Below are 144,179 nucleotides of genomic sequence, written 5' to 3'. Positions count from 1 at the left end.
AATCTAGGAAAGAGGAAAGTATGACTGACTGACACAGAAAGTGCCCCCCCCATTCTGAGAAAGAGAGAGAGAGAGAGAGAGAGAGAGAGAGAGAGAGAGAGAGAGAGAGAGAGAAGTATGCATATATAAGCATTTATGAAGTATTTACTATGTGCTGAACACTGTGTAAAGGGCTGGGGATGCAGATAAACACAGACAGTTTAGAGAGGGACTCATAGGCAGTCCCATAGACAGGGACTGCTAGACATTCCCTGGCCTCAAAAAAATTTACATTCTAATTGGAAAAGTGAGCTCATAAAGAGGGACTGGAAAGCAGAGAAGTTGGAGGGAGTGCTGTGTAGACCTGGAAATGATCAAGATGTGGCCAAAGCAGGTGTATCAAAGGCCAAGGAGGTTCCAGAGGATGAATTCCAATTTTCTGATGGGGAGGACTGTAGAGGTGATGGTAAAGCAGAAATAGCAAAGCTAGAGATGTTTGGGCACAAAGGCATCAAAGACAGAGGATGGAGTATGCAGGAATAAGGAAAGGTGCCTCAATCCCAACTGCATGACCACACCATCTTCTTCTTGTAAGTTATTTCCCTCAAAGTTTTGTCCTCCCTGGCTTGACCTTCTCAAAATTTCTCTGAACAGCTGAAGATAAGAAGAACTGGATGTAAAAGCAATGCTGTGCCACTATGTGAGCTAAGAGTGACAAGTCAAAATCCTGAATACCATAATACCAAAGACATAAAGCAAGAATCCTGCCTAGAACTTTTGAATACACAAACCAAAAAAGCTAACGTGCTAATCAAAGGAATCCCCAGATCACTTCCAGGAAAGCAAAGATGGTGGAGTAAAAGCAGGGACTCGCTTGAGCTCCCCCAAACCTCTCCAAATACCTGTGAAAATGACTCTAAACAAATTCTAGGACAGCAGAACCCACAAAAAGACAGAGTGAAACAAATTTCCAGCCCAAGACAACCTGGATGGCCACTGGGAAAGGTCTGTTGCACGAGGCTGGAAGAAGAGCACAGTTCAGTATACAGACCCAGCCCCAGCAAAACCAGTACAGGCTTCAGGGGACTGAATCACTGGCAGCCATGGTGGGTTCCAGACTTATCAACCCAAAAATGCCAAAGACAAGTTAGAAGGTCATTGGTGATGTGGTTTAGGGGTTCAGGGGTGCTGGGACCCCAAAATCACAACACATGAGTCCTATCCAAAAGAATTCAACCCAAGCCTTCTTTCAGCCTAAGACAAGGTTTATTGGAACATCCATCATATTGGGCAGACTCTTAAGGGGTCTGAACATTAGTAAGCTATTGGCTAGATTTTAAGAATCTAATCAGCGGCTAGATTTTAGGAATCTGAGCCATAGCTAGATTATAAGAATCTAATCATCTTAATGGAGACAAGTTGGACCTTACATACAGAAAGACTGTAGGAGGGACCTAGGAGTGGCCAGTTAGCTGGGGTGAACAGAACTCCTGGGACCTGGACCTTGTGGCCAAGGGAAAATGGAGCCTAGCTAGGAAAAAGGATGGGAAATGGCCAGGGGCCATACATATGTAGGTAAAACAAAGGAAGGCCAAGCTAGGTTAAAGGTAACAGAATTGGGAGATTGGGTGTAGCCACAATGAAAGGCCAGCTGATGGGATTATAGTCTCAGGCAAATGCTAGAGATTTGGCCAAATGGGAAAGTCTAGGGTTTTTCCTTTCTGGGGTCTAGATCCAAACCCCATCATTGGGACCTTCTAACTAACAAAGGACAAGTTAGAAATTAGTCTATTAAACCTGGGTGAGAGAAGAGCACAGTGTAGCTCTGGGGTGGCAGCAGCAGCAGCAACAGAGGCAGCAGCTGCTTCCAGAGTAATCAGTCCATAGATGGTAAGGGGATTGAACAAGTGATCAAAAGGATATTATAGGGATCTCTTTGCTGGCCCTGAGGCAGGATTCTGTAGCTTTGTCCATACTTGGTTCTGGGTCACAGTCTAGGGTAGCAGTCCTGGGGTGAGAAGGAGCACTGGCATAGCAGAGCTTGTGGCAGTAGTGCAGAGAAAACCCTCCTCACAGTTCCAGGGCAAAAAGAGTGCTTGTGGTCACTCACAAACCAGAGCACAGGCCAATAGAGGAATAAACACCTTCCATAGATCACACCACCTTGGAAGAACTGAAAATTTACAGGTTCCTAAGAGTATCTCTGAAAACAGCTGCACAAAACCCCTGAAGCTTGGGACAGTGCACCCACCACACTGGAAGCAGACTCCAAGCTTGACAAAGAGTTTAAAAGTCAAGTGATAGGCTGGGAAATTGAGCAAACAGTGGGGAAAAAAAAAACCTCAGACTATAAAATCTTACTTTGGTGACAAGGAAGCTCAAAACATACAATCAGAAGAAAACAAAGTTGCACCTCCTACATCTGAAGCCTCCAAGAAAAATATGAACTAGTCTCAGCACATGGAAGAGACAAAAAAGGATTTTGAAAATCAAGTAAAAGAAGTAGAGTAAAAACTGAGAAGAGAAATGAGAGTGATGCAAGAAAATCATGAAAAATGAGTCAACAACTTGCTAAAGGAGACCCTAAAAAATTGAAGAAAATAATACCTTAAAAAATAGACTAACCCAAATGGCAAAAGAGGTCCAAAAAGCCAATGAGAAGAAGAATGCCTTAAAACACAGAATTGGCCAAATGGAAAAGGAAGTCCAAAAGTTCACTAAAGAAAATAATTACTTAAAAATTAGAATGGAGCAAATAAGCTAATGACTCTATGAGAAATCAATAAATTATGAAATAAAACCAAAAGAATGAAAAAAGTAGAAGACAATGTGAAATATCTCATTGGAAAAACAAGTGACCTGGAAAATAGACCCAGAAGAGATAATTTAAAAATCATTGGTCTACCTGAAAGCAATGATCAAAAGAAGAGCTTACACATCATCTTTCAAGAAATTATCAAGGAAAACTGCCTCGATATTCTAGAACCAGAGGGTAAAATAAAAATTGAAAGAATCCACTGATCACCTCCTGAAAGAGATCCCAAAAGGAAAACTCCCAGGAATATTATAGCCAAATCCCAGAGTTCCCTAGTTAAGGAGAAAGTATTGCAAGCAGCTAGAAAGAAACAATTCAAGTATTGTGGAAACACAATCATGATATCACAAGATTTAGCAGCTTCTACATTAAGAGATTGGAGGGCTTGGAATACGATATTCAAAAGTCAAAGGGGCTAGGATTAAAACCAAAAATCAGCTGCCCAGCACAGCTGTGTAATCTATGAAGGGGAAAATTGTCATTAAATGAGAAAGAGGAATTTAATGCATTCTTGAGAAACTAGAGCTAAATAGAAAAATTGACTTGCAAATACAAGACTCAAGAGAAGCATGAAAAGGTGAACAGGAATGAGAAACCAAAAGGGAAGTATTAAAGTTGAACTGTTTGTATTCCTACATGGAAAAAGCATATTTGTAGCTCATGAGACCTTTCTCAGTATTAGGGTAGTTGGAGGGAATATATATAGACAAAGGGTACAGGGTGAGTTGAATATGAAGGGATAATATCTAAAAAAAAATAAAAGTAAGGGGTGAGAGAGGAATGTACTGGGAGAAGAAGAAAGAGATATGTAGAATGGGGTGTATTATCTCGCACTGAAGAGGCAAGAAAAAGCTATTACAGGGGAGGAGAAAAGGAGAAAGGTGAGAGGGAATGAGTGAATCTTATTCTCATCAGATTTGGCTTAAGGAGGGAATAACATGCAGATTCACCTGAGTATGGAAATCTATCATACCCTACAGAAAAGTAGAAGGGAAGGGTATAAGAGAGGGACTAAGGGTAGGCATTCCCAGGTAATTGTCCATACTACCAACTTTACTCAAACTCCCCCCTGCACCCGCCAAAATTTTCAAAACTCATATGTCATGTGTAATAAGCCAAAGAGTTCTACTGTGTTCTAGTGGCAATCAACTCATCTTACAAACATATCACTCATAATACAGTATCAATTAGAATTTATACAGAGTTTTAAGTTATGCAAACCAAAACCAGAAGCCTCAGGATGGAAAATGCTGTCCACATCCAAAGAAAGAACTATGGAAGTTGAATCGCTATCACTTATTTTTACCTTCTGTTAAGTTTTGTTTCATCTTTCTGATGGTTCCTCCTATTGGTTTTAATTTTTACTTACAACTTCACTAATGTGAAAGTATGTTTAATGGGTATGTAAATATAAAGCCTATATCAGATTGTGTGCCATCTTGGGGAGGAAGGGGGAGAAAATTTTTCAACTCAAAAACATATGGAAGTGATTGTTGATAAATCAAAATAAATTAATAATTTTTTTTTAAAAAGTTAGGTTCAAACTCAGGTGTCCTGACTCAGTTCTGCACCTATACCTGCTGTGATCTGATGGGCTTGAATTATCTCCTTAGAGCCAGGAAGAAGCTAAAATATCACTGCTGTGACATGCCCTCCTCATCTTAGAGAGCACAGTGGATGTCCTGAGATCCCACTCACTGGCTAGTTGCTGAGTCCTTAGACTTAGCTGTGTGTGGTGCCCTGCTGTGTCAGGTGCATTTGGCAGGCCTCTTGGGCTCTGGGTGGACCCTGTCTATAGAATGTACAGAACCACATGCATGAGAATTCAGTAAGAGGAAGAAAACACAGCGGTACAGGTGGCAGCTTTGACACCAAATAACCCATACTGGATAACAACTTACAGAATTGATTTTTTTTTAACTTACATTGGAAGGAATGGAGTGGTGGGGATGCAGGGAAAAAGGGGAAAAAAAGGAGAAGTGTCAGTGATGATCCAAATTGATCATTGGTGTAGTGACACCAGAATGAGAAGCTGTCCAGTTCCCACTCCTATTGGGCTTGGGAATGCTAGCAAGTCCAAAAGAGAGCTTCCACAGAAACAGAACCCTGGAGCCACTGTTTGGGGGTAGCTATTGTACTACACTGAAAGGTGAACAAGTGCAAAGTCACTAGATCAAGGACTACTAGGACTTTGTAGGGACAAAATATTTTCCGGGATCTTCTCAGATGTCAATGCTCTTGGGCAAAGGCCTATTCAACATATCTTAGTTGTGATTCTGCTACTAGCTATAATGGTTGAACTCTCATAAGGATACAGCACTGTATTCTGGTCCCTAATTCTTACCTACAGAATGATTTCTTTCTCTCTTTTTCTCCCCAATACTTTTCTCATTTCTTTTTTTTTCATATAGATACTCAATTTCATGGTTTCCTCATCACAAACTGTGATATTCACTTTGTAGCAAGAATTATGGAATGAAATAACTTTTTCTGTACAGTCCTAGGTTGCAGAAGCAGAAGTACTGAGTAGACTTCTCAAAGAAAAAAAAAATTAAGCTGAATTTCAGGAAAATCTTCCTAATGATTACAGGTATTCAAAAGTAGAATGAACTATCTTGAAAAGTGATGGGTTTCCTCTCTCAATGGAGGTCTTCAATCAAAGTCTGGATGACTGATTATCAAGAACATTATTAGTGATTCCACTAGACTCCATAGCCATTGAAGTCCCTTCCAACTCTAGATTCTGTAATTTTATAATTCAGTTCTTCAAGACATGAAGGCTGTAAGTTTTTTTCTAGACTAGATTAAAAGGCAGAAGCTGAGGGTGAGATGTACTTTCAGTAGACTTTGTTTTGATTTAAAGGGAAAAAAAGGCAGGTCTGAAACTAAGGAGTATGTGCACCACACGTAGGATTTGGCAGTAAAATGGTGGGCTATTTCTGACAGTACATCATTTATTCTCTGTTTCCAACATGCTCAGCAGTTGCCTGAAAATTCTCTTTGCCACTTTTTTTCCCCTTTGTCATGCTCCATGGGAAAATGATGTTGGCTATGTTCAAAAGGCTCCCTGTGAAAACTATGATGCTGTCATTGACTTGATGTCTCCACCTGAATGAGTGGAGGTTGAAATAGATAAGGGAAGTCAGGAGTCAGATTTCTGCTATTGAAAAGGGCTAAGAAGTCAAGTTTAAAGGGGAAAAATCACTAGAGGTAAAGTATGTGTCTGAATTGATGTGTGAAATTCAGCAAAGCAGTCAAACTTATTCATATAACACACTTGCTCCTACCTCTTTCTAGACATTCTACTTCTTTTATTACCATCTTAAGGATGTTAAAACCCAGTACATTTTGGTCTAATAATTGATTGTGAAATGGAACATGATGGCTATAATTTAGATTTGCTGGTTCTATGCCAACCCTGAAAATTGAGACCAGAAACATTTATTTCATTTGAATTTGACTGAACTAACATTTGTTATATGCCTACTAAATAAAGACTATTGTCCTAGGGTCTGGGGAGAATTTAAAATTTTTTAGAAAGTGTTTAGTAAGACATAATTCCTTTTCTCTTGTAAATTTATAGGACTCTCTTGGAGTCCTGTAGTCTATAGGAAAATATGGCAATAGAGAAACAACCACAATACAAAGTAATACATGAAATGTCATTAGAAAGGAGTGGGGAGGTGGGTGAGGCAGAGCCAAGATGGCAGAGTAAAAGCAATAACTTGCTTGAGCTCTCCCCTAAATCCCTCCAAATACAAAATTCTAGAGCAGCAGAACCTACAAAAAGACAGAGTGAAACAAATTGCCAGTCCAAGACAACTTGGATGGTTGATTGGAAAGGTCTGTTGCACCAGGCTGGGAGAGGAGTGCAATTCAGCATGGGCCACACAGGCAAAAATCTGGGCCAGAGGAAACCCAGAACAGGCCTCTGGGGACTGAATCACAGACAGCTGTGGTGGTTTCCAGACTTCTCAACCCACAAATGCCAAAGAAAACTTAGGTCAGTGGGAAAGGTCTGTTGGAATGGGATGAGAGAGGAGAATGATCCAGCCCTGGTACTAGCACAGGCTCAGGGCAGCTTCTTTGAGACCTCTGGGCCTACAGACGGTGGCTGATAAGAGGGCAGTAGCAGGGATCTCTTTGCTGGTGCTGAGGCAAGATTCTCTTGCTTTGCCTGTGCTCGGATCTGGGTCACAGTGCTGGGTGGAGGTCCTGGGGTGAGGAGGAGTGCTGGTGGAGAGAGAATTCTCCTCACAGTTCCAAGGCATAAAAGAGATCTTATGGTCACTTATAAGAAAATGCACAGGCTAGGAAAGGAGTAAACACTTCTTCTTTTATCATATCACCTTGGAAGAGCTGAAAACTTACAGGTTCCTAGAAGTATCTCTGAAAACAGTTGCACAAAACCCCGGAAACTTGGGACAGCACATCCTTCACCCTGGAAGCAGAGCTCTTCCATAACAAAGAGTTAAAAAGTTAAGTAATTGGTTGGGAACATGAGCAAACAGAAACAAAAACTCAGGCTATAGAATCTTACTTTGGTGACAAAGAAGATCAAAGGTAGAACCAGACAACAAATCAAAAGCTCCCACATCCTAAGCATCCAAGGAAAATATGAATTGGTCTTAGGCTGTGGAAGAGCTCAAAAAGGATTTTGAGAAGCAAGTAAGAGAAGTAGAGTGAAAACTGAGAAGAGAAATGAGAGTGATGCAAGAAAATCATGAAAAACAAGTCAACAGCTTGCTGAAGGAGACCAGAAAATACTGAAGAAAATAATACCTTAAAAAATAGACTAGCCCAAATGGCAAAAGAGGTCCAAAAAGCCAATGAGGAGAAGAACGCCTTCAAAAGCAGAATTGGCCAATTGGGAAAAGAGGCCAAAAAACTCACTAAAGAAAAAAAAAACTTCTTTAAAAATTTGAATGGAGCAAATATAAGTTAATGACTATGAGAAATCAATAAATTATGAAACAAAACCAAAAGAATGAAAAAAAAAAATGGAAGACAATGTGAAAATGTGAAATATCTCATTGTGAAAACAACTGACTTGGAAAATAGACCCAGCAGAAATAATTTAAAAATTATTGATCTACCTGAAAGACATGATAAAAAATGAAAAAACAAAAACAAATCAAAAACCCCAGATATCATCTTTCAAGAAATTATCAAGGAAAACTGCCCTGGTATTCTAGAACCAGAAGGTAAAATGGAAATTTAAAGAATCCACTGATAATCTCCTGGAAGAGATCTCAAAAGGAATATTATAGCCAAATTTCAGAGTTCCCAGGTCAAGGAGAAAATATTGCAAGCATGCAAAAAGAAAGAGAAGGTGAAAGGGAGCAGTATAAGGGGGTATATTATCTCAAGTAAAAGAGTCAAGTAAAAGCTCTTATAGTGGAGAGGAAGAGGGGGGAGGTGAGAGGGAATGAGTAAACCTTACTCTTGACATATTTGGCTTAAGGAGGGAATAATATACATGCTCAACTGGTTATGGAAATCTATGTTACCCTACAGAAAAATAGGGGGGAAGGAGATAAGACAGGGGAGGATGACAAAATGGAGGGCAGATTGGGGGAGGAGGTAGTCAGAAGCAAACACTTTTGAGGAGAGAAAGGATTAAAGGAAAGAATAGAATAAATTGGGGGGGTGGGATAGGACGAAGGGAAATATAGTTAATCTTTCACGTGACTATTATGGGAGTGTTTTGAGTGACTACACATGTATAATCTGTATCAAATTGCTTGCCTTCTCAATGGGGCAGGTGGTGAGGGATGAAGGAAGAGAATTTGGAACTCAAAGTTTTAAAAACAAATGGTAAAAATTATTTTTACATGCAACTGGGAAATAAGATATACAGGCAAAGGGTAGAGAAATCTATCCTACTCTACAGGAAAATAGATGGAGAAGGGGATAAGAAAAGGGGAGAGGTCATAGAAGGGAGGCTAGATTGAGGGAAGGGGTATTTAAAATGCACACCATCTTGGGGGGAAGGGGAGAAAGTTTGAGAAAACTTGAAACTCAAAATCTTGTGGAAGTGAATGTTGAAAATTAAAAATAAATTAATTAAAAATAAGTAAATTTTAAAAAAAGAAAGGAGTAGCTAATGCATTATTAATAGATTAGGAGAAGAAAAGTTATTACTTATTAAAAGCATCAAGGAAGGCTTTATGGAGGAGTTGACTGATTAGGATTTAAAGAAAGGTAAAAATTCAGCAAGTGAAGACAGATTATTCATACTCATGCATAGGGAGTATCCTGAGCAAAGGCATGAAGACAGAAAAAGAGATAATAGGTTATAGGGTCAAGATCATAGGGTATAATCAAGTTTGGCTGGAAAATATAGAATACACAGCAGAAGAGTATAGAACAAGGCTGGCGAACCTGTGGCCTTGAGTCCATACGTGGCCCTGGTGGGGAATTTGCAGCCTATAGGCCACGTGTAGCCCTCTAGGTCCTTAAGTGCGTCCCTTTGAATAAACAAGGGTAGAGAAGATAGCACACTACCAGATGTTAGGGGACCCTAAATATCAGGGAAAAGAATGTACATTGTACTTGATAGGCCTTAGGGAGCCACTGAATTATTAGCAGGTAAGTGAAATAACTCAAGCTTTGAAATGGAATGATAAACTTGGCAGCAGTAAGAAAGCTGGATTGGAGGTGAACAAAAAAGTGTGTGTGTAGAGGTAGGAAGATCTATAGGAAGCTCTCTCAGTGGTTTACCTGGGGGTAGAGGGAAGTTAAAGTGGACCTGTATTAGGGTGGTGACAGTGAAAAGAGAAAGGAGACTGAGAAACATTAAGATTAAAGATGTCATTGGTGCTGTTGTCAGAATCAATTTTAAAATGTGGGGAAAACAGGCAGGATCAAGAATCTCAAGATTGGAAGGGACCTCAGAAACCTTTTAATTCAACCTATACCTTAAAAAAAAATCCCCACTACACCATACCCCATGATAGATTGTTCATTCATGCTTTGCTTAAATAACCACAATAAGAAGATTAATCTCCCTTGCAATAATCTACCTCTTGAGATAGCCCATTCCACTTTTGGATGTCACTAATTATTTAGACTTGGTGTGTGTGTGTGTGTGTGTGTGTGTGTGTGTGTGTGTGTGTGTGTGTTTAATATCATATAAATACAGATATATAGATATATATACATATATATGTATATATGTATTCATGCATACATTTACACATACATACATGCACACATCTAAGGTCAAATAGAAAGAGTCTGATGCCTCTGTCAAATGATAGCTTTTCGAGTATTTGAAGACCATTACCATATAACCATATACTCTGAGTCTTTTCTCCTCTGAGCTGAACATTTCAATTTCTTTCATCTCGTCCTTAAATGGCTTGCACTTATATTCCCTTCTGATTTTCTCCATTTAAATAGTTTCTAGTTTGTTAGTTTCCCTAAAGCTGAGCACAAAATTGCAGATAAGTGAACTGTACCAGGGAATGTTTGGGAAAACAGCATAGAGAAACTTTTATATCAATACCATGACATTCTGAACAGAAATGGCAATTGGCCTTAATTCTTTCCTCAATCATTTCTTTCAGCTTATACATTTCTTGACTAGTTTATCACCTGTCATTTTCCAAAAATATCTCTACAAAACTTAATTTACAAAGATAACCCCTGGTATGGGTTAAGAGAGGTTCAAGTCAAGCCTTATCTTGTAGAATAGAAGTGATCTGTTGCATTTATGTTAATTCCTGATTAAGAAGAAAACTTGAACTAATTATCCACAGGATTCATACTATTTTTATTTCTTTGTGGAGAAAAAAGACTGTGTTGGGTCGAGGGAGGGTAATCAACCAAGAAAAGCCAGAAGAGGTTAAATAGTCCATGTATTGGTAAGGCTTTTAAATTTTTGGTATGTATCATGGACAATTTTAGCAGTCTAATAAAGCCACTTTTTAGAACAGTGACTTCTAAATGCATAAAAGAAAATATATAAGATTATAAAGGAAATCAATTATGTTGAACTAAAGAAGCATTTTTACCCCGTTCATATTTATGAAACTCCTGAAATATCTCCCTTTGGGAGGCATGGTCGCCAAAATAAAAACCTTTGATCTATTATGATCTTTTCTTTTTATAGAAGCCCAAAGATACATAGTCATTATTCAGATTCACAGCATTAGTCATTTTTAAAGCCAAGACTAAAACTCACTCATTGGATTTCCTACAATGTGCTTTTTCACTATTCTCTATGTATGGTGCTAGTGGGCAAAAATTGCTTTTAATAGAAGAGCAAATTAAGACCCACAACTTGTTTATTATGGGCCTGCTGATAAATGGATACAAATAAATAATGAGTTAATTCTAAAGAAAACAAAACTAGATTGTTGGACTTCTGTTGTTAGGGTTCAGGGATTTTGTTTTGTTCTGCCGCTATAGTTCATTCCCCTGAACACTTCAAAAAATATTAGTACCATTTTTATATAAATGTATTTGTATTTTCTCATTCCATTGATGGCTTATATTCATTCTCTATTGAATACCACAAGACCACTACATTAATTCTGTGATATTGCTGCTAGCTACATACTTATCCATATTTCCAGATGCCATTATTTGTTTTGGGATCACTCTATGTACCTGCATCTTCAAACCATCTTGTCTCCCGGAAGGTTTATGCAGGTATACTTCTGGTTGTTTGGTTTGCTTTATTAGCTTCCTCCTTTGTCCAAATGTCTCAAAGCACAGTGCACTGTGCTTAGTAGGATTTTGTTGATTGATTGAAACAGAGACTATTCAATAGATGCTGTAATTGTTTATTTAGAAAAAACTTCAGTAAAGGGAGGACAGTATATCTTTGTAAATACGATTTTGCTTGGTTAAAGAAAGCTAAGTTGTACATTGTGAATGAGGTAGTTGTAAATTGTAAATAAAGGCTCAAAGCTTTATAGTATAACAATAAGATAAAATAGAAAAAGAAAATTAAATGGGAAACTCTAAATAGCATATATCATGACTCAGACTATTATCTAAGATTATTTTTGTTTATGGAGAGGGAAATGGCAAACCACTGCAGTATCTTAGTCAAGAAAACCACAAATGGGGCCATGATGAATCAAACAACTGAAAAAATGACTCCACAACAACATATTTGTTTACTTAGAACTATAAGGTTTTGACTTAGAAGTGACTTTAGAAATCATATAGTACGACCACACAACTTATTCATTCATAAAATTATTGGTGCCCCTCCCTATTTTATAAACACACACACACACACACACTATTATATACATTGTTGTTGTTAAAACCATTTCAGTCATGTCTGACTATTTGTGATCCCATTTTGGATGTTTTCTTAACAAAGATATTAAATTAGTTTGCCATTTCCTTCTCTAGTTCATTTTACAGAAGAAGAAACTGAGACAGACAGGGTCACACACATTTAGTAAGTGTCTGAGGAATACACACACACACACACACACACGAATGCACATATAAACATACAGACATATGTACACACATATATGTATACATATATAAACATACACACATACATATGTACGTATACACACACACACACACACACACAGGCAGCTAGGTGCCTTAATGGATATAGTTTCAGTACTGAAACCAGGAGAACCAAGGTTCAAATTCAGCCTCAGGTACTTACTAGTTGCATGGTCCTGATATAGTCACTTGACCTCTCTTTGTCTCAGTTTCCTCATCCATAAAATGGGGATACCAGTACCACCTACAGAATTGTTGTGAGATCAAATTAAATAATAATTGTGAAGGTCTTATCATAGTATCTGGCACATAGTAACTGATATATAAATGTAGCTATTATTATATGTCAGTCTCTATGCTAGATGTTCAGGATACGTGAGAAAACAATATTTTAAAAGTCCCATTCAACTGGGAAAACATATATACAGATAATTAAAAATAAAATGCATAAACAATAATTTTGGAAATCAGTGTAGCTTCTTTATAAGAGGTATAATCTGATCTGAGCTTTGAGAGAAGCCAGGTATTCCACGAGGCAGAGATGAGGAGGAGCAAGTGCATTTCAAGCAAGAGTGATGGTCTTTGCAAAGTCATGAAGAAGAAAAGTGAAATATGATATTTGGTAGTGAAAGTTAGACAATTTGTCCAGAACATGGAGTGCTTTGTGCAAAGCCTAGAAAGGTGGGTTGAAACTAGATTGTGAAAGTCTTTGGAAGCCAAGCAAAGAAGTTTGTATTTAATTCTAAAAACAAGAGAAAATAGCTAGAGCCACTTTGGCATGAGAATAATATTGTCAGACCTGTGCTGTAGAAATACAAATTTAGTAAGGTGTGGAGGATTGAAGGAGGAGGGGAATTGGATACAGGAATATTAATTTTGGCAACAGTTCAGGTGAGAGATGATGAATGCTTGGAACAAAATGGTATTGGTGTGAATACATAGCTGAGAGAGGATGAGTTCCAGGAAATTAAGTAGATAATTTATCTGAGATCTCAAATTCAGTAAACACTGGAGCCAGAATTTTTTAAAAGACACTTTTATTATTTTGTTAAATATTTCCAAATTATATGCAAAAATTGTTACATTTATTTTTTAATATCAAGTTAGACATTTTTCTCCCACCCCTCACCCACCCCTTGAGAGGGTAAGCAGTATATCAATTATTCATATGAAGTCATGAAGACCATATTTCCATATTAGACATGATGCAAAAGAAAAATCATACAAAGACAATAAAAATTAAAAAATGTGAAAAAAGTATTCTTTGGTCCTCACTTAGAGTTCATCAGTCTTCTCTTGGAGGTATATAGCATTTTTAAACATGGATCCTTTGGAATCGTCTTTGTTCACTGCCATGACATAAATCTTTTATAATTTATCATCATTGCAATATTGTCGTTATTGTGAAAGAATGCTCTTTTGGTTCTTTTCACTTCACTTTGCATCAGTTAATATAAGACTTTCCAGCTTTTTCTAAAACCATTATCCTTTCTTATAGCAAAGTAGTATCGTACACCATGATTTGTTCAGCCATTCCCCAGTTGATGGGCATTTCTTTAATTTCTAATTCATTGCCACTACAAAACGAGGTGCTATGAATATTTTAGTACAAACAGGTGCTTTTCCTTTTTCTTTAATCTCTTTGGGATAAACACCTGATGGTGGTATCATGGAGTCAAAGGGTATGCACAATTTTTTAAATTTATTTTGATTTACAACAATCACTTCCATAAGCTTTTGAATTTTAAATTTTTCTCCCCCTCCCTCGTTACCTCCCTCCCCAAGATGGCGTGCAATCTGATATAGGCTATACATATGCATTCCTATTAAACATATTTTCCCATTAGTGATGTTGTAAGAAAGAATTAGAACCAATAGGAGGAACCACCAGAAAGAGGAAACAAAACACAACAGAAGAAAAAAATAGCAAATAGTATGCTTTAATCTGCATTCAAACTCCATAGTTCTTTCTCTGGATACGGATAACACTTTCCATTGGATGTGGATAGCATTTTCCATTGGGTATGCACAATTTTATGGCTCCTTGGCTATAGTTCTCCAGAATGGTTGGATCAGTTCACAACTCTAACAACAGTGCATTAGTATCCCTACTTTTTTTTTTACTTGCCCTCTCACATTTGTCATTCTCTTTTTCTGTGATGTTAGCCAATCTGATAGGTGTGAGGCAGTATCTCAGAGTTGTTTTAATTTGCATTTCTCTAATTAATAGAAATTTAGAGGGTTTTATGTGGTAATTAATAGATTTGATTTCTTCTTCTGAAGATTGCTTATTTACATCTGTTGAACATTATCAATTGGAGCAAATTTATATATTTATGAATTTCTCTTCAGCTCCCTATGTATGTGAGAAATGAGACCTTTTTCAGATAAATGTGCTGTACATTTCCCCTTGGTTTCCTGCTTTCTTTCTGCTTTTAGATGCATTACTTTTGTTTGTGCAATTTTTTTTAATATCATAAAATCAAAATTATCCAGTTTACTTCCCATGTGCCTCTCTAGAGTTTGTGTGGTTATAAACTCTTCCTTTATCCAAAGATCTGACAGGTACATTACTCCACACTTTTTTTATGATATCACCCTTTATGTCTAAATTATTTATCCATTTTGACCTTATCTTACTATATGGCATGAGATGTTAATCTAAATTTAGTTTAGGTCAAACTGTTTTTCAGTTTTCCCAGAAATTTTCTGTCAGATGTTGAGTTCTTACCCTCAACACTAGATTACTGTGGTCATTTACTACTGTGTGTTATTTACCTACTCCATTCCACTGATCCACCACTGTACATCAGAGCCAGCACCAGATTGTTTTGATTATTACCACTCTAACATAGCATGAAGTCTGGAACTTTAAGGCCACCTTCTGTCATATTTTTTTTTCATTGATTACCTTGATATTCTTGACCTTTTGTTCTTCAGAGGATTTTTATTATTTTTAATGCTTTATAAATAATTACTTTTCATGTCACAAAATAAACTTAGATAGAATTGGTTTTTTTATTATTATTATTATTATATTAGCTTGGCCTACCCATCAGCAATTATTATTTCTCCAGTTGTTTAGATCTATTTTTATTTGTGTGAAAAGTGTTTTGTAATTGTGTTCATATAGTTACAGGGTTTGTCTTAGTAGGGAGACTCCCAAGTATTTTATATTGTCTACAGTTATTTTAAATGGAATTTCTTGTTCTATCTCTTGCTCCTGGACTTTGTTGGTCATATAAAGAAATGATGATAACTTACATGGGTTTATTAATATCCTATGAATTTGCCAAAGTTGTTAATTATTTCAATTCGTTTTAGAGTTGATTCTCTAGGATTTTGTAAGTATACCATTTTGTCATCTGCAAAGAGTGATAGCTTTGTTTCTTCATTCTGTATTTTTATTCCTTCAAATTATTTTCTTTCCTTATTGCAATTGCTAGCCTTTCTAATACAATACCAAATGATAATGGAGAGCTTTGCTTCACCCTTGATGTTGTTGGGAAGGCTTTAGTGTATCCCTATTGCAGATAATGTTGCTTTTGGTTTTAGACAGATACTACATGTATTTATTTTAAAGGCTTCACTGGTTTCTATACTTTGTAGTGTTTATTTTTTAAAAGGAATGAGTGTATTTTGTCATGAAATTTTGCTGTATCTATTGATATAATCATATGATTTTTGTCTTTTTTTTTGTTGATAAGGTCAATCATGCTTATACTTTTCCTTATATTGAAATAGCCCTGCATTCCTGGTATAAATCTCACTTCATCATATCATAGGATCTTTGTGATATATTGCTGTAATATCCTTCCTAGTATTTTCATAATTTTTTCTATAAAAATTCATTCTTTTCATTTTGTTTTATTGTTTCTTGGTGTCTCATGGAATCATTCGTTTCTACTTGTTTGCGTACCTCTTGAGATTTTTTACCTCTTTTTCCTTTTGGTCAGTTCTACTCCCCCCCCACTTAATAGTTTTTTTTCCCTAATTACACGTGAAGATAGTTTTCAACATTGATTTTTATAATATTGTGAGTTCCAATTTTTTTCTCCCCACCTCCTTCTTTTCCCTTTTCCTTCCCCAATACAGCAAGCAATCTGATATAGGTTATACATGTACTATCATATTAAACATATTTTCACATTAGTCATGATGTGAAGGAAGAATCAGAACAAAAAAGGAAAAGCCATAAGAAATAAAAAACAAAGAGAGAAAAAAAAGAGAAAGTATTATGTTTTGATCTGCATTAAGACTCCATAGTTCTATCTCTGGATGTGGATAGCATTTTCTATTATGAGTCTTTTGGAATTGTTAGATCATTGTGTTGCTGAGAAGAACTAAGTTTATGAAAGCTGGTCATTGCACAATGTTTTTGTTACTGTGTACAAATGTTCTCCTGGTTCTGCTCACTTCACCCAGCATCAGTTCATGTAGGTTTTTCTAGGTTTTTCTGAAATCTATCTGCTCATCATTTCTTTTTGCACAATAGTATTCCATTACACTCATATACCACAACTTGTTCAGCCATTCCCCAACTGATGGTCATCCTTTCAATTTCCAATTCTTTGCCACCACAAAAAAAAAAGAGCTGCTATAAATATTTTTGTACATGTGGGTCCTTTTCTTATTTTTGTGATCTCTTTGGAATACAGCCCTAGAAGTGCTATTACTAGATCAAAGGGCATGCACATTTTTATAGGCCTTTAGGCATAGTTCCAAACTGGTCTCCAAAATGGTTGGATCAATTCACAACTCCACCAATAATGCATTAATGTTCCAATTTTCCCACATCATCTCCAACATTTATCATTTTCCTGTTTTGTCATGTTAGCCAATCTGATAGGTGTGATATGGTATTTCAGAGTTGTCTTGATTTGCATTTCTCTAACCAATAATGATTTGGGTTTTTTTTTATATGACTAAAGATGGTTTTAATTTCTTCATCTGAAAACTGCATATTCATATCCTTTCACCATTTACCTATTGGGGAATGACTTGTATTCTTATATATTAGACTCAGTTTTCTCTGTATTTTAGAAATAAGGTCTTTATCAGAGACACTGAAAGTAAAATTTGTTTCCCAGCTTTCTGCTTCCTTTCTAATCTTGATTGCATTGTCTTTGCTTGTGTAATTTTTTAAAAAATTTGATGTAATCAAAATTATTCATTTTGCATTTTATAATGTTCTCTATCAATTGTTTGGTCATAAATTCTTCCTTTCTCGAAATACTGATCAACCTAGTGATTCTATAGCATTCATGATAAGATCTGCTATTCACCTCTTGACAGAGAAGTAATGGACTCAGTGTGCAGACCAAAGCATTGTTTTAGACATAGCCAATGTAACAATTGGTTTTGCTTGAATTTACATATTTGTTATAAGGGGCTTTTGTTTTTTCTTTCCTTTTCAGTGTGTTGTTGGAGGGAGTAGGAGGTAGGAAGGAAAGAAGGTGGATTATTCTTAATTGAAAAAAAATTGTTTTAATGAAGGAACAAATAAATAAGTAATGCTTTCCCTTCTCCATAGATATGAGAGGTAAACTGTTTCTTGCTTTCCTGATTTTCTTTTGGTATCACCCTTAATGTCTAAATCTTGTACTCATTTTGACCTTATTTTAATATGTGGTGTAAGATGTTGGTCTATGCCTAGTTTTGGTCAGTTCTATTTTTAAGGAATTTTTTTCTTTAGTGAATTTCTGTATTTCTATTTCGATTTGGTCAATTCTGTTTTTAAGGTACTGTGTTTCTTCAGTATCTTTTTTTTTTGGCCTCTTTTACCAGTCTGTTCGTTGTTCTTTTTCACATTTTTTTTATCTTACTCTCATTTTTTTAAACAATTTTCCCCTCTACTATTCTCATTTGATTTTGAATTCTTTTTAACCTTTTCTAGGATTTCTTGTTTGGCTTGTTTCCAATTCACAATTTTCTTTGAGGCTTTGCTTGTATCTATGTTGACATAATCATCTTTTCAGTTTGTATCTTGGTCTTCCCTCTCACCATAGCACTTTTTTTTTTAAACATTAAGGTCCTTTTTGTTATTATTGTTTTCCCATTTTTCCAATCTATTTCTTGACTTTTAACTTTATGTCAAAGTTAGGGTTTTTTGCCAGCATGGAGGTTGGGGAGAGGCCCTTTCTAAGTTTTAGGCTGTTTTTTTTTTTAACTACTGTTTTCAAAGCTAGTTATGGAGTTTGGAAGTTTTTGGTGCCTCCAAAGGAACTTTCAAAGGACCCAAGATGATGTGATCTAGGGAGAAGTGTACTTATTGTTCTTGTGGTTTGTATTCTCCTCAGGGCCCCTGCACCTTTGGGATCAAAAGAAATACCTTTCCTCAGGGTTCCTGATTGCTTGTGACTGAAAGAGACACTGATCCTCAGAGCCCCTGTCCCCTTAGGACTGCAAGAAACACTGCTTCTCAGGTCCATAGCTACCACATGACCAACAGTGTTCCTCTCCATTCTTATTCTGTGATCCAGAATGAATATAGTCAATGAATTGCCAAACAGCATCCAGTCCTGTATCCAGTGTTAGCACAGGGGTCTCCTGTAATTTCATTCTACCAGTTGCCAGATCCCCTTACAATCCCTGTCCTTGAGAACTTCCAATGTTTTTGCTGTTTCTGTCACTAACGTTAAGTCCATCACTTATTTTTTTCATCCATATAGGCTCTGAGCCAGCCTTTCCACTTCCATGTCACAGATTCTTCTGACCTCTTAAGTAGTCTTGACTGGCAGAATGTCTCACCCTGACCTGTCATTGGCTCTGCCACTTCAGAATTTGACTTGACATATTATTTTAAAGTTATTTGGACGGGAACATTGGAAGAGTTCAGCTGAATGCTTCCTCTGCTCCATCCTTTTTCTGCCCCAGAAGTCCCCACAGCCAGAATTAAACATGATCTCAATCCATTACTTTTTATATTATATGCTAATGTTTTAATCATGTTATGTAGTTCCTCTCTGGTCTAGCTATTTTCTCCCCCTTTTCCCCCCATTTGCCATCATAAATTGAGGACTCAGGGAATCTATGGTACTGGTGTGTCTGTCATTGTTTCAGGGGACACAATTAGCTCAAAGGAAAAGCATTAAATTGTTGTCTTCCTTGTATGAACAATGTTTCTCCTGGGAAAGCTGCTCTTCTAGAATTCCTGGATGTGCTCTTATATAGAGGACATGATATAGACCCTTGACCATGGTCTCCATTAGCTCTAGTTTCAAGCTGAAGTTAAATCTTGTCCTAAGTTACAGCTATGAATTTTTTGAAAACCAACAGCAACAAAGACAAGACAACATCAAAACAATTCTAAAAACAGAAGAAAGTTTTTAAAGAGATACCTGGGGGTCAGAGTCAAGATGGTAGAGAAAAAGCAGAGACTGGCCTGAGCTCTCCCAAATTCCCCTCCAAACAATCTTAAAATAATACTTCTAAACAAATTGTAAAGTAGCAGAAACAACAAAAGAAAAAGGTGAAATAATTTTCCACCCCAAGACAACATATAATATCAAGATAAAAGATCTGTCTCATTGAGGTAAGAGTAGAGCACAGTCTAGTGCAGGAAGTACCCAGTGAACCAGAAAGAGGCCATGCCCCATTAAGTCAGCCTAGTCCTTGGGGGCAACTACCTTGGATCACCATACTGATTCCCCCATGATGTTTTCTCTGCCTGGCTTGAAAAGCATCATTGGACTGAAGTGCCTGGTATGTCCTTGGGTAAGGAGATTGTATAATCTAGACACAGAGCTTCTTAAAAGCCACAGTTTAAGGTGTGCTGAAGGGTCATGAGTCGAAAAAGTTTAAGAAGCCCTGGAGAGGGGAGGAAGGTTAAAGTATATTGACTTCTTCCCAGGTAAAAGCAAACTGGTCCTGAGTGATCTCAGACAAATGGATGGGGGGAAAAAAGTTGGTGAGATCAATAACTCCATTCCACTCAGCCTGGGTTATCTTGTCTACCATGCTGACAAAAATCAGAAAAAGCTGTAGCAACTGATAAAATTACTTTCTGCAATTCTTGGTAATTTATTGTAATACCATTTAACATCTGCCTTCTTCACTGGCCACACAGAGTTATTAAAAGAGGCGTATTTTATAACACAGTACTCCAGATTCCTCTTCTCCAATACTAGAAAAGAAATAGATTTCACCCCACCACACTGTACTCTAGGACTTGACATTTACTGCCAGCTGATCTGCTGAGTTCCCACTCAGCTGTCATCATGTTTCCCTCAAGATAAGCTCCTCACCAGGAAACTCATCATCATAGAGATTGCTTCAGTTTTGAGAGTCACATTTCATCAGTACACTCAGTTGTTCTAGCCCTGGAGGGTGGAGAAAAAAAAAATCTCCTCCCTATGCAGAGAACTCAGAATTCTCATGCACTCTTCATTTCTCACCAGTTGTCCTTGACTTCACTATCATTAGGCCTTCTACTCTTGGTACCCTCTAGCACTCCCTCTCCTTTCTGCTTCCTTTTGTATATCATTTTCCTCCATTAGATTGGATCTCCTTTAGGGCAGAGACAACCATTCTTTATTTTTTTTCTTGTTTGTATTCCCTGAGCTTAGCACAGAGCCTGGTACATGGTGTATGCTTAATAAATGTTTATCATATTTTCATTTTTACATAATAGCTACATATGCTTTCTGATGCAACTCTAAGGGCTTTTATTTATCACTGCCCAGAATAACTGGGATAACATGTACTCTAAGTGCCTGAATAGGTACTGACTCCCAAGAGCTCATAATATCCATGACCACAAACCACTCCTAATCAGCCACAACTGAGACTCAAAAAGTGTGTCTTCCATCTACCTTTACCTGAGCAAGTTTCTCCTCTCAGTGGTTTGTTCCCCTAAGTCCCAATAGAAATGGGGCAGCCCTGTGCAGTCATTGAGGGTGTCCTGGCATCATTGTAATCTGGCTTTCTGTATCTGCTAGCTTTTATATGTTTGGTACCTTTCCCCTTTCTATTCCATAGTAACTGGGTCCTATGGCCTCTGATCATCCTAGGATCCTACAGTGTAAACCACTAGAACTGTGGGGGAATCTTGGCTCTTACCCTAGAGGGGAATCATTCAAACAGCCCTTGAAGTCTAGACAAAGACTGAGGTATCTGTGAACAATGCAGATGGTATGCAGCACAGAAGACCAGGGACTTTCACAGGTGTCTGTTACTACCCCAGTCCTGGAACTCTTGGCAGAGCTTTAATAATACCTTCATTAATCATCTTCTTATTGACCAGGTATTTTGAAAACTATACTCAATGTTCATTACAGGAACGAGTATCATTACTTTCTGTACACCTTATGTAATATGGGTGTTATGTCTCCTCATCTCTAGTATACCTGTATGTGTGGATATCACTGGTGGAGTGGTAGTGGGAGTGGGGGGGGATTTTCTACTCAAAAGGTATGATCTACTGACACCTGTAGCAGGCAAATCATAAGGAGTGGGAGAGAGGGAATAAATCTAATTCACCAAATCCATCTCTTTTTTAAAAATTCTCCCCATCTCCTCTCATGCTCATGTCATCACTTAGAAGTAGAGGATATAAAGAACTGCATATAGAGGACATTCATCTTAACAGGTTGTAGGATTCCCCAATTTATGCACCTGACTAAGGATAAAAGGTGTTCCCTACTTGAGGCCTCCAACTTATTTAACTGATCTCACAAGGGAAAATCATCCATAATTATTCATATTCCCTGGAATTCTTCAACTGACAAATATTCTAAATGCTACCTATTAGATCAGAGTTTTGACTGTTTGCTGTTCTAAAGTTTCATTAATTCATTGTTTAAATATCTCTTGCAACTGATCAAGTTGCTTAATGCTAAAATGCTCCCCACCAACTCTTGTTCTCTTCATACTCCATAGAAGATACTCCCAAGGAAGTAAAAACCCTGTGGGGGTAGTCATAAGATATATTTGAGGCTCTTTTACCGCCAGATCCAGTTCCCAATCACAATTGGCCCTAAAATCCTATATTTTTTTCTTTCAAGCATAAGGCACTAGAAAACTGGATCAAAAGTGTCCTCTGGTAGCCTATGTTTACCTGCCTCCATCAACAGCAACCTCCTTGCCTGGGTAATCAAAAAAAGAAATTATTAAGCAGTCTTCTACCTTCAGTGAATGAAAGATAATTTCTCTGTCTCCAACTGCCTAATCATTACTAACAACTTGTGCCATTTCTCGATGTTGTAGCAATAGTTTTTTTTTCCACAGATGACATTAGAAGCCTACTTGAGCTTTTGGAATTTCTGGCCCCACTTTCTTCTACTATGTATCTTACCGAGAACCTTTGCCTTATTCCATAAGGGATTCTCTTCATGTATTCCACTCATGTGTTCCAATTTTGCCATTGGGAGGAAAAATCTGTTTCCAAGCAACCCATTACCAAAGGTTCTTTTATTTCTACAATACCTTTCAACAGCAACAAATTTAACTGCAAGGTCATAGCAAAACAAAGCAAAACAAATGATAGCAAAAAGACACAAAATAATAATAGCAGCAAGAAAAACATGATCCAAAAACCTAAATTTGTCCTACTCCAGCAGATTGATTTTTTTTTCTTATTTAGAATGAGATATTACAACACTAAATAGTAGCTGAAGGAAGCTCCCTGCAGGTAGTTGGAGCTCAGGGAATTATCTCTGAATCACCAAAACAGCAGAGTGAGGAGTGGTACTAAAAATAGGAGAAAGGGTTGAGGATAGGCTGCTTCTACAGTAGCAGCAAAAGCCACAGCCCAATGTTTTAACATTCTTATATCTCAATATGTCTTTTACTTGGCTCTTACAACCTTTAATTTCATGTAGCAATTAGGGAACGCCTTAATTGCAGCAGCTTCCCTTATATTCTCCTAACTCCCATCAACGTTTTTAGAATGAAGTGTATACCTATGAGCTCCATGAGGGCAATTGTGATTGCTTTTTTTTTCTTTCTTTCTAACTTTTTTCCTTTTCTTCTTTCCCTCCTTCCTTTCCTTTCCTTCCTTCCTTCCTTCCTTCCTTCCTTCCTTCCTTCCTTCCTTCCTTCCTTCCTCCCTTCCTTCCTTCCTTCCTTCCTTCCTTCCTTCCTTCCTTCCTTCCTTCCTCCCTTCCTCCCTTCCTCCCTTCCTCCTTCCTTCCTTCCTTCCTCCCTTCCTTCCTTCCTTCCTCCCTTCCTTCCTTCCTTCCTTCCTTCTTTCCTTCCCTCCCTCTCTCCCTTCCTTCCTTCCTTCCTTCCTTCCTTCCTTCCTTCCTTCCTTCCTTCCTTCCTTCCTTCCCTCCTTCTTTCCATCCTTCCTTACTTCCCTCCTTCCTTCCCTCCTTCTTTCCATCCATCCATCCTTCCTTCCTTCCTTCCTTCCTTCCTTCCTTCCTTCCTTCCTTCCTTCTTTCCTTCCTTCCTTCCTTCCTTTCCTCCTTCCTTCTTTCCTTCTTTCATTCTTCTCTCTCTCTCTCTCTCTCTCTCTCTCTCTCTCTCTCTCTCTCTCTCTCTCACTCCCTCTCATTCAATTACTGCCTCAAGCAAAATTCTGTAACCCAATGCAAGCCACTTAACCTTTCTCAGACTCAGTTTCCTTATCTTTAAAATTAGGGAGTTATACTCAGTACCTTCAAGGTTGCAAATTTGTACTCCTGTAGTCAGGAGAGTGGTCCAGCAGACTCTCCCTAAAGCCATCTAGCTGGTTCTGACAGTGCTCCATGTGGCACTTTGTACAAAATAGGTAACTAAAGCATATTCACTGAGTTAATACAATGAAGTAAATGTTGAATTTTTGAGTGCCTTAATGTTGGATGTGAATTGATGTCATGTACAATTTAGCTAGACAATAAGCCAATTGTCAATCAAATCAGTGGATGGTCTTCACAAGCAGGTCTGTATTCCAGTAAATTTAGTGTTTTCCCTGAGGAGTACTCTTAGGAAATATAAGTGGTTCTAAGGTTAATCTGTGGTTCCATGCTCTGGAGAATATTAAGTAACCCCTATCCAACACATCCTTTGCCCACAAGTCCTTCCAAGCAGTCCTATGCCCTGGTCTAGTCATGTATTTTCCTGCCTCTATGTATTAGCACACAAAACCTCCAATGCTGAGAACATGTAATAATAATAATAATAATGATAATGATAATATTAATAATATGGCATTTACACTGTGCTGTCATTGTGCTGTTTTCTAATTATTCTCTCATTTGATCCTCAAAATAACCCTGTAAACAGCTAATATAATCTCCATTTTATCAATGAAGAAATTGAGGCAGACAGGGGTTAAGTGACTTTTCCAGGGTCCCACAGCTAGCTAGTATCTAGGGCCAAATTTGAGCTCAGTTCTTCTGAACTTCAGGCCCAACACTCTATTCACTGTACCACCTAGGTGCCCCACTACATCCTCTTCTACAACTGTTCGAATACCTTCAAGGAACAGCTTAGTTGACCCCTGTCCATGAAACCTTGACTTACCTACCCAGTTGAAAGTGTTTTCTTGATATTAAAATGTCCTTAAACAAGCCCTTTGTTTGAAGTTCTCCTTTGTCTCTAACACATATTTGTTATCTACACCTCATATATCCCTATTTGAAAGTAATCTTCTTGACAAGGAAGAATTACACCACTTTTCATCTTTCTATTATCAACATTTATCAGAGTCCTGCCCTGGATCACCATTTAATGCTTGTTTATTGAATTGATTTAGCTGGTAATATTCCCTTGAGTTCTGCTTTAAATTGCTTTGAACATTAGACTGTGTGCTCCTTGGGAGCAGGGACTGTTTTTCTTTTATCCCTTTCTTTGTAAGCCAGCACTTAGCACAGGACTTAGCACATAGTAGGCCCTTAATTAGTGCTTGTTTACTTATTGACTTGTTTTATCCCAGGGTTCCTCACCACAGAAAAAGCATATCTCTCACCCTAGGTTGTTATACTGAAATTATCGTTAGGTCCTGAAAAGTGGTGGCACTGGATAAGTATCTACTCATCCTCCTGTATCTTTTATCAACATCAGATAATCGATATCCTTCAGTTTGTATTTACAATGTGACCCTCAATAGTTGTGTGCTAGTTAATAGGCAGAGAGACTGGACCTGTGATTTAGCTGGAATTTTAACCTCTTAGTCGAGGAAACACTGTAAGGTACGGTAACTTTCCCAGGGTCACATAGTGTTTGTCAGATACAGGTCTTGAATCCAGGTCTTCTTGTCATTGAAGTAAGCTTTCTATCCACTTAAATATTATTATTGTTGTTGTTCACTCTCAAAGAGGATCATGACATTGGGAACGTGATGTCATGACTTGCAAGTGAATTGGGTTTAAGTGAGGCAGGGCTATGCAAAGTAATGAGCCTGACTGGTTCAGTGGCAAGGTACAGATCAGAATGACTGGAGATGCCCCCCTCTCCACACCACATGCTTAACTATACTGCTATGGTGTGTGTGTATGTGTTTGTATAGGGGTGTGTGTGTGTGTGTGTGTGTGTGTGTACAGAGAAAGGCATATATATATATATATATATATATGTATGTATATGTATATATGTATGTATATGTATTTGCAAATAGTTATTCAAATAATTTGTTTCCTCCATTTTAATTAAACTATCAGAGGCAAGATGTCTTTTTTCTTTGATTGTTTTTTTTTTGATGATAGTGGCTCTTAATACCTTAATACCTGAATTTATCTGTCAAGTGATATTATTTAAATAAGAATTTATTAATCTGAGGTGCTAAATGATAAATCTGAAGTGAATCATCCTTTGCACTCTTTGCCTCCCCACCCACATTTATTAATTTAAGAAATCTGGAATTTTTCATTTCCAGAGAGTTTCCTGTGTAGTTCCCCTGCATTGGTTATTAATAAAATCAAGCAAGAAGTGACTTCAAGGACAAGATGAATCCACCATGTTATGCAAAAAAGCAGGGATATGACATCCCTTCTTCTGTTAGCCAATTGTACATGCATTTCCACATATATTAAGTGCCTACTGCAAAAGCATCATGCCTGGGGAAGAAAGGAAGTTTAATGAAAAGATATGATCTCTGTCTTCAAGGAATTTACAATTTCTGGATTCCATTGCTCTTACTCTTTGAATGCATTAAAAAATGACATCTCCTGAGAATGCACCTTATTTGTCTTGGTGAAAATCATACAAATGGCTTCCAAAGGTCAATTTTTGACTTTAATATATTTGTTTTAAAGCATATTTTAATTAAGGGCTATAATTGCCTGCATTATTATTATTGCTTAATTCTCAGTGTCTGAGAGTGCTAACACTTAGTCATATGTAAAAGGAAACACTATTTTTAACATATTCTTTGAAATGTTAAGTTAATTTCACACTTGTTTATTGAGAAGGTTGACTGCATGGACAGCAGACCTCCCATTGAGAACATATTGCAAAACGAGAATATTAGTTCACCAGGGAGTGTAAGACCCAGGAATAAGACAAGGGAAAGTAATAGAGTAGGGGAAAGGGGATTAATTATTGGTATTTATGTAGTTTCATGAATCACCTATATTTTCATAGTATTAGAAAGTTTTGCAGTTCTTTTGGGAATAGGAAAGTGATATCTTAGAGGGAGAAGGTGGTATACATAGAGGTTTAAATAACTGGGTATAGTTTAAAGGGCCCCACTACCACTAATACTGGTATGCTCAAGAGAATAGGAGATTCATCAGTGGGTGTTGTCAAGGATGCAACTGTTCCTGACCTGAGATGCCATGGAATATAGTGGAAAGAGCAATGACTCTGGAATTATAGGTCCTGGGGTAAAATCATCCCTTTGAAATTCACTATTTCACCTGTAGGAAATAAGATATTTTATATAACCAATCTGTGTCTGTTTGATCATTTATTAAATGGGGGGGTCATTTAATAAACAAAGTCTCTTCCAGTTATAACTGTATGAACCTTCTGACACAGAATTATGACCATCTAACTCTTTTATATATTCTGTGACTAGACTGCTAGAATAGTTGATATTCATGCAATAGACTTCCTTCAGGAAACAATACAAGATAGGGGAACATAAAGTATGGTATAGTGGAAAGAGGATTAGATTTGGGAGTTAAAAGTCTTGGTTCAAATACCAGCCCTGCTATTTGCTACTTGTATGACGGTAGGAAACTCATATATTTTCTCTTGGTCTCAGTTTCATCATCTATAAAATGAAGGGGATTTCTAATGCACTGTCATAATCATAGCACAATGGTTACATGTATGATCTCTTATTTGATTCCCACAACAACCCTACATGTCAGGTGTTATTATTACCCTAATTTGGAGATGAGAAAATTGAGACTAAAAGTGTAATTATTTCCCCAGGATTAGTTGCACAGTTCACCAGCTCAGGCAACTACTGTGGTAGACATGATAGAGTTTTCTCTTGTCTTACAGAGACACAGGCTGCATCTTCACCTCAGGGGACTCAGGATCCTGAGGGATTTTGGGGATTTCTCATTTAACTAGACTTCATCAACTTACTCTCAGGTGATAAACAAAATCCATTTGGCTTGTTTTCTGCAACTTCATTGTCTTCTGCAGGGGCTGAGTACTTTATCTTCTCCCTTGATTCCTAGAGGCTCTTCTCTGCTGAAGACCCACATTCAGAGAGTGGGTTCATTCATTAAGTAGCTCTAAAGGAAAGCTTAAAAAAAGAAAGAAACTAAAGCTCCCTGTCTCCGGAGAGCTGAGTCTCTACTACAATGCCAGGAGCTCCCCTTCTTACAGGTTCAGGACAATTTCCTCCAAGTCCTTATTCCAAAACACACCTGGCATTTCCTCCAATAAATCCCTGCTATGGCAAAAAGCAATCCCAATGAAAGTCAGAATTCATCTAACAGAAAAAAAATAGGTTTAGTTAGAGAAAAGAGCAAAGAAAGTCAAATGATCTCTGAAAATGGAAGAGAAACTCCCAAGAAAAGCAACTAAAAATTCCTGCAAATGCAAAGTGCCTAATTTTATACCAAAATCCCACATGTAGTAAGTGTGATTTGGACCACCCTTCGAGTACCAGGCAGGCTGCACCTGCCCCTCAGGCTTCTAGAAAGACCTTGAATGGTTTTGGAAGTTTTTCTTCCTCTACTTCTATCAGTATGGAATCTCAACAACTGTCTTCCCACTCCCCTTTAGAGACCAGTGAATAGCATGCCAGTTCCATTTAATAACCTAATATCAATTAGTTTTTACAAAGGGATATTTGCTCTAAAGATATAACAAGAAAAAAATAAAATTAATCCTTCAACACCTTGGGGATGCCCTCTTAGCTCAGTTCCTACATGACACTATTCCCACCAACTTCACAACCAGATCACAGCCACATCATTGTCAACTGAATCCTTGTTATAAGTAGACTGGCATCCCAGACATCATGCCCTTGAACCTCAGAGCATCTAAACTACACTTCCTATAAAACTGAGACTCTGAAAAATAAAGATGCCAGAGGGCTCCCTAGCTTTTTCAAAATCACAAGGTCATAGGTTTTAATTTTCCTTCACCTAAAACAGAAAAAAGAGTAGAGATAAAATACAGAGGTCCTTTTCAAGGCCTCATGGAGTCAAAGGGAAGATGGCTCCAACATCTCTCCTCTTAACAACATTATTTCTCACTAGACTTGAAAAGCAAATCAATTAGCAAGATATTTCAAGAGTATTGAGAAGAAGAGAATGGCCAAGAAGAGATTAGGCTGAGACCTTTGATTTTCCTTCAGAGAACCAAAGACCCTCCAACTGGACTCTGGTTATCTGACCAGAAGCAACCATAGAATGTCTACACATGTTCCACAGTCTCTCCTTGTCATTCATTCCATGCCATTATGTCTCAGTAGGTGCTAGCTCATGCTACACAAGACAGATCTTCTTACCTCCAAAATCCAGAGCCCTATTTACTATATGGCCTACCTGTCTCAGGTTGCTGCTTTACTTGTCTCCAGAAGCTCACCTTTTTTTGTGGAATAAAATTTAGCATTCAAGGTTCACCACAATCTGACAGCAGGGTAGTCATCCTTCAACTTTTATTATTCTCTTCCATATCTTTTATAATCAAACCAAACTGGCATTTTCATTTTCCCATTCTATCATTTTGTTCTGTCTCTTCTTTATTTGTTAATGATGTCCCTAAGAATTAGAATAGACCTCTCCCCATTTCTGTCTTTAGAAATCTCTTCCTTTTTCCATGGACTGACTCAGATGGTAACTCTTTCAGGCGCCTTTCCTGAGCACATCTGCCAGGTAAAAGAGGGCATTGACTTTTAAAATTTCTCATATCAGTTTGTCTCGCCTTTGCCCCGTCACAATCCATCTTAAATCATATTTATTTTTGTACATTGCCTATTCCTCTCCCTTCCAAACTCACAAATCCTTCTAACCAACCATCTTGACACCTTGATCAGAGAGCATGCTTTAAAAGACTTAACTCTTTCAGCATTGGAACCCATGTCCTAGGGTCTTACTGTCAGTATGAGTGTTTCACATTGCATACTCCATCTAGGCCATATCAGAGTGGTTCACTTTACTCCTTTGCCATCTTCGTTTCTTTTTGGCTAGGCAATGAAGTTAAGTGACTTGCCCAGGGTCCCACAGCTAGTAAGTGTTATGTGTCTGAGACTGGATTTGAACTCAGGTCCTCCTGATTCCAGGGCCAGTGCTCTATCCATTGCACCACCTAGCTGCCCCCTTTGCCATCTTCTTGCCAGCGACCTTGTCATCTTACACTCTCCCTCAACACTGTCCTTTACATTTCTAGTACCACAACCAAGTCAAAACTTCCATTACTACTGGAAAGGGTTTGTGTACCTACTCCCTTCTGGATTCACTCACCATCCCAGTAACTTTACAAGCCATATTTTCCCTTGCTGGCTAACATTCTCTCATATATGTTCTTTTTCCCCCATTGGAATATAAGCTCCTTGAGGGAAGAAGCTGTCATTGTCATTAAATTTGTATCTATGGTACTTAGAACGGCATTTGACATTCTGAGCATGTAATAAATTTTTTTTGTTCATTCACACATCCTCATTAGACTGTAAGCTTCTTGAGGATTTGGGGGGGTGAGAAAAGAGAAACTGCACCATATTTTATTTTTATAACTCCCAAGTTAATACTTTGCACATATTAAAAATTAAATAAACATTTATATTTAAATGAATTGGTTTATTAAGACACTATACTTAGTAATAAGTCTATATCACAAATCATAATATTTAATACAGAAAGCTACTGATTCCTCATGAAATTTCACTGCTTTGTCCTTTTTGCTTCCTACTCCCTGGAAATGTATTCTCTTTTCCCTGTCTTATTTATGTTCATGTAGATGCAAGCCACCATTTTAACATAGATATTTTCTAATAGGAGTGTCACCTAAGTTCTTAGACACCTGGAATAAAGAATTAAAACGGCCTTTGCTTCATCTGTAATACCTGACAACCTAATTTGAGATATTGTGGCCATTTAATTAACAAGAAGAGAACCAACCCTTCAACATTTAAAAATATCTTCTAATTTGTCCACTTCTAGAGTAGAATGAAATGTCAGATTATTTTTAGAATAAAAGCCAAGCTTGTTCTCCCCTTTTTTTAAATTTCGTACTTTTTGTAAGACAAAAGTGGCAATATTAGATTAACACATAGTAGATCTAATATAAACTAGCTATGCCAATAATTCAGGATTAGAGAATTTCAGAGTTGAAAGGGACCTCAATTACCATTTAGCCTAAATAGGAGTGTCCTCTACAGCGTTTCCAATAAGCAACCACCCAGTCTCCTCTTGAAGGCTTTCAGTTTTAGAAAACTTACTGTCTTACAGCCCATTCTACTTTTGCATCTTTAATAGGAAGATTTTCTACATTTTAGGTAAGATTATCTCTCTCTACAACTTCTACTCATTACTCTTAATTGTTTCCTCTGGGGCCAAGCAAAGCATGTGACAACTTTTTAGATATTTGCAACTATCAAAGAACTCCATTAAATCTTCTCTCGTCTATGTGGTCTATTTAATCTCTGAGGATGCTCATCCCAACTCCCATTCTCACAGACAATTTGTGTCATCACAGCTTGCACAGATCTCCCACTTAGTATTCTAGGGATACCTTCTAAAAAGTCAGGAATGTTTCTATGATACTATTAGTGCAGTCCTCACTGGAATGTTTCACATCAAGATTATAAATCAAGAATCAATTTAGTTAGCACATTGTAAGTAGCTTTTAGAAAGGGATATTTACCCAGATGGTGTAATAGAAAAATTGGTACAAAAATATTCCCTCCAAAAATGTCTTTGAGATATTCTTGCAGAAGTATAAACATAGTCCAGGGGAAACTGATGTCAGGTATAGAGAGCACATATGGAAAGAACATGAGAGTAATTCCTGGTTTCTGGAAAACATTTTCTCCTATCCATGGGATAGTCAAGAAATTCTCCTTAACCATAGTGCAGTTTCTTTGATGAGCTCATTGGAAAGCTGGGAGTCATCTGCTGGCTGGTGAGGATGCCAATAGAACACTTTTATGAAGATGGGAGCCTCTGCTATTGTGGGGAGAGGGGGATGATGCTGGGATATCAATGGGGATATAAGAGGTTCAATATTCTATAGCCCCTTCAAAGCTCATAAGGTTTAGTCTTTGATTAAAGGGGGCATGAGGAAGAAGCACAGATTAAAGCTAAAACAAGGTTTCACCTTCCATTCCAGATGTCTATTGGAAAACCATACCTGCTCCAATTTCTTTAATGCCCTCCTTTATCAACTTGCTTGATAATATACAGATAATTCCAAGAGTGTAGGTAAGTTTCCTTAGGCTAGCTAAACAGGAGTCTTCAATTCTTGCGCAAAGGACATTCCACTTAAAAGATCTTTTAACTCTTAGTCTAAAGAGTACCATTGATTGATTGGTTGATATATGTTCTCAACTGGTTAAGGCATCAAGGTCAAAGTGAGGTAGGGAACATGAACTGGTTTTGACCTCAACCTTGTATCTATTCTAGGCATTCCCAATTCCCTCAACATGTTTTCCTGTGTAGTGGTTTTAAATTCCACTGCCATGTTGCTCATCCTCTTCAGAAAAGCTGTACTTTATCATTTTCCCCCTAAATAAGGTTCCCAGAATTGAGAACAATACTCTAGACATGGTCTGTTCTGGGCACACTGCAAGGGAGCTCTGATATTCCCCATAGCAGATACTATGCTTCTATTACTGCCATTTTATCAAAGAGATAGATATGTTTGCTGAAAAGTGGTCTGTGTCCCTTCAGCAGGAAAAGTAGGGTGCTTGAGAAATGGAATGACCATTCTGGTTATCGCTCTGGGAGTTGATAGCAGCAAAGGTTGTGAAGCACACCTGTTTAACCTCTAGTAACAGGAGCAGAAAAATACAAATTGGAATCGACAGGAAGGCTTTGTATAGTAATTCTCTATTTGCTCTTTTGGCTCTTTTTATCTCAACTCTGGGTATATACTGGATATTCATTAAGGAGGAACTTGCCTGCAAAGTCTGTGGAAGTATGGGTCAAAGGATCAGACTCATGATCAAGTCAGCAAATGGAAATGTTGACAAATGGAAATGAATGTGATTTCACCAAGCTGTTGCATTCACACTGTTTGTCTAAGAATGTATAGCACCCAGAACCTGTCACCACTCCCCCAATGCCAGGGCTCATTGCTGTCTAAAAATAACTTTATATTAGTCTGTACCGTACTCTCAGGTATACATGAAGCTTCACTTCCACAATATCTGATGCTGCTATTTCTATCAGAAGCATTTTACTTCAATCAAGGAAAGGATAAATTGGAGTAAAATGAGACTTTCTTGCAAATATGTTTTTAAGAGTAAACAGAATAGCTCCCATTTTACTTTTGTTCTGCAGCACAGCACAATATCTGTTTCTCAAGGTGATGACTAGTTCATTTTTGCTTTGTAACTCCATTCCCCAACACAACTCCTGAACATAGAAGGAACTTAATAAATGATGTTTGAATCATACTTCTGGAGGTGGAAAGTACTTCGGAGACTATATAATTCAGCTCCATTTTACAGATGAGAAAACTGAGGTCAAGGAAAATTCAGTTAATTGCTCAAGGTCACACAGGTATAAACATCAGAGAAGGGATTTGAACACAGGTTCTCTGACTTCAGAATAAAATTATACTCATTGCATCAGCAGGAATGAAGAAATTAGAAGAAAAGGTAAAATTTTAGGGGAAAACAGCAAATACCCTTTTGTAGGGTAACTCCATGTCATGAAACATCAATTCGAGACCTTAATAGAGGAATCATAGTGAAAATTATCAAAACAATAATATATTAGAGCGAATATGTTTTCCTTTGCGAAAGGATTCAAGGCAAGATTCACTCAGAAATAAATTGGGAAAAATAGGGATTTTTTCACATTCTAAATTGAAATCTTAAAGGCAGATATGATAAAAAAAATAATGTAAGTAACTGAAACACAACCATAGAGAAAGCCACTTATTCCGTATGCCTCCAATGGGAAGGATCAATGGGTAGGACTTAATTAAGTAATAATATTTAAACTGAAGATTTGTTATAAGGAGGCTTATCTTAATTTTTTTTTAAAAGAGCTTTCCAGAGATAGGGTGATGTATGGAATAAACCATTAGACTTGTAAATCTGAGTTTCTGATCTTGGCTCCTGCCTAAAATTTAAAGCTGATTTTCTATTACAACTCTTTCATTTTGTAGGTAAGAAAACTAATCCATAAAGGTAAAGTGATTTGCCTAATGTCATACAAGTAGTAAGTAGCTGAGCTACGTTTAGCATCCCGTATCTAGGGTTCTACCACCATACCACAGACTCAGTTTCCTCAGATATAAAATAGATATGATAACATTTGCACAAATTACCTTAAAAAGTTTAGAAAGGTCCAATGAAATACTCTCTTTTCAGGATTAAGAAAACTAAGTTCTGTATCAATGTAAGCTATTATTAAGTTAATAACAACTAGAGTTACCTAAAAATAGAATGAATTTTCTCAGGTGATATGAAGTAATGAAAACTTCTCTGAAAATAAGGAAGCAAAAACAGAGTGGCTAAATGTCAAGGATGTTTTAGAAGGGATTCTTGCCTTGGTGGGAGAGTTTGGATCATAAATCTAGATTTGGAAGGGACTTTGAAGGCCAACAAATGCAACTGCCTCATTTCCCCAATGAGAAAAACCAAAGCCTTAAGATGATCAATGGAACATCAGAGATGAGGTTGAAATCAAGGCCCTCTGACTAAAAATTCAGTGATCTTTCCATTGTACTATACTTTTAATGGTTCTTACTTTTCTACCACCTTCCTGCTGAGATTCTATGATTCTAATAAACCTTTATAGTTATAATATGTGTATGTAATATATTATAATGTACATTTATATAACTTTTGTTAAATGTGTGTGGATAGATGGATAGATGGATAAATGGATGGGTGGATGGATGTACACACATACCACACACACACACACACACACACACACACACACACACACACTCACACATATGGAAGGCATACTGTGCCAGATTATGGGATTTTCTACCAAAGATTTTCTTAGATATTTTAACAGAATTAGGACAGTATGACTTAGGGCCTTAGCAGGAATTTGTTCATTGTGAATCAATCAGCACCATGTGTTTTTTTTTTAAAGAGAAAATGTAAATGTCTATTATTTTACCAAAAAACAAAAAAAAAAGAAAAGAAAAAGCCTCCTTCAAAAGCTCTAGGCTTTGGAATTCATGGCATACTGAACAATGAACAGGTAATTTACTAATTTACTGAAATAAGTGGCATAACAGTTACAGAGAGCTAAGAATCTCAGTTTTAGCAAGTGTAAAGGGCACTAAGGGAACGTCCCAGTGACCTACAGAGAATGTATAATGTTTCTCTTATTGGCAGTTAACACCTACTCCTCCACAAGGCAAAGTCCGTCTCCAGGCTAGAGAAGATAAGACTAGGGGGACACTTTTCTGCTCTAGTTGATCAAGATGATTTTTTTTTTCATTGAAATGATGGAATAAAAGCCTCCAGAGGAGAAGAAAGAGTTTGAAGAAGTAGAGGGGAATTTTAACCTAGGTATGAAGGTTGGAAGCTAGAAGAATGTGACACAAAGAAAGAAGGGGAGAAAAATGACCACTGAACAATTAGAGGACATAACAGTTTTTAGATTCTTTCCAAAGACGATAAAACTGGTTGCTAAGAGGCATAAAACAACTTTTTGAATTCTACAAAGTGGTAATGAAGGTCCATAGCTACCATCAAGAAGCAGAACATCAGGCACAGCTAGGTGGCACAGTAGATAGAGCTCTGGCCTTGGAGTCAGGAGGATCTGAGTTCAAATCTGGCCTCAGACACTTGACACTTACTAGCTGTGTGACCCTGGGCAAGTCATTTAACCCTGATTGCCTCATTAAAAAGAAAAAAAGAGGAAGAAGCAGAACATCTTGAATCAGCTATAGAAGAAGAGATGGTTTCTAGGGATTGATGACTCCCTGATGAAGTGCCCAAGGTATCCATATGTTGGCCTTGTACGAGTATATGTGATATAGTTTATCTTCCTAAGATAGATATCTTCTGTCACTAGTGAGTGACAGAAAACCTCCTGAGACTTGTGAAACCTAACTGCCATTACCCATTCCTGGTAATCTACATGTGGAGAAATATCCCCTGAATAAGGAATCTAAAAATCATTGCTGTTAAGGACTACTATGCTTCAGAAACTATATTTTCTGGGTTGCATTATATACATTCTGTGTCTCTTAACAGCTAATCTTTCCTAAAGCTTAGGTATTTGCCCAAAAATCACAATCCAATTTCAAACACCATTTTCTTAACCAACTATTCCCTTTCCACAACAGATTTTCTCTACTTCCAAATGGCAGCAATGGTAGTAATATGACCTCTGTCCTTCAGGTCTTCACATTCCTGCCCAGGAATTCAAAATCTCTAGAAATGGATTTTAAGTTCTTTCTGGAAAAATATGTTTCTTTTTATAAAAACTACAAAAAATGAATAATGAGTTTTGACTACAAGGGGGAGTGGTAATTAAGAACCAGCATGGATTTATCAAGATAAGATTATGTTATACTACTTTCATTTCCTTTTTTTTTCCCCACAGGCATCATAAGATAGTTATAGAAGGAATGTGCCATAGAAATTATATACCTGAATTTCATCAAGGTATTGGACAAAATCTCTTACAACATCTTCTAGACAAAATGAAGAAATGTGAATTGCAAAACAGTATGACAGATTTGAGGAAGGAAAGTCTTTGACGTATTCAGAACAGTTTGTTCTATTTATTATTTTTAAATAAATGATAAGTCTCATGTTTTATATATTATAATTGATGCCATCATGGGCCAGCATAATCTATTTCATAGTACACAAGCTCCCTTGACCCAAGGATACAAAATAATTATGAAATGCTTTTAAGATCATTTTATGCTTTGCATAACATGAAATGCATTCTTGTTCCTCATAATGGGTCAGTTATAGTTCAGCACATTAATTTTTGATAGCTCCAAATCTCTCAAAACTACTGTGTTTCCTAAGGATCATTTCTCTGGTTCTTGACCACGATCAGTTTCCATAGATCTCTTTCATGTACTTACTCCCTCCACCGATCACTAAGAACAAGCAGCATGGGTATGACAGGTCAGTGCTAGAAAACTTGTGTCTGCTGGCAGTCAGCTCTGAGGCAGAAGCCAGAGAATTCCAGCTCTGCTATGAAGTGTCAATGGCTTAGATCTCCAATGAGCTTTCAGTTGTTGTTGTTGTTGTTGTTGTTGTTTGTTTTGTTTTCCTATCATTTAAGGAAAGAGTTTCATCAGCTCACTCATGGGAAGGTACCTGGAACTCATATGTACAATAGTCTGAACACTGTTCGCTTGCCTTCCTGCATCACCACAGTCTTGGCATTGGTAATACTGACTTCTCAGCATGGAAACTGGAAAATTCACTCCTCATTTTTTTTTATAATTAATTAATTTATTTTTACTTTTCAACATTCACTTCCACAAGATTTTGAGTTCCAAATTTTCTCCCAATCTCTCCCCTTCCCCCACCCTAAGACAACATGCATTCTGAATACCTCTTCCCCTAATCTGCCCCCCTTTCTATCACCCCTCCGTCTCATTCTCTTCCTCTTCTATTTTCTGATAGGGCAGGACAGATTTCCATATCCCAATGCCTGCATATCTTATTTCCCAGTTGTGTGTAAAAGTAATTTTTACCATTTGCTTTAAAACTTTGGGCTCCAAATTCTCTCCTTTCCTCCCTCCCCATCCACCCTCATTAAGAAGGCAAGTAACTCAATACAGGTTATATATGCATAGTCCTGCAAAACACCTCTATAATAAGCATGTCGTAAAAAAATAACTGTATTTCACTACATCCTATCCCACCCCCTCTTTTATTCTATTCTCTCCTTTGACTCTGTCTCTCTTCACAAGTGTTTGCTTCTGTTTAGCCCCTCCCCCAATCTACCCTCCCTTCTATTATTCCCCCATGTCTTACCCCCTTCCTCCCCCCACCATTTTCCTGTAGGGTAAGATAGATTTCCATACCCAATTGAATGATTGAATGTATATATTATTCCCTCCTTAAGCCAAATCTGATGAGAGTAAAGTTCACTCATTCTCTCTCACCTTCTCCCACTCCCCCCTCCACTGTAAAAGCTTTTTCTTGTCTATTTTATGTGAGATTATTTACACCTTTCCCTTTCTCCTTCTCCCATATAATCCTTTCTCACCCCTTAATTTTATTTTTGAGATATCATCCCTTCATCTTCAACTTACCCAGTGCCCTCTGTGTGTGTGTGTGTGTGTGTGTGTGTGTGTGTGTGTGTGTGTGCGCGCGCGCGTGTATGTGTATTTCTGCATCGTATAGATACAGCACCAAGCTCCTAGGATTTTTATAAGCATACAGTGAGATAATACATGTAGAGTGCTTTGCAAAACAAAACATTATATAATAATAGTGATCACAATGAATGTCCCTGTTTTATTCCTGTTATTATTTAAAAGGTCTTTAGTATATAGATAATGGTAGTTCTTGGTTTTAAATACTATTTATCTTATTGGGGATTGATTAATTCATATGATTTTTAATATTTTAACAGAAATAGGTATTGCATTTTGTCAAAAGCACTGTCTGTATTCTTATTGTAATCATGTGATTTCTGTTATTTTCTTATAGTCTTACAGTCTATTTTTTTACCATTTTATTAGTACTATACTAATTTTATATTTTGGTATAAATTATCTTAGTCATGGTGTAGCCTATAATGTTTTCAGTAGTCTTATTACTCGTGTTTTATTCAGTATTTTCATGTTAATATGAATAAGACATATAGTACCACAATTTCTTCTCCTCTGACATATCTCTTCATAGTATCAGTACCATATTTTTTCTCTCAGCAAAAATTTGATAATGTACTTTAATTATTTTTTCATATAACATACAATATTGGAAATAATTGCTTTTTAAATATTAGATAAAATTCACTCAAATTCATTTGGGTTTTAAAAAGCCTTTGGGACATCATTTATAACTTGTTTAACTAATTTTAGATATTGGGCTTTCAAAATGCTTTCCTTATTTTGTTAATTTGGTTTTATATATAATCCTCCATTTCATTAAAATTAACAGTTTTGTTGGTATATAGTTGAGCAACATAGTTTCTATTTCTTTTTCATCTCTTATAATCCTTTCTTTTTAAAAAACTGAATATAATTTTTTTTCTAATTGAAAAATTCAATTTACCTAGAAATTTATGTTTTATTAAATGAAAAACTGTTTTCAGATGTGTTTATCAGTTTTTTTAAACTTTTATATATTATTTTCATAAATCTTTTATGTAATGAATTTCAATTTTGTTGTTTAGTTGTGTTTTTTATTATTTATTTTCTAAGTTTTTTTTAAATTGTATATCCAGTTCATTAGATCTTTTCCTTATCTCTTCTGCTGATGTTAGAGGAAGCTAGGTGATATGGTGGATTGAGTCCTTGATCTGTAATCTGAAGGCCTGAGTTCAAATCATGCCTCAGACACTTCCTAGCTATGTGACTTTGGTCAAGTTACTTGGTTTCTTTTTGCTATAGTTTCATCATTTGTAAAATGAAAATAATAATAGCACCGCTCTATTACAATTATTGTAATGGTAAAATGACACAATATTTGTCTCTTGCAAACCTTAAAAAAACTAAACAAAAGTTAGCTATTATTATTTCTAAATAAAATTTTTATAGATATAAATTTTACTCTAGTTACTAGTTTGGCTGTACCTCAGAAATGCAGGTCTGTTGTCATTTACTTTCATGCATTTACCAAAAAGAATTGTTTTTTGACATATATTCTTTATGGTATTATTATTTAGTCTTCAAGTTTGAATCACTCATTCAAATATCTTTTATTTAATTTTCATTCTATTAAAGGCCCATTTTTTATTTCTCTTTAAGATTATACTGATTTTTCATAATTAGTTACTTTTCTTTGTAAATCTTTTATTTTCCATTTTGAAGATTATATTTCTTTTTATTTTTAATTTATGGACTAAAATAAGCATTTCCATAACACAGTACAATTTTTAAAAAGATTGCACATGAAATAGCAAATCTATTATGTACAACTTGCTGTTCCTTTTAAATATATAATACAGTTATCATGTAAATTTCTTTTCCCATCCCTGTCCCTTTCTAAATATGGCTAGCATTAGACACAAAAATGTATATATTTGTTTTTATTTTGTTTTGTTTTGTTTTTTAGGCAATTGGGGTTAAGTGACTTGCCCAGGGTCACATAGTAAGTGTCAGGTGTTTGGTCTGAGGCCGGATTTGAACTCAGGTCCTCCCAACTTCAGGGCCAGTGCTCTATCCACTGCGCCACCTAGCTGCCCCCAAAATGTATATATTTGTAAAATTATTCTTTACATTCTAATTATCAGTTCTTTTTCTGGATGAATATAGCATCTTCCTTCATATGTCTTTTGCAGTTAATTTAGGTATTTGTAATAGTCAAAATGACTTATTCACTCAAAGTTGGTCTTAAAACAATATTACTGTTACTGTATACTGTATAATATATTTCCTCTCCTTTATCCAACTTGCAAGATTAGTTTGCTAACCTCTTCTGACTATTATTCTTTGATACTTGAAGTCTTCCTTTGTGAATATTTTCAGTAATTATTCTTTAATTTGAAAGCTCATGATTTTGATGTAAAGTTCTTAGATTTTTCAATTGTTTTCTTTTGGCAGGTATCCTGTGGATTCTGTTTCAGATTCACCTGCTTCTTTACTGGATCTGGTTAAGTTTTCTTTTTCTTTTTTTAATTCTTGACATGTGGTAGCCAGATTCTGTGTGTGGTCACACTTTTCATGTATTCTGCTTCTTCTTAAATTATCTTCTCAATCTGTTTTCCAAGTCAAGTGTTATCATGACTAGATAACTTACAGAATATTGTAATCGTTTCATTCCTTCAACCATATTATAATGCATCATGTTATTTCATAGTGATTGAGTTTTCTTTGTTCCATTTTATTTTTCAGGTGTTGCAATAATTAGGTAATTTTTCCTACCTTCTATTCTACATATTTTCTTTTCTTTTCATTTCCACCCGACAAGATCTCCATTCTTTTAAATCTTTTACTTCATTTATTCCAGTTACTTAAGGCTTCCTTTCTTTCTTCCTTTCTTCCTTGGAGGCTCTATTTGTACTTATTAAGGACTAACTCATCTTCTAAGTCTATCTCTTGGGTAATATTTTCTTCAGCCATTAAAGATAATTTCCACATCTGTGTGTGTGTGTGTGTGTGTGTGTGTGTGTGTGTGTGTGTGTTGCTGGGCAATGTTAATAGGTCAGATAAAAGTTCAGGCCATTCTGTTTAAGCATGAAGGGAGATGGCAGAGACAGTAATCTCTCTATTCTAGGGTATCACAAACACTTTGAAAAAAAATTATATATTTTTCCCAAGCCAGCTCAAGTTGATAATGAGCAAATATTTTAAGCAAAGAATGATAAAAACTTAAAATGAAATCAGCATTCCCCTAATTTAGTAATCTAGACAAAGTTGGAAACCAAGGTGATAATGCACACTCTCTCTCTCTCTCTCACACAAACACACACAGCACACACACACACACACACACACACACACACACACACACATACACACATACACCACAAAATCTCCACTACTATTAGAAAATTGGCAGGAGCAGAGGCAAGATGGCAGAGTAAAAGCAGTGATTTGCTTGAGTTCTCCCCCAAAACCCTCTAAATACCTGTAAAAATGACTCTAAACAAATTCTAGAGCAGCAGAACCCACAAAAAGACAGTGAAACAAATTTCCAGCCCAAGATAACCTGGATAGTTGTCAGGAAAGGTGTATTGCATTTGGCTGGGAGAGAAGCACAGTTCAGCATGGGACTCACAGGCAAAGACTGGGCCTCAGTGAACCTGGAACAGGCCTCAGGGGACTGAATCATGAGCAGCTGTGGTAGTTTGCTGACTTCTCAACTGACAAATGCCAAAAACAACTTAGAAAGTCAGAAGTAAAGGTTTGTGACCACTGTGAGAGAGAAGCTTGGTCTCAGCCCTGAGTGGTGGCTGCTTCCAGAGCTCTCAGCCCACAGCGTGAGATGGAGTCAAGGGGCTAATCAGAGGGGGATTGCAGAGATCTCTTTGCTGATGCTGAGGCAGGAATCTCTTGTTTTACCCATGCTTAGATCTGGATCACAGTTCTGGGTGGAGGTCCTAGGGCAAGGAGGAGTGCTGGAGTGGTACAGCTTGTGGCAGTGGTAAAGAGCGAATCCTCCTCACACTTCCAATGCAAAAAAGAATGCCTGTGGTCACTCATAGACCAGAGCACAGGCCAGGAAATGAGTAAAGGTATAGCCCTTTATCGCACCATGTTGGAAGAACTGAAAATTTATGGGTCCTTAGAAGTATTTCTGAAAACATCTGTAAAAATCCCTGAAGTTTGGGACAGTACATCCTCCACACTGAAAGCAGATACCTACCTTAAGAAAGAGTTTAAAACTCAAGTAATTGACTGGGAACATGAGTGAACAAAAGCAAAAAAAAAAAAGGCAGACCATAGAATCTTTCTTTGATAACAAAGAAGATCAAAACATACCACAAAAAGAAGACAAAGAAGTCAAAGCTCCTACACCCAAAGCCTCCAAGGAAAATATGAATCACTCCCAGGCCATGGAAGAGCTCCAAAATGATTTTGAGAAGCAAGTAAGAGAAGTAGAGGAAAAACTGGGAAGGGAAATGAGAGTGATGCAAGAAAAGCATGTAAAACAATTCAACAGCTTGCTAAAGGAGACCCCAAAAAATACTGAATAAAATAACACCTTAAAAAATAGTGTAACCCAAATGGCAAAAGAGGCCCAAAAAGACAATGAAGAGAAGAAGCCTTTAAAAAGTGGAATTGGTCAAATGGAAAAGGAAGTCCAAAATTACTGAAGAAAATACTTCCTTAAAAATTAGAATGGAGCAATGGAAGCTAGTGACTTTATGAGAAATCAAGAACATTGTAAAACAAATCCAAAAAATGAAAAAATAGAAACAATGTGAAATATCTCATTGGAAAAACAACTGACCTGGAAAATAGATCCAGGAGAGAATTTTAAAAATTATTGGACTATCTGAAAGCCATGATCAAAAAGAGCCTAGACATCATCTTTCAAGAAATTATCAAGGAAAACTGCCCTGATATTTAGAACCAGAGGGCAAAATAGAAATGAAAGAATCCACCAATCCTCCTGAAAGAGATCCCCAAAGAAAACTCCTAGGAATATTGTAGCCAAATTCCAGAGTTCCCAGGTCAAGGAGAAAATATTGCAAGCAGCCAGAATGAAACAATTCAAGTACTGTGGAAACACAATCAGGATAACACAAGATTTAGCAGCTTCTACATTAAGGGACCAGAAGATATTCTGGAGGTCAAAGGAGATAGGATTACAACCAAGAATCACCTACCCAGCAAAACTGAGTATAATCCTTCAGGGATAAAAATAGACATTCAGTGAAATACAGGTCTTTCAAGCATTCTTGATGAAAAAACCAGAACTGAATAGAAAATTTGACTTTCAAATACAAGACTCAAGTGAACATGAAGAGGTAAACAGGAAAGAGAAATCATAAAGACTTATTAAAGTTGAACTGCTTACATTCCTGCATGGAAAGATGATATTTGTAACTCATAAGACCTTTCTCAGTATTAGGGTAGTTGGAGGGAAAAAATTATATGTATAGATAGATAGATAGATAGATAGATAGATAGATAGATAGATATAGATAGATAGATAGGTACAGTGTACATTGAAGATGAAGAGGTGATGTCTGGAGAATAAAACTAAGGGGTGAGAGAGGATTATACTGGGAGAAGGAAAAAAGGAGAGGTAGAATAGGGTACATTATCTCACAAAAAACAGAAGAGAAAAGGCTCTTACAGTGGAGGGTAAAGAAGGGAAGATGAGGGGGAATGAGTGAATCTTATTCTCATAGGATTTGGCTTAGGGAGGGAATAACAAACACACTCAATTGGGTATGGAAATCTATCTTACCCTACAGGAAAATGGGGGTGGGGGGAAGAGGACAAAAGAGCAAGGGAATGATAGAGAAGAGGGCAGTTTGGGGGAGGGAGGATTAAAGAAGCAAACACTTCTGAGGAGGGACAGGGTTAAAAGAGAGAATAGAATAAAGGAGGAGCACGATACAATAAAGGGAAATATATTTAGTTTTTTACAACATGACTACTACAGAAGAGTTTTGCATGACTGTATCAGGTTGTTTGCCTTCTCAGTTAGAGTGGGTATGGAGGGAGGAAGGGAGAAAATTTGGAACCCAAAGTTTTAAAAACAAATGTTAAAAATGGTTTTCACTTGCAACTAGGAAACAAGATTTACAGGCAATGGGGTATAGAAATCTATCCTGCCCTACAGGAAAAGAAGGGGAAGGGGATAAAAGAAGGAGGGGTGATAGAAGGCAGGGCAGATCAGGGTAAGGTGTATTCAGAATGCATGCCATCTTCAGTTAGGGGAGGAACAAGATGGGGAGAAAATTTGGAACTTGAAATCTTGTGGAAGTGAATGTTGAAAACTAAAAATAAATTACTTAATTTAAAAATATTAATAATAAAAAAGATGTCCAAAAGAACTTTTACAGTAGAGGGTGAGATGAACAGGTGGTGGACAACCCTTGTTTTTTACTCACATCAGAATTTGCCCAAAAAGGGAATAGCATAAACACTCGGTTGGGAATAGAAATCTACATTCTTCTACAAGAAAGCAGGAGGACAAGGGTACAAGAGAATAGAAAGCTGATAGAGAGGAAGGAACATTGGGGAAGGCAGTGGTCAGAAGCAAATCACTTTTGAAGAGGGACAGGATAAAAGAAGAGAGAAAGAACGAGAAATGGGAGAAACAGGATGAGGAAAAATAAACAGTAATCATAACTGTGAAAAAAATATGGCAAGATTCTCTGATAAAGGCCTCATTTCTCAAATATGTAGAGAACTGAGTCAAATTTATAAAAATACAAATTGAAGCAGAGCCAAGATGGAGAAGTAAAGGTAGTGACTAACCTGAGTTCTCCCCCAAACTGTTCCAAATACCTTTAAATAATGATTCTAAAGTATTCTAGTGTGGTAGAACCCAAAAAAAGACAGAGTGAAACAATTTTCACACCCAAGACAACTTGGAAGGTCAGCATAAAATGTCTGTTGCACTTAAGTGAGAATGGAATTCAGACTATCTCAGGCTGCACCAGCACAACCCTGGCCCCAGTGAACCAGGAGCAGGCCTTGGGAGCCACTTAATCAGCAACAGCAGCAGCTGCTTCCCAGAGTATTATTCAGTCCACAGATGGTAAGGAGGTTGAAAAAAGTCAGAAGATTACAGTGGTCTCCTTGCTAGCACTGAGGCAGGACTCTATTGCTTTGCCCCTATTCAGATTGGAGTTGCAGTTCTGGAATGGCAGTCCCAGGGCAAGAAGGAGAACTAGCACATCAGAGTTTGTAGGCACAGTGGATCAGGGACCCTCCTCACAGTTCCAGGGCAGAAAAGAGTGCTTGCGGTCACTTACAGACTAGAGAACAGGCCAAGAGAGTAATAAACACACCTCTCATTAAATCATCCTACTTTGGAAAAACTGAAAACTTACAAGTCCCTAGAAGTATCTCTGAAGACAGCTGCAAAAAATCCCCAAAGTTTGGGACAGTGTACCTTCCACCCTGGAAGCAGAGCTGTACTTTAACAAAGAGTTAAAAATCAAGAAATAGGCTGGGATAATGAGCAAACAAAAGAAAAAAATTTGACCACACAAAGTTGCTATGGTGACAAGGAACGTCAACACACACACTCAGAAGATAACAAAGTCAAAGCTCCAACATCTGAAGCCTCCACAAAAAAATATGAATTGGTCTCAGGCCATGGAAGAGCTCAAAAAGGATTTTAAAAATCTAGTAAGAGAGGTAAAGGAAAAGTTCAGAAGAGAAATGGGAATGTTGTAAGAAAATCACGAAAAACAAGTCAACAGCTTGGTAAAGGAGACCCCCCAAAATACTGAAGAATATAGCACCTTATAAACAGACTGTGCCAAATGGCAAAAGAGGTGCAAATAGCCAATAAGGAAAAGAATGCCTTAAAAGGCAGAATTAAGCCAAACGGAAAAAAGAGGCACAAAAATTCACTGAAGAAAAAAAGTCCTTAAAAATGAGAACTGAGGAAATGGAAATTAATGACTTTATGAGAAGTGAAGAAAGAATGAAACAAAACTAAAAGAATGGAAAAATAGAAGATAATATGAAAAATCTCATTGGAAAAACTAGTGACCAGGAAAACACATCCAGGAGAGCTCATTTAAAAATTATTAGATTACCTGAAAGCCATGATAAAAAAGAGTCCAGATATCATATTTCAATATATTATCAAGGAAAACTGCCCTGATATTCTAGAACCAGAAAGTAAAATAGAAATTGAAAAACTTTACCAATCACCTCCTGAAAGAGATCCCCAAATGAAAACTTCCAGGAATAGTATAGCCAAATTGCAAAGTTCCCAGATCAAGGAGAAAATATTGCAAGCAGTCAGAAAGAAACAATCCAAGTATCATGGAGCCATGGTCAGGATAACACAAGATATAGTATTTCCTACCTTAAAGGATAGGAGGGCTTGGAATATGATATTCTAGAGAAGAAAGGAGTTATGATTACAACCAAGAATAACCTACCCAGCAAAAGTGAATATAATCCCTCAAGGGAAAAAATGGAAATTCCTCCCTAGACCCCCCCCTCCAGTCACTCCAGGCTACTAACCACCCCCATCAAGATCCTACTTAGATCCCTCCCACAGTCTTTCTGTATATCAGGTCCATCTTGTCTCCATTTAGGTGTTCAGATTCTTATAATCTAGCCAATAGCTTGCAAATGTTCAGATTCCTTAAGAGTCTGGCCTATGTGGTGAATCTTCAATAAACCTTGTTTTTTGGCTGAAGACAAAGTGGTCATTTAATGAAATAATTTCAAGCATTCTTGATGAAAAGAGCAGAGCTGAATGAAAAATTTGACTTTCAAATATGAGGCTCAAGAGAAGCATAAAAAGGCAAACAGGAAAGGGAAATCATAAAGGGACTTCATAAGATTAAACTGTTTAACATTCCTGTATGGGAAGATGATATTTGTAACTGTTAAGACCTTTCTCATTATTAAGGGAGTTAAAAAGAGTATATATAGACATAAGGCACAGGTATGAGTTGAATATAAAGGGATGATATAAAAAATAAAACTAAAGAGTGAACGAGGAATGTACTAAGAAAAAAGAAAGGGAGAGATAGAATGGGGTAAATTAACTCACATAAAAGATGCAAGAAATAGCTTTTATAGTGGAGGGGAAGATGGAGGAGGTGAAGGGGAGTGAGTGAACTTTACTGTCATCAGAATTGGCTCAGAGGGAATAATATACACACTCATTTGGGTATAGAAATCTATTTACACTATAGGAAAGTAGGAGAAGAAGGGGATAAAGAATGGGGAGTGATAAAAGGGAGGGCAAACTGGGGAAAGGGGTAGTCAGAAGCAAAACTCTTTTGAGGAGAGACATGCTAAAATGAGAGAGAAAATACAATAAATGTGGGAGATAGGATGGAGGGAATTTCAGTTAGCAATAGTAACTATGGAAAAAAAATTGAAACAAGTTTCTCTGATAATGGCCTCATTTCTTAAACATATAGAGAGCTGAGTCACATTTATAAGACTAAGATCCATTTCCCAATTGATAAATGTTCAAAAAATATGATCAGTTTTCACATGAAGTAATCAAAGCTATCTATAGCCTTATGGAAAAAAATGTTCTTCACCACTACTGATTAGAGAAATGCAAATTAAAACAATTCTGTGGTACTACCTCACACCTACTAGATTACTAATTGGACAGAAAAGGAAAATCACAAATGGTGGTGAGGATATGGGGGAAAATGAGATATTAAAGCATTGTTGGTGGAATTGTGGATTGATGCAACCATTCCATAGAGCACTTTAGAACTATGCCCAAAGGGCTGTAAAGCCATGCATACTCTTTGACAAAGCAATACCACTACTAGGTCTGTATCCCAAAATAGATAAAAACAAAGATAAAAAGGAACTATATGTACCAAAATATTTATAACAGCTGTTTTCTGGAGGCAAAGAATTGGAAACTGGGGGGATGCCAATCAATTGGGGAATGGCTGAACAAATTGTGGTATGTGATTTTGATAGAATAATGTTGTGATTATAAGAAATGATGAGCAGGATGCTCTCAGAAAAACCTGGAGAAACTTTCAGGAGCTGATGCAAAGTGAAATGCATTGTGTACAAAGTAACAGCAACATCACAATATGATCACCTGTGAATGACTTAGCTATTCTCAGCAATGCAATGATCCAAGACAGCACTGAAGGACTTATGATGAAGAATGCTATTCATCCCCAGAAAGAGAACTGATGGTGTCTGAATATAGATTGAAGCATACTTTTTGAAAATTATTTTTCTAGAGGTTTTCATTTTCCCTTTAAGGCATATTTTCTTTTACAACATGACTATTGTGCTGTTATGGAAATGTTTGCCATGACTGTACATGTATAACCTATATCAAATTGCTTGCCTTCTCAGTAGAGGGGGGGGCAGATAGGAGAGGAAGGAAAGGAGAGAATTTGAAACTCGAAGTTTAAAAAAAATGTTAAAAACTGTTTTTACTTATAACTTGGGAAAAATAAAATACTAAATAATTTTTGAAAAAATTAGATGCATATAAGAATATAAATCATTCCCTAATTAATAAGTGGTCAAATGATATTAATTAGCAGTTTTTAGACAAAGAAATTGAAGGTAGCTATAATTCTATGAAAATAATAATCAAGAAGTATACCAACATAGATTAGAAAAATGAAAAATAAAACAACTCTGAGGTACCAACTCATAACTATTGAATTAGCTAATATGGCAGAAAAGAAAAACAACAAATGTTGGAGAGGGTATAGGAAAATTAGACACTAAATCACTGTTGTTGGGTTGCAAACTGAAATATTCTGGAGAGCCATTTGGAACTAAGTCCAAAGGGCTATAAACCTATGCATACCATTTGATCCAGCAACGATATTGCTTTGTCTGTATACTAAAAGAGATTAAAAAAAGAAAAGAAAAACAAAGAAAGAAAGGAAAAAGATCTATGTATGCATAAACATTTGTAGCAGCTCTTTTTATGGTGGCGAAAAATTGGAAACTGAAGGGCTATCCATGAGTTAGAGAATCACTGAACTAGTTGTGTGTAATTGTGATGGGATGCAATTAGGGCATAAGAAACAATGAGCAGATTGCTTTCAGAAAAATCCTAGAAAGACATAGCAATAGTGTGCGATGATCAATGTAGATACCTTAGCTATTCTCAGCAGTTCAATGACCCAAGATAGTTTTGAGGTCAAGATAAAAGTTGAGGTCAGATCCAGTCTCAGAAACTTCCTAGCTGTCTGACTCTGAACAAGTCACTTCACCTTTTTTTGCTTCAGTTTCTTCATTTGCAAAACGGGATAATAATAACACCTATTTCCCAGGGTTACTGTGAGAATCAAATGACAAAGTAACTGTAAAGAGTTAGTGTCTGGTAGATGGCAACCACTAGATAAATGCTAGCTATTATTATTTTTATTCATTTTAATTATTCTACACTGGTTTTTGCATGTGATTGGTATGGAATGCCAAATTCATGGATGGTGATTTTTCATAAAAGATTCATAAATTCATTGAAACAAATTGATATTACTTGACTTGAAAGAAAGAGTACCAGAGACCTCATAAGTTTCCCCTATCAGTGCAACTCCTTGATGCTCTTTATTTGGACAGGATCATAATGTCTTATCAGCTCTGCAAGAAGCTGCTGACAGGCGCACCTAGGTGACGCAGCGGATAAAGCTCTGGCTTTGGAGTCAAGAGGACCTGAGTTCAAATCAAGCCTCGGACACTTAACAAATGCTAGCTGTGTGATCCTGGGCAAATCACTTAACCCCATTGCCTAGCCAAAAAAAAAAAAAAAGAAGCTGCTAATAAGTCGTTCTTATGAAGAACTTACAGGTTTGCTTAAAGAGTGAATTTTATCTTTTTAAAATTATTTTGCTATCACTTATGAAAATTATGAAATTATACATGTCAATAAATAGTATGTATTGAAGTTACATAGTTGAAGCAAATTAGTAACAACAGACTTTCAAATTAAGAATTCACTTTGGCTTAGCAATTAATAGGCAATACACATATCTGTTAGTCTGGAGACTTAGAATTGATAACATTTTTCTGGGGTTTCTGAATCAACTATTATGTATTCACTGAATGTGTGAAACTCCAGAATGTGGCTACTCTTAATATTTAAATGATTGATTTCTACCCGAGTGCTCCATAATGAATTTAAATTAGGAAGGTTAAATAAGACCAGGCCTTATATGTGCCTACATATGCTTCTATGTCCTATATGTGCTTACTGTTAATGTGCACACAATATGAGAAAGATAATAATATCCTAGCCATAAGCTGTGGTTACTGAAATTTCGCTATTAGTAAAATTTTGCTCTTTAAGGTACATTTTCTGGGACTATAATTTGATATTGTTCTGTGTTTTGATTTCAGGTATGTTTGTCTGAATTTTCATTGAGGCAATAGTCCACCATTCATTCAATACATGAAAAGGAAAATATATATATTAATCAATCACTTTGGATGAATCAACTAACATTACTGACTCAACTCAGGTTTTATACTTCATTCGGATCATACAAGAAGATTTTCTTTGCTGTGAAGAGTTATTCGCTGTGGGCACTCCTGAAAACAGAACATGGGGAACAGATATCTTTGACAACTTTCAAGATAAATGTCATGAAGTTGAGCTGAATTTGGCAAATTTAGTGAGTGTATGTACAGATTTCTGGTGCACCTTCCATGACAGTAAAACATGAAGAGTTTATTGCACAGATTTTAAAAAGTATGAATGGATACAGGTGCTCTCATTTCTTTCAAACGTATCTTGCCATTAGCAAAATCTCTGTGCTAAGCGACACTTTGCAACGTTATAATATTGTTACCTGCATTTGTTCAAATGCAACATGGCATCATCAGTTTCATAACATGCTAAAGTTGAACAATGAGGTATTCAGTGTGGATTTGCCATATCATTCTAAAATGTGTTGGCTATTGCAGGGACAGGTGTTCACCAAAATTTTATCTCTGTGAGAACAGGTAGTTAAATTTTATGAACGGTATCAGCAATGCAAATTGTCGAAAGATTTCTGTAGGAATGTTGCATTTCTTTGTGATATCATGTCAAAATGAAATGATTTGAATATTTCTTTGTGGCAAAAAAAAAAATCCAAGCATTTCAAAAACAGATATCTTTTTAAAAAAATTTCTCCAAAAGGAAATTTTTGATGAACATTTTCCCCAGTTAGCAAAAGTCATTGATGAGCAGGATGATATGTGTAAATCATTTAAAGAATACACAGCTGTTATAGACTTATTAATTGGAGAATACAAAGAAAGGTTCACTGACTTGGAGAATCATGACATCACACTCAAATTAGCATTTCATCCTTACCCAGTTGATATCACCAAGACACCTAAGGACCACAGATGGAATTGATTGAATTCTCAGTAAATAACATTTTAAAGTCATTGTTTGGTGCTAGAAAACATTCAAATGAAATACAGAAAAATGTAGCAGAATACCCTTCAGCAACATGCCCCCCAAAATGCTATCTTGCTTTTGAACTGTTTGTTGCTGTGAATCTACATTTTCTTACCTAAACAAAATCAAGATACCCTTATGGTCACAAAAGACTAACATCCATGTTGAGGATCAACTGAAACTGTGGACCTCCATGCTGCACCCAAAAATTCAAATACTTTCCAACAGAAAGCAGATACAACAAAGTCATTAAAAGATTAGTTAACATTAAAATTAACAAATATTTTTAACTTTTTGAAATTATGAAGTACATAATAGATTTTTACAAAATAATATGTTTTTAAGTGTATCTAATTGAAGTTTCTGAATGTGTCCTTATTTGATTGCAGCTAAATATTAACACAGCGTTCCAACATGAAAAGGTTCCCCACCCTTGCCCTGTTCAAATTCCGTTTCTTGACCAGTCTGTTGTTCCTAGACCAACACCATTAATTTGGGAATGGCTGAACAACTTATGGCATATGTATACATTGGAATACTATTTTTGTAAGAAATGCCAAAAATATGGCTTCAGAGAAATCTGGGAAGACATATATGAACTGATAGAATGAAGTGAGATGAAGCAGAATAATTTATACAAAAACAACAATACTTGAATAAAAATAACTTTGAAAGTCTTAATAACTTTGATTTTGCAATGTTCTACTATTACTATTAAAGAGATCAATGATGAAGCGTGCTACACTGCTCTTGATAGATAGACTAAAGATGCTGATTAAGAAATATTTTCACAGATATCCAGAGTGGGAATTTGTTTGGTTTTACTATGTATATTTGTTAAGAGTTTTGTTTTCTTTTCTTCCTCTCATCCAGAATGAGAAAGGAAAGAAGGAAGGAAGGAAAGAAAGAAGGAAGGAAGAAAGGAAGGAAGGAAGGAAGGAAGGAGAGAGGGAAAGGGGAGGAGGGAACAAAGGGAGAGAGGAAATTCACAACTCTTTTTGACAGTTACTCTATGAGAGTATAGGCTTCTGAGATTCCTTGCAATACCAGATTTCTGTTATTCTGAATTTAAAAAAAAATGAAGAATGTTCATAGTCTAAACCCTGAGGTATCAAGAAAAAATTAAACTGTGTTCAGTATATGAAGCTTTAGGAAGGCAGAGGAATGTACAATTTATTTTAGAAAGATTTCTAGTTAAAATTATGTTTCCATCTTTAAAGAGGTGAGACACTAGAAAATTCACACAGACTTAATTCCCAGAAGAAACTGAGTAAAGGAGGTATTGTTGTGTTTCTTTTTTTTCCCTTAAACTTAAACATGAGTTAATATTATTGTACTTTCACCATAAAACTCAGTTTTTCTGGATTTAAAAAAAAGGATTGGGGAGAGGAAGAACATAAAGCCCATATATGAGCAAGGAGTCATAGATTACAAGTAAATACTTCAGGGGCTTTATTTCCTCTTCAAAGTATCTCAACCCACAGGGCCTGAAGACTTCTTTTGAAATATGAATGAATGTATTAGCAAATATGATTTTTTTTTGTTATTTGTATTTTTGAATTAAATAACAGATTTTTTTCTCCAAGGGCTAGGGGCCTTCACTACTGAAAAAAAAATGTGTTAGATTTTTCTACTCTGTATTTCTATATTTGTTATGCTGTTTCTTCTGGGCAGCATTTCATATGTGAAGCTGTTTTGGTAAACTACTTCAAAATAACTTTTCACCATAATCTATGTGTTGCATATCAATAACACATAATGGAATGTACTGGCTCATTTGGATATGAGTCAGTGGGTAAGATGGGAAGAGAATTAACCAAATCACTCAGAGTTCAAATTCAATGAGTAAATTCAATTCAATTCAGCAAAGATTTATTAAGCATCTTCCAGGTTCAAGGTAGAGTGGAATGAATAAAAAAAATAAAAATCTTATTTCTTAACTTCAAATTGAATAGAACAAGTCTTGCAAGTCCTACCAAGATGGAAAATTGTAAATGTAATACCACTGCTGGACTCTGCATCTGTCCTCTGTGTAACTTTCTAGTTCAACTTGGAGGAGCTTCTCACTGATGAGTCATCCAGCAAATGATCTTTCCCTCTGGCCTCAGCAATTCATGACATTTATCTATTGATGTGTGTCAGTGGAGGGAACCACCCCACCACCACCACCACAACAACAACAAGGGCCTGGATCCTTGATGAATTGACTCATGATTGTGTTCTGTAGCATAGCTTTGTAAGACAAGAAGACAGCAGCAAACTGAAACCTAGGGAAAGCCAGGATATCTTTTTCTTTGAAATAAATCATTCCCTGATAAATAATATAATCAATAAAAGTTAAAAAGAATTGTCACCTGCTAATTATCTCAATTGTGTCAAATGCAAAGGAATATGCTACTTAGGAAACTAACAAATCCCCATTATTGCTGAATTGAATTTAAAAAAGGACCCCATAAATCTGAGAACAAAAGAGAAATTGAAATTGTTTCTTAATAGAAAATGGTAAAGTGCATGGAAATTATTTTAAAATGAGACCCACTATGAATCTATATTATATTCTTCAAGCTTTTCCCATGGATTTTAAATTCACTACTATCAGGTATGTCCCTATTAGTGCAAATAATGAATCTGAGAAGTAATTGCATGTATTATAATTCACATCATATGGAATTCTAGTTTTATAAAATGTGGTGATTCAAGACATGTCAGTGAAAAGAGGCAATTTGAATTCAAATAATATAAGGTAATCAATAAATGAGATTCATTATTCGTACTAATCAGACTTTGCTGTATACAGAAATTGGAAAAGTATATTCTTTACCATAGAATTCTGGATTTATACAGTTAAAAGGAAATTGGAGCTCATGTAATATCATTGATTTAAAGTTCAGAAAGAGCTTAGAGATTATCTTAACCAACCACTTCATTTCATAGATAAGGAAACAGGACCACAAAAGTTGAATTACTTCCCTATGGTTATACAGCAGGAAGTATGCAACTGAGCCAACAATCCAATTCAAGTTACTTTCCTTCAAATGCCTTGCTTCTTCCATTCCACCATTCTGTAGCTGGTATCTTAGATGCTCACAAAATAGTCTAGCAAGTCATGCAGATCCCAAATAATAACCTCTGTGATATGTACAATTCTTTTCTCTACAAAGTTATCTCTTTCTTGAATATATTATCATTATGAGGTCCTTATTTGTGATTAAACATCATAATAACTATAGTCATTTTGTTCAAATCAGCTACAAGTTGAATTCAAAATTGCTACTGTTATCAGTTTCCACTTTGTATTTTAATGAGGTCACAGTTCATTTCCTAGTGGACAACAGAACTCATTTGAAAACCAGTATTCATAATTCAGCATAATTGGCTAATAGGGATCATTCTCTTGCTATTGTTGGTGCATAATCTTCCACTATCACCCAACTGTTAAATCCAATTTCAACATTAAGGCTAATTGGCTTCACATTCTGTTGCTTAACTCTAAAAATTGATTTAAAATGTTCAGTTTGCACAAACTAATACAAGTAATTTCAAATAAATCTACATGTTCCCAGTAGCAACTCTTTTTATAGATTATGAAACTGAAGTTCGGAGGAATTCAGTGAATTGCCCAAGACCACAAAGCTAGTAGGCTCCACAGAAGGGAGTTGAAACCATATTCTCTATATCTAGAAACAGTACATTTTCTAATCAACTACTCTGCCTTTAATTCATCCAGCACTTATTTACTGCCTAATATACTTGAGGTAGCATATGGATTGTAGTGGATACAAGGGTAGCTCTGATAGACTCAACTTTTAATGGGTTTACAATCTAACTGAAGGATGGGCAAATACATTATCTATGACACAGTGAAGAATGTGATGTGTACAATGGGGAAATACAGGTTAAAGTTTTGAAGTAGGCACTCAAATCAATACTTTTTTAATGAATGAATGTTGTCAGAAAGTAAAAGTTCATTTCCTGTAGAATGTAGCAGTGTATTCCTCAAACAAGTGACACATAAAAGTTCTACCAGAATTTTGTGGGTAGATCACTGAGGCCTGGTTGTTCAAGGAAGACTTCATGAAGAAGGTGGTTCTTGAGGCACATCTAGAAGGAAGGACAGGATTTTGATAGGTGGAAAGGAAAATTTTATTCTATACATCTCAATATAAATAGATAGATATAGATAAATATTTCATATATATATTTCTTTGTGTATGAGGTTTTTTTTTTCCATTAACAGAGTGCAAACTCATTGAAATTTGTCTTTTGTATCCCCAGAATTTAACATGGTATGTAGGACCTGATAGGTGCTTAACAAATGGCTATGAAACTGAATTTAGTTGGAACTGAAGTGATTGAAATTATGTAGAACAGATGTGCACACATCAGGAAGTAGATAGAGAACTAGAAAATAAAAATTATCACTGCGTTTAGAAATTTACTCCTAAAGAATATGGAAGAACAGCCTATGGCAGAATTTGCTATAAATATCTGATATGTGTCTTACCATGTGAGTAGAGAATCATGGAGTGAAAGTGAGTGAGGAGACTGAACTCCTGTGGACATATGTTTCAAGTATACATTTGGTGACAATAAGCCATGTGTGTAGGTAGATATAGAGGCTAAAAGCCTGTAGAAGGGAGTTTCCAGAATTACATTATTATATTGTTACTGTATGCACAAATGTATGTAGTACACACACATACACACATATATCTATATCTATCTATATCTAAATAGATAGATATAAAATCTTCCTGCCTTCCACACTCCCTCTGCATAAATATTCATATGGAGTAAGCAGTGATGAGAGTTGGAAAATCATACAATGCTTATCTTTTCTGAATCAGAGGTAGATGAGGTCATCTCTAGGTGGCCAAAAGACACCATATGAAAAATGCACTGTTCAACCTAACACAGAGGTGATGGGAGACCACTGAGATCATCGTCATCATCATCGTAATCATCATCATCATCGTCATTATCTTCATCATCATCATCATCATCACATCATCATTAGCTGAGGAATAGCATGATCAGATATGGGCATTAGGAAGATAAGCTTGGCAATTGTATCAAGGATGGGTTATAGTGGAGAAAAAACAGAAAACATACTATTGCTATATTAGAACTGATAGTTGAATTATGTAACATGTATTTACATGTTATACAGAAATATATTGATAAAGAGGGAATACTGCATATGAAAAGGGGCAGATGTGGACTTAGGAAACTATGGATTCATATTCTACTTTTGATATTTTCATGATAAAACTATAAAATATAGACAAGTTGCTGATCCACATCTGAGGAGAATTTCCATGTTGGGAGTTCCCACCAGCAATGAAATGGATCCCTTTCCTTTCCCCAGAAAAAAAATGACAATAATCATACTTTATAGTTAACCTCTAAGTAGATAAATTATGATTATCAAATATTATTTCCAATGCATTAGTCATGTTACACTAACAATTACCTTGTGTGTTTCTGCTATATAAGGTTATTGTTTTTCTTACGATTAAAGATTAAATCTTAAGATTTTAAATCATAAAGTCTCTTTAAAAATTTCACAAACTTATTGTTTGTGGACCCAGCCACCAAAGAGAAATTTAGGTTTAAACATTTTGAAGGCAGTAACTATGCTTTGTATATCTGTATATCTCTCAGTGCCTAGGATAGTGTTTTATACATTCTTGTCACATATATTTGCAGAGCCAAATCCACTAATAACTTCACATTTTATATAATTATTCTTGTTAACTGGATGCTATTACCTGTTAAATTACTGGTTTTTTTTTTAATACTGTCTAAATTTGGTGCCCCAGTCACCCCACCTTAGTTTGGTTCTGCATGAAGACATGGTTGAGTACAAGGCTGCTGAAAAATTGTGTATCCATTGTCTAAGGACCAGTCTAATATCAGACGGCTTTATTTTCACCAACATGGTCACCTGGTAATCCATTGTTTTGGTCACATGACTGTTCTAAGGAACTAATACAGTTGTGATTTGTATTGTGGAGGAATTACACAATAAAATAACTCTGGTTGAATGGTAGCAAACTACAAATTAATTGAGCTCAATCCAAAGGATTCTCTATTCAGTGAAAAGGTCAGAGTAATATTTAATTCGTCATATTAAATTCAGCAAGAAATTTATTACTGTTTGCTAGGTGCCAAGTATTGAGACAGGAGCTAAGTAGTAAAAGATAAAATTACTCAAGGAGTCAATTTTTTTTTCTGGAAATTAAATGAAAATTTCATAATTCTTCAATACACTTACATATATGCACTTACACACATGTACATATATGTGTGTGTACACATACACACACACACACACACATACACACACACACACATGTTTTAAGTGGTTGCATCGGCACCACCTAGATAATACTTCGATATTTTGGAGAAAAATTGCTACAAATGCTAGGTTTTTTTTCTATTCCAAGATACATAAATATACACATACACACAGACGTACATACATGTATATGTATATGTATATGTATAAACACATACACATATACATATACATATATGTATACATACATAAAAGCACACACACTTTTTCAGCAGTTGTGTTGACATCACCTAGAATATGTGTCCTAGATAATACTTAGTATTTTGGAAAAACTGCTACAAATGCTATAGCTTTTTTTTTCTATTCCAAGATATTGTGGAGAACCAAATTAGCAATTGAATATGATTACATTTGGGTGAATGATGAAGGCCTCTAATCATATGTCAGTTTATTTCATTCTTGATATTTTTGTAGTTTTAATTAAATAAGTTGAAATTTAAAATGAATATAGTGCACAATACTTTGCTTCTTCCTTCTGAATCCTCGTTAGTTTGCATTATAGAGGAATTGTAGATACAGAAGCCTGGGGAAAAGAAAATATTATCCCACCACCTGAATGTTCAATAATGATATCTGATTTTTATATACAGCTATAAGGTTTGCAAGGCAAGATATATGTGTGCATACATCTTCACATATATATACACACACAAATCGATATCTATTTACTTATCTATATATTCCCATTTAATCATTATAACAACCCTATTAGGTAGGTACTATTATTACTGGTTAAGTGACTTTTTCTGTGTCACATAAATACAAAGGCTAGCTTTGAACTTAGGCTCATTCCTAACTTAGCCATCAATCTACTACATACTATATCATCCTCCCTCTTAACATAGTTGAAATGAAGTTATTTATTTCCAAAAACATTTCTTTTTTTTTGTTCTGCCTTTATCTGTCCTATTTCTAATCTTCCCACATCTCTGATCCTTTTGATAACATATTTGTAATATTCTTTGTCCTGTTGACCAGACAATTTTAGCTTTGTCAACTCTTGGTGTCTTAGGGGAAGATGGTCCTCTCAGTTGGTGGAGGCAATAATGCTCAATTGAAAATTGTTTTTGGATGCAAATGGAATCTGTGTGTGTGTGTGTGTGTGTGTGTGTGTGTGTGTGCTTTCCTCCTTCAAGGAAAATAAGTAAAAAATAACTAGTAGAAGGTATTCATTATTATTATTATTGTCATTACTCAATAATCTTGGTAATGTTAGGACAAACTAAGTGACCACTTTTATAACTACTCTCTACATACTAGAATTTGTAAAGAAAATATGAAATCAGAAAGGAATGACCAAAAATGGAGTATAGTTCCTATATGTGACTACAGTAATTCCTGAATTATAGTCCTAATTGTTGTTGTTATTTTAGAAGTATTCCATGGCCTGTAAAATCCTTCAGTGCAGCAAGAAAATCAGTTTGCTAGTATAATTCATAGTCTCAGTTCTCATTAGGAACCCTACTACACACCAAGTGAAAAATAGTGTATTTTACCTTTAGGTCACAGGAATTCTAGAAGCATTTATGAAAAAATATTTTATGGCTACAATTATAAAAAGCTAATTTTTCATAGGACTATGCATCCATGTCCCATGACTTAATGGTGAGATAGGTCAAAAATCTGATGTAAATATTAGAGGAGCTTAGTTTTATATGGACTTCAGTCCCTATGAATCTTCAGAAAAGATGAGATAGTAGTTAGAGTCAGAACTTGATTATGGCATGAAATGCAGGTTGCCATGACTCCAGGCAGACACAAAATGTAAAAAGTACAGATCTGCCATCTGTCTATTGATCTTAGGAGGAATAAGATATGATTAGCTGGTATAGCTCTTAAACCTCCAGTTCTTAAACTTTGTCACACTGTAGTGCCCCACAACAAACAAATCAGTTTTTATGATCTTCTTGTCTGTTACCCACCATCTATCTAGTGATCTGGATATCTAGGGAGGAAAAACAGAAAATGTGTCCAACAGTTTAAGGTAATTCTTGTTTAAATGGGGATTAAACTGTTACTGCTGATAGACATCTCTAGTCTTATTCTCCCTAAGTCAGTTATATACTCAAAACCCCAAATTGCTCAGCCCCCTTGTTTTATAAAGAAAGAAAATAAAAGGTCTTGATATTTTCCCAGGTCATGCTATTATTGTTATCACTGGAGCACCAGTTTCCCATCCTCTTTCTGCTATACTATAATGCCTAATGGGATACTAGATGATCTGAGGAACCCTTGTGTGGTAAGAAGACATGACATAATAAAATATTCTCTTCATAGGGGGTTAAATGGTGGTATGCTTTGTAACTGCCTCTCTAGACCATGACCTTAGGTTTTGGGGAGCACATTATAGGAGTTCCAAGTTCAATTATGGATTAGATTAGAAGGCCTTTGAAATGCCTTACAACTGAAATTCTGTGATTCTGTGATCAAAAGGATGGAAATGTCAATTGATGGAAAGGGAAAGGGAAAGTCTCTTGCTAGTCATAAGTAGTGTATTAAAAATGCCTCATATTCAAGAAGTGGCTAAAATATGTACATTCAGAAAATGAGATGAGCCAGTCATTCGTACATTCAGAAAATGAGATGAGCCAGTCATTTGTCAGAAGCAAGGAAAAAACAGAGGAACTATGCAAATACTATATTGGTACCCTCAAATGTTAAAAATACATAGGAAACATCTAATACAATAAATACTTTGATATCCATGAAGGATTTACAGGAGGACATTGACAAAAATATATAAAATGAGAAATGGATGTGTAGTCATCTGAATTTCTAGATTTTGTAGCCACATTAATGAAACTGTGGATCTGTTAAAGAAATTAGTATTAAAGAATGTGCAAGACCTAGTCTTCCAGAGAAGGTTGGAGAGATAAAAGTAATTGGAATACAAGCTAGGTCATGATAAATGCTATAATAGGAATATGGAATATGTAATAAAATGTGTGATTTTTTTCATATAATGTAAAACATTTTCAATACAGATATCTTCCATTCTATACTTAGAGAAAATACACATACATATGTGTGTGTGTGTGTGTATACATGCATGCATACATACGTATAGTAGGTTGATAAGAGGAATAACCTGATAAACTTGGTGAAGTTTCAATTAGGATTTTAATTCCATCTCAAAAAGAGAATATGGACATAGCCATTTGACTCATTCTATTATTCAGAACATTAGGAATAAATTTATTGGCTTACAGTATTATAGGATGGAATATTGTGGGAGGAACCGAACTCTGTGCTGAGCCTATAAAACAGAGCAAGTGGTCTAGTCTTTTTTGTACTTTTCCAGAAGAAAGCAGTGTGAAGGCTGAACTTTGGACTTGGGATGGGTTCTGTGAAGCCAAAATCTGTGCATTGCTTCTTTCTCCAAGAGTCCTAATGTCTGCCTTGGGAAGAAAGCATGCAGTAATTTTATGTACCCCCACCCACATGGCCTAAGAATTCCTGAATCATAGAATCCCAGATTGATGAATGGGAATATCCTAAACATATACCAAATTTCTGGAATATTCTAGTCCTAACATTCTAAAGAGAAGATAGATTTCTTGAGTGGAAGAAATTTCAGATATGCCTCTGTTTCAAACCCTAATATTTACAGTTCCAGAACCCAATGTCCTAATTAAAGAAGAGAGAATTACTGGGTAAGTGGTATGCTTTTAAGGAAAAAGAAAAAGAAGATCTTGGAAACTAAGCTTCTGGAGAGATAAGAGTATCCCAATTGGAAAAATACTAATGGACTAAAGGAATGAAATACAGGAGCTTTTTTATCATCTTCTGTAACTGTTAGTTGACTCTGGATCTCTGAAGGTGGGGTGTGAAGAGGGAAGGAATCAAGGCTCACTAGAAAAGGAAGGAATATAATATCAAATGTTTAGGGAACTACTGTGAGTTTTCTATGTTGTTTTATATATACATATATATGTACACATATGTGTACATATATCACACCTCATGTATCATATATCATGTGTGATATATACATATATGTATATAACACCCATCATGTATCATGTATCATACACACACACACACACACACACACACACACGTTTGCGATGAGAGTAAGCTGCCCTGTATTTAATGTGCATTGTATCTTGAATTCTTATATGGGACCTAGAGACCCTTTTATCCACATCTTTGGAGACCTAAGCATAAGCTGTTTAACCCATGTTCTTAGATTTCCCAGAGGAAAAGCTCTGGGTAGGAATTATATGAGCCAAGGATAAAGTATTTTGTTGAGCAGCCTCCAAAACTAGGCCTACTTCATGTAAGCCCTAAACCTGGGACAGTTGGCCACAGGTTACATATAAATTACTAAATTTAATGAAATTTCTTGAGAATGTCTCATCAGAGAGTAAATCTAAAATGAATAGTTCCTCAAGTAAAAGACTTTTTCAAAAGAGAAAAGTTCATGACAAACAATCCAATTCCTTTTGATTCTCATTATCTAGATGGAATATTCTTTTTTATTTCCTTTCTTTCTAAAAGAAACACTGACCTTAAAGAATTTATATTATGCTCCAAACAGAATATTTAGAACTAGGAACATCTATATTTATTGTTGATTTTTGTTTTCCCTGTTGGAGCTGTTTTTCCTCTTTACATTAAAGACATTTGTTTTTTGTGTGTTTTTTTTTATAACAATCATTTCTTTTTAAAGAGAAATTTAACATTATTTTAATACTGCTGGTATTAATAGTAATAAAGATGTGAATTATAGAATGGTTTGATATTCCTTTCTCTAGCTCATTTTACAGAGAAAGAAACTGAGGCAAACAAGGTTAAGTAATTTAGCCAGGACCACACAGCTAGTATGTGTCTGAGGCTATATTTGAACTCATCTTCCTGACTGCAGGCCTGTACTCTTATCCATTGAGCTTGCTGCTTACCCAATGAAGTCTTTAAATAAGGAAATTAAAATTGCTTAATTCTTCTAAGCAGATGGCTATTCAAATTTTAAAAAACAAATATGTTTAACTTTCAAAAAGAATGTTTTCTTCTACATTTATACAAATGATGGAATAACATGAATATAAATGTGTACATACAGACACACATCATGTGTACATTCAATTATACATGATTGTAAATGTGCATATCTGCATTTATGTGTTTATAATTTCCAAAAGTTAAATTCTTGTTTACTGGGATCAGTTGACGCTTAAGAATTACTAAGTTTATAAAATCTATTTTAAAAAGATCCTGAGGTTTGAAGATACATTGTAGATAAAGATACTTTAATATACAGTTTTTCTTTTTTGTCTTATCCTTTACTAAGATGTGTTGAAAAGAATATATATGTATATATGTATACACACATATTATACACATATATACATACATACATATATACATACATACATATATATATATATACATACATATATATATATATATATAATATATATATATATATATATATAAACACATATACATATTTGTATGTATATGTGTGTGTATGTATGTATCATCATCTCCCTGATGGTCAACTTCAAGAACAAAGGACAAACCACAACCATGGTATATACATACACATATACATACACATATACATACCCATACACACATACATATACATGTGTACATGTATATGTATGTGTGTATATGTATATATGCATGTGTGTATGTATATGTATATGTATACACACATAGATAGATACACATACATATACATATACATGTATATATGTATGTGTGTGTGTATATATATGGCAAAGGTACATGGAAATAGGATATGGAACAAGACAGAAAATATAGAAGCTGTACTACAAATGTTAAAAGAAAGAAAAGCCCATCATGATTCAGGCATCAAATTTAATTTCAAACGCAATCCCAGGAAACCTGACAAAACTTCATGTGTCAAGTTTTGATTTTTAAAGTTTGCTTCATTATTCCGTGAAGCTAGAATTTCTGCTGGGCTAAACTAGGACATATTTTCTGAAACAAAACAATCTTCTGCCCAGCTATGCGAATCAGGTGTGCAGCAAAGAACTGTGAGGGAATAAAATGAATTTTCCAGGTGGAGAAGTACAAGGAGGTGGAAACTTTGTAAAAAATAAAAGTACAGAATCATATGATCAGCAAGATGGAAGAGTAGTTGTTTTCTGCCAACATCTCTGCTTCAAATGGTTCATTTTAAAAATGGGCCTATATTAGATATAGAGTAATTAAAACAGAATCCACAAGATAGAACTCAATGACAGAAAGACTGCACAGGTAGACTCATGAAAAAAAAGTAGAGAACTTACGTACTTAGAACTTCCACTCAGTGTCCCAGCTAATCAACCTACACCATGCAACAGGCACATTCATTCTAAGAAATATTGCAGGGTGTGATTTGGAATTTTACTGGGATGGGGACTGCAAAAGACCCTGCACTCATTACTTCCCTATATCATTAGCTCAACTTAATCCAAAGAAATAGCGGCTTTGAAAGATGTAACAACAAATTTGCAAGTGGGGGAGAGGGGAATCGAATTGGCAGAGAAGAAGAGAAAGGCATTCACTTGAAAAGAACACATGAATTCTGACCAAGCCAGAGACTAGATGTGAAGAAGTGACATAAGGATCAAAGGCCTCCCAGAAGAATAGGATATGGGAAAACACCTGAATACTATGACAGGAAATAATGCAAGTAAAATGCCTAGGACTTTTGAAAACAGAGGAGAAAACACTATACACTTCAAAAACCCAGGGGTTGGGGGTTGGGGGAGAATGAACTGAAAGATTTGTAGAAGATAAATTTAACCATTTCAGTAACAAACAACACACAATCCGAAAGCAGAAAGGCATCTATCGAGGTGAAAGAATTTTAGATAGGAGGGTAAGTGAAATGAAATAAACCCATGACTTCTGTAGTTAAAAGAAATTGAGGAAGTGAATGGAATAGTGTATTTTAAAATAAAAGCAAAAGAACTCCTGGAAAGCTTGTCTCAGGGACAGCTAGGTGATGCAGTGGATAGAGAGAGCACTAGCCCTGGAGTCAGGAGGACCTGAGTTCAAATCTGGCCTCAGACACATAACACTTATTAGCTGTGTGACCCTGGGCAAGTCACTTAACCCCATTGCCTAGTCAAAAAAAAAAAAAAGCAGCTTATCTTAATGGCCTGCCACAAGAGATGAGAGATGGCTTACTTCTCCTTGGAAGTCTTCCACCAGAAGCTAGAAACAAATTGTTATGTATAATATGATGGGGACTGGGTTACAATAACCTATAGATCCCTTCCAATGATCAAATTCTGCATTTCTGTGATAATCACCTACAAAAATCTGTAACTTCAGTAAAAGAGATATATAAAGGATACCTACCAAAAATTAAAATTAAAATCAGAAATTTGAAGAATATTTGACATGAAATCACTCCTAAAAAATAAAAACAAGAAAGTAAATAAGAATAATTGTCAAGAAAATACAATCAGTTCTCTCATGTTAATAGCCTATTGTTTAAAGATTAAAAAGGAAATTCAATTGAGTAACAAAAGAAAGAATAAAGGGGGTGCATCTTAGGACAAAAAGATCCAATGAATACACATACACACACACACACACTCATACATATATATATTCACAAATTTTAAATAATTTGTTTTAAATGACTACAGAAGCTGAGGATTAAGAAAGCTATACTTTTTAACTGGGGATTAGCGCAATGATGCTACAATGGTTAAGATGAAAAACTAAAATTTCAAATGATTAACATTCCTTATATCGTTGAAGTGAAAATGAATACCGATTTTTCACCTGATCACTATGGAAATAATCTGATTGCACAAGAAGTTGCAAGTCTCTTCTTATGTTCTCTGCTGATCTCCTTGAAAAAATAAATCTGTCTATACTTGACACCTCCATTTATTTTCCACTCCTCTTTTTTTACTCCCTAAAAACTGGCATCATACCTCATTACCCAATTGAAACTTCTCTCACCAAAATTTTTATTGATCTCCTAACTGCCAAACCGTCTCTTCACAATCCTCACTCTCTTTGATCTTTTTACAACATTTGATATTGTTGCACACCCTCTTCTCCTGGATACTCTCTCCTCTCCAGATTTTCAGGACACTGATCTATTCTGATTCTCTTCCACCTGTGAGACTGCACCTTCTCACTCTTGTTAGCTGATTTATCATACAGATCATGCCTACTATTAGTAAGGGTATACCAAGGCCCAATCTGAGACCTCCTGTCTCACTATTATCTTCCTGTGGCTATCTCCATTTGTCTGTGTGTGTGTGTGTGTGTGTGTGTGTGTGTGTGTGTGTCTCTCTCTTTCTGTCTCTCTATTTCTCTGTGTGTCTTGCTCTCCCTCTTTTCCTCTCTCCCTTTATCCCTTTTCATCTCTCCCTCTCCCTCATTTCATCAGCTTCCATAGAACTAATAATCATCTCTATGAATATGATTCCCAACGCCTATATCAAGTTCTAGTCTCCCCTGAGTTCCAGTCTCACACTACAAATCACATTACAAAGCACGTCATAGTACTTAATATTTCTTTTATTTCACATTTTAATTTTCTTTATTTAAAAAAATCATATTCTTTATTTCCTTTTAGACTCTGCTTGTGCCATCAACAACTTCACAACACTTTTCTGCTCCTCAATCAGGAAAGCATGCTTGATCCTGTCACAGACACAGCTAACACCCATGGAGCCACCATAAGGCCTAGTGACTTTTGTTTTTGTTTCATTTTGTTTTGTTTTGTTTTCTATTTTCTGTTTTGTCTTTGATAACCTCAAAAGAACTTTAAGACTCACTGAACCAACACCTCTAAGTCTTCCTGGGCACACATCCCAGGCTGATTTTGGTGCCTTTCCAACTTTCCTGTTATGAAAATAAACAATTCTATTACATAGGGTTCGTGACAGTCAAGTTTTGTTGGAAGCTATATTATAGGACAACTTGCAGTGATTATGCCAGACACTGAATCATTTTTAAATTCTGTAAGCTCCACCTCTGGAGGAGGAAAAAGAAAGTATATCAATAAATGCTTCTTCACAACTGTAACCCTCCCCAAAATAGATTGCCTGAAGGATTCTCCATCTGAATTTCTCTTCCCATGCAATCAATCGATCAATAAACAGCAGCTAAATGGGCGAAACAAAAAAAAATGCATCTTGCTTGCTGAATGATTGTGGGACTTTTCTTGCAAGAAATCTAGAAATCTGAAACACACCAAGTACAAAACAGAACTTATTATATTGCATCCAATCTATCCTCCAAACTTCTACATTATTATTTAAGACACCTCCTTCTAGTGCCCATGTTCACAAATTCAGTGTCATCCTGGGCTTCTCAATCTTACTCATTCCAAGTATCCAATCAGTTGCCAAGTCTTGCCATGACATCTCCTTCTTTCCATTCATTCTGAGATCACCTTAGATAGGGCCTTCATTACCTCTGACCTAAACTAATGCAATAGCCGCTATTTGGCCTCCCTTATTTAACCCTTTCTCAATTCAAGTCCATCCTTCATAGAGTTGCCTTTACTACCTCTTTGAATTTTCAGGAGTAGTCCTACATGCTAAGAATGCACATCTCCACCTGTCAAAATTACCCCAAATCAAGGCTTAATTCTAGGAAATCTAGGAAATCTCTATTAATATTTAGTACTCTTCTTTCTCGAATTATTTCATGGGCCTCTTTTTTTTTTGCCCCCATCATATTCCACCTTGCAGCTAAATGGTGAAGGGGATAGAAGGTCCAGCTCACAATCAGGAAGACTTGAATTCAAATCCACCTTCAGCCAGTTATTAGCTATGTGACCCTGGGCAAGTCATTTACCTCTGTTTCCCTCAGTTTTCCCACTGTAAAATTAGGATATTAATAGCATGTACTTTCCGGATTGTTGGACAGATCAAATAAGAGAAGCACATAGAACAATACCTGGAACACAATAGTCAATAAGGTTATTGGCATCGTTGTTGTTGTTACCATTATTATGCAGGTTGTACCCAAAATCTTAATGTAGCTTTAAGCTATTAAAGGTTCAAACTGCACTAAGACTTTGGGACACCTTGTGTTTTACTTGTCTGTGTACATACTATTACTCTCCATTAATGAATGTAAGAATTGTGTCCTTTTTTTTTTATCATTGCACCTCTAGCACTCAGAGTAATGACTATCATCTGTTGGATGAGTCTTCTCGGAAACATTTATAGAAAAATACAGATTAGATAGTATGAAGGGTTTGTGAACTATTGAAAGGCAAGAACACTCACACTGGATACAACAAGGATACCAATGGCATTGATATTATATTTTCAGGAATGCTTCTGTGACTTCTCTCTAAGTTTGTTTTCTTCCACTCCAAGGTATTACTAAAAATCTACAGTGACCTTGAGGAGACCATTTCACCTCAATGTAGAAAACATAAGCAGCAAATATACACACCTATCTGCTTATATTTTTCAGTTAAGTTTATTTCTGTATTGATATGTGCAGAATGCTTTGAGTTCTTCAGGGAAAAAAATTGTGTGTGGATGGTATTGTTTACACTGAGCCAAAAATAACCATAGGTTAATACTGGAGATAGATTTTTAATTGAAAAACCTGAGTGCCTCCTAGCACAGCCAACATTCATTGTTCTGGTTTAATTTACTCCATCAAATTAAACTTTTATTCTTCACCCTTGAACAGTCTTTACAAGTTTAATGACACCAGATTCTGCCATCCATTTAGAAAGGTGGATTTTCATTAAGACAAATGTACAGTTTAATCAATCCTCTTCAGTAAGTCTTGAATTATCTTTTAGTATTGATCATATTATATCTTGTAGCATACTCATCCCGTCCAGGAAAGGCAAAAAAATCAAGTGGTACCTTTTGTGTTATTCATTTTCTGAAGGAAATTCTACCTGACAATATTTTTTTTTTGAAAACTACATGCTACACAGAGTCAGTTGGAATCACACTTCAAATTGGGGAACACATCCCAAAATAGTGCCTTTAACTTATGAAAACCAAAGCTTAATTAATTCATTTTGGCACATTCCAAATCTTATCTGTTTTGCAACCTGGGACATTGAGGTTGCATTCTAGAAGGAGGTCCTTGTGTACTGTAATTATCTATTGACACCTTGTTACTTTCTAGCTATTTGGAATGGGGCAGGGTGATGATGGTGGTATAATAATGCTTCATTTCTTCATTCTCAGACTGAAAAACAGGTCTTAGAAAATCAGGCAACAATGACTGTTGCATTGATTTAGGAGGCAAGATGTTTATTGCTAATAGGCAGGATCTTCTTGATTCAAGCAGACCTGTTTCTTGAAAGAGGACAGAACCCTTATTGACCATTTGATCTGGCTGAGAGATTGCAGGTAGTCTAGTCTTGCCTCCAATCCTTAAACACAGTAGAGCGACATACTTTAGAGATACCTAACCTCCCCCCCCTCAAAAAAAAAAGAACTAGACAAAATCAGGGGGTAGAACATAGAGAAACTTCAAATTGGACTCCTCTCATTTTTCTTTCTTTTTGCCATTTCATGTAGCAATAGGAGTGTTCTGGGGGAAAAAAGCAAAACACAAAACAGAACTTTCTATCTTTTCCTCATTGCTTTGTTTGCAGTGATACGCCATGTGGCCTTACTTAAAGGCATTCACAACGGTATTTAGAAATAAATTTATTTGTAATCTAATGTCATCTCTTTTCAGAAATACTTTATATTGGAATCTGTATTTGAAGAGTATTGCTAACATCTCTACCATACTCCAAAGACACTCAGACTAGCAGTTGGGTCTCTAGAGCTCAACTGGCTACTGTTCTTCCCAGGACTCTAGGGGATAAAACTGAGGGGATAGGAGAGTCTTTCTTAACGATATTGCTCATAATCCAAAAATTACTGGGCTCTTCCAATATCAATTGTCAATTAATATCTCCTAAATATCATTTAACCAATTAAGATCAATTACCATTTATAGTTATTTATTGAGAAAGTAAAACAAGAGCTGAATTTTAACATCCTCCCAAACTGTCAGTATACTTTCTTTTCCCACTTCAGTCTTTGAGGAGAGTAGGTCAAATACAAAGTGATGAATACAAATCATCTTCTTCCCTCCTCCCCCAAGGTCACATCTGGGTGATATATAGTGCCTCACTTGCAGAACACATTCCTGTCAGCTGTAGGAGTGCTCCTATATTCATAATCATCTCAGCAGATTCATTGGGTTTGCCATTTTCTGCTACTAGAAGGTAGCAGAAGGTGGCAGAGGTGAACTAATATGATTTCTAAGACATCTAAGCTCAAAAATTAATATCCTAACTTATTCTGTTTCTGATACTCATTCATCTAAGATGAGAAAACTACACACAAGAGAGACAGAAACTGAGGCAGCACCATGATTCAAGCCACATTGTGGCCATAGGAGTGGTGTAAGTGAAAATGAAACTGGAGACAGGCAATAGACCATTGAAGCTTCTGTTATTGATATTTTTCTCCCCACCCAGAGGCTTATGGTAGTTTTTGCTTCACTGGCCAAAAGGAAAGAATAATATTTCATCTCTGTTAGCCTTTTGCCATAAGAAAACAGGAAGCAGGATATATCTACGCATGCATAGATATGCATGCTCTGAAATGGAGAAGAAAAAAAGCCCCTCCATCACATGTTTCTAGAAGTAGACTCATCAAACCTCTAAAAAGGTGGTATCAAGCAAAGCATGCTGTGCATGTTCTAAGAATTGAGCCTCTTTTGTCCAGTTCCCTTCCCTCGCCCATTCCACTGCTTTTTCATTTTATAGCACCCACTTTTTATTGGTTTACATATTCGTACTGACCTAGAAATTTTACTGAAGGTCCATGTTCTTAAAAGTCTTTACTAAATAGATTTCTCAATCTCTCTTAGCTGAAGTGGTCCTCATTTATGGAGGGAGATTCAGCCTGTCATTCTGGCACATTTATTCAAAGACTTCAAGAGATACCGGCTAGGAAAAGGAATCAATTGCATTTTTAAAAAAGTCCATTCCTGAAGCAAGGCTCTTGATACTTGTGTGCTGTTATCTCCATTTTACAGATGAGAAACTGAGGCCGAAAGAGGTTAAAAGACTAGTCCAGGCTCATATAGCTCATATGTAGCTGAGGTTAGATTTAAAGTAAATTCTACCTGATTCCAACTCTAGTTTATTTGTTTCAGGGAGAAGAATGGAGTAAATAAAAACACTGAACGATTCGCTAAATCCACTTTATCTAACCCTTTTCCTCACAATAATTTCTGGATATAGTTTATTTGTCTATTTGCAGTCTCTTTCTGAAATATCTAATTGACATGGAGGAAAGAACATGTGACTTATAGTCAGGAAGAGTTCAAATCCTGCTTCAGACATTTACTAGCTGTGTGAGCTTGAGAAACTCCCCCAGCCTCAGTTTCTTCATCTGTAAAATGTGGATAAAATAGTAGCTTCCTCTCAAAGTTTTTGTGAGGATTAAATGAGAATAATAATTAGCATTTATATAGCACTTTGAGGTTTGCAAAGCACTTTATATAAGTTATCTCATTTAATACTCACAATAACCCAACCTAGCTGCCATGTTTAAAATAATTTGTAAACTTTAAAATGTTGTATAAATGCTATCTATGTCATCATCATCATCATTATCATCATTATCATCATCATCACTATCATTTTATACTTATTGAAGGGCCAATTCAACAAGCTATGCAACTACCTACCTATCAATGTTATTCATCCACTTTTTTGTTTGTTTATTCTGTCTCGTGTTTTCTCATAAACTGTACCCATCTGTAGATCTGACAAGTGCATTTTCCGTGTTCCCTTAAATTACTTATGATATAACTGTTCATATTTAAATCATTTATCTATTTTGACCTTAATTTGCCATCTGCTGTGAGATGTTGATCTATGCCCAGTATCTGCCAAACTGCTGCCCAGTTTTCCAAGAAATTTTTGTAAAATGTTGAGTTCTTACCCCAAAAGCTTGAATCTTTGTATTTATCAAACACTAGGTTACAATGATCATTTGGTCCCATTTATTGCATATCTAAACTATTTTACTGATCCATTACTGTATTTCTTAGCCAGTACGAGATTGTTCTGATGATTCCTGCTTTGTAATATTGTTTGAAACCTGGTATTGCTAGGCCACCATTCTTCACAGCTTTTGTGAATATTTATGACCTTTTATTCTTTCTGATAAATTTTTGCTATTATTTTTTTCTAGGTCTACAAAACAATTTTGGGTAGTTTGATTGGTATATCACAGAATAAGTAAAATAACTTAGGTGTAATTGTAATTCTTATTATATTGGCTCAGAATACCAATGAGCAATAAATATTTCTCCAATTGTTTAGAAAAGTCTTTATTTATATGAAAAGTGTTTTGTAATTGTATTCATAGAGTCACTTGTTTGTCTTGCCACAAAGAGTACCAAGTATTTTATGTTGTCTGAAGTTCATTTAAATGGAATTTCTCTTTCTATCTCTTACTGTTGGGTTTTGTCGTTAATATGCAGAAAGAGTCCCAAGTATTTCATATTGTCTGAAGCTAATTTAAATGGAATTTCTCTTTCTATCTCTTACTGTTGGGTTTTGTTATTAATATATAGAAATGCTAATTAGTTAAGAGTGGGTTGGTTATTATATACTGCAACATTGTTAATGTTGTTTCAATTAGGGTTGATCCTTTAGGGTTCTTTAAGTATGCTATTGTATGATCTGCAAAGCATACTAGTTTTGTTTCTTGATTGTCCACTTTTATTGTTCCATTTTCTTTTTCTTGTCATTGATATACCTAGTATTTCTAATACAACGCTGGCCTGTGCTCTGGTCTGTGAGTGACCACAAGCACTCTTTTCTGTCCTGGAACTGTGATGAGGGTTCCAACTCTACTGCAGCCATAAGCTCTGGTGTGCTAGTGCTCCTCCTTGCCCTGGGACTGCCACCCAGGATTATAATCTGGATCTTAGTATGGGCAAAGCAACAGAGTCCCTCCTTGGTGCTAGCAAAGAGATCCCTGTAATCTCGTTCTGACCAGTTATGCAACCCCATGACCACCTCTGGGCTGAGACTTCTGAAAGTATCTGCTGCAGGTGCTGATTCAATGGCCCCCAAGACCTACTTCTGGTTTGCTGTAGCTGGGTATGTGGTAGCATGGCCTATGCTGCATTGTGCTTGAATCACACTGAGGTGTGACAGATCTTTCCTGTTGAACTTCTCAATTTTCTTTGGCTGGAAAATTATTTCACCCCATCATTTTGTGAGTTCTGCTTCTCCATAAAATTTTTTGTGTTGTTATTTAAAGGTGTTCAGAGTGGTTTTGGGGAGAGCTCAGGCAAGTAGCTGTCTTTTTTCTGCCATCTTGGCAGCCAGAATTCTAGTATTTAACCCATTCTGGTATCTATTTTCATTTTTGAGGTAAATTTATTCCATTCACATTAATAATTATGTATAATTACATTTCCCTTCATCCTATTTTCTTTTGCTTATCTTTCGTTTTTCTTTTTTTTCACCCTGTCCTTCTTCTTAAGTCTGATTTGCCTCTGACCACTGCCTTACTTTGACTGCCCTCCCTTTTGTCACTGCACCCTCCCATTTCTATCATTTCCTCTTACCTTTCCTCTTCCTTGCTGGCCAAGAAAAACTGAAAGATTTATATCTCCAATTGAGTGTGTGTTCATACATATGTGAACATATGTGTATGTATACATGTATAATTATACATATATGCGTATGTGTATATGTGTGTATGTATATTTATACATATATACGTGTGTTTATGTACATGTGTATTTGTATGTATCTATGTATATGTATGTATGTGTGTATATATATACAAAGTTTATATGTGTGTATATATACACACTATACACATGTGTATGTGTGCGCACGCACACACACACACACACACATACATACATATGCCTGTGTGTCCTTCTTTGAACCAAGTTAGATGAGACTAAGGTTCAAGCATTGCTCATCCCTCCACACAGCATTTTCTGCTCCACTCTGAAAGTTCTTCTTTTTATGCCTCTTTTATGTGAGATAATTTCCTCTGTTTTTCCTCTATTTTCTTTTTCCTGGGCATCTTTTTTTTTCATTGATCCATTTATTTTTACATCATTGCAACACAATCAACTTATTTCTGTGCCCTATGTCTGTATAGAGTCCTTTTAACTGTTGTAATAGTGATATACTTCTTATAATTTAAATGTAACACCTTACCAATTAGGAATGTAAACAGTTAAATTTTATTCAGTCCTTTATGATTTCTGTTTTATGTTAAGCTTTTTTTTTTCCTTCCTATTGTGGCTTATATTTGAAAATAGAATATTCTATTCAGCTCTGGTCTTTTAACCAGGAATGCTTGAAAGCCCTCTATTTTATTAAATATTATTTTTCCCTCAAAGACTTTTATTTAATTTTGCTAAGTACATTATTCGTGACTGTATTCCTACCTCTTTTGCCTTCTAGAATATTATATTCCATATGCTCTGCTCTTTTAACAATATGTGCTAAATCTTATGTGATTCTAGTCATGGCTCCCTGCTCTTTGCATTGTTTCTTTTTGACTGCTTGCAATATTTTCTCTTTGACCTGAGTGCTCTGGAATTTTGCAATCATATTTTAAGAATTTTCATTTTGGGATCTCTTCCAAGAGATTATTGGTGCTTTCTTTCTATTTCTATTTTACCCTCTGGGTCTAAGATATCACAGCAGTTTTCCATGATAATTTCCTGAAATATTGTGTCTAGCCTCTGCCTTTGATCATGAATTTCAGGTATCCTCAGGTAGACCAATAATTCTTAAATTATCTCTTCTCAATCTATTTTCCAGGTCAGTTGTTCTTGTTTTTCTGATGAAATGTTTCACATTTTCTTCTTTTTTTCATTCTTTTGACTTTGTTTGATTGTTTCTTGTTGTCTCATGGAATCATTATCTTCAACTTGTCCAATTCTAATTTGAGGGAATTGGTCCTGCTCACTTGGGGATGGGGAGGCACTTTGCCAAGTTTCAGGCTTTTTCATGTTGCTTTTTCAGAGATAATTCTGGGTGTCTGCAAAATTTTAGTCTTCCAAGGTGGTCACTGATCTCTTGATTTGTGCTCTTGTATTTACAAAGGAACTGCCCCTGCTCATCTACAACTCTAAGTATTAAAACTCTTCTTTGCCATAAAATTGTGATCAGGGCTTCTGCTCTCTTGTGACTGACCCTAAGCATTCCCCTCCATTCTGAAACTATGCCCCAGAGCTGCATAAGAGAAATAGAGTTATCAATTAGCACCAGGTATATACAATGTTGACAATGATCCCATGTAATCTCTTTCTTGTGATTTGTATGAGCCCTTTACCTTCTTTAGACTGGAAGCTTCTGATGCTGCTGCTGTTCCTGCAGCTGCTATTGTTACCACCACATGTATCCACTTGGATGGGAGTCCTCCCTTGTGTCACAGACCTCTCCTGAGGACCTGTTAAGTTTTCTTAGGCTGGAAAAATATCTAACCATGATATTTTGTTGGCTCTGCCCAAAATATATTATGCAAACATTTCCTGTTGCCCATCAAATTATAGGTATGGTGGCACCTCAGACATTGACTCAGAAGTTATAGCAGTTTAGGGCATTACAATTTCTGTAAAGACCTTCATGTTGAAGATGCACAAATTCAATACTTTGCTGATCGTTTTTCCCCTGACTTATCTATTAAAATGAATAACAGAAAGGAGGTAGTATTTTTGCACCAAAATTGTACAAATTCCTAAAAATATAATTACCCCTTGAGTACTATTTTACCCTGTTTTCTAATGGGGGATTATTTTCTTTTCTGCCAATATCTCCTGGAAATAATGGCCAAGGATTTTTGGAGGCTCTCATCTTTCCAATGATAAATTGTCACTCTGGTGGTCTGTTTAGTCAGCTACTCATCGCAGCAAAGTCCAGCAAATTGAAGGATTATTAGGCAGATGCCAAAATTAATTACCTTTGTAAAATGTGGTCACATTTGCTAACTAATTTACTACCATGGCATTTTGGCAAAAGAACTGACTAGGACAATCCTTTTTCATTATGAATTTGAACTTGTTTCCTCTTCATTAGCTTACTTAAAGAGCACTAGGTTAGGCCTTTTTTCCCTCTGAAGGCCAACTTCTAATGCAGACTTAATTACCCCACAAACTATTGAAAATAGTACATAGCCAACTACCATTGTGGACAAAGCTCAATCTTAGACATTCCTTCTCTTATTTACTCAAAAATGGCGTTTAGCATAGAATTTGGAAGATTTACATATTTCTATACTTCTTGGGGAAGCACAGTTTGAATGGAAAAAATAATGGATTGATCACAGAAGACCTGAGGTCTTCTGCTACTTAATACTATAAGAGTTTAGGCAGCCCAGTGATTAGGGAAACAATTTTCTCTGGGGCTCAGTTTCTTTAGGTATAACCTGATTGCTTTTGTCTAGTTGTCTTATAGTTCTTCAAGCTTTAAATCCTGAGTCAGAAATATTTGGTTCTGTTTCAGTCACCTAACCTAGCTAGTTTGCTTATAACCTGGGCAAGATCAATAGCATACACTGAGTGAGACTTTTATTGGATGGCCCATCACATATCTGGGGCTACATTGCAAAAACTCAGAACCAATTGACTTATGGGAAATTCATTGCTATCTGCATCCAAAGAAAAAAACTGATACATAGAAGAATGTATAGATATGTTAATATACCTATTTTTGTCTAATGGTAGCCATCTCTAGGGCACGACGGGGAGAGGGTAGAAAAAAAAGGAGAAAAAAAGAGAAATATCCGTGATAATTTTGTTGTATATTTGAAAGGAATAGCAAGTTGTGCATAGTAGATTTGAAGTTTCATGTAGAATCATCTTTTTTGTTGTACTATATTATTGAAATGATTGTTTCATTCCATAAATAGGTATTGGTGTAATTTAAAAAAGAGGAAAACAATTAAGGAACTTGATTTTTAAGGAAGAAGTCAGCTATAGAACTGTCAAAACAGAATGTGAAAAGGTCATAGAACAACTTGTTTATTTTTCATTTTCAAAGAGAATCAGTGACATCACAGGGTGAGGTATTGACTTTTAAAACAAAAGTCAAGATGATTTTAATGGCCTGGGATACAGTGGATGACCTTGTTGTCTTTGATGTCTGACCAATCTCTGAGCACTATATAGAGCCTGGTTCAGATGCTTTCCTAGCCATTGAAACAAATTGTTCTCATCTGCCCATTTCACTGGGCAAGTCTTCACATGCTTGGGGTGGACATCCCCCTTACTCGCTGACAGTTTTAAGGCCTGACAATTACCTTCAACCTGGTTTAGCCTATCAGTCAAAATGGTATTTCTAGGGTGTGGCCACTGCACATGCTATGGCTTTTTGGAGCCACGGGTTAGAACTGAGTGCTAGGCAGACATCAAAGGTGGATAAGCAGCCCTGAAAAGGGCCAGGCAAATTCTTACCGCGGTACATTGTGCACTTAATCTATTTCATTGATTCACCACTGTTTCTTAGCCAATACCAGACTGTTTTGATTAGTTACCACTTTATAATATAGTTTGGGATCTTGTACTACCAGTCTACTTTCCTTCACATTTTTTTCATAGATTCCTTTGTTATTTTTGATCTTCTGTTTTTCCAGAAGAATTTTAATATTTTTTCTACATCTATAAATTATTTTTGGTAGTTTGATTGTTCTGGGACTAAATAAGTAAATTAATTTAGGTAGATTTGCTATTTTAATTGGATTGGCTCAGCCAAACCATGAACAATTAATATATTTCCAATTGTTTAACTCTGACTTTATTCATGTGAAGATTTTGTAATTGTGTTCATATAGTTCCTGGGTTTGTCTTGGTAGGTAGATTCCCAAGCATTTTATATTTTCTATAGTTATCTTAAATAGAATTTCTCTTTCAATGTCTTCCTTCTGGACTTTATTGGTAATATATAGAAATGCTAATGATTTATGTGCATTTATTTTATATTCTGAATCTTTGCAAAAGTTTTTACTTATTTCAATGAGATTTTTAGTTCATTTTCTAGGATTCTCCAAGTATACCATCATACCATCTGCAAAAAGTAAGTTTTGCTCCCTCATTGCCTATTCTAATTACTTCAATTTCTTTTTCTTCTCTTATTTCTATAACTATCATTTCTTATACAATATTGAATAACAGTGATGATAATGCATACCCTTGCTATTGGGAAGGTTTCTAAATTATCCCCATTATAGATAATACTTACTGTTGGTTTTAGACAGATAGTACTGAATATTTTGAGGAAAGCATCATTTATTCTTATGTTTTCTAGAGTTTTTCATAAGAATGAGTGTTGAATCTTTTCAAAACTTTTTGTGCCTCTACTGAGCTAATCATATTTTTGTTGGTTTTATTATTGATATGATTAAACATTCTGATACTTTTTCTAATATTAAACCAGCCCTGTATTCTAGGTACAAATTGTAAATGGTCATAGTGTATGATTATGGGAATATATTGTTATAATCTACTTACTAATATCTAATTAAAATTTTTACATTGATGTTGATTAGGGTCTATAGTTTTCTTTTTCTGTTTCTGTTCTTCCTGGTTTAGTTATCAGCATATTTATGCCATAAAAGGACTTTGGTAAGTCTCCTTCTTTCTCTATTTTCCAAATAGTTTATATGGTGTTGGAATTAATTGTTGCTTAAATGTTTAGTAGAATACACTTGTGAATCCATTTGGCCCTAAGGATTTTTTCTTAGGGAGCTCATTGATGGGTCATTAAACTTATTTTTTTCTAAGATTGGTTTATTTAAGTACTCTATTTCCTCTTCTGTTGATCTGGTCAATTCATTTATTTATTTATTTATTTATTTTGTAAATGCTCATATATTTCACTTAGTTTGTTTAGATTTGTTGGCATATAATTAGGCAAAATAGCTCCTAAGAGTTGCTTTAATTTCATCTTAATTGGTTTTTAATTCACCTTTTTCATTTTTGATATTGGTAATTTGTTTTCTTCCTTTTTTTAAAATAAAATTAAGCAATAGTTTATTTTGTCATTTTTCCCCCATAAGACCAGCTCCTACTTTTAATTTTAGCTCAATTCTCTTCTCATTTCAAATTTATTAATATCTCCTTTGATTTTCAGGATTTCCGATTTGATGTTTAATTGGAGATTTTTAATTTGTTCTTTTTTCTAGTTTTTTTTTAGTTGCATGCCAGATTCATTGACCTGCTTTTTCTGTATTCAATTGATGTAAACATTTGGAGATATGTTTTCCTCTAATTACTGCTTTGGCTACATTCCTTAAATTTTGGTATGTTGTCTCATTGTTGTCCTCTTTAATGAAATTGTTGATTGTTTTTATAATTGTTCTTTGACCTACTCATTTCTTAGGATTAAATCATTTGGTTTCCAATTAATTTTTAATCTAAGCTTCCAGGGCCATTGATTAAATGTAACTATTATTGCATTAGGGTCTGAAAAGGGTGTGTTTAATAGTTTTGCTTTTCTACATTTGGTTGTGAGATTTTTATGCCCTACTATACGATCTTTTTTTGTGTGTGTGAAGGTACCATGTACAGCTTGGAAAAAGATATACTCCCTATTTTTCTCATTAAATTTTCTCCAGAAGTCTATCACATATAATTGCTTTTATTTTTTTCTAAATTTTCTAAATTTACAAATTTTTAATTTTTTCCTCCTAAAATTCTACTGTTCTTAAGTTTTCTCTTGTTTATTTTTTTGGTTTGATTTATCTAGCTCCAAGAGAGGAAAGTTGAGGTCCTCCACTGGTTTAGATTTTTTGTCTCCTGTACCTCATTTAACTTTTCCTTTAAGAATCCGGATAACTTACCATTTGGTGCATATATGTTTAGTATTGATATTACTTCATTGTTTATGGTACCTTTTAGCCAAATTTAGTTTCTCTGCTTATCTCCTTTAATTGGATTTATTTTTTTTTCATTTTCACTTTGTCTGTGATCATGATTGCCACCCCTGCCTATTTTTTTTTTACTTCAGCTAAAACATAATAGATTTTGCTACAGTGCCTTATTTTTACTCTGTCTCTCCATTTCAAGTGTGTTTCTTGGAAACAACATATTGTCAGATAATGGTTTTTAATCTTTTCTGATATCCACTTCTCTTTTATGTGTGAGTTCATCCCATTCATGTTCATAATTATCATCACTAACTGTGTAGTTCCCCTTCGTCCTATTTTTTTTTCCTGTTTACCCTTCTCTTACTCTCTTTCATTCTACTCACTCTCTCCTCAAAAGTCTATTTGGCTTTGGACCACTCCCTCCCTAAATTGGTCATCCTATCTATTCCCCTCTTTGCTTATGCCCTTCCCCTGTTACTTTGTCGTTGGGTAAGATGAGTTCTATAGCCAACCTAGTGTGTATGTTATTCCACGTTTTGGTCAATTCCAATGAGTGTGAGGTGCAAGCATTGGCAGCCCCACCACCATTTTCCCCTCCACTTTAAAAGCTCTTCTTTACATTTCTCTTTTATATGAGATAATTTTCCCCATTTTTCTACTCCATTCCCCCGTCTCCCAGTGTATCTCTTTCTCACCACTTAATTTTATTTTTTTTTAAATCATCCCATGGGGCAGAGTTAAAACAGTGACCTGTTTCAGCTCTACCCCAAACCCCTCCAAATACCTATAAAAATGGCTCTAAACAAATTCTTAAGCAGCAGAACCTACAAAAAGACAGAGTGAAATAAATTTCCAGCCAAAGCCTGTATGGTTGATCAGAAAAGTATATCATGCTGGACTGGCAGAAGAGCACAGTTCAGCCTGGGTGTGCAGGCCCCGATGAACCTGGAGCAAGCATCAGAGGACTGAATCGCAGGCAGCTGTGGTGGTTTCCAGACTTCTCAACCCACGAATGCCAAAGACAGCTTAGAAAGTCAGTGAGAAAAGTCTGTTTCTCCAATGAGAGAGAGGTACGGGGCCCTAGCCCCATTACCCAAGCTTGGTCCTGGGGCGGGGGCTGCCTACTGAGCTTCTGGCCCATAGACTGAGGGGGAATCAACTGGCTGATCAGAGGGGGATTGCAGGGATCTCTCTGCTGGTGCAGTATTCTCTTGCTTTGCCTGAGCTTGGATATGGGTCACAGTTCTGGGTGGCAGTCCTGGGGCAAGGAGGAACTCTGGCGTGGCAGAGCTTGTAGTGGCTATGTAGAGGAAATCTTCACAGTTCCAAGACAGAAAAGGCTGCTTGTGGTCACTCTTAGACCAGAGCATAGGCCAGGAAAGGAGTAAACACCTCACCCTTGAGCATAGCACGTTGCAAGAACTGAAAATTTACAGGTCCCTAGAAATATCTCTGAAAACAGCTGCACAAACCCCTGAAGCTTGGGACAGTACATTCTCCACAATGGAAACAGATTCCTAACTTAACAAAGAGTTTATAACTGAAGTAATTGGCCTGGATCATGACCAAGCAGAGTAAAAAGAGTCAGACTATATTATTTTACTTTGGTAAGATAATACATACAACCAGAAGAAGACAATGAAGCCAAAGCTCCGACATCCAAAGCCTCCAAGAAAAATATGAATTGGTCCCAGGCCATGGAAGAGCTCATAAAGGATTTTGAGAAGCAAGTAAGAGAAGTAGAGGAAAAACTGAGAGTGATGCTAAAGGAGACCCAAAAAAAATCCTGAAAAAAAATAACACTTTAAAAAATAGCCTAACCGAAATGGCAAAAGTGGTCCAAAAAGCCAATGAGGAGAAGAATGCCCTAAAAAGCAAAATTGGACAAATGGAAAGGAAGTCCAAAAGCTTACTGAAGAAAATACTTCCATACAAATTAGAAAGGAGAAATTGGAAACTGGTGACAATTTGAGAAATAAAGGCACTGTAACCCTAATCCAAAAGAATGAAAAAATAGAAGAGAATGTGAAATATCTCATTGGAAAAACAACTGACCTGGAAAATAGATCCAGGAGAGAGAACTTAAAAATTGTTAGGCTATCTGAAAGTCATGGTCAAAAAAAGAGCTTAGACATCATCTTTCAAGAAATTATCAAGGACAACTGACCTGCTACTTTAGAACCAGAGGGCAAAATAGAAATTGAAAGAATCCACCAATCACCTCCTGAAAGAGATCCCCAAAGCAAAACTCCTAGGAATATTGTAACCAAATTCCAGAGTTCCCAGGTCAAGGAGAAAATATTGCAAGCAGCCAGAAAGAAACAATTCAAGTATTGTGGTAGCACAATCAAGATAACACAAGATTTAGCAGCTTCTACATTAAGGGTCTGGAGGGCATGGAGTATGATATTCTGGAGGGCAAAGGAGATAGGACTACAACCTAGAATCACCTACCCAGCAAAACTGTGTATAGTCCTTCAGGGGAAAAAATGGTCATTCAGTGAAATAGAGGACTTTCAAGCATTCCTGAGGAAAGAGCTGAATATGTAATTTTACTTTCAAATACAAGACTCAAGTGAAACATGGAAGACGTAAACAGGAAAGAGAAATCATAAGAGACTTATTAAGGTTGAATGATTTACATTCCTGCAGAGAAAGATGACATTTGTAACTCATGAGTCCTTTGTCAGTATTAAGTTAAAAGGAAAGGAAAAAATATATGTGTGTGTGTGTGTGTGTGTGTGTGTGTGTATGTGTGTACATACATAGATAGAGGGCACAGGATGAGTTGAAGATGAAGAGTTGATACCTGGTTTCTGAAATATCATTCCAAACCTTTTGATCCTTTAATTTAGAAGCTGCTAGATAGAGCATTTGTTATCCTGACTGTGGATCCATGATATTTGAATTATTTGTTTCTTGCTGCTTATATAATGTTCTCCTTGATTTGAGAGCTCTGGAATTTGACTACAATATTCCTGGGAGTTTTTGTTTTGGGATCTCTTTTAAGAGGTGATCTGTGGATTCTTTCAATTTTTATTTCACCCACTGGTTCTAGGATATGAGTTTTCTTTTTTCTTTTGAAATATGATCTCTAGGTTCTTTTTTTTTTTGATCACTGCATTCAGGTAATCCAATAATTGTTCAAAAAAATGTCTCCTCAATCTATTTTCTAAGTTCATTACTTTTCCAATGAGATATTTCACATTTTCTTTTTCAGTCTTTTGATTTTTTCAATTTTTCAAATAATAAGTATTCTATTGATCTTTCTCTCCACACCAGACTCCTTCCCCTCCCACCTAGTTGAACATTTTTTTTTTAAGAATCTAAAAACCAAATCCCTCAATAAATATCTACACAGTCTGGCAAAATAAATTCTCACATTAGCCATGTTTGAAAAAGTATGTTTCTTTCTGCATTTAAGTTCATTACCTTTCTAGCAGGAGGTCAAGAAGTGTGTTTCATCTTTATTCTTATGGACTTGTGAGATTCATTCTTGGATTTTGGTTTGTTACTATATCTTTATTGGAGGTCTAAAGTCTTTCAAAGGTATTTTTTTTCTTTTTTTTCTTTTCTTTTTCATTTTCAACATTCATTTCCACAGGCTTTTGAGTTCCAAATTTTCTCCCAATCTCTCTCCTCCCTTCACCCCAAGATGGCGTGGCTCTGAATACCCCTTCCCCCAATCTGCTCTTGCTTCCATCACTGCCTCCTTCTTTTATCATTTTCCCCTTCTATTTTCCTGTGGGGCAGGATTGATTTCTATACCCCATTGCCTATAGATCTTATTTCCCAGTTGCATGTAAAAAGAATTTTTAACGTTTGTTTTTAAAACTGAGTTCTAAGTTCTCTCCCGTCCTCCCCATCCACCCTCATTGAAAAGGCAGGCAACTTGATACAAGTTATACAGGTATAGTCACATTGTGAAAAACTAGCTATATTTCCCTCCATCCTATCCCACACCCTGTTTGTTCTATTCTCTCCTTTGATCCTGCCCCCTTCAAAAGTGTTTGCTTCTGATTATCCCCTCCCCCAATCTGCCTTTCCTAATTTCTCTCCCTCTTGCATATCCAGTTGAGTGTGCATATTATTTCCTCCTTAAGCCCAATTCAATGACAGTGAGAGTAACTCATTCCCTCTCACTGTCCCCTACTTCCCCTCCACTGTAAAGGCCTTTTCTTGTCTCTTTTATGTGAGATAATTTACCCCATTCTACCTCTCCTTTTCTCCTTCTCCCAGTGTAATCCTCTCTAACCCCTTAATTTTATTTTCCAGATATCACCCCTTTATCTTCAACTCACCCTGTGCCCTCTGTGTGTTTTTGTGTGCATATATGTGTGTGTGTGTATATATATATATATATATATATATATATATATATATATATATATATATATATTATATATATATATATATATTTTCCTTTTGGGATCTCTTTCAAGAGGTGATCAGTGGATGTTTTCAATTTCTATTTTACTCTCTGGTTCTAGAATATCAGGGCAGTTTTCCTTGATAATTTCTTGAAAGATAATCTCTAGGCTCTTTTTTGATCATGGCTTTCAGGTGGTCTAGTAACTTTTAACTTATCACTGCTGGATCTGTTTTCCAGGTCAGTTGTTTTTCCAATGAGATATTTATTTCACATTGTCTTCTGTTTTTTTTTTCCATTCTTTTGGTTTTGTTTCATAGTTTCTTGATTTCTTATAACATCATTAGCTTCTATTTGATCCATTTTAATTTTTAGGGAATTTTTTTCTTCAGTGAGCTTTTGGACTTCCTTTTCTATTGGGCCAATTCTGCTTTTGAAGGCATTCTTCTCTTCATTGGCTTTTTGGATCCTTTTTTTTTTTTTTGCCATTTTGGTTAGTCAATTTTTTAAGGTGTTATTTTCCTCAGTATTTCTTTGAGTCTCCTTTAGTAAGCTGTTGACTTTTTTTTTATGATTTTCTTGCATCACTCTCATTTCTCTTCCCAGTTTTTCCTTTCCTCTTACTTGCCTCTCAAAATCCTTTTTGAGCTCTTCCATGGCCTCAGACTGACTCACATTTTTCTTGGAGGCTTTGGATGTGGGATTTTGACTTTCTTTTCTTCTTCTGGTTGCATGTTTTCATCTTCTTTCTCACCAAAGAAAGATTCCATGGTCTGAGATTTTTTTTTTTGCCCTGTTTGCTCATGTTCCCAGCCAATTACTTGACTTTTAAACTCTTTGTTAAGGTAGGGGTGTGCTTCCAGTGTGAATAACATACTGTCCCAAGTTCAGTGGTTTTGTGCAGCTGTTTTCAGAGATAATTCTAGGAACCTGTAAATTTTCAGTTCTTTCAAGGTGGTACAATCAAAGACAAGGTGTTTACTCCTTTCTTGGCCTGTGCTCTTTTCTACGTGTGATCACAAAAACTCTTTTTCTGCCTTGGAAGTATGAGGAGGTTTCCCTCTCTACCACCACCACCACAAGCTCTACCATGCCAACACTCCTTCTTGCCCTATGACCACTGCCCAGCTCTGTGACCCAGATCCAAGCACAGACAAAACAAGCAAATCCAGCCTCAGCACCAGCAAAGAGATCCCTGCAATCCCTCTCTTATGAGCTGCTTGATACCCCCACTATCTGCAAGCCGAGAGCTCCAGAAGCAGCTGCCACCCCAGGGCTGTGCCAGGACTGGGCCTGGCCCATGCTCCTCTCTCACCCAGGTCTGGCAGACCTTTCCTATTGACCTTCTAAGTTATGTTTGGTGTTTGCAGATTGAGTAATCTGGGAACCCCTCCAGCTACTAGTGATTCAGTCATCTGAGGCCTTCTCCAGGTTTGCTGAGGCCCAGTCTTTGCTGCCACAGCCCACACAGAACTGTGCTCCTCTTCTAGCCTAGGGAAACAGACCTTTGTCATCACCCATCCAGGTTTTCGTAGGCTGGAAATTTCTTTCATTTTGACTTTCTGTGGGTTCTGCTGCTCTAGAATTTCTTTAGAGCCATTTTTTACAGGTATTTGGGGAGAGCTCAAGCAAGTCACTGCTTTCACTCTGCCATCTTGGCTCTACCCTCACTTTTTAGAATTTTTGAAAAATATTCCTTGATGACTTGTGGAGTCATTAGCTTCCACTTTTCCACTTCTAATTTTAAGGAATTATTTTCTCCAGTGAGCCTTTGTATGACTTTTTCCCCATTTGGCCAATTCTGCTTTTCAACAAGTTTTCTTTGATGGGTTTTCATGACTCTTTTATCATTTGGCCAATTCTGTTTCAAGGTGTTGTTTAATTATTGATGTGCCTCTTTTACCAAGCTGACTTTTTACACAATTTTCTTGCATCACACCCATTTCTTTTCCCATTTTCCCCTCTGTTTCTCTTATTTGATTTTTAAAATGCTTTTGAAAAAAAACTTTTTTTAGCTCTTCAAGGAATTCTTTTAGGGCTTCTGTACAAATCCCCCCCTGCCTCCTTTTTTGATGCTTTTAATGCAGCTGCTTTGATTTGCTTGATTTCATTGTCTTCTGCTTGGTTCGCATCTTGGTCTTCCCTGACTTTGCACAGTCTTCTGTCACTCAAATCAAAGTCAATTGCAAGTCATGTCATCATCTCCCAGATGTCATGGTACTCTTAGAGAATAAAGGACAAACTACAAGCTATGACTAGTCTGAGCTACCTGAATGGGGACTCAGCTGGCCAGATCCAGTTGGACATTTCAGCTCTTCCTCTCCTCTCCTCTCTTCTCTTCTCTCCTGTTCCCTCCTGTCCTCTCCTCTTACCTGAGGGTGTGCTGTCTAAAGGAAGGTAAATTTTGATGGCCAAAAGCTACCTAGTTGCCTTGCTGTTTACTGGCTAGATTTCTTTCTCAAAGACCAAGCCTGAAATCCAATTCACTATGGATCTCATGGATTGGACAATAGGTCATGCACAAATACCACTTAATGGTTATTTTTTGGGCCCTCTAGCCTCAGAGTGAATATAAATATTAATTGTTTCCCTTTTGGCCAGCAACCCTGAAGGTCTTGCCCTCCAAGTTTGATTTTTTTTTTTTTATTAAAAGGGTCATCCCTTGACTCACTCCTTAAAAGAGGCCTACTTAATGAATTGGTGTTGCCTTACTGAAAGTGAAAACTGGAAAAGACCTTAGTTTAAAAGGGCCAAGGTCTCCCACTGCATTCTGGCCATCTCTAGTTGTCCTGATCAATATCTGGTCACTGGACCCAGATGGCTCTGGAGGAGAAAGTGAGGCTGGTGACTGCACAGCTCTCCCTCATTCAAATCAAAGTCAATCACAAGTTATGTCATCATCTCCCTTGTGTCATGGTCCTCTTCAAGAACAAAGTATAAACCACAACCACAAGTAACTTTCTATTTTCAGATTCTTTTTTGTTGTTTACTCACTTTTCGAGTTTATTTCTTCACTTTAAAATTTATGTTAAGTCTGGCTCTGCTCCTGGGGTGGAGAGGGCACTGTTCTAAGCTTCAGTGGTGTGTGTGTGTGTGTGTGTGTGTGTGCATTTTGCTTGTAATGTGGGGATCTGAAAGTTTTCAATTCTTCCAAGATGGTATGATATAAGAAGTTTCCTCACTGCTCTCCTGGCCTGCGCTCTGGCCCCTGAACTCTATAAGCACTCTTCTATACCTCAGAACTCCAGCCAGGGCTCCTACTCTTCTGTGGCAATGAATACTCTTGTTTCTTCTGGCCCTCTAAATGCAAGCTGGTTAGTGATAGTGCTTATCTCTGCCACTGACCTGAGCAATGGATTCTCTTCTCCTATGAATGACCATAAGCACTGTTCTACACCATGGAAATGTAAATAAGTCTCCTACTCCCCCAGGACAGCTAGTACCAGTCGGCTATTATTCCTTTTCATCCTGGAACTGTGACCCAAACCTGTGTATGGGCAATAAAAGGCTTTCTTCCACCCAGTGCCCACAAAAAGTCCTTGTTATATCCTTCTGACCACTTGTCAGATGCCTCTACCCTCTTTTGTGCTGAGAGCTCCTGAAGCTGCTACCCTGCTGATGCAGCTTCCCCAAAGGCATGGCCTGATCTGCCTGGACTGTGTTCCTAAGGTCAGTCACCACCTGGGGGACAGATCATTCCTACTGAACTTCTAAGTTGTCTTGTGCTAGAAAACTGTTTCACTGCGGAGCCAAGATGGCGGAGTGAAAGCCATGACTTGCTTGAGCTCTCCTCCAAACCCCTCCAAATACTCAGAAAAAATGGCTCTAAACAAATTCTGAAGCAGCAGAACCCACAAAAAGACAGAGTGAAACAAATTTCCAGCTCAAGACAACCTGGATGATTGATCAGAAAGGTGTATCTCTCCAGGCTGGGAGCGCAGCACAGTGCAACGTGTGCGCACAGGCCCCAGCGAACCTGGAGCAGGCCTCAGAGGACTAAATCGTGGGCAGCTGTGGAGGTTTCCAGACTCCTCTAATCCAATAATGCCAAAGACAACTTAGAAGGTCAGTATGAAAAGTCTGTTTCTGTTGGTGCTGAGACAGGAAGGTGGGGTTTCAGCTCCATTCCCCAAGAGAGTGGCCGGGGGGGGGGCAGCTGCTTCCTGAGCTTCTGGCCTACAGAATGAGGGGGAATCCAATGGCTGATCAGAGAGGGATCACAGGGATCTCTTTGCCAGTGCTGAGGCAGGAATCTCTTGCTTTGCCCTGTTGGATCTGGGTCAGAGTTCTGGGTGGCGGTGCTGGGGTGAGGAGGAACGCTGGCGTGGTAGAGCTTGGAGTGGCTGTGGAGAGGAACCCTTCCTCACAGTTACAGGACAGAAAGGAATACTTGTGGTCACAGGCCAGGAAAGGAGTAAACACCTCGCCCCTTATCATACCACCTTGGAAGAACTGAAAATTTACAGGGCCCTACAAGTATCTCTGAAAACAGCTGTACAAACCCCTGAAGCTTGGGACAATACATTCTCCACATTGGAAGCAGACTCTTACCTTAACAAAGAGTTTAAAACTCAAGTAATTGGCTGGGATCATGAGCAAGCAGCACAAAAAGAGTCAGACTATATCTTACTTTGGTGAAAAGAAGATCAAAATATACAACCAGAAGAAGACAAAAAGTCAAAGCTCCTACATCCAAAGCCTCCAAGAAAAATATGAATCAGTCCCAGGCCTTGGAAGAGCTCAAAAGGGATTTTGAGAAGCAAGTAAGGGAAGTAGAGGAAAAACTGGAGTGATGCAAGAAAATCATGAAAAACAAGTCAACAGCTTGCTAAAGGAGACCCAAAAAATACTGAAGAAAATAACACCTTAAAAAATAGCCTAACCCAAATGGCAAAAGAGGTCCAAAAAGCCAATGAGGAGAAAATGCCCTAAAAAGAAAATTGGCCAAATGGAAAAGGAAGTCCAAAAGCTTACTGAAGAAAACTTCCTTAAAAATTAGAATAGAGCAATTGGAAGATAGTGACTTTATGAAAATAGAACAAAATCCAAAAGAATGAAAAATTAGAAAAAATGTGAAATATCTCATTGGAAAAACAACTGACCTGGAAAATAGATCCAGGAGAGAGAATTTAAAAATTATTGGACTATCTGAAAGCCATGATCAAAAAAAGAGTCCAGACATCGTCTTTCAAGAAATTATCAAGGAAAACTGCCCTGATATTTAGAACCAGAGGCAAAATAGAAATTGAAAGAATCCACAATCTCCTCCTGAAAGAGATCCCCAAAAGAAAACATCCAGGAATATTGTAGCCAAATTCCAGAGTTCCCAGGTCATGGAGAAAATGTTACAAGCTGCCAGAAGGAAACAGTTCAAGTACTGTGGAAACACAATCAGGATAACACAATATTTAGCAGCTTCTACATTAAAGGACCGCAAGGCATGGAATATAATATTCCGGAGGGCAAAGGAGATAGGATTACAACCAAGAATAACCTACCCAGCAAAACTGAGTGTAATCCTTCAGGGGAAAAATGGTCATTCAGTGAAATAGAGGACTTTCAAAGCATTCTTGATGAAAAGAGCAGAGCTGAATAGAAAATTTGACTTTCAAATACAGGACTCCAGTGGAACATGAAGAGGTAAGCAAGAAAGAGAAATCATAAAAGCCTTATTAAGGTTGAACTGTTTACATTCCTGCATGGAAAGATGATATTTTTAACTCGAGACCTTTGTCAGTATTAGGGTAGTTGGAGGAAAAAAATTATATGTATGTATATGTAGGTAGATAGAGGGCACAGGGTGAGTTGAAGAATAAGTGGTCATATCTGGAGAATAAAATTAAGGGATAAGAGAGGATTATACTCAGAGAAGAAGAAAGGGAGAGGTAGAATGGGGTAAACTATCTCACAAAAAAAAAAAGAAAAGAAAAGTTTCTTACAGTGGATGGGAAACAGGGGAAGATGAGAGAGAATGAGTGAATCTCATTCTCATAGGATTTGGCTTATGGAGGGAATAACAAACACATTTAATTGGGTATGGAAATCTGTCTTACCCCACAGGAAAATAGGGGGAGAAGGGGACAAGAGAGCAGGGGGATGATAGAGAGGAGGGCAGATTGGGAAAGGGAGTAATCAGAAGTAAATACTTCTGAGGAGGGACAGGGTGAAAAGAAAGAATAGAATAAATGGGAGGGTAGGATAGGATTAAGGAAAATAGAGTTAGTTTTTCACAACATGTCTACTATGGACATATTTTGCATAACTGAACATGTACAACCTATATTGAGTTGCTTACCTTTTCAATGGGGAGGGAGGAAGAGAGAAAATTTGAAACCTAAAAATTTAAAAACATATGTTTAAAAAAATGTTTTCACATGGTACTGGGAAATAAGAAATACAGGAAATGGGGTACAGAAGTCTATCCTGCCCTACAGGAAAATAGAAGGGGAAGGGGATAAGAGAAGGGGAGAGAGACAGAAAAGAGGACAGACTAGGGGAAGGGATATTCAGAATGCATGCCATGGGGTGGGAGGAGGGGGGAGACAGGGTATAAATTTGGAATTCAAAAACTTGTGGGAGTGAATGTTGAAAGCTAAAAATGAATAAATTTATATAGAAAAAAAGAAAAAAGAAAATAAAGGATGATTATATATGTAACTCTTAAAAAAAAAAAGAAAATTGTTTCACCCTAACCTTTTGTTGACCCTACCACTTTGATTTCAAATTAAGACATTATTTTAAAATTGTTTGGAGGAGAAATTTGCAGACTGCATTTGAGTTACTGTTACTCTGCCATCTTGGTTCCATCCTTCTAACAAGCATTTCTTAAGCACCTACTATTTGATAGGCACTGTGCTCAACACAAGGAAATAAAAAATAATAGCTGTGTGACCCTGGGCAAGTCACTTAACACCATTGCTAAGGGAAAAAAAGCTCAGTAAAAATGTAATAGGGATAATTGGAATAATTAAGAATATGAAAGCACTAGCATTAGTGGAGATTAGGAAAAGTTTGTGGTAGAAGGTAACATTTATGGCCTGGTCTTGAAGAAAGCGAGGAGAAGATGAGAGGGAGAGATTCCAGATATGAGAATAGCCAGCTCAGTCACTTGAGCTGGAAGATGGAGTGTCTTATGCAAAGGAAAACATGGAAGCCAGTGTCAGTGGGTTATAAAGTATGTAGTGTTGAGTAAGGCATAACAAGACAGTAAAAGTAGGAAGGCAAGGTTATGGGGAGTTTCCATAGCCAAACAGAAGATTTTAATTTTGATCCAGAAATTGAAGGACAGACACTGGATTTTATTGATTAGAGAACATAACAGGGTCAGACCTGTTCTTTGGGGAAAAAAAAACACTTTGACAACTTAGTGAAGGATGGAATATGATGGTGAGAAACTTGAGACAGGGAGATCAATCAACAGGATATAGCTATAGTCCAAGCAAGAGGTAATGAGGACTGGTATCTGGGTTGTGTAAATATCAGAAGAGAGAAGAAGATATGTAAAAGATTTGTCATGAAGGAAAAATCAGCAGGACTTGACAACAGATTGGATATGGACTTGAGAAGTAATGAGAAGTTAAGGGTAACACCTAGTTTGCAAACCTGAGTGACTGGGAGGATGGAGATTTTCACTACAGACATGAGAAAGTTAATAAATAGAGAGGGTTTTGGGGAAATATAGTATTTAAGAGATTAGTGGTGATTTTGGAGAGTTAAATGATGAGGTCAAATGCTAAATTGTAGAGAATTAAGGAGAAAGGAAAGGAAGTAGATACACAGATTGTAGAAAGCCTTCTCAAGGAGTTTATATAATTTTGATTACATTAAATTGAAAAGTTTTTGCACGAACAAAGCCAACGCAACTAAAATAAGTGTGAAGGGAGAAAATTGGGAAAGATTTTTTACAACCAGTCTCTCGGATAAGGGCCTCATTTCTAATATATATAGAGAATTAAAGCAAATTTTTAGAATACAAGCCATTCCCCAATTGATAAATGGTCAAAGGATATGAACAGACAGTTGTCAGATGAAGAAATTAAAACCATCTTTAGTCATATAAAAAAATACCTTAAATCACTATTGATTAGAGAAATGCAAATCAAAACAACTCTCAGGTACCACATCACACCTACCAGATTGATCAAGATGACGAAACAGGAAAATAATAAATGTTGGAGAAGATGTGGGAAAATTGTAACACTAATGCATTGTTGGTGTTGTGAAATGACCCAACCATTTTGGAGAGCAATTTGGAACTATACCCAAAGGGCTATAAAAATACCCTTTTGTATTGCATACCCTTTGACCCAGCAATAGTACTTCTAGGACTATATCCCAAAGAGATTATACAAATGGGAAAAGGACCCTAATGTACAAAAATATTCATAGCAGCTCTTTTTGTGGTGGAAAAGAATTGGAAATTGAGAGGATGCCCATCAATTGGGGAATGGCTGAGCAAGTTGTGGCATATGAATGTAATAGATTATTACTGTGCTGTAAGAAATGATGAACAGGCTGACTTCAGAAAAACCTGGAAAGACTTATATGGTCTGATGCTGAGTGAAGTGAGCAGAAGCAAGAGAATGTTGTACACAATAGCAGCCATGTTGTGCAACGACTAATATTGATAAACTTAACCCTTCTCAGCAATACAAGGATCTAAGACATGTCCAGAGGCCTCGTGATGAAAAATGCTATCCATATCCAAAGAAAGAACTATGGAAGTTGAATTGCCATCTTTTTTCCCCTTCTGTTGAGTTTTGTTTTCTTTTTCTGATGGTTCTTCTTATTGGTTTTAATTTTTACTTACAACATAAGTAATGTGAAAAAATATTTAATAAGAATATAAATGTATAGCCTATATCAGATTGTGCACTGTCTTGGGGAGGGTGGTGGGGAGGAAGGGGGAGAAAAAATTTAAACTCAAAAGCATATGGAAGTGATTGTTGATAAATCAAAATAAATTAATAAAATAATTTTTTTTTAAAAAAGTTTATCTATAAAAGGGAAGAGAAATGTGGGGCAACAGATAGCAAAAAGCGTTTGGATCATGTGAAGGTTATTGGGGGTTTTTTTTGTTTGTTTATTTTGTTTTGTTTTGTTTTAGAATGAGGTAGGCATGGACATGTTTATAGGCAGTTGGAAAGCAGTTAGTAGACAGGGAGAGATTGAAAATAAGAGAGAAATTGAGGATGACAAAAGGAACAATCTGCTAGAGAAGACAAAATGGATGGAATTACTTGTAGTTTGACCTTACAAGGAGAATGGCCCTTTCTTCATGTGAGATGGAGTGAAGGCAGTGATAGTGGCAGATAGCATCTAAGTGGTGTGAGATGAGGAGTGAAGAAGAGGAAACTCTTGGAAAATATTCCTATTTGGTGCAGTGGGGGGAAATCATGACATATGAATGAAGGAATATATGGAAAACCCCTAGGTATCAAATATGCTGAGTGAACCTTCTATGATGAACTTGTAAGAGAGTATGGAAAGAAGCTTCCTAGGATAGGCAATCATTAATTGGTTGCAATTTGCATCATTAGATAAAATATCTACATCAAAGAGATGTAATCTATTTTATATTTGAGATATAAAAAATGTATATAGAGGATGTTGTCACATATGGAGAAATATCATTATTTCATATTAATCTCTAGATTGACAACACAAATCTTTCTAATCTCTCTCTCCCTTTCTCTCTTTTTCTCCCTTCCCCCCTGCATTGGACTGTGAGGTTTTTATGCCTTAATAAATGGTCAATGTTTTTGTAAGTGCCATGTACCACTGAGACAACAGTATATTCCTTTCTATCTCCATTTAATTTTTCTCCAGAGGTCTAACTTTTCTAAAGTTCTACTCACCTCCTTAACTTCTTTCTTGTTTATTTTATGGTTAGATTTATCCAGTTCAAAGAGGGGGAGGTTGAGGTCCCCCACTAGTATAGTTTTGCTGTCTATTTCTTCCTGTAACTCCCTGAATGTCTCTAAAAATTTGGATGGTATACCACTTGGTGCATATATGTTTAGTAATGATATTCATTGTCTACGGTGCCTTTTAGCAGGGTGTAATTTCCTTCCTTATCTCTTTCAATAAGATCTATTTTTGCTCTTGCTTTCTCTGAGATCAGGATTGCTACCCCTGCTTCTTCTTCTTTTTTTTTTTTTTGCTTCAGCTGAAGCATAATATATACTACTCCAGCCTTTTATCTTTCCCTTGTGTGTATCCCTTTGTTTCAAATGTGCTTCTTGTAAACAACATATCATAGAATTATAGTTTTTAATTTAATTTAATTTGCTATCCATTTCCATTTTATGGGAGAGTTCATCCTATTCACATTTGCAGTTATGATATCTGCGTCTTTCACGCCATCCTATCACCCCCCCACCTATGCTTTTCTTTCTCCTTTCTCCCTTTCTCTCCTCACTAGTGTTTTGCTTCTGACCACCACCTCCTTCAGTACTACTTTTTCCCTCACTTCAATTTACCCTATCTCTTTTCTTTTCCCTTTCCCCTTCTACTTCCTGTAGGGTAAGTTAGATTTCTATACTTAACTGATTATGTTATCTCTTTGAACCGTATCTGATAAGAGTAAGGTTCAAATAATGCTCATCTCCCTCCCTTCCTTCCCTCTACTGTAATAGGTTTTTGTGCTTTTTCATGTCACCCTGTCTTTCTGCTGTTCAACTGTTTCAGGATTTTTCCTGGGGTGATATTTTCTGGGACTTCAGAGGTTAATAAGGAAGAGTGGGAGCAACTTACTTCTTACTCTGCTATCTTGGCTCTTGGAAGTAGAACTCCAATTATTTTCTTGGATGAACTACTGTCTAACTATGCCTTTCTAATGTAATATTTATAATGATATTCTAAAACCAAGTATAAGACTACATATTTGTCTGTATTAAATTTCATGATTAGTTGGCTCCATTCACCTACAAATATAAGAAGTCTTACTGATAGAAAAAATGAAACAAAACAAAACAAGAATCAGGATGTGAATCTGCAGAAAACTCTGAAGTACTTAAATTAATAGTAGAAAAAATTGGCAGTTTTTGATATTCAACTCTCATCCAGATTTGATATGCTCCTCTAATTATAGGTGATGGCTCTCATGCTTTACCAGTGATTAAACCATTGTCATTTATTGCAGTATTTCCCTCAGGTTGATGTGTAAGAAATCTGATACATCAAATCAAACCATAGTTGGCAGTTTGTATTAGGTTTGACAAGTGTAGTGAAAAGACATTGGTAAATTAAATGGGAATAGGGGAGTGGGGGACTCTTTTTTTTTTCTCTTTGGTCTAAGCTTTTCTTATGTCTTAATAAGAACAAAACCCCACATCTGGCTTCACTTAAATTGGTATAAATCTTTGAAGTAAAGTTCAGTCAAATTCTGTTATTTGATGTGTGTGTGTGTGTGTGTGTGTGTGTGTGTGTGTGTGTGTTTCCCCGAAAAGGGAAAAGTACACTCTCAGATCAGATTCAGTGAAAAAAAATTACCTTGTTAAAGTATTTCGTTCATATCCTTCAAGACGGACAGCATGTGCACATTTTAGGAGTATGAATGTGGAAGAAAGAGGCAAGATTTTTTAAAATATATTTTCAAATCAGGGTATATAAGACAGAAGCAGAAATTGTCTATAGACATGATTTAAAAACAACAACAAAATCAAGATGCTTCTCAATATGATTAAAAATCAGTAGTCTCATTAATATTTTCTTAAAGGGAATTAAATTATTAAATTACCCACATTAGCCTTTAGAATTTTTCATTTAAATTTTGATTATATACTTTGTATTTTTAGCTTCTCATGGAGAAAAGCATACCGAAATAGGAGACAGAGGGAGCTAGAGAGAGACAGAGAGATAGAGACATAGAGAGTCAGAGAGAGAGAGAGAGAGAGAGAGAGAGAGAGAGAGAGAGAGAGAGAGAGAGAGATTTAAACAAATAATTCCAAAACTGCGTAGACTATTTGGGAAAATAGTTATCAGCACCATATTTGTACCATAAAAAGAATTTGATTATCAGATTCTTTTTATGGTACAAATATGGTGCTGATACCTAAACCAGGAAGAGTCAAAAGAGAGAAAGAAAATTATAGACCAATTTTCCTAATGAATACAGATGCACATTTTTAAATAAAATAATAGCAAACAGAATACAGCAACTTATCATGAGAATAATACACTATTACCAGGTAAGATTTATACCAGGAATGCAGGGCTGATTTGATACTAGGAAAATTATCAGTATAATTGATCATATTAACAACAAAACTAACAGAAACCACATGACCATCTCAACATATACAGAAAAAGGTTTTGACAAAATACAACACCCATTCCTATTAAAAACACTAGAGATCATAGGGATAAATGGAGTCTTCCTTAAAATGATAAGTAGCATGTAACTAAAACCTTCAGTGAGCATTGTATGTAATGAAGATAAGCTAGAAGCATTTCCAATAAGATTGGGGGTGAAACAAGGATGTCCATTATAACCACTGTTGTTCAGTATGGTACTACAAACATTAGCTTTAGCAATAAGAGAAGAAAAAGAAATTGTAGGCATTAGAATAGGCAAAGAAGAAATAAAATTCTCACTCTTTGCAGATGAAATGATTATGTACTTAGAGAATCCAAGAGAATCAAGTAAAAAACTGCTTCAAATAATAAACAACTTTAGTAAAGTTGAAGGTTATAAAATAAACCCACATAAATAACTGGCATTTCTATATATTACCAACAAAGCCCAACAGCAAGACATAGAAAGAGGAATTCCATTTAAAGTTCCTGTAGACATTATAAAATATTCAGAAGTCTACCTACCAAAACAAACATAGGAACAATATGAATACAATTACAAAACACTTTTCACAGAAATAAAGTCCAGTCTAAATAACTGGAAAAACATCAGTTGCTCAAGGGTAGGTCAAGCTAATATAAAAAAAATGACAATTCTACCCAAACTAATTTACTTATTTAGTACCATACCAATTAAACTACCAAAAAATTATTTTATAGGGCTAGTAACAAGTAATAGCAAGATTCATTTGGAAGAACAAAAGGTCCAGAATGTCAAGGGAACTAATGAAAAGAAATGCAGAGGAAGGTGTCCTAGCCATTCCAGATCTTAAATTGTATTATAAAGCAGCAATCATCAAAACTACTTGGTAGTGGCTAAGAAATAGAGTGATGGATCAGTGGTATAGGTTAGGTATACAAGACACAATAGTCATAACTATAGTAATCTACTGTTTTACAAACCCCAAATCCCAGCTTCTGGAATAAGGACTCAATATTTGACAAAAACTGCTGGGAAAACTGGAAAAGAGTATGGCAGAAAACAGGCATAGATCAAAATCTGACACTAAATACTATAAAGTTAAAATGGCTATATGATTTAGATATAAAGGCTGATTCTATAAGCAACCTGGGAGGGCAAGGAATAGTTCACCTGTCAGACTTATGGAGAGCAGAAGAATTTGTAACCAAAGAAGAGACAGAGAATATTATGAAATGCAATATGGATAATTTATATTACATTAAATTGAAAAGATTTTGCACAAACAAAGCCAATACACCAAGATTAGGAGGGAAGTAGAAAACTGAGAAAGAATTTTTACAACTAGTGTCTCTAATGAGAGCCTCATCTAAAATAGATAGAGAATGAGTCAAATTTATAAGAATACTAGTCATTCTCCAATTGTAAATGGTCAAAGGATATGAACAGGTAGTTTTCAGATGAAGAAATTAAAACTATCTATAGTCATATAAAAAAATGCTCTGAAGCACTATTGATTATAGAAATGCAAATCAAAACAACTCTGAGGTACTATATCACACCTATCAGATTGGCTAACATGGCAAAACAGGAAAATGATAAATCTTGGAGAAGATGCAGGAAAATTGGAGCACTAATACATTGTTGGTGGAGTTGTGAACTGATCTAGCTATTTGGAGAGCAATTTGGAACTATGCCCAAAAAGGCCATAAAAACGTGCATACTCTTTGACCAGCAATAGCTCTTCTAGGGCTATATCCCAAAGAGATCATAAAAATGGGAAAAGGAGCCCCATGTACAAAAATATCTATAGCAGCTCTTTCTGTGGTAGCAAATAATTAGAATTTGAGAGGATGCCCATCAACTGGGGAATTGCTGAACAACTTGTGGTATATGAATGTAATGGAATACTATTATGTTATAAAATGTTACAAAAAATGATGAGCAAGTGGATTTCAGAAAAACCTAGAAAGACTTGTATGGACAATGCTGAGTGAAGTGAGCTGAACCAGGAGAACGTTGCACACAGTAACAACCATTTTATTCAATGACTTACATTGATAGACTTAGCTCTTCCCAGCAATGCGAGGATCTAAGACATCTCCAAAGGCCTCATGACAGAAAATGCAATCCACATCCAGAGAAAGAACTATGGAGTTTGAATGCAGATTGAAGCATATTATTTGTTCCTTCTTTTTCTTCTGTTGTATTTTGTTTCTTCTTTCTTGTGGTTCCTTCTATTGGTTCAGAGTGTACACTGTGTTTGAGAGGGAGGCAGAGAGGGTGTGGGAGAAAATTTAAAAATCAAAAGCTTATGGAAGTGATTGTGGAAAACTAAAAATAAATTAATAAAAAAAGAAAATGTAGAGGGCCAGCTTTGGGGAGTTGGAGGGCTTAGGCCAGCCCGAGTCTTACCTGCAGCTTGTACTAAGCCTGACAGCTGTGAAACAGGATGTCGGCTCACCACCCCCCTGTTCCATCTCTTGAGAACAGGATGCAGGAAAGGAGGAAACAGATGGGGTACAGGACAGGACGCAGGAAAGAATGTAACAGACAAGGTACAAGGAAGTAAGGAAATCACTTAATTAGATTTGTACTTTTCATGAATAATAATGTTACTATTGCTTGATCCAGTACTATATGAGCCTGAGCCCTCAGATCAATAAGCAGAGTTTGTTCTTCACTGCTCTCACCTGGCCCGTGATTCTTTCTCTCTTCACACTCTGCCGGCATTAGACCACAGCCGGGGACGCAGGCGCTCCCGGCAAGAAAATAACTGAGTTTTAGTGGACTATGACCTTAATATTTGTTAGAAGAGTGAAAGATGCTTATGAAAAATATGCTATTCAAAAATATTAATGTGCTCTTGTGATGCGTCAAAAGGCAAAGCTTCTAGGAGTAAAGATATGAACATCTTGATGTACCACTTTATTCTGACCTATTCAGACAGCTACTAATGTATTCCTTTCAATACTAAGTAGCCTATTTACGAAAGGTGTTTGTAAACCTAGAGAAGATTCAGAAGAGTTAAACAGAATGGTGAAAATATTTGAACTAATGCTATATAAAGATGAGTGGAAGGAACTGAAAGTATTTAGCGTAGAGAAGAAGAGGCTCAGTCGAGAAATGATAGCTGACTCCAAGAATTTGAAAAGCCATGATATAGAAGAAAGAATAGATTTCTGTTTTGCCCTAGAAGACTTTAACAAAGAGGAATACTTAGATGTTTCAAGGAGGTTAAACTATGTTTGATGTCAAAAAAATAAAGTTTGTAAAAAGTCAAACTAATGAAAAGTAGAATGGGCTGTTTTGGGAAGGAATGATTTTCACATCATTGGAGGTCTGCAGTAAAAGGCTGGATGACCATTTATCAGTGGAGAAACTGATTCATTTTTAAGGTACAGATTGGATTTAATGGCCACTAAGTTACTATCCATCTCTTAAATTCTATAATCCTTTGATCCTCTCATTGTGTAGAGATGTGCAATAGATGATAATACAGTTAGGTAGATTCAGAATGGGTTAAATGATTAGACCCAGTGAATAGCAGTTACTGTTTAAATGTTAATTTAAAGGAGTTATTTAGTACAGTGTGTCTGGGATGGCCCTGTCCTTGGCCTTGTGGTTATAAAGATTTTTATCAATGATATGAATGAAATTGTAGGTGGCAGGTTTATCAAATATGAAAATGGAGTGAAGTTTGGAGGAACACCTAATACACTGGATGATAAATTATGGATCTAAAAGGTCTTAGCAAGCTAGAATAACGTGCAAAGTCAAATCAATGAATTCAACATAAATCATAACATGGAATAAATATAAAATTGTACATTTGGATCCCAAAAAATCAATTTCACAAATATAGGATGGGAGAGACATGGACACACACGCACACACAGAGAGAGAGAGATAGAGAGAGAGAGAGAGAGAGAGAGAGAGAGAAACCAAGAGAGGGAGAGAGAGAGACAGAGTAAGAGAATCAGTGGGAAACCAAATATAAATAAACAAGATCATCACTGCCCTCGAAGAACTTACATTTTATTAAAAAAACCACACACACATAAGTGAATGCTAGAAATTAAGTGTATGTGTTGAAGGGTGCATGTGTTAAAATGGTCTGGAGATGGTAGGCAAATATATAAAGGCCAGGTAAAATAAGATGAATATTATCTATCAGAGTCCAGGGTAGTTTTAGAGTTGGAATCCAAGACACTATTTAGAAGGATCATGACTAGATGATAGTTCTTGTGAAAGATATCTGGTATTATAGTGGATTGTAATCTCAATGTAGGGTAACAAAATGAAATGATAGTCAAAGAAATTGCTGGCATTTGGGCTCACATTAAGACAGGGGTAAGGTAATAGTTCTGCCCTACTTTACTATTGTCATAACGTATGTGAAATAACTTTTTCAACAATTTTGAGAAAGTCAGACAAGCTGAGGTATATCCAAAAGATAAACTTAATAACATATAAATTGCTTAACAAACCTTAAACCTGTTCATTGTAATTGTTTTATCATTATTGTTATTGTTGTTCTTGTTATGATCCAGCAAAAGTTTCTCATCATGATGAAAGGATTAGAGAAGAAAAAGTTTCTTGAAAAAGGAGGATTATTCTGGAAAAGTTAAGAATGTTATACATAATAAATCTTAAATTATTCAAAAGATTGTCACATGGAAGAGTGAATATGTTTGCCCTGATTCCAAGGAAAGGACTAGGAGTTACAAGTGAGAATTTTAGAAAAGTGCATTCAGGACTGATGTAAGCAAAGTTAATTTCTAACAATTAGATCTAACACTAAATGGAAATGTAGTCTTGGTGGTAGTAAGTTTCATATTACCAGGCATCTTTAAAAAGAGCCTGTATGTGAAGGATATTATAGAACAGATTTCTGGTCATAAATATGATGAACTAGCTGACTTCTGAAGTTTTTCCCAACTCTTAAATTATTTGTCTCTTTTAAACATCTGAAGATTTTTTTTCTTTTTAATTTAAAAAAGGCATTATTAATATAACCTTCTTATTTATTTTAAAATTGTTACCCACTTAAGAGTCATACCTAATATTTTTAAATAATTTACATTCACAAATTGTGTTACACAATTATGTCTTTTAATCCTCACTATAACACTTTAGATATAAGGTACATAGAGGTAAATACTACTATGCCTATTTCACAGAGAGGAAACAGACAGAAAAGTTAAGTGAATTATCCAAGATCATAAAGTTCCTAATTGGATCCAACTGACTCTTGAATCTAGACATTCTGACCCTAGTCCATTGGAATTTTCATTACATTTATCTTCTCAATTTATGTAAATTCTTCCCTTTAAGAACTCTTTTTAAATGGAGTAACTTCACTGTTTTATTAGATATTATACAAATACAAGGTTGAGGGTGAGATGACTTAAGAGTTTTAATCTATACAAATGCTAATTGAGGTAACCTAATATAGCAAAAAGCTCACAAGTTTTACACAGTACTTGAAGAATTCATGAAGGAATTTGATCTAATTTGGTTACCAAATTGAAAACAAAACAGTCATAACCCAGTCTATATAGCTGAGAGATTTTATTTCTACATTTTAACATCCTGCTTCCAATGGGTGCAGAAATTCTGTGAATAGTTCCTTAATTTTTCCCAGTAGGCTAATATTAAATAAATGCATGAAAAATTCATGGACTATGGGATGTTTTTAAAACCATGATCAGTGTAATTAATAAGAAGAAATGAATAACTGTTACATAAACGCTTTAAACTAAGCTGTGTCAAATGCTACTTGGGGAAAACAGTTATTCTGATCTGTCTCATTAGAATAAAAATATAAATTGGCTGAAAATCATCTTTAAAAATGAGATGACATGAAGGAATAATTATCTCTTGGTTGATATACATTGTCTTTTAACAACATAACAAATTAGAGGCTGAAAGTCATCTTTAAAAATGAGATGACATGAAGGAATAATTATCTCTTGGTTGATATACATTGTCTTTTAACAACATAACAAATTAGAAGTTATAACTAGTAACCATTTTTAAGGCAATTCACTTTTTAGGAGGGCATAAAAATTGAGGATAGGATTAAAGATGGTGAGGTGGTTTTTCAATGGAATGAAACAAGTGGAAGAAGACAAAAATTTCATGTTAATTTGAACTAGTAAAGCTTTGTTTAAAAATTGCTCTGTTAGCTGGTTAATCTGCCATTCATAAAGTTTGTTTCTTGGGTATCATTACTTAATTCTTTGAACTGAATTGTTTGTCTATGGAATTGTCTCTTTTGAAACAGGATTTTCTCTGTTGGATCTTTTATTTTCATTATAAATTCCAAGCTACAGTAATTTATTTTACTTTATCATTCCCTTCCTTCCTTCCTTCCCTTCCTTCCTTCCTTCCTTCCTTCCTTCCTTCCTTCCTTCCTTCCTTCCTTTCTTCCTCTCTCCCTCCCTCCCTCCCTTCCTTCTCTTGTAATAAACAAAAAAAACCACTTTTGTGAACATTTCCTTTTCAAATGTGAAACAACTTTCTCTATATGATTCATCTGAAAAATGTTGTTGATTCCATGCAATATTCAAACAATGAAACTCTATGGTGATTCACATGATTGCAGATTCATGATGTTGGGTGAAAGTCACAAGGAGAATTCAGGGGAGAGTAGGCTCATCACCACTCACATAGGGACCAATTACACAGACTGAGGATGGTTTGACAGAAACAAGAATGAGTTCATGGGTTGCTGAGAGTGAATGTAAAACTAGATCAATACGATCCCTGTGTAAATGGCGGGGTGGGGGGTGGGGAAGGAGAAAATGAAAGAGAGAGAGAGAGAGAGAGACAGAGAGAGAGAGACAGAGAGAGAGAGACTTCACAGTACACAGAAATTACTTAGTAATCAGAAAGTGCTGAGTTTATACTAACTCTGACTATGTGCAAATGTCCCTTATCCAGTGTATTATGAAGCTTTGTAAGCAGAGAACTAAAAGGAGAATTAAATTAAGTTTGTTGCTTTAAATATTCTGCCAAATGATCAATATAGGGAAACATATGTCAGATTTCTGGAGGATTTGAACATTGCTAGTTAGAAAAAAGTGATTGTTGTGAATCAATAATAGGGAAGCACTAATGGAACTGCTTATTGCCAACACACAATTCTGTAACTGTGTGAGAAATTGCACATAATAGAAAAATGTAATGTTGCTTCTATTTTAATGACATCAAAGGCATTACTGATGCTTAGTAAATAAAAATACACATTTAATGAACTAAACCCTAGAAATGGAAAGTTACCAGAACATTTGTTTTGTAGGAGCAATCATTGCCAATGATTTTAGGGTAGGAACACCAAAGGTACTTTTACTTTTTATAGGCAAAATGAATTTTTTAAATTAAAAATCTCTGCATGAATGTTGAATAACAGATAATAACATTACACTAAAATATATTCTAATGTAAGGAGAAATAATACTTGGACATTTAAGGAGTACCTTCATTACCTTCTACTATATTTCTTTTGTTTTTCTCATTGAGTGTTGATATTTATCTTAAACTAAAGCTTCGTGTATTATGATTAGCTGTGGAATATGAATAGATTTTATCATTACCCTTAGTAGAAGCCTTCCAGCATGGATTCAGGAGCCCACAAAGAAGCAATGAAACCACAGGAGAAAGTGTCACCTCATCAGAATAATAGGAAATTTATTTTGGAATGAGGAGTAGAATTATGAGGTATGCATTGGGAAAAGGAAGAAAAAAGAGCAGGAAACGCATTTGGAAGGATAAGGAAGTAAAAATAAAGTATGGTGATGAGAGAGGAACCATGGTGAGATTGACCAGTCAGAAGTAAATACTGTGTCTTAGCCAGAGAGAGAAGAGATAGTGACTCCCATGGATTGGTTATTCTAGGTTCTTAACTACTCAGAGAACTCTGGATCCAGAGGTATTTACTGCTTTTCTCAACCTTGTTTATTAGGGTAATTCATTCCAGAAATACTAGCTGAATTCAGTTAGTCTTTTATTTTTCTTTCCTTTTTGCACATGCTGCCTGAAACTGTCTGTATATCAATATCAGCGGAACCCTAGAAGTATTTACTTGGTAGTTGACCTGTTGTAAGCTTTGAGACTCAAGTATACCAATTTATCAATCAACAAGCATTCATTAAGTACCAACTGTGTGTTAAAAACTGTTTAAGAGGCTGAGATAGAAACATAAGGAGGCTATAGTTTAATGGAAAAGACAAGTAATATGTATGCAACTATGAATAATTATATAAAAAATAAGTATACATAAATACAAAGTAGTTACATGTAAGATATAGGAGGAAAGGTGAAGAGAAAGTGGGGCTGATGACTTTGCACAGCTGTGCCTCACTTAAATCCAATTCAATTGCAAATCAAGACATTCTTCTCTTGATATTATTGATCCTCTTTCGATAATGAAGGACTAACAATCTGTGAGTAGTAGTAGCTGCCATGCTGGGGAACCCAAAAGACCACTTCCAGTTGGACAATGCTGCTATTTTTGTCACCTCCTCTTCCTCCTCCTCCTCCTTCCACCTTATCCTCCTCCTTCTCTTTCCTCTCCTTGCTCTGTCCATGTGGGGAGTCATACCTTTACATATGGATGTTCTGTCCAAAGGAATATAAATTTTGATTGCATGCTTCACAAGATATCTTGGGGTTTGGGGGCTAGGTGTTTTTTTTTTCCCTTCCCTTCTTATTTATTATATCATCTTGTTCTTATTTTAAAAACTAGGACAGTTAACCTTTTGGTCTCATGTAGTTTTAATTTATAATTTCTTGAAATATCGTTTGGAAAACCAGGCTTTGATAAAGTCCATTGGGATTCAAATGGAGCTACTTTACTATGCCTTTAAACCCAAATGACTCTGTCTCCCACCAGTTGGCCAACAATAGGCCTCAGCCTAAGCCTCACTCATTCCTTCTTCGGGTTTTGACTGCTCAGAGTGAATGTAAATGGCAATTGTTTGTTTTGGCCAGAAATCCTGAGGGTCTTCCCGTCCCTGATTGATTTTTTTTAATGCAAAATTGGCTATCTTTTACCTCAATTTTTTATCTAGCCTTAACTACTGATCGTATTGCCTCAGACAAACTGAGTCCTGGGAAAGACCTTAGCCTAAAAAGGTCAAGGTCTGCCACTGCTTCCTGGGCCATTGCCAGTCATCCTGACCTATGTCTATTCCAGGTATGAAAAACAGTCTAGACAGAATTACAGATACAAGAGATTAAGGATTAAGGACAAAGAATAGCAAGTAGGTTGGTCTGGCAGGTATATAGAATACATGAAGTGAAAAAAATACAAAATCTGGATAGATAGATGGTGAGAGATAAATTTAGAAGTTTTTAATTGATTGAGAGATAATTTTGTATTTTACCCTAAAGGAGATGGAGGGATAAACATTATTTAGCACCTGCTGTGTTCTAGGCACTATGCTAAGTGCGCTACAAATACTATCTCATTTGATCCTCCTAATAACTCTGCAAGACAGGTGCTAGTATCCACATTTCACATTTGAGGAAACTAAGGTGAACAAATTAAGTGTCTTGTCCAGGGTCACACAGCTACTAAGTATCTGATGCTGAATTTGCAACTAAGTCTTTCTAACTCCAGGTAGAACACTCTATTCTAGCTGCTTCTGCCTAGAGAGACATTGATGCTTCTTTAATCAGGGAGTAACAAGTCAGATCTATGCTTTAGGAATATCAGTTTGACAGCTGCAAGAAATGTGAATTAAAGACATGAAAGGCTGGGTGCAAGGAGGTCAATAAAGAAACTAATAACAACAACCAGCATTTATAAACTTTATTCAGCGCCAGTAATTTTGAATTTTGTTTGGTCTGGGAATGCAAAGAAAGGCAAGAAGAGCCCATAACCTCAATTACACACACACACTAAATACACACACACACACACACACACACACACACACACACACATATATATATATATATATACACACACATTTTATACACCATATACACATATATACATATATGTGTGTTTACAGAATAAGTTGGAGGTAATCTCAAAGGAAAAGATGATATGGAAAGGGATCATTTGTGTAAGTAGAAGGGTTTGCCTTGGGAAGAAGAAGGACTACCTCCTTGTGTGAGATAAGTATGAGAGACAGTAGGAAGAATTATTTGAATTATATGAGATGAGGTGATGGGGAAGTTGAAGAAAGGGTGAAGAGGTCTCATATATGGTAGTTGTGGTATTACAATAGGGAGTTGTTTAGATATAAGTGATGTATGAAAAGATAGTAGAATTGGTGAGTTTTCGCAATACATAGAATATGTGAGAGTGAGGAAGTTGGAAGACTTGACAGTGACATTGGAATCTGGGTGTTTAAAAGGATGGTGATATGCTCAACAAAAGTGGGGAAATTAGGAAGAGAAGCAAGATTGAAGGGGAGAAAAACAGGTTCTGTTTTAGATTTATGGGATTTTAACATGCCTTTGGGTCCTCTAAGTAATGATATACACCAAGCACTTGGCAATGTAGTACTAGAACCCAAGAGAGAAATGAGAACGAGATACATAGATTTGGGAATCATCTGCATAGGGATGGTCATTAAATCCATGAAAACAGATGAAATCAATGAGAAAGTACAGAGAGAAGAAAATAGGTACAGCTATACATCTATCCCATGTTATTTTATCATAATTTCTGTTGAAAATAAAAGATAAAAGGTGCTCAAAATTGAAGGTCAATGCAAAGTGTTTAAATGAGAAATATTCAAAGAAATTGTACATCTATGGATAAAACATAAAATTTCAAGAACAATGATGAAAGAACCACAAGTTCTAGGTGGATAAATAGATGTTACAAAGGTGAAAGCCAATGGAAATTAATTAGTACAAACGGTAGAATATCTGTTATGCCTATCATATCCTTTTGAGTGCTTCTCTTTTATTCTCTGACAGGGGAACATTTTCTCTAATCTTAATAGAACATTTAAATATACTTCATAAAAGAATTATTGTAACTAAGCAGGCTGGGATTCAGTGATACTATTCTTGACCTACAAGCCTGTAGTACAGTCTCTGTCTCCTAATGCATATAGAAATCTGGTTACCATGGCTATAATTACTATGATTTTACACCTATTAATTTCATCTGTAGAATTCGTTTCCATAATTTATGACTTGAAACAAAAACATCAGCCTTGCTCAGGAATTTCCAAGAACAGAATTATTATAAACCTCATAAATGCCAAATCATTTTTTTTCCTTCCAGTATCCCTCCAGTTTCCCTCTTATTAAAATTCGAACATCTGTGAAATGGCCAGGCACATGAAGATGAAAACCAATATGAAGTGACCTTCATCCATGCTGAACAAATGGAATATTATAAACAGACTTTCCAGTTGAAGTTACACAAAGCAAATTAAGAAATACCTAGGGCTATAATTTACTACAAAAATGTTTCCTAAATTTCTGACAGTTTCATTTAACTGACTAATTAGATTTGCTTGTAGGCATTTTAGAGATTGAGTCTAATAACTGTACTGTCATTTGGGAAGAAAATGAAAATTACTTTTTCATGGGAAATATGTTTGTAATGGACCAGGTCTTATACTAAACGTTTGACAAATATCTGCAAATGCCACTGCCTTGTTGTATTACATGATAATGCCAGTTTTATTGAAAGGTAATAAAAACCATTCCTATAATTAAAATAGTATCAATGAAACATAAATGTGTATATTCCACATTTCTAAGTATATGCTATCTTCTGGCAATATGAGAAACTATATGTCTATGTAAATATATACGTACATATATATAATATATATTTAAATACACATTAATAATTATTGTGTAGATATAATTCACAAGATGAGTCATGATAGCGGGACCTATTTTAAATTTCCTCTTTGTCAATGCTTCTCCTATGAATGATCCAGGCCTGATATCATTTTTTAAAGTCTTATTCATATGTTTTGTTTTCACTTTACAAATATTTATAGATTACTACCAGCTCATGAGAGGTCTACAATAAAAATAATACTGTAGAAACACCATTGTGAAAATCTTTTCCAGAGGCCTCCATTTCAAAGATTATTTTTTTCCAGAAATTCTCATGTGTGGTTCACATCACAAAGCAGAACTTGCTTAGAGTATTCTCACATAGAGAGAGGATTAATCAACCCAGTGATCAAATGCAATCCCTCTAGTTCTGCAGAAGCCCCTCCAAAATGACCAAAAATGCCTGCTCCATTTCCCTGCATGATGTACTTTTGAGAGGAAAAACATTCATGCCGAGTTTTGCAAACACAGTCTTCAGGTGAATCTTATGTTGAAATATTCTATAATCTTCTATGATTATATCCTTGCAACATTGTGGATAATGGTCAAAACACTGGTTTTTCTCTTTTCATTCTCTCTGGAAACAATTCAGGCTTTTGGCATGTAAAGTATAAAGCACCTGACAAAGTTTAATAATTGCCTTCTTTCATTATGCATAATTGTGTTATTCCTTTCATGAAAAAGACATTTAAGAGAAAAATTGGAGAGTGGCAATTATATAGTTATTTTGCCAAGCAGCAATACTGGTATGCAGTATATGCAAAAGTAAAATTACATTGAATATAACTATGACAAAGTGTGCTTAAAAGTATACATGGTTCAGTAATCAGGAAAGGAAAATTCAAGGAAAGAGGAAGTGCAATAATGAGAGGGTACTCTTTGTGTCTATTTCTTTATTTTACCAATTGCCTCACCCAAATCTAGTTACATCCAGGTATCCTGGATATACATCTAACAATTCACAGCTCATAAATCAAGAAGAAAAAATCCATGAGATCATAGATTTAAAGACATAAGAGACCTTAGAAGGCCATCAAGTCCAATTGCCTCTTTTTACAGATGAGAAATCTCAGGCCCAGGGTCACCCACCTACTCATTGTTCTCATAACTGATCTTTATGCACTCACATAAGCTCTTTCCTCTTCCAGGAATGGATTCCTTCTTCAATTCTGATTTTCAGAGGCCTTAATATTTTAAGGCTCTGCTCCAATTCTATGTCCTCTATAAATCCTTCCCTGAGCTGTCAATACACCATTCCTTCTCAAATATTATTCTTACCTTTGTTTGCTCTCTCTTTTGCCCATTTCACTTCTCATATCATCCTTGGCATCCACTATTTGCTGTAATTCTTACTAATTTTGATCACCTGGCCAGTTACTTAATTTTTCTGAATTTTAATTTCCTCATGAAAGTGAGAAAACTATTATTTCTATTCCCTACTAGACAGGTCATTGTAGGGAAAGTAATGCATTTAAGTACAACATAAGTATGAATTGTTATGATTACAATGATGTTGAAGACAGCTGCTGCTGTCATATATTCTCAGGACAATATCAGTTTCTTGCAGTTTAGGACTATATTTTTGTTGTCTTTGCAACCCAAGTTCCTAGCACATCTTGTGGACACTAGGCACTTAATTTGTATTTGTTAAGTTGAATTGAGCAACGTATAAAGGAAATCGTGCTTAGGATTAGGAGTCAAGAAATACAGGTTGGAGTTCTCAGTGATTGAGAAAGTTGATTCAGCTGCTTGAATATCAGCATTCTCATATGTAAAACTGAGGAATTAATACTCTAATTGCCTTGCAAGGTTGTTTGGGGGAAAGTACACTGGAACTTTACAGGGTGATAGAAACCTCAGACCTTGTTATTATTACCAATAGATTAGCCGGTTTACCAGCAGTGACAGTTTGTGAACACGTGGAAAGGCATAGCTGTAGTTGCTATAGTAGCAACTACAATTATACTGTAACTACATTATAATACAACTAAAACAAATGCATTATAATACAACTACAATTGTGTCTAGTTGAAATGATACCATTTCAGCCAATCTAACCAACTCCTTTCCAATTTCCAAATTTCCCGAAAACCACATTTCAAGCTTACTCAATGACTTTTAAGCCACATTTTGAACGATACTCTAAAGCATTATTTTTTTTTTATAGTCTGGGTCTAGAGGAGGGGGGAACCTGCAGGCTCAAGGCCCTCTAGGTCCTCAAGTGTGGCCCTTTGACTGAATCCAAACTTCACAGAACAAATCCCTTTAATAAAAGAATTTCTTCTGTAAAACTTGACTCAGTCAAAGGGCCATACTTGAAGACCTAGAGGGCCTCGAGGCCACAGGTTCCCTACCCCTGGTAGAGCAAATTTTTTATTGTCTTGGTCTATGTGGTCATTTCCCTAGACTATAAAATGACTATCTATTATGTCATTATCTATTAAACTTCTTATTTCAATATTCTTTAGTAGTAATAAGAGATAGATTTAGTTACAACACTCCAGAAACAATTCCAAAAAGTAACTTTCACTAATTCTGGCTTTGAAAAAAATAGAAATTTGATTTAGATCTTACTCTGCATAAGTATCTGATCAGCACTAAAAGTACAAAGATGAAAAGCCACAGTTTTACTCAAGTAACTCACAATCTACCTAAGGATAAATAATATATACACAGAAAACTAAAAGGAAGTAAGAGTTAGATAAATACAAAATGTGCAGACAAAATTCTAAGGAAAATGTGCCCTGAAAGGATAAAGGGATTAATCTGCTAGTGATTTTGGGAGTTGCTTATTAAAGTCCTAAATATATGATACATAAAATGTCATATACATATATATGACATTTATATATATGTATATACAAATATATACATGTACATATACATATATACATATCTATCTATCTATCTATTTGATAAATCCATTAGAGAACTGAATTTTAATTACACAGGATTTAGCAATTTCCATTCAAGCAAATTATATTCATGGATGTTTATTGTGTGCCTACTGTGTTCAAGGAACTAAATATTCCTATTACCAAATGCTGAAGTACTGTTTAGAAAATTGCTTATATAGGTACAGTGAAATTAAACTACCATTCCTTGTTCAGAAAAGTCAGCCAGTTAAATATCATGAAAAACTCTCTAAGATCTACCTTTTTTTGCATATCCAAACTTTTATTTTTCATAATATTGCAGTCAAAAAGAACAACATGGATTGTAGACCAACATCCTACCTATGTAGAGAATAAGGAGTCACTAAAATAACTTAAAATTGTATATGTAGGTATTATATAAAATATACAGGGATTATAATCAAGTCTTATTCTGATGCTTCATCATGACATTGAAATGAATCAAAATTCTTGATATTTAGGCTAATGGATCACAAAATATGGCATGTCTGCCACTAAAAAACCTTTGACTGTCAGTCTGAGAATGAAATGCATATCTACCCTCAGAAAACCAATCTAGATAATTTCAGAGAAGCTTGTTACCTGGAAGTTGTCCATTGAATGATAAATATTTTTAGCCAAAAAATTCAAAAAAGTATACATATGATAGGGATGAGAGAGGCTATACTTTGCATAAATAGAGTGAAATTTCACATTAGTAAATTATCAATAATCAGTGTATGGAGATGAAAATCATAACCATATTTTTAGTTTATAATCTAATATGTGATTTTAAGTTTTAAAAGGGTGGAAGCCGTATATTTCTTTTTCTTTTTGTCACAATGCCTACTGTAATGCTAGGCACATAGTAGAAAATCAGTAAATATTCACTGAATCATATTGAACTATGTTGGAAGAAAAACAAGTGTAAGGCAAGTCCATAATTGGAGAGACTCACTTGAGCTCTCCCAAATTCCCATCCTAACAACTTTAAAATGATTCTCAAAATGAATTCTAGAGCAGCAGAACCAACAAAAGGACAGGGTGAAATAATTTTCCAGCTCAAGATGCCTTAAATGGATTACAGGAAAGATCTGTCTATTTGTAGTGAGATCAGAATGGAGTCTAGTGCAATCAGTGTCCTGGCAAGCCATCATTACACTGGGGTCAGGGAAGCCAGTGTAGGCCCAGGGGTGACTGAATCAGTGGCAGCAAGTTCTAGAGTTCTCAGGCCACAGACAGTAAGAGAGATTGAAAACTGGTCAAAAGGAGATCACTGGGGGCACTAGTGGCACTGGGTGTAGGACTTCAACACGTTGCTTATACAGGGATCTGGATTGTAGACTTGGTTCATAGTTCCAGGGTGAGGAGGAGCACTAGAACAAAATAGCTGGCTGCCTCAGGGACAGGGTACACACTTGTATACCTGGTCACGGTTCTAGATTGGAAAAGAGTGCTTGAGGTTACTTACAGATTCATTCATGGGCCAGGAGAGCAGTGACTACACCTCTCTTTAAATCATACCCCCTTAAAAGAACTGAAAATGTAAGCATCAGCAGGAAAAAAAATCTGAAGCTATATCCTCTCCAACCCAGCAGCAGAGCCCAACTGTAACATAAAGTTAAAAGACAAGAAGTAGGCTGGAAAAAGTGAGCAAATGAAAACAACAAAATATCCTCACCATAGAAAGCTATTATAGTGACAGGGAAGATCAAATCACAAACAGAAGAGAAAAAACAATGTCAAAATGGCTACCTTCAAAGCTTCAAAAAATGTGGAAAATCTCATTTAAAATAATTGCATACAATATAAAATATTTGGGAATCTACCTGCCAAGAGAAACTCAGGAACTATATGAACATAATTATAAAACATTTTTTCACACACATAAAATCAGAACTGCACAATTGGGAAAAAAATATTCATTGCTCATAGGTAGGCTGAACCAATATAATAAAAATGAGAATTCTACCTAAATTAATCAATTTATTAAGTAACATACCAATCAAATTATCCCAAAAATTATTTTATAGTGGCAGAGAAATAATAACAAAATTTATCTGGAAGAAGAAGATGTCCAGAACATCAAGGGAATCATTGATAAAAATGTGAAGGAAGGTCTAGCCATACCAGATCTCAAACTGTATTACAAAGCAGCAATCATGGAAACAATGTAGTACCAGCTAAGAGATAGAGTGGTAGACTAGTAGAATGGATTGGATGCATAATACACAATAGGTAATGACTACAGTAACTTAGTGTTTGATAAACTTAGAGATCTCGGCTTTGGGGATGAGAATTCACTGTCAACAAAAACTTCTGGGAAAACTGCACAGTAGTTTGGCAGAAACTAGGTATAAGGCAACATTTCACACAATATACCAAGATAAGGTCAAAATGAGTACATGATTTAGATTTAAAACATAGGCAAATTAAGGGTACGTGGAATAGTTTACCTGTCAGAACTATGGATAATAAAAAAAATGTATTACAAAAAAGAGAGAGAGAATTATGGGATATAAAATGGATAATTTTGATTACATTGAGTTAAAAAGGTTTTAGACAAACAAAGCCCATGCAGACAATATGAGAAAGAAAGTGAAAAACTGGGAGATAATTTATGGCAAGTTTGTCTGATAAAGGCTTCATTTCTCAATTACGTATCTGAGTCAACTTTATAAGAATATGAGTCATCCACCCAATTAACAAATGATCAAAGGATATGAACAGACAGTATTCAGATGAAGATATCAAAGCTATCTATAGTTATATGAACAAATGCTCTATCACTATTGATTAAAGAAATAAAAATTAAAACAACTCTGAGGCACTACTTCACATTTATCAGTTTGGCTAATATAACAGAAAATGAAAATGACAAATGTTGGAGGGGATGTGGGAAAATTGGGACACCAAAGTACTTTTGGTGGAGTTGTGAACTGATTGAACCATTCTGGAGTACAATTTCGAACTATGTGCAAAGGGCTACAAAACTGTGCATACCCTTTGACCCTGCAATATCAGTTACTAGGTCTGTATCTCAAAAGATTTTGTTTGAAAAAAGAAAAGGGAAAGGACTTACATATACAGAAATAGTTATAACAGCATTTTTTTTATGATGTCAGAATTGGAAATTGTGGAATCAATTGGGGAATGGCTCAACCAGTTGTGGTACATGGTTGTGATGGAATACTATCATGCTATAAGAGATGATGAGCAGAATGCTTTCAGAAAAAAAAACCATAAAGTTAAGTGAATTGATGCAATGTGAAGTGAGCAGAATTAAGAGAATCTTGTGTGCAGTGATAGCAATATTATACAAGCATCAGCTGTGACTGACTTAGCTATTCTCAGGAATACAACGATCCTGGACAGTTCTGAAGGACCTATGATGAAAAATGCTATCCCCCTCTAGAGAAAGAATTTGTGGAGCCTGAAGGCAAATCAAAGTATGCTATTTTTTCTTTTACTTTTTTTCTTCAGGTTTTGTTTTTTGTCTGTGATTTCTTTCAAAGATTTATATCGAAATATGTCTTGAATGATTGTACATGTAGAAACTATATGAAATTTTTTGCTATCCCAGGTTGGAGAGAGTAGCAGGGAAGGAGAGAATTTGTAACTGAATTAAAATAAAGCAAATGTAAAAAATTGATTGTATGTGTAATTGGAAACTTTTTTAAAAAGAACATGTGAAGTGATTTTGGTAAAAACTGACATATCAGAAGTTTCTGCTGGCTGGCATTGAATTAAAAATATTTTCTAGTACAGTGAAGTTTAATAGTACATCTAGGGATGGAGAGATAATGCACCAACCAAAGTAGAACCAAGGAACAGGTGAACAAATTCAAAGCTCATGGAGTAGAGAAAAAGAGAACTCAGGAACAAAAAGGAGGCTATTTGGAACATTGGGCAGCATGTCACAACAATGCTTTTCACAGATCAGTGGTTAAAGGGATAGAAGTTTCATCATTATATCAAATGTTAAAACCTAAAGTTGACATGTGAAAAGAATAATCTAATTAAAAATGATTAATAGACAGTTTGAGTATGCTTGGGTGTTGCCTGGATAAAAAAGAGATAAATCCTCAATTTATGACTCCATTCTACTCTTTCAAAGCAGAAATACAACATAAAAGACATTTTAAGTAAAGAGAAGGGAATAAAATAAAGACTCTTGGGTACCTAATTATTGGATTTCAAAAATTAAAAAAAAATTCCTTTTGGATACCATTGAGGTAAAAGGTAAGTTGACAAGTAGCATCATTTGAGTATTGAATTCAATTCCATAAGTATTTATTAAGCATGTATTACATGCAAGGCACCATACTAACTATTGGGGGTAGTTTATATGGACTGCACCTGTGATCTCATTGGTATAGAGAAGTTATGGGAGAGGAAGTCCACACCATCAATTCAGGTCTGCACACTGTAAAACAAATTATATTCTTTGAGAATTGCCTAGAACACTGAAAGATTAATTGACATGCCCAGGGCCACATAGTCAGTATCCATGGAAAACAGGATTTAAATCTAGGTCTTCCTGGACCTGAGGCTAACTCTCTATTGCTGATACCACACTGTCTTTCATGTACCAGTGGATATAGGCTACAAGGAAGTAATTGTTGCCTTCAAGGTGCTTAACATCTACCAGGAAAGAAGGGTGCTGGTGGCAGTAATGACAAATTGAAGGAGAGTCATCAGCAGAGGGCATACATACAATATAGAAAGCATTGGCTAATCAAAAGGTACTCAGAGTCTAGTTTAATCCATCAAAATTGACATGATTCAAGTTGACACTTTATACTTTTGGTGATTACCTTGCCACCTGAGTTCCTGTAGCTTTAGAGTACAGCTTCTGTCTTTGCTCTAACACTTTCTTTTATTTGTTTTGTGGTGTTTGATTACGTTCTTTTGAGTTTTGGAGTTTTCCAAAGAAGACCTGTTCAAAATGGGAAGGAGTATGTGTCTATCATAAAAACATATGAGAGGATAAAATCAAACAGAATCTTAAGATGAAGCATCACTAATTTCATGCCATTTAAGAAGAAAACTTTGTTGGAATATACTAGAATATACTATAATTTCTCCACAGATATTTGCTTTTTTTTTCTGTAGAGAAAATATTTATCGACCAGTGGCCCAACTTCTTTTCATAGTCATCTCTAAATACAGCTGAGTTAGTTCTCAGATGATAGGGATAAACTCCATGGATTACAAGAAACTCTTTCCATTCTGTTTAACCCTGCTCATATTTTCAGTCAGAGTCCAGTGTCCAGTTTTCAAAACTAAATTTATTTGACAAATGTGGAGGTAATTTAAAGCAGGGAAGAAAATTAAATATATATATATATACACACACTATGTACACACATAAACACATATGTAAATATACTCATATGTGTGTGTATGTATTCCTTAAGGAAAGTTAAAACTTGGCTTTTTAAACAGCATTTTTAAAAGTGAGAGATGAAGATGTATTTTATTTAAATTCTGGTCATTCCAGGACAGAAAGTATTCCAGGACAAGGATACTGGGGGAAAAATGATTAGTGAGGTTTGTTCTTCATATCTTTCAAAATGTTATCTTAACTGTTGAATGAATTAATACTCTAATTAGAAAATAGGAAATGAGAGAGGACAAAAGAGGGAGGAGACAAGGGAAAGGAGGAAAGGGCACTTCACAAAAGAAAAAAATGTAAGAAATGACAATGCTTACAGAAAAGACCGTTGATCATTTTCATTTATGGGGGCTAATGAAAAAATAATTTGATAGTAATGAACAATGTATCACACTGTCAAGCATCCTCATATTACTCATAGTACTTATACTTTTGATATCCTTGCTTTCCTTAAGTCTGAGTGCTGACTGGAGTACTATCTGTGGTGCTGTCCACTTCCATAACAGTAGGAACACAAAAAAAATTATTGTCATTTGACTATAGGACTAGCAATGGTGACCTTTAGCAAGTCAAAGCTTCACTAAGCCTTAGTTTCCATATGTAAAATGAAATAGATGAATATTATGATCTGTTAGGATGTTTACAGGTCTCAATCTCTTAGGATTGGTTTGCAAACAATCGTTGACTATTACTATATGATCTTTCATGCTATAATCACTTTTTTCTTATAGATTATAAAGATTGTGATTTGCTTTTCTTTTAAGTCAATAGGTTATTTCTTCTTCTTTGTGTATGTATGTGCATCTTCAGACATGGTGAATAATCCTTGCTTTTTGCTCTTTCAAAGAGAAGAGGATTTTGATGTGATAAGTTGTAGAGCCACTCTGTTTCCCTTTAATCCCTCCTTAGCATCTCCTCTAATTATTGCTGGAGTTCCTAAATAGTAAGAAAGACAACAGAGTTAGGTCGTTCTCATTTTTAGGGTTACTCTAATGTACTGGGAATCAGAATAGTGAAGTTTCCTTCCAAGTGATAGCACAGATTTGAACTGTAGCCCCAAGCACATTTTAAATCTTTTTTTTTTGCCATAGTTTCTTTGATTTTAAAAATTTACATTTTACCTCTCTTCTTCTTTCCAACTTCCCAGACATATTCAGGGGATTCGTTAGGGGGTTTGTGAAGGGCTTCCGGCTCAACCCAGGAAGGAGAAATAGACACTACTCTATAATGAGATATTTTTTACTGTGCATCTAATTTTTCTTAAAAACAAATCTGCCCATTACAACAGCCAAAAAACTATGTACCTTTCTCTGTGAAAGGCAAAGCATTGCACTTTTTAAAGAGAGTGACACTGTCTGTCTAACAACATTTCAGGAGTTATATTTCACATGCTTCCCAAAGATGATTTTGATGGAGAAATTTCTATTTAAAGTGTACTTTCTTATTTATTTTAATTCAACCCATTTTTAACTTAATCCTATTATAATGGACCAGACACCCTTATTACCCACAAGTTCCAGGGAATGTATATTATTAAGAGCTACAGGACATTGGGGGACTGGCATATGGTCTAATACTGTATTCAAATCTTTCCTTCAGTTAATAAAGACATTTTCCAGCTTCATTTTTTTCTAGAAATAATTATAAATAATTGTTTAATTTTGCAAAACAAAAATTCGAAGGAAGCCAATTTGATATTTCATTCACATGAAATACAGAAATTTTAAAAAAATCCCATAGTAAGTGGCTAAACCACAATATTATTTCTTGTGATGCTTTATAGTTCTCAATATTATTTTAGTATTGCTAAAATTTAATTATTTTGCAAAATCATTGGAAAAATAATTTGTAAATTCTTACAAAGAAGGGTGATAGATGATTGAGTAGTACAGCTTCAAAAGTAGAGGTAATCCATGAAAAGTAAAAGCTTGAGAAAAGATTCAACTAAGCAAAAGTTATCCTGAGGATATTTAAAGAAAAAAAATTGAAAGGAAACCAATACAGAGGAGACAAGAAGAGATCTGTCGTGATTTTTGTAACATACTTTTGACCAACCAGTAACAGACCTGCTATACTTGGAATACAATAACATAGCTCCAGTTGTGCTTATGGAATACATAGAAATGAAACTGGCAAGAACAAAGATGGGGAAAGCAGGCAGATTGGACCTACTGTATATAAAACAATGTACATGCAACCCAAGTAAGAAGAAACTTAGGGATTGTACCTAAGGAAAGGAAAATACCAAAAACTGGTATCTGGAAAGAACCTTGGTTCTTGTTAAGAAAAAAAAAAGTGATACAGATAACATCACCTACTATTAAGCAATATATTTCATTTTCCATCCATACAAAACCTTTATTTCATTCTTCTATGTGCTAATCAAGGGCATCCTTAATGAATTTCAACAGAAAATAGCCCAGATTTCACAAGCAATACTTTACATCAGGCTCTATTTTTATGAATTTACAATTGATGTGTAGAGAATAAAAATGGTGTTCTAATAGTTCATTGTGTGTGGGGGGTAAGATTCAATAGAATAAAATGCCACCTTAAAGCCTTTATTTCTGTAGAGCTTTTTTTTCATCTATACATCAAAATTATTCAAGATTAGTTGAAAGATATAACCACAGAAATAATCTTGTTCCTTGAACAAGGAGATGTATGCTCACCAAAAGTGTTTGTTCCCTGAATAGAGGAGATTCACTGCAGAGCAGGAGTGGAAGTGGAATTCCTTGTGGAAGATTAAGGCCTCTAGATTCTTCTGTATGCAGATCACATTGAACTGGTTGCATCAAACCCTGTAATATTTCAGAATCATCTGGAAGTGATGTTATCACTCAAAGGAGTTTGGCCTGACTATCCACAAAAGAAAGTTGAAGTTAATGAAAAATGTTATTTCTCACATTATGACATGCATTTGGATAGACACATTACTTATGGGGCAGTATAAAGTCATAGAGATAGGACCTCAAAGCTGATAAGACATAGATTCAAGTCTTTCCTCTGACAAATACTAGCTGTTATTCTCTCAATTCTCTAGGCAACTATCTAAGATTAAAAGTTGCAAGACCTTGATGATCTACACCTATAAAGCAGTTTCCACTCTTGAGATTTCCTTACATCAGTGAAAGCACACATCCAGTCCTTATCAGTATATATAAAACTGGGTTAGAAAGAATGAATGGACAATAAGGTGGCCAAGAACAAATAGGAGGAGGAGGTCAGATGGATTGTAAAACTATTTTAATTGTTTGAACATTCTCTTATAACAAAAAGTCCAGATTAAAAAAATATCAGTATTATTATATGGTAGCAAGATGGGGAGATACTATAACCTCTGGAGAATTGAAAACACATATGACTGGATAATGGAGAAGTACATTGTAGTTGTGAATAGGCTATAACACATAATCAATGTAAAAATTTAAAGAAGGATAGAAATAAGAGGATATTATTGGAACAATTATAAGAAGGAGGGAAGATGAGCTATATTCATTACTAATGTTGGTCTATAATTTTCTTTTCTTTTTCTTTTGTTTTTAGTACTTGTAACCAAATTTTAAAAATAACTTCTTGGTCTCAAATCAGTCATTGAATTTTGAATACACTTTCTCTTTATTTATTAATAGTATGTTTAACATAGGTATCATCAATTATTGGGAAAATGAAAATAATTATGCTGTGGAGCTATTTAGACCAGGTATTTAAGGTTTTATTGATGCTGTAGTTTAATGGTGATTCCTTGATAATATGTTCCATTTCCTTCTCAGAGAGATATTTAAATTATTCATTTCCTGTTTTGTCACTTTGGATAATTATATTTCTATGGATAATATTTTTTTCACTTAAATTCTCTGGGTTGTCCAAATAGAGCTGTGTGAGTTAATAGAGGGTGAGGATGGGAGCTATAATTTTGTTACTATAGAGGTCTGCAGAATGAGGTGATTCTCTCTACAAAAGTAAGTAGACATCTTCTGTTCAACTTATTGTTTTAGAGAGTTACCTAGAACAGAGGTGTTAAATACATGGCCTGTCTGCAACACACCTGAGTATAGTCTGAACCAAATGAAAAATGTAATTGGGAAATGTATTTTTTTAATAAATAAAAATATGGTAAAAGATAAATAGTATTACATTTTAAAACTAACTCAGGATGCAGTAGGCAGTTATGTAAGGTTTAATGGCTGCTTATTTCTATTTGAATTTGCTTTGGAGTGTCCAAGAAGGATTAGCACCTCTGTTGTGAGGGTTTGCTGAGCCCTTTTCAAGGCTGCTTATCCACCTTTGGGGTCTACCTTTCATCCAACTCTCACTTCTGGCTCCATACCTAGTAAAACTGTCTTTCCAGACAGGCTAACACAGATTAAGGGTACCCTTTAGTGAGTTAGGAGGATGTCTACCCAAAGCATGTGAAGACTTCCCCCAGCAGAATATATGAATGAGAACAATTGGTTCCAAGGCCCATGCAAGCAGCTGAAACAGGCACTGTGGCTTAGAGCTTGGTCAGACTTTGAAGATGCCAAGGGCATTCACTGCATCCCAGGCTGTCACCAGTGATCTTCACTTTAGTCTTGCCACTGTGCTTTGATAACTCTGGAAGACAGAGTGAGGCTGATGACTTTGAATAATTGACTCACTTAAATCCAAATCAAAAACAAGTTAGGATATCACCCTGTGATGTCATTGGTCCTCTTCAAAATGAAGGGTGAACAACTGGCCTAGAGCATTAAGATATTAAGTGACTAGCTTAGGGTCACTCAGTCTACATGATGGAGATGGAATTTAATCCTAGTCAAGGCAGGGTCTTTAATGAAGTACTCCTTAATAATATTCCTAATGTCATTTATATTTGCTGTAGTCCATCTTTTTCCATTTTAGTCTTTTATGATTAGAATTTTCTCTCATTTTAAGTTAAATTCGCTAGCAGCTTATCACATTTATTTACTTTTTCAAAAAAACAAATTACTGGGGGGGCAGAGCCAAGATGGCAGAGTGAAAGCAGTGACTTGCTTGAGCTCTCCCCCAAACCCCTCCAAATACCTATAAAAAATGGCTCTAAAGAAATTCTAAAGCAGCAGAACCTGCAAAAAGACAGAGTGAAACAAATTTCCAGCCTAAGAAAACCTGAATGATTGATCAGAAAGGTATATCGGGCTGGGAACAGAGTGCAGTGTGTCGAGGGCATGCAGGCCACAGTGAACCTGGAGCAGGCCTCAGAGGACTGAACTGCAGGCAGCTATGGTGGTTTCCAGATTCCTCAATCCATGAATGTCAAAGACAACTTAGAAGGTCAGTGGAAAAAGTCTGTTTCTGCGATGCTGAGAGAAGAACGCAGGGTTGCAGGTGCAGTTCCCCAGGAGTGTGGCCCTGGGGGTGCAGCTGCCTCCTGAGCTTCTGACCCAGAGACTGAGGGGGAATCTAGTGGCTGATCAGAGGTGGATTGCAGGGATCTCTTTGCCAGTGCTGAGGCAGGAATCTCTTGCTTTACCCATGCTTGGATCTGGGTCACAGTTCTGGGTGGTGGTAGTGGAGTGAAGAGGAGCACTGGCCTGGTGGAGCTTGTAGTGGCTGTACAGAGAAAATCCTCCTCACAGCTCCAGGACAGAAAAGAGTGCTTGTGGTCACTAACAGACCAGAGTATAGGCCAGGAAAGGAGTAAATACCTCTCCCTTTATCATACCACCTTGCAAGAACTGAAAATTTACAGATGCCTACAAGTATCTCTGAAAACAGCTGTAAGTTTGGGACAGTACATTTTCCACACTGGAACCAGACTCTTACCTTAACAAAGTTTAAAAGTCAAGTAATTGGCTGGGATCATGAGCAAGCAGCACAAAAAGGGTCAGATTATATCTTTTTGGTGACACAAAGAAGATCAAAACATACAACCAGAAGAAGACAACAAAGTCAAAGCTCCTACATCCAAAGCCTCCAAGAAACATATGAATCAGTCTCAGGCATTGGAAGAGCTCAAAAGGGATTTTGAGAAGCAAGTAAGAGAAATATAGGAAAAATTGGGAAGAGAAATGAGAGTGATGCAAGAAAATCATGAAAAACAAGTCAACAGCTTACTAAAAATACTGAATAAAATAACACCTTAAAAATAGCCTAACCCAAATGGCCAAAAGAGGTCCAAAAGCCAATGAGGACAAGAATGTTCTAAAAAGCAAAACTGGACAAATGGAAAAGCAAGTCCAAAAGATTATTGAAGAAAATACTTCCTTAAAAATTAGAATAGAGCAAGTGGAAGCTAGTGACTTTATGAGAAATCAAGACACTGTAATACAAATTCAAAAGAATGAAAAATTAGAAAAAATGTGAAATATCTCATTGGAAAATAGATCCAGGAAAGAGAGAGAATTTAAAAATTATTGGACTATCTGAAAGCCATGATCAAAAAAAGAGCCTAGACATCATCTTTCAAGAAATTATCAAGGAAAACTGCCCTGATATTTTGAACCAGAGGGCAAAATAGAAATTGAAAGAATCCACTCTCCTCCTGAAAGAGATCCCCAAAGGAAAACTCCTAGGAATATTGTAGCCAAATTCCAGAGTTCCCAGGTCAAGGAGAAAATATTACAAGCTGCCAGAAGAAACAATTCAAGTATTGTGCAAACACAATTAGGGTAACACAAGATTTAACAGCTTCTACATTAAAGGACTGCAGGGCATGAAATATAATATTCCACAGGGCAAAGGAGATAGGATTACAACTAAGAATCACCTACCGCAAAACTGGGTAAATCCTTCAGGGGAAAAAATGGTCATTCAGTGAAATAGAGGACTTTCAAGCATTGTTGATGAAAAGAGCAGAGCTGAATAGAAAATTTGACTTTCAAATACAGACTCAAGTGGAACATGAAGAGGTAAACAGGAAAAGAAATCATAAGAGACTTATTAAGATTGAACTGTTTACATTCCTGCATGTAAAGATGATATTTATAACTCGTGAGGCCTTTGTCAGGATTAGGGTACTTGGAGGGAAAAGAATTATACGTATGTATATATAGATAGATAGATAGAGGGCACAGGAGTCATATCTGGAGAATAAAATTAAGGGATGAGAGAGGATTATACTAGGAGAAGAAGAAAGGGAGAGGTAGAATGGGGTAAATTATCACACAAAAAAACCCAGAAAAGACAAGGCTCTTACAGTAGAGGGGAAACGGTAGAAGGTGAGAGAGAATGAGTGAATGTTATACTCATAGGATTTGGCTTAAGGAGGGAATAACATACACACACATTCAATTGGGTATGGAAATCTGTCTTACCTACAGAAAACAATAGAGGGAGAAGGGGACAAGAGAGCAGGGGGATGATAGAGAGAAGGGCAGATTGGGAAAGTGGGTAATCAGAAGCAAATACTCCTGAGGAGGGACAGGGTCAAAAGAAAGAATAGAATAAATGGGAGGGCAGGATGGCATTAAGGGAAATAGAGTTAGTTTTTTGCAACATGTCTACTAAGGAAATGTTTTGCATAACTGCACATGTATAACATATTAAAGAGTTGCTTGTCTTTTCAATGAGGGTGGGGCGGGGAGGGAGGAAGGGAGAAAATTTGGAACCCAAAGTTTTAAAAACATATGTTTAAAAAAATGTTTTCACATGCAACTGGGAAATAAGAAATACAGGAAATGGGGTACAGAAGTCTATCCTGCCCTACAGGAAAATAGAAGGGGAAGGGAATAAGAGAAGGTGGAGGAGAGATAGAAGAGAGGACATACTGGGGGAAGGGATATTCAGAATGCATGCCATCTTGGGGTGGGTGAGTGAAATGGAGTAAAAATTTGAAACTCAAAATCTTGTGGAAGTAAATACTGAAAACTAAAAATAAATAAATTTATATAAAAATGCTCTAAATCACTACTGAATAGAGATATTTGAATTAAAACAACTCTGAGATAACACTTCACATCTCTCACAGTAAAGGAAAATGACAAATGCTGGAGTGGTTGTGGAAAAACTGGGACATGAATGCACTGTTGAAAGGGTTAGAGGCTTAGATTCTTAAAATCTAGCCACTGCTCAGATTCTTAAAATCTTGTCAATAGCTTACTAATGTTTAGACTCCTTAAGAGTCTGCCCAATATGATGGATTTTCTAATAAAGTTGTCTTTGGCTGAAAAAAAAACAAATTTCTTTTTTCTTTATCAATTAAATAAATTTTTCATTTTCTGTTACATTTATTTTGGCTTCAACCCTAATTATCTTTAAAAAAAAATCTTTGTTATTGCTTCATGAACTCTCTAGTATCATAAGTACCAACTTAATTCATTTATTTTCTCCTTTAATTTCTTATTACCACAGCTGCCAAGTAGAGTAATTTTTCTTCTAGTAATTAATCTGGCTGCATTTTATAGATTTATTTCTGTGGCATTATCTTAGTACATGCATATGTGAAAATAAAGTGTATTCTCTCTTTCAATTCTTTCCAAAAACCTATTAATTATAATTTATTTAATAAGTATTTCAAACTTGTGGCTTTTATTTTTAATCTTTTTGTTTTAATTTTGTTTGTTTTTTAACTTATTTATTTTGTTTTCAACATTCACTTCTACAAGATTTGAGTTCCAAATTTTCTCCCTACCTCATCCCTCCCCCCACCCCAAGATGGCATGCATTCTGAATATCCCTTCCCCTAACCTTCCCTCCCTTCTATCTCTCTCCCCACCCCCTTATCTTATCCCCTTCCCTTGCTATTTTCCTATAGGGCAGGATAGATTTCTATACTCCATTTCCTATATATCTTATTTCCCAGTTGCATGTGAAAGCAATTTTCTTAACATATGTTTTTAAAATTTTGGGTTCCAAATTTTCTCCCTTCCTCTCTCCCCACCCACCCTCATTGAAAAGACAAGCAACTACATACAGTTTATACATGTGTAGTCATGAGAAACAGTTCCATAGTAATCATGTTATAAAAAACTAACTATATTTCTCTTCCTTCTATTCTGCCCTCATTTTATTCTATTATCTCTTTTGACCTCGTCCCTCCTCAGAATTGTTTGCTTCTGATTACCCTTCCCCCAATCTGCCCTCCTTTTTATCATTCCCCTGATCTCTTGTCCTTCCCCCCCCCCCAATTTTCCTGTAGGGTAACATAGATTTCCATACCCAATTGAGTGTGTATGTTATTTCTCCTTAAGCCAAATCCTATGAGACTAAGATTCAATCATTCCCTCTCACCTTCCCCCTTTTCCCCTCCACTGTAAAAACCTTTTCTTGTCTGTTTTATGTGAGATAATTTACCTCATTCTACCTCTCCCTTTCCCCTTCTCCCAGTATAATCCTTTCTCACCCCTTAATTTTATCCTCCAGTTATCACCCCTTCATCTTCAACTCACTCTGTGGCATCCATCCATCTATCTATCTATCTATCTATCTATCTATCTATCTATCTATCTATCTATCTATAGATATAGATCTATCTAGATACATACATACATACATACATGTATTTTTTTCCCTCCAACTACCGTGATCCTGACAAAGGTCTCATGAGTTACAAATATCATCTTTACATGCAGGAATGTTAACAGTTCCACCTTAATAAGCCTCTTATGATTTCTTTTTCCTGTTTACCTCTTCATGTTTCACTTGAGTCTTGTATTTGAAAGTCAAATTTTCTATTCAGCTCTGCTCTTTTCATCAACAGTGCCTGAAAGTCCCCTATTTCACTGAATGACCATTTTTTTCCCTGAAATATTATACTCAGTTTTACTAGGTAAGTGATTCTTCGTTGCAATCCTATATCCTTTGTGCTCTGGAATATTATATTCCATGCCCTCCATTCCCTTAATGTAGAAGCTGTTAAATCTTGTGTTATCCTGACAGAGTTTCCAGAATACTTGAATTGTTTCTTTTGGGCAGCTTGTAATATTTTCTCCTTGACCTGGGATCTCTGGAATTTGGCTACAATATTCCTAGGAGTTTTCCTTTGGGGATCTCTTTCAGGAGGAGATGGGTGGATTCTTTCAATTTCTATTTTGCTCTCTGGTTCCAAAATATCAGGATAGTTTTCCTTGATAATTTCTTGAAAGATGATGTCTAGACTCTTTTTTTGATCATGGCTTTCAGATAGTCCAATAATTTTTAAATTCTCTCTCCTGGATCTATTTTCCAGGTCAGTTGTTTTTCCAATGAGATATTTCTCATTTTCTTTTATTTTTTCATTCTTTTGAATTTGTATTACAGTGTCTTGATTTCTCATAAAGTCACTAGCTTCCACTTGCTCTATTCTAATTTTTAAGAAAGTATTTTCTTCTTTTGGACTTCCTTTTCCATTTGTCCAATTTTGCTTTTTAGAACATTCTTGTCCTCATTGGCTTTTTGGACCTCTTTTGCCATTTGGGTTAAGGCTATTTTATTCAGTATTTTTAGTAAGCTGTTGACTTGTTTTTCATGATTTTCTTGCATTGCTCTCATTTCTCTTCCCAATTTTTCCTCTACTTCTCTTACTTGCTTCTCAAAATCCTTTTTAAACTCTTCCATGGCCTGGGACCACTTCATATTTTTCTTGAAGGCTTTGGATGTAGGGGCTTTGACTTTGTTGTCTTCTTCTGCTTCTATGTTTTGATCTTCTTTGTTACCAAAGAAAGATTCTATGGTCTGACTTTTTTTGTGCCTTTGTTTGTTCATGATCCCAGCCAATTACTTGAGATTTGAACTCTGTTTCAAATCCTGCCTCAGACCAAACAGTTGACACTTACTAGCTATTTGACCCTGGGCAAGTCACTTAACCCCAATTTCTTAAAAAAGAAAACAAAACAACAACAACAACAACAACAAAAAAACCCGCTTTGTTAAAGTAGGCATCTGCTTCCAGTGTGGAAAATGTACTGTCCCAAGCTTTGTGGGGTTTTTTGAAGCTGTTTTCAGAGATACTTGTAGGGACCTGTAAATTTTCAGTTCTTCCAAGGTGGTATGATAAGGGACAAGGTGTTTACTCCTTTCCTGGCCTGTGCTCTGGTCTATGACTGACCACAAGCATTGTTTTCTACCTTGGAACTGTGATGAGTATTTTCTCTCACAGCTATGGCAAGGGGATAAATTCTTAACCAAATGAAAAGTAGAGGCAATTACAAAAGACAGAATGAATAGCTATGATTCCATGAAACTGAAAAAAAACCCTTTTTTAAATGTTCTTTTTGCTTTTTCTTTTTTAATTAATTAATTATTTTTTTGTTTTAGTTTTCAACACTTACTTTTATGAGATGTTGAGTTCTAAATTTCCCCCCTTCTTCCTCTCCCTCCTCCCTAAGGTGACATGCAATCTGATATAGGATATACAAGGATGATCATATTAAACATATTTCCACATTAGTCATGTTGTGAAAGAAGAATCAGAACTAAAAGGAAAAACAATGGAAAAAAACAAACAAACAAACAAAAAACCAACAAAAGAAAAAGAAAACAGTGTGTTTTGATCTGCATTCAGACTCCCTAATTCTTTCTCTGGATATGGACAGCATTTTCCATCATGGGTCTTTTGAAATTGTTTTAGATCATTGCATTGCTCAGTCTAACAAAGTTGGTCTTTGCACAATGTTGCTGTTACTGTGTACAGTGTTTTCACGATTCTGCTCACCTCACTCAGCATAAGTTCATGCAAGTCTTTCCAGGAAACTGAAAAAAAAACCTTTCAAACAAAGAAAATTAATGGAACTAGGATAATAAGGGCAGTGGTTAAGTGTGGGGAAATCTATATATCACATTTCTCTGATAAGTGTTTGGTAAACTAGATATATGTAAAATGAGCACATATATATTATACATACATATATATACATATGTATGTGTGTGTGTGTGTGTGTGTGTGTGTATATATGTATATATGTATGTATATGTACATGATCAAAAGTCACTCCCAATAGACAAGCAGTTAAAGGTTATTCTCAAACAGTTCTCAAAATCCTAGTAAACTATTAACAAACATATGGAAGGATGCTCCAAATCACTAATAATAAGATAAATACAAAGGAAAACAACCTTAAGTTTAACTTCACACTCTGCAAATTGGCAATTATTATAAAAGATGGAAATAGTCAATGTTGGAGGTGTGGGAAGACAGGCACACTATATACACACTAACACTGGTAGAGCTGCAAATAAGTATAACCACTTTTGAAAGCAATTTATAATTATATAAATAAAGATAAAATGACTATACCATTTGAAATACAGATGCAGTTACCAGGCTTATACCCAAATAAGCCATGGATAAGAAGAAAGTTCCCATATACCATATACCAAATACCACAATATTTCTAGCAACATTTTTTTGTGATATAAAAAAAATTAAGGAAAGAAGACAAAGTTGATGACTATTGACAGGGAAATGGCTAAACAAAATATGGTATATGAATAAAGTAGAATATCCTTGTGGTGTAACAAATGATGAATGTGGTAAATACAGAGTAGTACTGAATGATCTACATGAACTGATGCAGAATGAAATAAATTGAGCCTAGAGATAATAAATACAATGACTAAAACAATATAAAGGTAAAGAACAACCACAAAAAAAAGTTAAGGCTGCAAAAGTGTAAAGGACAAGACTATGTCTCAATGGAAAAGATATGAGAAGACATCCCCATCCCATGCCTTTGCAGAAGTGAAAGTCCCACAGACATATTTTGCATGTATTTTCAGATTTTTTTTTGATGTTGTATTAGTATGATTTAGTGAGGTTCGGATTCGCTCCTATAAATGACACTCTCCAATGCACCAGAAAATAATAAGAAATAGATAATTTATTTAGAAGAAGCAAGGCACAGATAGTTTGAATTTGCATAGAAAGCATATAACAATAAGAACAATCAATAATATAGCACCGATCAAGAGAGTCGGTAATGGAAGAGAATACATCACCAATTCAAGGGAACCTCCAAAGTCAATCAACGGCTGGGAGCCCCGTTGCAGCCAGTACAAACTTGAATTGTGTAAAGATTTTCCCGGGCGAAGCGTCCTTCCCGCGGGTGAGGCTCAGCGGGCTTACAGGACGCAGTGTTTTTATATTGTTCTAAACAAAGAAGGCTTGGGGCCAAGAAGCCCTTTTTGATGCATGCGCTATTCATGGTTTGTCCAATACACATCTGGCCTTAGCCACGCTCCCATCCGCCTGAGGCTTGGTATTTTGTTTTTTAATAACATCACGTCTCACAAGGAGAGGAGCCAACCCTCCATGTCAACGTGACCTAGGAATGGCTAGTTCCTGGAATGCTAGGCCAAGAACACTCAGGAGATATGGAACGGTCATGACCGAGATTTGAACTGAACCTATTTATTTGAGTGATCTTATTAATTTAAAGGGGAATTTCCAATTTCCATTTCAGATGTATTGATGAATTATACTGATTTGTTTCCTCTTTCTTTTTCTGTCTTTGAAAATGGCATTTGTTTAGAATGGCTCTCTTGGAGAGATAAACAAATAATCTATATCTGAAGGTGACTGTGTAGATCCCTAGAGAAGACTATACTGGAGGAAGAAGGGGCAGCTCTATATTGACTGAAATTTCTTTGTTATCTATAGTCATATGAAAAAATGCTCTAAATCACTATTGATTACAAAAATGTAAATCAAAACAACTCTCAGGTACCACATCACACCTATCAGATTAGCTAAGGTGACAAAACAGGAAGATGATAAATGTTGAAGAAGATGTGGGAAAATTGGAACACTAATGCATTGTTGGTGGAGTTGTGAAATGATCCAACCATTCTCGAGAGCAAATTGGAACTATGCCCAAAGGGCTATAAAACTGTGCATACCTTTTGACCCAGCAATGCCACTTCTAGGGCTGTATTCCAAAGAGATTATAAAAATGGGAAAAGCACCCACATGCACAAAAATATTTATAGCAGCTATTTTTGTGGTGGCCAAGAATTGGAAATTGAGGGGATGATCATCAATTGGGGAATGGCTGAACCAGCTGTGGTATGTAAATGTAATGGAATACTATTGTGCTTTAAGAAATGATGAGTACGTGGACTTCAGAAAAACCTGGAAAGATTTGTATTGGACTGATGCTGAGTGAAGTGAGCAGAATCAGGAGAGTATTGTACACTGTAACAGCCACACTGTGCAATGACCAACTTTGATAGACTTAGCTCTTCTCAGCAATGCAAGGATCTAATACAACTCCTAAAGACTCATGATGGAAAAATCTATCCACATCCAGAGAAAGAATTAGGGAATCTTAATGCAGATGGAAGCATACTTTTGGCTCTCTTTTTCTTTTGATTCTTCCTTCTTGTGGTTCCTCCCATTGGTTCTAATTCTTCTTTACATCATGACTAATGTGAAAATATGCTTAATATGAACTTATAAGTTGAGCCTATATCAGATTTCATGCTGTCTTGGGAGGGGCAAGAGGAGAGGGAAGGGGAGAAAATTTGAAACTCAAAATCTTACAGAAGTGAACGTCGAAAACTAAAAATTAATAAATAAATTGTTTAATTAAAAAAAATGTTCTTTGTTATTACTGGGGCCTTCATCTCTAAAGTAGTCCCTGACCCTATTGGAGGACCAGTGGAAGAAAGGGGGGGGTTATTTTGAATGATAACTAATTAACTTAAATGTGAGTTTTTGTGGGTTTTTTTTTCCAGTTTTCTATTATATTATTAAAGCCTGTTTCATATGTGGCATTGTTAGCCTAAGTGCCTACATGGAACTAAAGGCCTTTTATTCATTCATTTGTTTGTTTAATAAAGACCTAGATGTCAGCCAAAATGATTTATTTCGCAGAAAACTAGATGGCAGGTTGAGCCATCTGTCTAAATCAAGAGCTTGTCTTTATGGCCAGAGATTACATCTAACTAAAAGAATATTTTAAACAATGTGGTGGCTGAATGATATTTTACATTTTCCCAAATTCTTTCTTTTCTAGTATTGTTATCATTTGCCCTAGATCTTGCAAATATGCTGCTAAAATCTGTAATTATTATCTAAGGAGTCTAATGACTTTCAGCTTTCCCTTTTTCTCTGGTTGCCTTTGAAGCTGAAATCATTAAATCATCATTTACGTATCCTTTATTTTACTATGTAGTTCATGAATAGCATATGAAACTCTTCTTAAAAATTAGCAGTGAGAGGCAGAATTATCCTACTACAAGTGATATTGTGGAATTTGCCCCCAAACCCCCATCATATAGGAGATTTACCCTTTTTGAAACAAGGAGGTATAGCGTACTCCAAATCCCAGCACCCAATATCATTTATTCATATCATCTTACCACCCTGAAATTCTGATCTCAAATGTTAATATTCTTCAGTATTAAAATAAAGCTATGTATACCATTGCCTGTGAATGGAGTAGAAAAAGCAGTTAAATTAGGGGCAGAAGATGATCATTCAAATTCTACTTCTGATATTTATTGTGTAACCATTTTTGTCTCTCTGAAGCTATTTCCTCACCTGTAAAATAAAGGGTTTACACTAGACTGACTTCTAAGTTCCCTTCCAGCTCTAAAGCTTATGATATTGCTTCAACTATTTTGAAATCTCTATTACCGAGAAAACTCAGGTTCAATCCCTCCTCTGACACATACAGGATGAGTGACTCTGGGCAGGTTATATTACCTCTCAGTGCTCTTGGCTCAACTGGCTAAGACTATAATTAGCAAGGAAGGTATAGATCTGCATTCCTCACCCATCTGTATTCGTCATTCATCTACAAATGAAATCATAAGTCTAGTTCTTATTCCAATCACTATGTGTTGTTACATATCATAAATGTATGTTAACAGTTGAAAGATTTGGAAATGTTTAATTCAATTTAAAATATTTGTTAAGAACCTACCATGTACAGAGTACTGTGTAGTGTTTGGAAAGATGTGATTTTTAAATAAGTAACATTTCCTGAATTCATAACACCTAAGGGCATATTGTTTAATCATGTCTGACTCTGTGATCCTGTGGGCTATAATGGCCCATGGCTTTTTCTTGGCAAAGATATTGGAGTGGTTTATCATTTCTCTCTCCAGTAGATTTAGGCAAACAAAGGTTAAGTGACTTACCAAGGTCAGACAGCTAATGAGTGTTTGAAGCCAGATTTAAACTCATGTTTTTCTGATTCTAGGCCTGATGATCTACTCACTGATTCACCTAGCTGCCTCCTAAGCTGTATAACACATAATTCATAGGATCAGACATGATATCTGGATTTATTTTAAATTTCCTTTTTGTCCAATGCTTCTCCTATGAATGATCTCAAGCTAATGTTTTTTTTTCCTTTTGTTTTGTTTTTTTAAGGGAAGAGCTTGAGAAAAAGAAATAAATCAGGAATATATTAGTGCATATGGACAGGAGAGGTTAAAAATCTTGTTTAGCTGATGCTTGAAGGACATGGGAAGGTAGGTGGCACAGTGGATAGAATGCCAGGCTTGAAGTCAGGAAGACCTGAGATCAAATCCATACTCAGACACTTACTAGCTGTGTGACCCTGGACAAGACAACTTACCCCAGTTTGCCTCAGTTTCCTCATCTGTAAAATGAGCCGGAGAAGGAAATGGCAAACCACCGCAGTTGTCTTTGTCAAGAAAACCCCAAAAAGATTCATGAAGAGTTTGATGTAACTGAAAAATTGACTAACTAAACAGGACATGAAGGAAAATAGCATGAAATAAGACTGTAGAATTAAAGTAGGGTCAGAAGTAAGAGGAGAGAGATTTCAATGTCAGGCTAAGGAGTCTGAACTTAGCTCAGCAGGCCCTTTGGAGCCCTTGAAGAATTTAGAGAAGTGGAGTGATGCAGCCATGTCCGTTCATAAAAAGGATTAGTGCAGCAATAGTGCAAAGAACAGGTTAGAGGGGGCAAATTGGATTCAGAGAAATCAGTTAGAATGTTATCAGAATAATTAATGTAGGTGCTGAAGAAAGATGTTCTTGCTGAGGTAGTGGTAATGGCAATAGCCAAAAGACAATGGTGATATTGTGATGGTAAGAGCAAAAAGACATAGTAACAGACTGGTTTTGAGAAATGAATGTGAGGAGAGAGCCAAAATAAACTAGGGAATCTTGACTAAAATAATGATGTTAGAAGGAAGAGCAGATTTGGGGAAAAGTTAACAAGCTCCAGTCAGATCATTTTGAGTTTTAAGTGCCAGTAGAACACCCAGAAAAAAAAAGAAAAAAGAAAAAACATGGCCTAGTCATATTTACATGTTTGAAGGTACTGATTTTAAGCTGGAAACAGACAAGTTCTAAAGAAACGAATTTGTGTATCACTTAAAACTTCCTAGAGTAATTGTTAAAGTGAAGTGAATAATATTTCTCTGGTAGAGATCATTGAGAAAATATGCCATCTAGAAACACAGGAGCATTCAATCTCATTTGAAAAATATATCTATATCAGTAACTATGATTCAGGATGAAATGTCATTGCAATGAGGTCATACCTCTGTCTTGTATATGTATATTTTTTTCTAGAGCTTTTATCCCCTAATATTAATTTTGCCAGAAACCTCAGAAATGGGTATTTTATTCCTGGAAAGAGAATTCTTTTAGAACAACTATTCTTTTATGGATAAACCACAAACCTTGTCACTGTGGACAGCAAACAAAGCTGTTCCAACAAAGAGCAAAGACAGAATCTACAAGGACTGATAGTGGCTAACAATTTCAGTCCCTGTCTGCTCCTCCACTCCCCACACATGCACGGTCATTCCCACCTGTATTTCTTTTTCTCTCTTTTTTCCTGCTACAGCAATGAGATGCATTCAGAGAGAAACTTCTTGACTGTCTGTCAGTGGGTCAGATTCTTGCCTTATATTACTCTAATACATTCATTTTGAATCCAATCTTGATCAGTAGTCAGAGTAAATGAGAAGGAAACAGTAAACTCAGTGTTTTCTGTAAGGAACAAGTAAAGACCCTGCTTATTTCTTTGTCTCTTTCCTTTTTATCCCTATTTTTCTTTTGTCTAAAATTTAGTTCTAGGCTTGAAAAATTCTTCCTTGTTGATACTAAAATAGAGTGGAGTCATTTATAGTAGCAACCTAAGTAGAATAAAGGTCTAACTAAAGTCACTGTCAGACTGTTGGGTTTCTATTTCATCTAGCCTTGTTGTTGTTGTTGTTATTGTTGTTTGTCCTTTGTTCTTAAAGGGGACCATAAGATCAGGGAAGTGATACCATGGCATGTAAGTGAATTACTACATTCAGGGCCATCTCCAGTCATCCTGATGTGTATCTGGCCACTGGACCCAGTTGGTTCTGGAGGAGAGAGTGAGGCTGGAGACTTTGCACAGCCCTCTCACTTAAAATTTAGCCTCAGAATACCTGAATACTGGAAATCTGTTTGGTAGGGTATATTCATTGAGGAGCAGAGAAAGTGGGTAAGGACTGGTAAGGACAGATAGAATGGAAGGGGGGGGAAATGAAGTTTGTGTGCCCCCCATGTAATAAGTTCAGGAGGTGGGCAGATAATTTATTGATGAGGTCTTAACCAAGGGAAATCTAAAGTTGAGAAGAAGAGAATTAGGAATTTGACAGTGAGCTTATTTTGTGGGTGAGAAAGAAAACAAGAGCTTTTCCAGATTTTGTGAATTTACCAGGTAGGAAAATGCAGTCTCTGTAGGGACATTGACCTCAGCAGAGGGTACACCAGTGCCCTGAAGCTTCCTTCTCCTACTGGCTCAAGAGTGTCGCTAGAAAGGCCAAGGGCCAGGCCAGGTGTCTTCCATCTGCCCTGAAGCAATCACTTCCAAATGTACCAGCAAAGATATCTTTCACCTCTGTCAATTCGCCATCCTATCTAGGATATGGAAAACCTCCAATGCAAAGAAGAGCAACCTTCCTTTCAATTTAGACTTCCCATCTTCTGCTGTGATGATCCTTTGAGAGTGGAGGAGTGAAACCCTGCATTTAAGGATGAACATTCTAACACTTGGTCATACTGGTGGGGATGGAATCTGAGCCCCTAAAAAGAAAAGATCATCATGTCTTTGGCATCTGGACCCCAAAAGGGAAAAGACCTGGACTTTCCCACATGGCCAAATCTCTGCTGTTTGCCTGCTGCTATAATCCACTCAACTGGCCTTTTATCGTGGCTAAATCCAATCTCCCAATTCTATTCTGTTACCTTCAGATTGCCCCTGGCCACTTCCCACCCTTAATCCTAGCTATAGACTTCATTCTCCCTGACAATCTGTTACCTCACAGTCACCCCAGTTCATTGGCCACTCAGATCCAGATACTTCTTAGATGGCTCCTCCAGTGGGCCCAGACTACTCGGCCACTCCTAAATCCCTCCCACAGTCTTTCTGTATATAAGGTCCATCTTGTCTCCATTAAGGTGCTCAGATTCTGAAGATACAGCCTGCTTGCACTAGCAATACAAATGCTTAGATTCCTTAAGAATCTGACCAATATGGCAGATTCTTTAAATCTCACCCACCCCCAGTGGATGTTCTAATAAACCTCATCTTTGGCTGAAAGAAGGCTTGGGTCAAATTCATTCGATCATGACCTATGCGTCATGATTTTGGGGTCCCAACACCCCTAAACCTCTAAACCTCAACAATACCCTTCACATCCCAGTGACCAAACTTTTGTAGATCACCATTCAAACCCTATTCCACACCTTTTATAACTGGATTCCTCACTACCATTCCCTTCAATCATGTCACTGGAATATTTCATAACTCTGCTTAGCCTTTTCACAATGCCCTAGGGAATGTCTGTTCCATAGACAGCAAATTTCCCTTCATCTTAAATCCATTCCTCTCCCACTTCTTCAATCTCCTACTTCTTACTGTGAGACAAATGACTATTAATTACCAATGATTTGGGGAAATCCAGAATTCCCCCTTTTCCTATAGTCCTCATTTCAAAATTCAGTCTCTTAAAGGACATAACTTATAATGGGGTTGAATTAATTCTACTTAATTATGCCCAGACCCCACCTAACTTTACAAGGAGGTGAATTCCAAGGTGAATTCCTGCCCACTGTGTTCTACTCAAGGCAGTTTAGGTTGAAATAGAGCCTTTGTCTAGATTGCCCAAGGCTGGGGTTTGTTTATCAGTTTTACCTTTGCAGCATCTTTTGACTATGCCCCCTTCTCTTCCTCTTCCAGTGCCACTGTTGCAGTCTATGAGTGCTGGGAACCCCAAAATTCAAGGGTAAATGACATGGATCCTACCTTGAATGAATTCGATCCAAGCCTTCTTTTCAGCCAGAGACAAGGTTTATTGAAACACTGGTTGGGGTGGAAGTGATTTTAAGAATCTGTGCTATTGGCCAGATTTTAAGAATCTGAGCCTTTGTAATGAGAATTCAACCGGGCCAGAATCCTAAGGAATCTGAGCAATTTAATAGAGGATACTGAGCTTTTAATAGCATGAACAATAACTTGGGGTGACTGAGAAGTAATAGAAGAGGAGCTGGAAGGGCAGGTGTCCCAGGTGAACACCAGGGACCTGGACCACATGGAAAGGGCCTAGAAGAAATCAAGGAATGGTGGTCTAGGGTGGGGCCAGGTGCAGACAATGAGGGCTAGGCTGGGTTAGAAGTAACAGAGAATTGAAGATTGGGGCAGGGTCACAGGCACAGTGAAAGGACAGTTGAAAGGATTATCCTGAGACGAGCCTCAGGCCAACACCAGGGCCCTGTGGGAGAGTTATGGGGAAACTGGGGGCGGGTTTCCAGGGCCCATACTTTCTCACCACTGAAGAGGTCTAGAGGTTTGGAGGTATTCCTTGGAATCCCTGATATTGCAACACCTGGACCTGCCTGAATGAATTCAACTCAAATCTTCTTCCAGCCAGAGAAAAAGTTTATTAGTGATAAATCACATAGGCCAGGTGATGACCATAAGGATGAGTGTGCATGAGGAAAGCTAAGCCTTTGGGGCATGAGAGATTTTCAGCACCTGAATAGGGGCCAGAATGAATTTTTATACACTAAAGTAACTTTGGGTGGCCAGGGAAGGGGGCTGGGAAAAGAGTCTAGGTGAGAATTCTGATTGGAAGGTCTGAGATATTAAATAGACAATGAGAATGGATAATGAAGGGAACTGGAAGGTAGAAGTTTGACAGGCATCTGCACAAGATCAAAAGGTGGGGCTAGGGCTTTCAAAGGGAGATAAGAGGAGTCCATAAGGAACCTAAAAGTTTAAGGGTTTTCTGGGACTTGTAGACAAATGGGAGCCAGATTCTTTTTAGGACAAGGGACAAAAGTGCATCTGAATAAGATCAAAGGGTAGGGCTAAGGCTTTCAAAGGGAGATGAGGAGCTGGGGCCTGTAGACAAATGGGAGTCAGATTCCCTTTGGGTCAAGGGACTAAGATCTCAGCTTGGGCCTACACCCCATCAACCAGTTCCAGTACAGGCTCTCATTCACCTCATGGCTTGATTATTTCAATAGCCTGCTTATGGGTCTATCTGTCTCAGGTCTCTCTCTATCTCTCCTCCAACCCATCCTTCATTCAGCCACTAAAATGAATTTCCTGTAATGGGGTTATACACCCTATGATGGGGTATAAGCCCAAGCCGAGATCTTAGCCCCTTGCCCCAAAGTGAATTTCTCCTCTGAAGTCGTATGGGCCCATTGGCAAGATCAGGGTGACTGAAGATGGTCCCATTTCAGTATCAGTTAGTATGTATAAAATAGAGAGCAAACCTAAATATATAAATTATTTCATGAGTTAAATAAGAATTCAAGCATCAATGTCTAACTCCATCATAGAAACTCTTTGGCTTGAAACAAAATAGCTAGAGATACAGTGATCAGGTGTATTAACCTAGTTTTAGTCTTGGAGGTGGGTCTGATGCATCTGGTGCATGAGGCTGAGATTCTGTTGTGAGTTCTGTAGCTGAAAATTATGCCATTGTGTTTGAGCATTGTCTCTGAACTGCATTCCAGTTCAACAACAAAAAATGTTAACCTGTCCCCTCTCAGTGGTAAAGGAAATATATAATGTTCTTGTAGTGAGTCCAGGCACAGTAACTATAAACTTCATCACAATATGCTAATGGTAATGGTGGGCATGGGGAGAAACTAGGTAAGTAACACAGGGTTCATAAGGAACCTGCCAGGAGTTCACTACTGATGCTCATCCCAGTAAAATCACACTTGTCCTATGGCTTGGACTGTGTCTTCCTCTATCTTGCTCCCACTTCATGAGTCTTTCTCCATCTGCTCTCTTCTTTTGATTCCTCAATATGTTCCTCCTTTGTCTTAGGTACTTCATCTAGTCCCCCTTTTTCTAAGATCCTTCTCTTTTCACCTTCTTTGTGGGCTCTTCTCCATTTGTTTTCTCTTCCATTTAGTTTCTTTTCCACTTATAGCTTCTTATTTCTCTCAGTTCTTTCAGCTCCAATCCTTGGTCTTTGTCTCTTCCTTTAATTTTTCCTCAAATTCTCCTAAAGTTGATCTATGGCCTTCTCTAAAATTTCATGAAATCCCTGCAAATGAATCCTTCTTTTTCAGATCAAGCTCTTCTCCTTATCCTGCCTTTTACCACTAAATCTTCTCCCAATGTCAAATTATTTTTTCTGCAATTGATGCAAATTCAATTTGATGTTTTTGTTTTTGTTTGTGTTTTGTGTGTATTTAGGTGTCATATATGTAACACAAGAAGAACTCTGTTTCAGTAATCCATTGGATCTATCTCATCCATCTGGTTAGTCTATCCATCTGTGGAGAAAGCAGCCCCTTGAGTCCTCCTCTTCCTTTGAGATTCTTGAACAAATCTTTCTTTTGATACTCTAAGTCATGTGGGAGAAACTGTCATAGTCCTTTTATCATTTCATGATCACCAATGCAGCAATTAGGTTATCCATCTCTTACTCCATGCATTTTACATATCACCAGTCTACCTCCTTTTCTAGTGATACACAGCTTTAATGTCAAGATTTAGAACTTTGGCTTTCATAGATGCAGCCTGAGTTTTGACTGAATCACTTGTCATGTACAAGTCAATATTAGCATTATGCTGCAACTTACTTGTACCTTCTATGCATCTTTCCATTGTTTATTGGGTCATCTGCCATTGTGATTCTTCTGTAATCAAAGTGCCTTGTGGCTCACAACTATGTAGATTCACTGGAAAAAAAATGTTGTCCAAAATGTGGCTTTAGTAAATGGAAAGATCAATACAAATGTCATGAAATCTCCCAAGATCCATATCCGTTTTCTCTTCTTAGTTAGCTCTGAGCCTAGCTCATTACGCATGAAGTTCCTGTTCTGTATTTAAGTGCTAAATGTACATAAGGTTTTAACTCAGCGGACTTCCTTTCTAGCTGCATACCACAATCATTTTACATCCATTTTATTTTCCCAGTATTGGTGATTAGTCAACAAGTTTAGCCAGGAAGAATTAATCAAGCACTCACTATGTGCAGGCAACATGCTGGGAGTGTAAATACAAGCAGAAATAGTCTCTGCTTTTAAGGAGCTTAGATTCTATAAGTGGAAGACAATACATAACACGAAGTTGAAGTGAGAGGTGGGGAAAATGAAGGTACCTGGCCTGAGGCCATAATCGTGAGTCAGGAATGCAACCTAGAAAGATTGGAAAACATGACTGGCTTGGCTATCTCTTCCTTGGAATGGAGGCCCTCCGAGAGATCAATCAGGAGGAGAAGCAGAAATGCTGAATAATACTTCCAATTTGAAAGGTGGTCCAAGGGTGAGTGTCTAAGTTGAAGAAATCTCAGCGGTGTGGTAGAGAAGGGCCCCCAGGAAAGTCCTGAGTGTAGCCTGGAGATGAATGAATGGCTAGGTTGATCTCGTTATATGAACCTTTTTAAAAGTAAAAATACAGACAGCTGACTAGCTCTCTTTTCTTAGTCTATATGATCTCAAAAGGAATATTTTCATCACTCTTTTTTTCCACTGAATTGACTGATTACTTTAGTCAAAGCAAGTAAGGAAGTTTTATTCAGTAAATACCATCTAGGTGAGGTTTAAAAAAGGCTATTATATTCCACGACTGACTAAGTCATTAGTCTCACTCAATATAAATATGGCCTGTGGCTGTATACATTTCATAGATCATTGGCACTTTTCAAAAACATCTTAAGAATATTAGTCAGGCTAAAAAGGAGATAGGAGGCTAACTCGATTCAACATCAACAAGTAGCTGGAAGGAAGGACCTTTTAAATTCGCTCAGGTGGCACAGAAGCTGTATATATTAAGTACAGTGGGGCCACAAATGAATGGGGGGAAATTGCCATGAGGTTATTAAATTTCACAACAGCTTAGCAGCAACAATCAAATTCTGTTGTGAAATTGGGAGCTGAGTTTAAATTAAGACAAAGTGCCACGGATTAGACAATAGATAAAGCTGCCTATTTATATTATTAATTTTAATTAGATGTTTTGTAGCCTTCTGTTCTTTGATCTCAACTAAGTAATTAAACCCTTTTAACTTTCTAATTGGATTATATAGTACATGTCATGCTAAATTCAGATATAAAAGCACACGTAAACCTTAAGAATTTTTCTGCTTAGAATTGGGCACATTGCCTATAGAAAAGAGCATATTGTTGACAAAGATAGTGGTCAATATAGAGTAACTAGGTGAGTGCAGGGGATAGGGCACCAGGCCTGGAATCGGGAAGACATGAGCTCAAATCTGGTCTCAGATATTTACTATGTGACTGCAGGCAAGTCACTTAACCTTGTTTGCTTCAGTTTCCTCATCTTTAAAATGAGCTAGAGAAGGAAATGGCAAACCACTCCAGTACCTTTGCCAAGAAAACCCCAAATGGGGTCACAAAGAGTCAGACACAACTGAAATGACTGAACAACAACAAAAGTGGTTCAATATATTGGTGTACTGTTGGGTCTTTTCTTTCTAACATATGAGAACATTATAGATAGACTAGTAAATCTACCTCTGCTCAGTGTCCACAAAGTATACTATGCCCCCCCTTTTTTCTTTTTCATACCAGGCCTACTCATATATACCCTACAAATCCCCCTTACAATAATAGCAATGCCCCTAAATTACCACTCTCCCCAAAAGAAAGTAGAAAGTTGGAATTATAGTCAAGAAATATGGCATAATCACAAGGCCCTTCACCATCCTGATTTTTTTTTTCTTGGACACTATACTTATTGATGCTCTTCCTATAATGCAATACCTCAAACCTACAATACCCCAGAGGTAGTTTGACAAAACAGAGTACATTGGGACTTTCACTCCCCTATTCAACCTTCATGAAGTTGAAGTTGAAATTGTCCAACAACAACTTTATCAATGCAGTGTACAGTGCTTTTTTGCCTACCTTATAACACTATTGATCGCTCTGGCACTAGTAGTTCACTACAATGTTGAAATTTTTTTTTTTCATTTAAGTGGCTGTCTAGCATTGATGGCCATCTTGGACTTTAAAGTTATCTTTTAACCCATCTATATAAGACTTTAAAATTAGTTCTCTTGGAGTAGCTAGGTGGCACAGCAAATAGAGCTCTGGCCTTGGAGTCAGGAGGACCTGAGTTCAAATCCAGACTCAGACACTTAACACTTACTACCTGTGTGAATCTGAGCAAGTCACTTAATCCCTATTGCCTAAGCAAAAACAAAAAAAGTTCTCTTAAATCATATGTTATTGGATTCGTTTAACCTTCTAGCCTATCATGATCTTTGTGGATGTGGTTTGTTTTATATTATCAGCAAATGTGATTACTTATGCCATCCATTCACTTAGTTAAATCTGGGGTTTGTGAACTTGAATGGGAAAAATATTATATCTTGATTTCCATATAATTAGTTTCCACGACAGTTTTTCTTTTTACTTTATGAATTTGAAATATTATTTTGATAAGGGCTCTGTAAGCTTCACCAGAGTGCCACAAGTGTCCATCTCACACACACACACACACACACACACACACACACACACAAGATAACAATTTCTAAAAGAAGTTATTGATAAAAGTGTCAAAGAGTACAAGATCAAAACCTAATTTCCTGGATCTTCTACTTCAGTTTTGATATTGAACCATTAATGACTAATCTTTGTACCTTGTCACTGAGATATTACTAATTCCAACTATCTGTTTTATTGCCTAGTCTACATCTCTCCATCTCATGCATAAGAATAGCATGTGAAACATTCTTCCATATCTCTCTGCACAGGATGTATTATTTGATATTAAGTATGTCATTATTTGCAATTACATTTTATTCTCTATTATTATATGGGCTGTATAATGAAAGGGATTGTGCTTTCCTCAGGGACTAACAGTGTTCTGCACACTGTAGGTATTAAATATATTTTCACTGAATAAATGAAATTGGGACAGCAAATTGACGATCAAACTAAAAGTTCAAGTCAAATAGAGAGTCAGAAAATGAGTCACCATGCCAATAGACACAGCAAAAAAACAAATTAAGAGGTTTAACTTGCACTGCACATACAAATGAAGAAAAGCACAAAATGGGGTTAAAAACAAACAAAGAAAAAAACTATTTATATATCAGTCCAAAAGCCAGAATCTTGGGCAAGTTTTTTAACCTCTTGGAGCCTTCCTCAAGGTCCTTATCTATTAAGCCAGCTGATGAGGAAGAAATAAAATCACATTCAAAATCTCAAAAGTAGAGAAAAGAGAACATCAAAAATCCTCAAACAAGATTCCACTTGCTATACTTTGCTGCAAGACTGATCATGAGCTAGCAGAGATTTTAGTCATTTTATTGTTTCCTACCCTTCCCCGTGGACTGAGTTGCTCTCTGTTGACTTCCTTGGGCCCCCTTCCTTCTGCGTGTATAGTTTCTTTTCACAGGTATCACATGGTTTCTTTTCATAAGTCTGCTATGCTCTGTGTTACATATACACACACACATACACCCACACATCTATATATGCATAAATACATTTTTACATATATGTATATATATACATTCATAGGGTATGTATTTACATGTATGTGTGCACATATACGTATACACATATGTATGTATGTGTATATACATACCTTTCCATGGTATTCACATACATCTTCATGGCATCTATAACCTCTCTGGCCATAGTCTCTGAGCTGGCCTTCTTTATTGTGGCAGCCCCTTATTCCTACAGTCTCATTCCCTTAGTGGGAAGGAGGTGGAGGTTACAGAGATGATATTTAGTAACCCTCCCAAGAAAATCATCATATACTGGAAGCAACTGCAGACAGAAATGTGTGTACTTCATTCACTCCACTCCCTCAACCAGCACTAATTGTTGCCTCAGTTTGTCAACTAAATGACAATTTCTCATATTCTATGCATGATTTTATTACATTCTCTTATCTTACATTGACCTGGGTCTGCAATGATCTTGGATATATTTTTTAAAAGGGTAGATATTACAGGAAATGAATTCTATGTAATTCCTGTGGCAGGTACTTCAAACTCAATAAAATTCAAAATCAAACTCATTATCTTCCTTCTCAAATTTTGACCTTATTCCAGACTTCCTTCTTTCTGTTCAATGATCTACCATTCTCCCAATCACCCAGGCCTGAAATGGAGTCATTATTCGATAAACACATGTTTATGATAACATAATAAATACAATATATGTTCATTAGACTGAATCTTTGATTTTTACCTTTGTGTCCATGTTCAATAAGGTTAAATAAGATATTGATTCTACCTCCACAATGTCTCTAAAATCTAATCTGTCTTTTGCATTTGCTATCACCTTCAGTCTTCTTAATTTTACCTTTCACTTAGAAGATTAAAAGCAAAAAGACATTATTACAAGCAAAAAGAAAGCCACTCCCTGACCTCAAGGAACTTAATGGGGAAAGACAATGCACAAAAAGGAG

This window comes from Phascolarctos cinereus, unplaced genomic scaffold, assembly GCF_003287225.1.
Source record: "Phascolarctos cinereus isolate Bilbo 61053 unplaced genomic scaffold, phaCin_HiC Scaffold_4;HRSCAF=312, whole genome shotgun sequence".
Lineage (NCBI taxonomy): Eukaryota > Metazoa > Chordata > Mammalia > Diprotodontia > Phascolarctidae > Phascolarctos > Phascolarctos cinereus.
Note: the sequence above shows the minus strand (reverse complement) of the source record.